General features: G+C 34.5%; 3 protein-coding genes across 5 annotated transcripts; 2 read left to right on the plus strand and 1 right to left on the minus strand.

Annotated features, from left to right (window-relative positions):
• The first annotated feature begins 36,287 nt into the window (after nt 1-36,287).
• On the plus strand, nt 36,288-106,643 carry LOC126883882 (uncharacterized). Of its 3 annotated transcripts, none has more exons than XM_050649578.1 (5): nt 36,288-36,446; nt 42,050-42,194; nt 43,575-43,772; nt 48,759-48,873; nt 106,386-106,643. In XM_050649578.1, exons 1-5 carry the CDS (start codon nt 36,395-36,397, stop codon nt 106,578-106,580), a joined length of 705 nt encoding a protein of 234 aa, XP_050505535.1. In that variant the 5' UTR covers nt 36,288-36,394; the 3' UTR covers nt 106,581-106,643. The 3 variants fall into 3 exon arrangements, with proteins under 3 accessions (XP_050505535.1, XP_050505536.1, XP_050505534.1); XM_050649579.1 differs by lacking the exon at nt 48,759-48,873 and adding an exon at nt 105,098-105,212; XM_050649577.1 differs by lacking the exon at nt 106,386-106,643 and adding an exon at nt 50,050-50,307.
• LOC126883883 (uncharacterized) lies at nt 54,969-75,284 on the minus strand. Its single transcript, XM_050649580.1, has 5 exons — nt 75,166-75,284; nt 69,553-69,697; nt 67,042-67,239; nt 56,399-56,513; nt 54,969-55,226 (listed from the first exon to the last, which is right to left on the minus strand). Exons 1-5 carry the CDS (start codon nt 75,215-75,217, stop codon nt 55,032-55,034), a joined length of 705 nt encoding a protein of 234 aa, XP_050505537.1. The 5' UTR covers nt 75,218-75,284; the 3' UTR covers nt 54,969-55,031.
• On the plus strand, nt 92,302-105,170 carry LOC114328148 (uncharacterized). Its single transcript, XM_028276926.2, has 3 exons — nt 92,302-92,400; nt 95,822-95,966; nt 101,825-105,170. Exons 1-3 carry the CDS (start codon nt 92,349-92,351, stop codon nt 102,057-102,059), a joined length of 432 nt encoding a protein of 143 aa, XP_028132727.1. The 5' UTR covers nt 92,302-92,348; the 3' UTR covers nt 102,060-105,170.
• Nucleotides 106,644-130,507: the final 23,864 nt, after the last annotated feature.

The following is a 130,507-nucleotide window of genomic DNA, read 5'->3' on the forward strand; positions in this document are numbered from 1 at the left end:
CTAAGTCAGCAGATAGTGTGCTACTTTTTTTATTAACAAAATGGCGACCCAAAATCGTGTTTTTTTCAATTTTTGCTCCAGAACTCCAAACATTTTAACTTTACACCAAAAACAACCTGATAAAAATTCACCGAAATTAAATTCTGCATAAAGACATGTTTTTCCCGATCTGCTCCGACGAAAATTTTCCTCGGAAAATGCGGGTTTTCCCAACAAAATCTTTAAAATTCAAATAATGTCTTAGATAAGTAATTATCTACCAATATTTAAATAACTCGGTGACATAAAAGATTTCTTGGTTTAGATTATAGTTCAAAAGCCGGTGAAAATTAAACGAATATTTTAGCAACAATTCAATTGTTAACTAATAATTTACGGTCGCAATAATAACCAAAATAATTATGATACACTAATCAAACTTTGAAATCTTATAAAGATGAGATGCCTATTTAATATTTTGTCGATAAAATATAAGTTTTTAATTTTTTTGAATAATCTTTAAATGTTAAAAAATAGTTATAAACAAATTAACGTTTCTCAGAAAGTTTTTATTATATTCTAATTTTAAAAAATAGGTAAAATGCGTATTTCAAAGATTTTGAAAATGAATGCTTTAAAACTTTTTTGCAACTATTTGCAAAAAAGTTATGAAACAGCAAAGTAAACATACGATAACTACGTTGTTTATAATTTTTTTTAATTCTTTCAAAGCGTAAAAGTGAGTTTAAGTACAAGCTAATTACTTACAAAAAATATCGATTATATTAGTTTAATGGCTATATTTTAATTAAATATTATAAATATTTTTTTTTGTAATTTACACGCACGAAAGTAGGCTAATACAGTACCGTAGCTAAAATTTTCACTCGAAGCGACGACCGCCGCGCGACGTAGAGTAGTTAATAAATAAAATTATGTATTATAACCCATTACATACACAACTCGCGCGAGTTTAAAGCGTGTCAGTCGCTTCGACTGAACATTTTAGCTCCGGCTCTGTATCAAGCCTACTTTCGCGCTAAAAATTACAAAAAAAAAATTTTTAATCTTTGATTAAAATATAACCATTGAACTAATGTTTAATATTTTTTGAGAGTAATTAGTTTGTACCATAAACTCACTTTTAAGTTTTGAAACAATTAAAACAAATTATAAACAACGGAGTAATCGTATGTTTACTTTGTGGTTTCATAACTTTTTTGCAAATGGTTGGAAAAAAATTTTAAAGCATTCATTTTCAAGACCTTCAAAATACGCATTTTAAGTATTTCTTAAAATTATAATATAAAAAACAATTTCTGAGAAATGTTAATTTGTTTATAACTATTTTTTAAACGTTAAAAAGAATCACGTTATCAGAATTGATTGGCGGATTGATAAGCGTTCGACGAGCTTTTGAACTTTTGAGGTGGGCTCGGCGCTTTTCGCGATCCGGAATCGTTCCACATGAACAGGGAAATATAGTCAGTTAAATTTAAAACTATTTAAAAATATATATTATAGAATAAATTTAGAAGATAACTCAAGGTGAAAACAAGAATGGATGAATTAAAGGAATTAATGGAATTAGTAAAATCAGTAATGCTGGAGGTTAAAGAACTAAGGCAAGTCAATCAATACTACATAGAAAAATTCAAAGATATACAAACAGAAAACATAGAATTGAAAAAACAGTTGGTAGTTGTTCAAACAGAATGGAAATTATAGAGAAAAAAGAAAGACAAAATAATTTAATAATCACAGGCTTAGATATAAACGAAACGGAGCCTGAAAAAGTTGTAGAAGAAACTGTGAACAACATTAAGAAATACTTAAAAGTTGAAACTGAAATAAACCGAGTCACTAAGATAGGTAATAAGAGATATAAAGTAGAAATGGTAAATCTGAATAAAAGGAAGGAAATACTTAGCAATAAGAAAAAACTTAAAGATGTTCCAGGGGCCAGAATATTCATTGACGAAGATCTAACTTACCAGGAACGTCGTATCCAGAAAATAATAAGGGAACGAGCAAAACTAGAGCGAAATCAAGGTAAAAACGTCAAGGTGGCATACAAGAAGATGATAGTAAATAACCAGGTATGGGTATGGAATAGGCAAAGCGAAACTTTAGAGGAGCAGCATGATCACAACAAAATCATGTACAATTCAAAAAACTGATAAGTGATCAAGTGGAATTACCAGTAACGAACCAGGCAACGAATCAAGGACATAATCTAGGTATTAGCGAAATAAACACTGTAGATATAGTAAACAAGGAAAACCAAATAACAAACAAAAGTAAAAAAAATCAGCATTGGAACTTGGAATATTAGAAGTCTAGCTGGTAGAGAAATTGAACTTGTTATGGAGTTCAAGCAGACTAATCTGAAACTACTTGCACTAACTGAAGTAAAGAAAAAAGGGACGGGAGAGATGATGATTAATGATTGTACGTTAATGTACAGTGGAGTCGACAGTTCAAGATGGGCACAAGCGGGAGTAGGATGCCTAGTTAACAACGATTTTGTTAATAATATAAAAAGTTGGGAAGCAATTAATGAACGATTAATGACAATAAGAACCGACCTTGACGGAGAGAATATTTGGACTATTATAATTGCTTATGGTCCTAATGAAAATGATAGTAAGAAAAATAAAGATGAGTTTTGGGGTAAACTGCAAGAATTATATGAAAACAGGGCTAGTCCAATCCTAATAGTAGGTGATTTAAATGCAAGGGTTGGTAAGGAAGCACAAAAAAGCAATGGCGTCATAGGTAAATTTGGAGAGACTACAAAAAATATTAACGGTGATATACTAATGGATTTTTGCAGATTAAACTGTCTAGTCATAATGAATACTTTCTTTCAGCATAAAGATATACACAAATATACCCGAGTAGCTCCAAGCCGGACTGAAAAATCTATTATCGATTACATCATAATAGAGAAAATTCACAAAAATAAAATCCAAGATGTGAAAGTGACTAGAAATTCAGAATTAGGAAGCGACCATTTTCTAGTTGTTGGAAAAATAAAAGGAAAAGAGCAGAACACAAATAATACTAGAAATGCAAATATACAAGAAAAAAGATCTGTAAGAACACATAAATTAGCCAATATTGAAGTGAGAAACAAGTTCAACAAAACCACTGACGAAAATTTCAAAGAAAAATGGATACAAAGAAAAACCATTGAACAACAGTGGAAATTCTTCAAAGATACTATTTCCAATGCTGCTGGTGAAATTTGCGGATATACAATTACTGGTGGGTCAAAAAAAAGGACTAGTTGGTGGAGCGAAGAGATAAAAATAGCTGTGAAAGAAAAGAAAGTAGCATGGAGAGCCTATCTAGAAAATAACAGTTCACATATGTATCAGAAATACAAAGAAGCAAGAAAGCTTCTGAAAGAAAAAGTTAAAAAAGCTAAATCGGAAGAGTGGGAGAGATTTGGAGAAAAGATGGAGCAAGATAGTAGGACAAACCAAAAATTGTTCTATAAAGGCCTGAAAAAAATGAGAGGTAAATCAGGTAGTACTGTCGTGCAAATAAAAAATAAAAATGGTGAAATACTTACCCAACCACAAGATATAGTTAACAGATGGAGTGAATATTTCAAAGAGTTACTGGAAGCAGATGAAACAGATGATGAAGAAGAACAAGAAGAAGAGATCATATATAGGACGGCGAGAAACGAGAGTAATGAAATAACATTGGAAGAATTAACCGAAGCCATCGCAAAAATGAAAAATGGTAAAGCGGCAGGAATAGATAATATCAAGGCAGAATGTTTGAAATATATGGGAGAATCTGCATTACACTACTTACACAAATTACTGATAGCAATTTGGAAACAGAAACGCATTCCAGAAGATTGGGCAACAGCAGTAATAGCTCCTTTATTTAAGAAGGGAGATAAAAAGGAATGTTCAAATTATCGAGGTATTTCCATGCTAAGTGTCCCGGCTAAGGTTTATGAACGAATACTGGAGATGAGACTGAGAAAGAAAGTGGAACATCAACTACACGATGCACAAAGTGGTTTCCGACCGAGGCACAGTGTCCAAGATCATATCTTTACTATAAGACAAATAACAGAAAAATTCCTTAATTTTGACAAAGATATATACATGTGTTTCATAGACATGGAAAAAGCCTTTGACAAGGTACCCAGACAGCACATTTGGAAAGCACTTGAACAGTTCGATGTTGGAGTAGAACTAATTGATGCAGTAAAATCTATGTACTGGAAGAGTTGGAACATTGTCCGAGCATTAAACTGTGAATCAAACACATTCGCTACTACACAAGGAGTAAGGCAAGGTGGAGTTTTGAGCCCACTGCTATTCATTATATATATGAATGAAGTAATAGAAAAATGCAGTAGAGAGTCCCGAAAATTAGATTTAGGTTACCATCGATTAAAAAGTATAACGATAAGTGAATGTGTATTTGCAGATGACATTGCATTAATAGCAAGTTCAGAGAAATCTTTCGAAACAACCAAAATTTATGGACGAGAGAACTTGCAGACAAAGGAATGAAAATAAATTTAGCAAAGACCAAAACTCTACTTATATCTAAGACACCCAGAGAAATCCATATAAACCTAGACTGAAATTTAGTAGAACAAGTGGAGGATTTTGAATATTTAGGAACTATAATAGATGGAAAAGGAAAAATGCAAAAAGAGCTGAAGAACAGAATTGCTAAAACATCACGACTATATCACTCCCTGAATTCAGGTTTCATTAGCAAAAGAGAAATTAGCAAGAAGACAAAAGTGTCAGTATATAAGACAATATACCTCCCTACTTTGTTATATGGAAGTGAAACATGGACACTAACTGAACGGGAGAAGAGCAAGATACAATCTTCTGAAATGAAGTATTTAAGAAGGGTAGAGGGAGTTACGCTAATGGACAAAGTAAAAAATGAAACGATAAGAAACAACCTAGATGTTGAGAGTGCCAACAAAGCAATAGAAAGATCGCAACTAAGATGGTTCGGTCATTTAAATAGGTTAGATCCACATAGACAAGTCAAGGTAGTTTGGGAAGCAAAGGGAATTGGTACAAGGAGAAGAGGAAGACCGTGTCAACAATGGAACGATGCTGTGGGAAAATCATTACAAAGCAGAAACCTCACATGGGAGGAAGCCAAGAGAAGGACATCCAACAGAAAACTTTGGAGAGAGATGATTAGGAAGTAAAAGCAGATTTCTCGACACCTCACGGTAAAAGAGAACCGCATTATATATATATATATATATATATATTTTAAACATTTAAAGATTATGCAAACAAATGAAAAATTTATATTTTGTCGACAAAATATTAAATAGGCATCACATCTTTATAATCTTTCTAAGTTTGATCAATGTCTCATGATTATTTTGGTTGTTATTGCGACTGTAAATTGTTAATTAACAATAGAATAGTTGCTAAAATTTTCGTTTAATTTTCACCGGCTTCTACAGTTATAATCTATACCAAGAAAGCTTTTATTTCACCAAGTTATTTAATTATTGATAAATAATTACTTGTCCAAAAAATTTATTTGAAAATTCGAGATTTTGTTGGGAAAGCCCACATTTTCCGAGGGAAATTTTCGTCGGAGCAAATCGGGAGAATATGGCTCTATGTAGAATTAAATTGGGGTGAATTTTTATTTGAGTGTTTTTGGTGTAAAGGTAAAATCTTCGGAGGTATAGACCAATAATTGAAAAAAAACACGATTTGTGGGCGCCATTTTGTTAATAAAAATAGTAGCACACTATCTGCGGACTTTGCATACCTATATTATTAATATATAGGATCATAATATTCGATTCCAGCAATAAAATTGCTGGTAAATAACTTTTCTTTGTACTTTACTAATTAGACCAGCGTATTATAACAATTTTTTTTCAAAATTTAAAGAATATGCAAAAAAACGAAAAATTTATATTTTGTCGATAAAATATTAAATAAGCATCTCATCTTTATAATCTTTATAAATTTGATCAATGTATCATGATTATTTTGGTTATTATTGCGATCGTAAATTGTTAATTTACAATTGAATTGTTGCTAAAATATTCGTTTAATTTTCACCGGCTTCTGGAATTACAATCTTTACCAAGAAAGCTTTGATGCCACTAAGTTATTTAATTATTGATTAATAATTACTTACCTAAAATTTTATTTGAAAATTAGAGATTTTGTTGGGAAAACCCGCATTTTCCGAAGAAAATTTTCGTGGGAGCAAATTGGAAAAAACATATCTCTATGCAGAATTTAATTGCGGTGTATTTTGATTTGAGTGTTTTTGTTGTAAAGTTAAAATCTTCGGAGTTATAGAGCAATAATTGAAAAAAAAATACGATTTGTCGGCGCCATTTTGTTTATAAAAAAAGTAGCACACTATCTGCGGACTTTGCATACCTATATTAATAATATATAGGATCTTATAATTCGATTCCACAATAAAATTGATGGTAAATAACTTTTCCATGAATTTTGCGAATTAGCCCAGATTATTGGAATGAAGAGCGGATTTGGTGTCGGTACTCAATATTTAAGCGAGGTAAATATATATGTTATAGTCAAAGTCCGAATTTCAGTCACTCCTAGGTTTGACTAGGCAATCCTCAGGTCTGACTGACGGTCTTAGTCAAAGCCCCAAATAAATTACAGTTTCGGCTTTTGACTAGTCAAACCTAGGAGAGACTAAGTTGGTCAGGCAAAGGTCGAAATTTAATTTTATGAAATCGGGGTTTGACTAGTCAAACCTCGATCATCTATTAAAATGTAATCTATCTTTTTATTTTAATAAAAAATTAGTGTTTATTCTCACATGTTGAGGCAGTATGGCATTTAGTGTTGCACAATACGTTGACCTTTTACATTTACATAATAATTTTGAAGAGAATTTCTTATTGCAGTAGCATTTTTAAAAGTCTTGTCCTCCAAATTTAGAATATTTTGTACTAATTTCTCTTAGAGACAGCTTAATGTCTGGAACATCTTCAAAATTAAGAAAATGCTCTTTGCATTCTCTTACTTGATTTCTTGAAAAAAGTGTGTTTATTGTTGCGTATTTCGTACCAACTCTATATAAACCGTCAACTGTTTTATCTTGTATGATACCCAAAATATTTCGAGCATCTCCTTTGGCTCTATCAAACCTGGGGATAGGTATTGTTACAATTTTTTGATCGAAATTGGGGGAAATTACACCAAACAAATGTGTGTTACACCATAACAAATGAGAAAATTATTTCATTAAATATTTAAAGATATTATTAAAATTTTTAAACAGAATAAAAATATTTTAAGGAAATAGCTTCCACATAATTGTATGAGTTTAGTGTACATTCCCAATATTTCCAATAATTTATCTTTTTTTTAATGAAACGTTATTTGAGCTTGTAATATTGTGAGGCAGGAAATTTTGTGTTGTACGTTTCCCACTCTGAATCTATCAAAATCCGTCTGAGTTGAGCGAACGGAGTTTGATTCTTATTTACACGTAATTTGGTAATTTCTTCAGATGCGGTTTGTTGTATTTGCTAAAAAGAGAGCTGTGACGCATATACGTGCATAATTTGTAATCAGGTGGTACATGTTGTGTGCGCTTGCACACTTGGTGCATACTATGAAGGTTTTGAAAGAAAAGTTACATCCATGAGTCGTGCATAGACAGAAAAGATTAAAATAAATAATGGAATGGCGATTGAAGGTCTTCATGTGCAGGCTAACGCTATGAAACAATATAGTGAAACAAAATTTCCTCCAAATTCGATCGGAAAAACTGTAACAATACCTATCCCCAGCTTTGATAGAGCCAAAGGAAATGCTCGAAATATTTTGGGTATCATACAAGATAAAACAATTGACGGTTTATATAGAGTTCGTATAAAATACGGAACAATAAACACACTTTTTTCAACAAATCAAATAAGAGAATGCAAAGAGAATTTTCTTAATAATTTCGAAGATGTTCCAGACATTAGGCTGTCTCTAAGAGAAATTAGAACAAAATATTCTAAATTTGGAGGACAAGACTTTTAAAAATGCTACTGCAATACCTACTACCTCAACATGTGAGAATAAACACTATTTTTTTTTTATTTTAATTACGACAATATACAAAAAGTAAACATTAAAATTAAAAACTGACGTTTTATTAAACCGAATCTAACAAATTACCACTTTTTAATAGCTGACTAATCAAACCCCGATTTCATAAAATTAAATTTCGACCTTTTCCTGACCAACATAGTCTCTCCTAGGATTGACTGGTCAAAGGCCGAAACTGTAATTTATTTCGGGCTTTGACTAAGACCGTCAGTCGGACCTGAGGATTGCCTAGTCAAACCTAGGAGTGCCTGAAATTCGGGCTTTGACTATAACATATACATACTGAATTGACCCCCCCTCACAGTCGCGAAATGAATCTTATTAATCAGTTAGGGGATATTTTTGGTAGAAAATAAGACTTTGTCAGTCTTTTTGGGCTTCCTTGCAAGATATAGAAACTATGGTTATTGCTATCTGAAACTCCATAGACCAAAATCAAATAGCCTGCTTAATATCCAATAATACTCTTATTAGAATTAGAGGGAGAACACGCTATATTAGTTTACGTTATATTTCTTTCTGTTTTTAAAGTTTTGTTACCTATTGTTTTTTATTGATAATTTAGAATTGCTTCAGTTAAAACACATGTCAGATTAAACCGTCTATTTTCTTTGCTATTTCCGATATCAGGGAAATACAAAAAACACAATGTTCACAAAAACATAAGACTACATCACGATTTTGCCTTATGTCTTTCCTACAGGGTATCTTAAACGTAGCACAAGAAAAACATTCTTTTCTCCACCCGTAAAAACTCACAAAAGAAGTTTGAGTAAACATTTGTCCAATAGTGTAAATGCCCAAGAAAAATCTAAAATAATAAAAAAAATTAGCGGAATCCGTTAATTAGTTCACGAGAAACAAACTAGGAAAATTAGCATAATTCTTGGTGGTGCAACACTTGTTCGGTTTAAGTTTATAAATAATACCAGAACATTCCTGTAAAAAAGACATGAATTAACACAATACCATTTGTGTAAAGAAATGTATATAATTTAGACGAGACCTTTATAATTACCTTCTTCTTCTTCATGCACCTTGTCCGTTTCGAACCTAAGCAATTAACATGGCTATTCTGACTTTGTTTACGGGCTATACAAACTGTTCAGACCCCAGCTTAACTTAAAAAACATTGGCCAGTGCGACGCTTGGCAACGAGAGTTTATTAAAAGTTGTAATAAGATAGGGGAGAATGGGGGAATGATGGTCACTTAAGGGAAAATTACTGTGAGTGATGTGATAAATCATATTTTACCGAGATTTCCAGTGAAATATGTTCGTTTGTTATTTGGCTATATTATATTCTAATTGGGTTAGTATAGCGCCAATGATTTCTTTTTTACGAGATAAGAATCAAAACAGTTGATTGACTGGTATTACCCTATAATGTCGGGTAATGGCGGTCAGGGTATCGGGTAATGGCGGTCTGAGACTAGAATAGCTGAATAAGAACAATGACACATTAAATTTAATTTATTATTACATACTAATACATAACAAAAAATAAATAAACATAGCAAATCATTCAAACATTATTTTACCGTATCTCAGCTTTTCAAATTTGATAAGTTTTTCCACAATGTCATGTTTATTGATGAAACTGATGTCATCTACTTCTGGGAAAACAAATATATGCCCTTGACCTCTATACGCACGCATAAACTTCACTGAAATAAAGTTTTTCCTCAGCTCAACAACTTTAGCCGGAAAATTCTTCTTTGCTTTTTCATTTGAAACTTTTACAAGAAAGTCACCTACGTTAATTTGTTGCGGTACTTCTTCTAAGCTAAACCCTTTGGATAGATTATTTTCAGGTTCGCTGTCATAAAACTGCACTGAGTCGCTGTCTCCAGATTCCTGACATAAATCGCTCTCATTTGGACAGTCCAACTTAGAATCAGATGAATCAAATACTTTTCTTTTAACATAATTCCCAGCTTTAAAAGCACATTTTTTTAAGCATTATTTTCGTTCTTTCAGTCTTAAACACTCTTCACATCTTTCTTTCTTCTTTTCTAGATAATCTTTGAATGGTGTTGATGCCAAAATTTGCGAGTTCATCTTTCTGGAATTACTTGGTCCTGCTCCAGAAAAATCAGGCAACGGAGCTAGATCTTGAAACGTCACCGGTTGTACACCATGAGCTGGTGACATTGCAGCCACCTTCGCAGATTCTAGAGGAAAGTCCTCTTCGGAGAATATATGGCAGTTTATAGGATATATTCCAGTGGATGCAAATCCAGAGATCGGTTTAGCAATCGTGGCCACATTTATGTACGCTTTGTTAAAGAGTTCTGCAATCTTATAAACTGTGATCCATTCGGCTAGATGACTCTTCAAGAAAAGATCACATTCCCTGTTATAGGCTTTCTTGATAGGTCCAAAGAAAACGGAAAGGCTGTAGACGATGAGATGAATGGGGATGGGGAGGCAGCGACAGCATCTTTATGAAGTTTTCTTTGCAATACTCGTAAGCTTCTATAGTGATATGGCTACCATGGTTGTCTAAAATTAATAAAACTGGTTCAGTTTCACTGGGGTTGGAATACTTTTTAAAATGTTTTAACCACTCAATAAGAAGTTCCTCATTAGTTCAGCCGTTTTTGGAACATTTGTAAATAGATCCAGGTGGTCCATTCCCTTCCAGGAGGGGTGCCATTCGTTGTCTTGCATAAATGAAAGCAGGAGGAATATAGGCCCATGTAGCGTTGAATGCACAAATAACTGTAGTGGTTGTGTGCCCTTTCACCAGATTTTACAGCTCCTATTCTATTTTGCCCTATTGCTACTAAAATTTTGATGGTGTCTTGAACGGTTCTAATACCTGTTTCGTCCATATTATAGATGTTTTGGGGTATAAATTTAAATTTATCCATGAATTTTTCAAGGTTTTCGAAAAATGTTTTCACCTCGGTCTTGTTGAAGTCTTGTATTCTGTTAAAACTAGTTGCTTCAAGTTTCCGCACTGAAATGGATGGATTTTTTTTAAATCCTTCTAGCCAATCTTTACTAGTTACCCTGCTTGTTGTGTTAAATCTGTGGTGAATATTCAGTTTTTCGGCAAATTCAAACATAACTTTTCTGAACTGTAAAGGTGTCAACCCGTAGTACATGTTCAAAGTCTTCAAGTGTTTCACTATGCTGGCTTCTTGGTCAGAAGTGAAGACAGCCTTTCTTCCTAGACGTGGACCACATGTTATAGACTTTTCAATTATCTCTTGAAGGGTACTGAAAGGAATAGCATGATCCTTAGAAGCTGTTCTAATAGACTTCCCATTGTTCACCGCATTGATAGCTATTGATAGCTGATCTGGTGTCCATTGCGCCTTACTAGTTGAGCGAATGTGATGGCGTGGCATCTGAAGTATAAAAAACAATATTGTAATAGCCATATAAAATTAAAAAAAAAATACAATATAAAATATTTCAAAATCATGGGGTAATGGCAGTCACTCACAGGGTTATACTAGTCAGTGATTGCCAATACCCCAGTGCAAGTCAGCCATATTTAGATTAGATTATTTTAGAAAGGTGTAGTTTTTTGTTAACTTTCAATGTGAATTTACATAATTTATGCAGCCTTACCTTTAATTTCCCGAAAGCCGCAATTAAAGCAGTATGAATAAGTATATGATTCCTTATTTACGTGCCGATAAAAATTACAACGTACAGACAACAAACAACAACTTAACTACTGCGACAACAGAAACCAACTGGCATGTGCTTAGTTGCATGTAAGGTACTTAGACAACCGGCCCCTATGTCGAGCTACGTCCTTGGGCGTAATATTTAAATAAACAAACTAAATATTCTGCTCATTGCCATTACCCGCTGACCGGTATTCCCCCGTTCTCCCCTACACACGTATTTTTTTATAGCACTTCGAAAGTATTAATTTGCAATCGAAAGTACACAGCAAAAAGTCTAATTATAAATCCTAATCACGAACCATTGCCGCAAGTTTTGGAGCCACGAGTGTCTCTTCCTCCCTGGACTTCTTCTACTGTCTATTTTCCCTTGAAAGGTTAGCAGTAGTACTCTATATTTATTGTGCCTCATAACGTGACCCAAGTATTCCAACTTTACTCTGTATCTTATCTTTTTCCGTTTATAAGTTGTTTACATTTAAGTATATTTCCTTTTCTTTTTCTTTCAAACTAAATTAAACTTTCGTATTTTTAAACTGGCACTCATGACGTCATTGACGTTACCATGAATAATATTTTTACCAACCTAACATTCATTACAGTTCTTTCTGTAACAGAGAGTTGCCTTTTAGACTTTTACAATAGATTCTAATTTAAAATAATTTAAATTTTACTTTAAGACAGTTATTAACAACCATTACAGCTGTACCAATAATCTAAATTCAAAACTACACTTTTTAAGGTCATAACCAAAAATTGACTACCTGTCTTGTCATGTCACTTTTGTCTTGACAAATAGATTTTCACTTCCTACACCTTTATTGGTCTGTGTCCATTAAACTGGCAAGAACCACACGTTCTATTGGAACAGGGAACCATGTTACCCTTTGAGCATTATTAATATTATAATCTATTAACATCGACTTGGAGTCGCTATATTTATCATAATCTTAATATGTAAATCATGTATCTTGATGTTACCACTTTTAATAGTGTGCTAGTTTTCTCCACTAAGCGGAACGTAAGTATTTGCCACATTTTTTCTCCAATTTTAACCTTTTGCATTTATTCTAACGTGGAAATACTTCGTTCTTGGCACTGAAGATGATCTGATTTAGATCGAAAACGTTTTGCAATTCATTTGAATGACATTTTAATAGTTTTCAATAAAATTTTTGTGAGTTTGCCAAAGAAAGTAAATGCCAAAGAATGTAGTGACTAACGAACCATAAGTTTAATATGGTATGGGTACCAGAGACGCATTATTCTCCTTCAACGTGCTGACACAGAGATGTTTGGATGTTAACCGTCCTCTTTGGGTCTGTTTTATAGACTACAATAAAGCGTTTGATAAAGTAAAACATGATCGACTCATGGAAATTCTGAAAACTAAAAACCTAGATGAAACATATTTAAGACTAATAACAATAACACACCTATAGTACAATCAGCGAGAAATAGTAAGAATTGAAAAAGAAACATCGGAAGAAATGGAAATAAAGAGAGGAGTCCGGCAAGGCTGCATACTATCACCTCTATTATTTAACGTTTATTCTGAAGAGGTAATGCGAGAAACTCTGGAAGATGAAACAGTCGGCATAAGATTAAATGGAGTCTTAGTTACCAGCATCAGATATGCAGATGATACAGTAATAATAGCCGATAGTTTACAAGACCTGCAAAGACTCATGAGTAAAATAGTAAGGTGTAGTAGTGAGTACGGACTCTCTCTTAATATCAAAAAAATGAAGTTTATGAAAATTAGTAAAAACAACCATAATATTAACGAAATCTTAATAGTAGAGGGCCAACAGATCGAAAGAGTAAAAAAGTACACTTACCTAGGAACATTTATAATAGAAAATAATGACTACACTGCAGAAATCAAAGTCAGAATCGAAAAAGCACGTTCTAATTTTATGAAAATGAAAAAGGTCCTATGTAGCAAAGATTTAACATTAGCTATTAAAGTACGCCTAACAAAATGTTACGTATACAGTGTACTATACTATGGAGTGGAATCATGAACTTTAAATGTAGAGACAATGAGACGACTTAACGCCTTTGAAATGTGGACCTAAAGAAGAATTATGAGGGTTTCCTGGGTAGATAGAGTTACGAACAACAAAGTACTGAGAAGAATAGGTAAAGAGAAGGAAGTTGAACTTAAAATTAAAGAAAGAAAACTACAGTATCTCGGACATGTGATGCGGGGCAAGAAGTATGGCATCCTGCGACTCATAATGGAAGGAAAGATAGATGGCAATGGCAGAAGACGAATTTCATGGCTGAAGAACCTGCGAGAATGGTTTGGATCCAGCTCAAAACAACATTTAGAGCTACTGTCTAAAAATTAAAATAGCTATGATGATTGCCAGCCTCCGTAGCGGAGATGGCACCTGAAGAAGAAGAAGAATAAACTTGTTATACCATTTATACAAACGAAGTTTTTTACTTCTGTATGACTATTTCAACCTTCTCATCTTTATAGTTATTCCTACCTCTCTCTCTTTACCTATCCGGCGTAGTACCTAGTACCTCATCGTTGGTCACGTGCTTGGTCCAGGATATACGTAATATACGTCGGTAATCCCACATTTCGAAGGCCTCTACTTTTTTCATCAGTGTTGGGGGTATTGTGCACGCCTCCATTCCATATAACAAAACTGGGAATACAACACTTCATAACACGTCTTTTGAGAGGTAGGGTAAGGCTGTTAGAGCTGAAAATTTTCTTCATGCTAGTGAACGACGCTCTTGCTTTTTCTATTCTTATACGTGCTTCCTTCGCTTGATCCCAACTTGATTTAACTGTTGTTCCTAAGTAGATGTACGAATCCACGTGCTCAATTCTTTGATTGTCTAATATCAGTTGTCTTGGTCGTTATTGGGTTTTGCTTACTAACATCCATTTGATTTTTGTGATGTTTAGTTTGAGTCCGTAGTGTGCATTTGTTTTTTGTATCTTACTCATTAGATAACTCAGTTCTTGATCAAAGTGGCGATCAAGAAATAGCAGATGAACTGCTCCATAGCCTAGATGCAGCGAGACAACAAAAATGGACCGAAACTGTAGAAAGTCTTAATTTTCAAACATCAAGCAGGCAAGCATGGACACTATTAAGAAAATTAGGAAGCGGTACTCCTTTAACAAGGAACAAAAGAACAATTAACCCAAACACTATTGCCTCACATCTGGTATCAACATCTAGAGCACCGGAAGACAAGCCACATACAACCAAGGTAAAACGAGAGCTCAAAACTTTAAAATTCCAATCTACAGACACCGAATACTCCCGCCCTTTCACTTCTGAAGAAGTCACTATTGCTCTCAAGGATGTAAAGCCAGGTAAAGCCCCAGGTTTTGACAATATTCATCCCGAATTCGTAATTAACTGCGGCAAATATGCGAGAGAATGGATAGCCCACTTTTTCACGGACATTATGAAGACCGGTATCATACCACAGGAACTCAAACGCTCGAAGGTCATTGCCATATTAAAACCAGGAAAACCAAAGGATAACAACCTATTAAGAATTACAGACCAATAGCCCTACTATCGGTTACGTTTAAGCTTCTAGAGCGCCTTATCTACAATAGAATTAGCACAAAGCTGCTTGAAACAATACCCGTTGATCAGGCAGGTCTCCGACCCAAAAGAAGCTGCGCAGATCAGGTTCTTTCACTTACCACATTTATCGAGGCAGGGTTCCAGCGAAAACTTAAAACTACAGCCGCATTCATAGACCTAACAGCGGCCTACGATACAGTCTGGAGAGAAGGCATGATATACAAGCTCCTCCGTACAATCCCCTGTAAATCCACCGCTCGAATAATCAACAGCATGCTAGCCGACAGAATGATTCAAGTGGTCATGGGATCTGACATCAGCACCCCAAGGAAACTGAAGAATGGACTGCCTCAAGGATCTGTCTTGGCTCCTCTTCTCTTTAGCCTATACATCTTTGATATACCAGAAACCAGATCAAGAAAGTTTGGTTACGCCGATGACTGGGTCATTGCAACAAGGTGTAAGTCATTTGAAGAAACAGAAGAAATCCTCACGGCGGACTTACACATAGTGGGAAAATATTTCCGTAAATGGAGGCTCCAACCAAACGCTACGAAAACAGAGGTTTCCAGTTTCCACCTAAATAACAAGCTTGCAGGAAGAATACTCAACATTCAGTTCGAAAACACTACACTCGCCTACAATAAAACACCAAAGTACCTTGGGGTGACTCTTGACAGAACTCTATCATTCAAGGAACATCTGACAAAAACAGCGGAAAAACTTAAATCCAGAAACAACATCATCCAGAAGCTGTGCGGCACAACATGGGGAGCATCGGCTTCCACCTTGCGATCATCTGCCTTGGGCCTAGTCTTCTCAACTGCGGAATACTGCTCTTCAGCATGACTTAACAGCCCACATATACACAAAGTAGATGTCCAATTGAATAATACAATGAGAATTATTGCTGGAGTTATCAAATCCACCCCTACGCAATGGCTCCCAGTACTGAGCCACATTCCAGCACCCAAACTACGACGCATACACGCACTCACTAGTGAGTACAGAAAGATAGTAGGTAACGAGAGCCTGCCAATCCATCAAGATATAGATGCCGCCAACGGTAACCGTCTACGCTCCAGACGACCACCAATAAAAACAGCAAAGGTTGCTGTGGAGGGTGAGTTCAATTTAACGACAACATGGACTCGAGAATGGATGGAACAACAAAATAGCAACTTACCCTGCATCACACAAAAACCACCAGGCTTTGACTTACCACGCAACACATGGTCTGTGCTGAACCGAATCAGAACCCAACACGGCAGATGTGGTTACATGATGCACAAATGGGGTAAACGACCATCCCCACTCTGTGACTGTGGACAGCCACAAACCATCTATCACATCACAGAACAGTGTCCCACAAGATTATATCATGGCAGGTCAGAGGATTTCCTGATGGCGACTCCAGAGTCGATAGACTATGTAAATAAGTTAGATGTGCGTTTGTGAACCTATGTATTGTCTTATACAAAATATATGTAAATGTAAATGTGTCAGGTGCCATACGCTAAATAAAATAAATCAGTTCCTGAATGCTACTCGCTAGAATCACAGTGTCATCAGCATACCTTATACTATTAATTATTTCTCCATTTATCGTTATGCCTTCGGTGTTTTTCTCCAGCGATGTTGTAAATACTTCTTCTTAGCGTATATTAAACAGAATAGGAGACAAGATACAGCCCTGCCGTAGCTTTCTTGACATCAATTTTATTGGCCAATGTAGATCCTATTTTCAGTTGTTTGACCCCAATAGAGACTCGCTATTGTTCGAATGTCTCTGTAGTCGATTCCGATCTTATATTAGGGAGTATTTCAATTATCTTTTCGTGCTTTACATTATCGAATGCTTTTGCGTAGTCTATAAAACATATTATGTACACAACACATCTTTATTCATATCTCTGCAGCGCTGTGTGAGTATCTGTAGACTAAAAGGGCTTCTCTTGTCTCAAGAGAATTCCGAAACCCAAACTGCGAATCTCCAATGTAATCCTCACATATTTGCTCATTCTGTTTGCTTTATAATTATGGTCAAAGAAAATTTTTGGAATAACACTTCAGTTTACTACTAAAAATTTAAATAACTTAGTTTGCTATTTTTAAGTAACTTAATACTGAGACTAATATATATAATTATAAATATAAGTACGTACATTTATACAAACAAAATACGTCAAGCGCATGCTAATAACAGTTCAATAAAAAATAGAAAAATATTGTACGCATTGATAAGTTTGTTATCTTCAAGAACCTGTCAGTAACAAGTGTTGATCAGTGACAATTTGAAAATAATACAATATGAAAATATTATCTAAGTACATAATTTTTATTATTCGATATCAGAAGATTAGTCCTTTGATGAAAGTTCTATTGCTATAATAAAAAAAGAATGTGTGTGTACTTTGTACGCACGTAAGAAGATATTCTTCTATTATATAATAGGTAATTTAAACGAAGTAAATATACTTAAAAGGTTATTTGTACTTATTTTATTTAAAAATCAAACTAACTTTCTTATCTACCACTTTCAAAAAAGAAGAATATCTTCAAAAATTATATAATAATTTACTTAAAATCATAAAATTTATAAACAAAATAAAAAAATAATAACTTGCTTGGGGCTCGAACCCACTTCACGTCTACCGCGCCGTACGAAAGTTGACGCCATTTCAAACTGCACCAAACTCTCGTATACGTCATGTGGGAATATACACAAACTAAACGTTTACACCATAAATTTATATAAATTTAATAAAATTATTAGTTTGATTTTTGTCGAAATAAAATACAACAAAATATAGAGTAAGAAAACGATATATGAGCTGAAGATTTGTAGAAAGTTTGTTCGTAATCATATTATGTAAATTAAAGCATTGCCTACTAACAGGTAACTACATTATTTTGTTTACATTTTCCAAATAGATAGGTATTGAAACTATTAGGTATTTCCAACTGAAACATTTAGAATTACGTACCTGCGGCTTTTCAAAACTATTTAAAAAGTCACTATAATTATAAATTTGATTTTATTTCTGTCCACACATCAATAAAAACTAATATTATACAATATTTTTGTTTACCGATAACCTCCATATTGAACAATTATTGACAGATCATTTCAAAATTTCAACACCCAATCAGAGCCCGTATAACAACTAATACCATACTGTCGGTGTGCGCATGCGCGCGGATCAATCAAATTTTACCCCCAATCGATTCGCCGCTAAAGAAGAATATCTTCAAAAACAATCAGAAATTATTATGACGCTGTAGAATGATCTTACAGTAAATAAAAAAAAGAAGTCTATGGTAAAATATTTCAACACATAGATGATCTTATTGACTAACAAAGATATTGCTCTATTTAAGGTTGTTCATCTCTAATGCGTTTTGGGTCATTATTTGTTTTCGTTTCATTTCTTTGTTGGTTGTTGCCTGTTTTCTTCCACTTTTTCTCCAAATCTATCCCAGCGTATTTTTTTCTCATTTTTGACTATTTTTTAACTTATTCTCTGTGTTTTGTATCTTTCATATTTTTGTTGCATTTTGTCTTGTAGGTATTCTTTCCACAATTTCTTTTTTTCTTTTATTTCGATATTTACCCACTTATTCCACCATGGTGTCCTTTTCTCTTACTTATTATATCTTCTTGTCTCATATATTAGTTTAGCTGTATTTATCATAGTTTTTTAAAATCCTATCATTCTATCTAACACTGTTACTAATAAACCAAGTATAAAAGTTATACTGAGAATAAATCAGGTATAGGCAAAATCATTACCAATAAACATGGAATAACTTAGATATAGGTTATACTTGGTATAAGAATTTAGTCCAAGTTTATACCGACCCACACCCTTGTTTAAGTCTGGTATAACCTATTTTATGACTGTCAGTGTCATTAGAGGCAAAAATGTAAATATTATCTTTTGATTTGTTTTGTGAGTAATTAAATAATAAAGAAAATGTGTTTAAGGAGTGTTGGAGTTTTCGAAGAAGTTGATAATTTAATTAACATGATAGAAAATACACGAAAAAGGAAACTTCTCAAATATAGAATAAATCCCTTTTCACAGTACACTGATAAGGAATTCAGAATTAAATATCGGTTTTCTAAAGATGGTGTAATTAGAAAGGTTTTTAGAAAACTTAATAGGTAATTAACTTATTTAAATTTAAATTCGATATTGCATGAAAAGTTGAGTCAAACAGTCCATATAATGCACAAAAAATTTCAAGATGATTCGTTAATTAGTTTAAATTTTATTCGATTTGTTTACCCATAAGAATTTTTTTTGCAATGTTATTGTTCAGAAAATAATAATGATACAGAAATTCTGTGGAAACCATATGAAAGAAGAATACTGGTATTTTAAACGTATTTAAAAAAATCAATAAACACTCATTTTTATCATTCCGAAAACTTTTCGCCTATGTTAATTTGGTTTGTCAGTTACAGAGAAAAATCAAAATTGACATATTTGACACAATATATCGTTGTTCTATGTATTTTTGCAGAAGATTGCAACGTTGCCAAACTATTATTTCGGAATAAAGTAAGAATACTTATATCTAACTTATACCTAGTTTATTAGTAACGAATTAAAAGTTTTGCTCCCCCTAGATTTCTTCGTGGATGATGATTTTGTGCCTTGAGTAAGAATTATTGTTCTCACTTTCCGCTGAAGATTTTCCATATGAGTTTTAGACTACTTTACAATACCTAATGACTTTTAAGCGCAAAGCATGCGTATGTATTTAATTCCTTAAATTTTGTATATTACTATTATATACTATTAAAAAAATGGAATAACATCACCAGAATGGAGGAGACACGTGTGGTCAAAATAGCAAGATAGTGTGGTCTTTAACTGCCACACGTCACTTCCATACATTACTATGCTCTTTATAATAGTGTTGTATATTCGATGTTTATTTTTTTTGGATATATGTTGATCCCAAATAATACTATTTAGTTGAGATATGGCCCTTCTACCTTGAGTGTTTCGTTTTTTTATAGCCTGATCTGATTTGCCGTCGTCCGTGATTTCTACTCCTAAATAAGAATATTTATTGTTGTACTTAATGTGTTGTCCGTCGTTTAAAACTAGATTCTGTTCGTTGCCACCGATGTTCATGTACATTGTTTTCTCTATGTTAACTTCTAATCCCCATTTTTTGTACTCTTCGATTAATTTCCGAGTCATGTATTCCAGATCGTCATAATCGTTGGCAATCACAATTTGATCATCAGCAAAACATAAAGTGTACAGGTTGTTATTATTTAATTGTATACCCATGCCGCTGCACTTCCGCTTCCAAAGTTTTAATGCTTGTTCCAGATATATTTTGAAAAGTGTCGGCGATAGGCAGCATCCCTGCTTCAGTCCTTTGTCTACTACAAAACCTTTGGAAACATTCGTTCCTATTTTAACTTTGGCGTTGGCGTTATCATATAGTTTTTCCACTGCTCTTATGAGATTTGAGTTGATGTTCGTTTGTCTTAGAGTGTTCCATAACTTGTTTTGTTTTGGTACAACCTTCCATACAGGTATAAATCCGCCAATGAACAATTAGAATTGCTTTTAAAGAGGAAGAAGAAGAAGAAGACTATTATTATAAGTATGATTAATAGAAAAAGAAACAGTAAAAGAGACATGTTAACTGGGATGAGCAGTATATGTAGCAAAAAATTATAAAAATTGTATTTTACAATGATAAAAAAAAAGGAAGTAATATTCGCCGGTCCGGAATAAGAATGACGTAACTGCAAATTTTGTCAATTCTTGTTTATTGCGTAATCTATATATATAAAAGAAAGACGAGGTTATGTTAGTTACACCATTTATAACTCGAGAACGACTGAACAGATTTTTATGAAATTTTACACGTATATTCGAGCGGACTGGGAATAGGATAATATGGAGTTTCATACGCGTACGTCATAAGAGGGGTTGCCCCCCTGATATATTTTTTTAATTTTTGTAAAAACCGTTTTTTACTATTTTTATGAGATGTAGAAGCAAAAGATACATACAATCCTAAATTTTCAATTTTCTATCTCAGACTGTTATTTTTTAATAGCCATTTATATATTTTACCTCTAATATATAAAAGAAAGTCGAGGTTATGTTAGTTACACCATTTATAACTCGAGAACGACTGAACAGATTTTTATGAAATTTTACACGTATATTCGAGCGGACTGGGAATAAGATAATATGGAGTTTCATACGCGTACGTCATAAGGGGGGTTGCCCTCTGATATATTTTTTTAATTTTTGGAAAAACTGTTTTTTACTATTTTTATGAGATGTAGAAGCAAAAGATACATACAATCCTAAATTTTCAATTTTCTATCTCAGACCGTTATTTTTTAATAGCCATTTAAATATTTTACCTCTAATATATAAAAGAAAGTCGAGGTTATGTTAGTTACACCATTTATAACTCGAGAACGACTGAACAGATTTTTATGAAATTTTACACGTATATTCGAGTGGACTGGGAATAAGATAATATGGAGTTTCATACGCGTACGTCATAAGGGGGGTTGCCCCTGATATATTTTTTTAATTTTTGGAAAAACCGTTTTTTACTATTTTTATGAGATGTAGAAGCAAAAGATACGTACAATCCTAAATTTTCAATTTTCTATCTCAGACCGTTATTTTTTAATAGCCATTTAAATATTTTACATCTAATATATAAAAGAAAGTCGAGGTTATGTTAGTTACACCATTTATAACTCGAGAACGACTGAACAGATTTTTATGAAATTTTGCAAGTATATTCAAGCGGACTGGGAATATGATAATATGGAGTTTCATACGCGTACGTCATAAGGGGGGTTGCCCCTGATATATTTTTTTAATTTTTGGAAAAACCGTTTTTTACTATTTTTATGAGATGTAGAAGCAAAAGATACATACAATCCTAAATTTTCAATTTTCTATCTCAGACCGTTATTTTTTAATAGCCATTTAAATATTTTACATCTAATATATAAAAGAAAGTCGAGGTTATGTTAGTTACACCATTTATAACTCGAGAACGACTGAACAGATTTTTATGAAATTTTGCAAGTATATTTAAGCGGACTGGGAATATGATAATATGGAGTTTCATACGCGTACGTCATAAGGGGGTTGCCCCCTGATATATTCTTTTAATTTTTGGAAAAACCGTTTTTTACTATTTTTATGAGATGTAGAAGCAAAAGATACATACAATCCTAAATTTTCAATTTTCTATCTCAGACCGTTATTTTTTAATAGCCATTTAAATATTTTACATCTAATATAAAAAAAAAAGTCGAGGTTATGTCAGTTACACCATTTATAACTCGAGAACGACTGAACAGATTTTTATGAAATTTTACACGTATATTCGAGCGGACTGGGAATAGGATAATATGGAGTTTCATACGCGTACGGCATCAGGGGGTTGCCCCCCTGATATATTTTTTTAATTTTTGGAAAAACCGTTTTTTACTATTTTTATGAGATGTAGAAGTAAAAGATACATACAGTCCTAAATTTTCAATTTTCTTTCTCAGACTGTTATTTTTTAATAGTCATTTAAATATTTTACATCTATATATAAAAGAAAGTCGAGGTTATGTTAGTTACACCATTTATAACTCGAGAACGACTGAACAGATTTTTATGAAATTTTAAAGGTATATTCGAGCGAACTGGGAATAGGATAATATGGAGTTTCATACGCGTACGTCATAAGGGGGTTGCCCCCCTGATATATTTTTTTAATTTCTGGAAAAACCGTTTTTTACTATTTTTATGAGATGTAGAAGCAAAAGACACATATAATCCTAAATTTTCAATTTTCTAATATTTTACATCTATATAAAAATTCTCCGGTCACAGTGTTTGTTACCATACTCCTCTGAAACGACTTGACCGATTTTTATTAAATTTTGCAGGTATATTGGACTGGACTGGGAGTAGGTTGCTGTCTATATTTCATACCCGTACGTCATTAGGGGGTTGCCCATGACGCCGTAACTCTCACAATAATGACGTGGAAAATATGAAATTAAGTAGGTAGACTCCTTGCTTCCGAGCAAAACCGTACTAAAATTTTTTCTCTAGCACAATCGGTGTCCGAAATACAATATCTCAAGCCGTAGCAATATTCTGAGGACAGAAGAAGAACGAGCGAAAAATGTCATAGAAGAGAAGTGGAACTGTTTAATTTTGGGACTCAAATTGGGCACAATATGAATTTTTTAATCTTGCGAAATTTTCAAAAAATATCTCTAAATGGAACCGTAAGAAGGAGAAAAATTCTGAGCACACGAAAAGAACAAGCAGCAAATTATAAAATTTTATTTAATTTTAATTCATTTTGTTTAATTTTATTTAATTTTATTTAATTTTATTTAATTTAAGTATTTTATTTATTTTCGTTTATTTTATTTTATTTCATTTTATTAAATTTTATTTATTTTTATTAGACTATATTTTCTTTTATTTAATTTTATTATTATTTTTTAATTTATTTATTATTTTTATTTAATTTTTTTTAGCTTTATTTAATTGTATTTAAGTTAATATGATTTTATTTATTTGTATTTAATTTTATTCAGTTTTAGTTATTTTTATTTACGCTTATTCAATTTCATTTAATTTTAATTTACTTCATTTACTTTTTTATTTAATTTTAATTGAATTTAATTTTATTTAATCAACACCTATAGACTTCGAATCTCCCCGAACCCAATCATAAATAGAGGGTTGTTTTGAATGTAGATATAGTAAAGCTGTTATATTCATTATAAGATAAACAAATTTAAGATTGTAACTGTTGCACTACAAACTTTATTTTGTTACTTCTAACTAAACTTTATTATTTCAAACATCATGTGTAATTAATTAAAAATAATAATAAAACCTCATTCACATCGAGCATTTTTTGTTTATTAATTACGAATTCCTTTTTTTATATTAAGTTTATTGTATACAAAAGTTTGTTTTTATCTATTGAGGCAGTACGAAGTCTGCCGGCTCAGCTAGTTAACTTCTAAAATACTGTATACAGATGATACAAAGCGACAGAACTGTAACAATGTGCTGAGCCATCACAGGGTAGTTGCGTCGTTATTGAAATACACACCATTTTAGACCTTGTTTTAGATGAAGAATGACGCAACTGTAAATAGGGTTGCAAATGGGGGGACTAAATTAAGATAATGAAATTCGGACCAATAGGAATGAAAATAAGAGCCATCGCTGTAAGAATAAACGGCATAATAAATATTTAAAAATAGTTTTTTGTACAGAAAAATTTTCAGATCAACAATGACGCAACTGTAGATAGTGTTAAAAATGGGCGGATTAAATTGAGATAATGAAATTCGAACCAATGGGGATGAAACTAAAAGCCTTCATTGTAAGAATACACGACATACCGATGCTCCGGATGGTTACTGTTTATTTAATCACAATTTTAAATATTTAAAAATTTTTAGATGAAGAACGACGCAACTGTAAAAGGTTTGAAATGGGGGGATTAAATTAAGATAAAGAAATTCGATCCATTAGGGATAAAAATAAAAGCCAGCATTGTAACAATAAACGCCATACCGATGCTCCTGGACGATTACTCCTTATTTAATATTTAATATTTAAAAAATATTTACTTCATACCGTTTAAAGACTTCAAAAACTAAAGGAATATATTGACGTAGAACAAACAGATGAAAGACATGATTTGACATATTATTTATGGTATGATAATGTTAATACTATCTAATCAGAACCTATTAATTATTATAGGAAATAGGATATATATTTTAAAATATTCAAAATTTTCTACTTAAATTATATTGGATAAAAGTTTAAAACACATTTTATATTTCTAAATAATTTATACATGTTTATATACTTTTGAAGTACCTACTAAACCTATTCAACAATTTAATTGGTGATAAGGGTCGTTCATTTATGTTTTTAGATCTATTTTATTTTAAGTATAACAGATACTTTTAGATAAAAACTATATCTTTTAGCATCAGTTTACATACAATTATGAGGTCCAATTTTTCCTACGAGAAGCGTTCTATTGCAACTATCTCCATATTTAAACTTTTTGCACTTTTCGTATGCGACGAGTTCCACCCTGGGCACCAGGTACCTCGGAGACCATCGCCGTCATAAAATTAGTGCTCAGCGACCCCCTAAACTCCACGAGTAATGGTTATTGACTGATTTTGAATGATTATAACATAAATCAACATGCGATGAGTTCCATCCTGTTCACCAGGTACCTTGGAAACCATTGCCGTCATGAAATTCGTGCTCAGCGACCCCCAAAACCCCCGGGGAATGGTTATTGACTGATTTCGAATGACTAAACATAAAATTCCAGGCGATCAGTTCCACCCTGGATACCAGTTACCTTGGCGACCATCGCCGACATAAAATTCGTGCTCAGCGACCCCTAAAACCCCCCGAGTAATGGTTTTTGACTGATTTTGAATGAAAATAACATAAAACAACAGGCGATGAGTTCCATCCTGTACACCAGGTACCATCCTGTACACCAGGATTTTGAATGATTTTAATATAAAATAGTCTTCAGCGAGCCCCAAAAGGCCTAAGTATTAAAATTGAACTCGTTTTCGTCAATATTTCCCGAGTTCGAAATTTTTCATTTTCCATCTCTTCGAGATGCACTTTGAAAATGCATTCTTCTTATGTTCAAAATGCAATTTTAATGCCACACAATTCCTAGGTATAATGCTTCGTTCTTCTTCTTCATGTGCAATGTCCTTTCAGAACGTTGGTTACCATCCTAGCTATCTTAATTTTATTCACTGCCACCCTAAATAGCATGCTTGTATCAATACCATACCAATCTCGCAAGTTCTTCAACCATGAGGTTCTTCTTCATCCTGGACTGCGTTTGCCTGGTATTTTTCCTTGCATGATATTTTGTAGCAACCTATATTTGGGACCTCTCATTACATGTCCGAAATACTCCAGCTTTCTCTGCTTGATGCTTTTTATAATCTCAGTAGTCTTCCTGAGACGTTCTAGTATTGTGGAGTTTCAAATCTTCTCCACCCAGGAAACTTTTAAAATTCTTCTAGAGCACCACATTTCGAAAGCTTCAAGGCGATTTAGATCGATTTTATTCCAGAGTCCAGGACTCGACACCATAAAGTAAGACCGAGAACACGTAGCAGCGAAGTAGGCGGATCCTCAATGCCAATTTTAGGTCTCTGTTACACAACACCTTGGACATCCTTCTAAAAGCAGCCCTAGCCTGCTCTATCCCAGATCTAATTTCGCCGTGACTTTCTGTGTTACAATTTAATTGCTGTCCAAGGTAAACGATTTTATCAACTTGCTCAAGTTTGGTATTATTTACATATACAGACGGTTTTATATACTGTTGTTTACTTATTACGAGTATTTTGGTTTTCCGTATGTTCAGATCCAGACCTGCCTCCCTACAACTCTCAACGACACTATCAAGTAGTGTTTGCAGATTGTCTTGACTAGAAGCTAGGAGTACTGTATCGTCCGCATATCGCAAATTATTGATGACTTAACCGTTCACAAGTATTCCTTCTTGTTTTTCAGAAAGTGCTTTTCTGAAAATTCTTTCGGAGTAAACGTTGAAGAGCAGGGGTGACAAGAGGCATCCCTGCCGTACTCCTCTTTTAATATTAAGAGTCTGTGATTTCACACCATCTACTAAAACTGATGTTGTTTGATTCCAATATAAATTTGCAATTATTCGAATATCTCGGCCGTCCAAGCCAATGTCTTTTAGAGCTTCGATCAATATAGAGTGCTTAACACGATCAAATGCCTTTTGGAAGTCAATAAAACAACAGAATTTGTCTACAGATAGGTATATCTCGACATCTTTGCGCAAGTACATTCATTCCAAACAGTGTCTCTCTCGTTCCAAACCCGTTACGGAAACCAAACTGTGTGTCATCCAGGTATTCCTCGCATTTATTGTAGATACGACCATGTATTACCTTCAGAAAAACTTTCAATAAGTGGTTTAACAAACTGATGGTTCTATAATCAGCACAGGTTTTTGCTGTTGTCCTCTTAGCTAGAGCTATAAACAGTGAATTAGACCAACCATTAGGTAGTTGACCGCTGGTATAAATGGTATTGAAAAACGAAGTTTTAGCCTCTAACTCTAAAACATTGGTATCATTTATAAGCTTGTATATTTCAGTTGGAATTTTATCAGAACCAGTCGCTCTGCCATCTTTTGATGATTGTATGGCTTTTATAACCTCAGAGCGTGTTATTAGGGGTCCGTCGCAGTTAGTAATATCGGGAGGTGAACTACTCCTATCGTTTTCGAATAGGTTCGTGACGTAATTTTCCCATTCTTTAAGTTTGTCCTCTACTTCAAATATTACTTTACCATGTTCATCCTGTAGCAATGCAGTTTGTTTCTTATTGAAGATACCAACCGCTTCTTTCACTTTTTTATACATGTTAAACGTGTCGTATCTGTTTTCAAGTTCTTCAATGTCATGGCACTGTTTGGCTAGATGTTGACTCTTTGCTTCTCGTATTTTGCGTCGAATTTCTTTTTGTACGCTGTTATAAAGTGTTTCGTTGTTTTTCGCTAGTCGCCGTTGTTCCATCAAATCCAATATGTCATCTGTCATCCAAACCTGCTTTTTTAGCTTTGGCCTGCCTTGTAAATTTCTCACGCAGATTTCTTTTATTGTTGTTACGATTTTATTTAAGCCCCCAATATTTTCCCGTATTAAATTTTCGTTCAGTTGTCTTTGAACTGATTCCTTAACTTTCTCGTCTTGTAATTGGGCTGTATCAATATTTTGCGAGACTTCTTTTTGATCACCTTTTTTAATTTTAATTGGGTTATGCTTCGTTACCTCGCCTCGCCTAAAAAAGCATTTCATTCAATCGCAAGGAACACATTATGTAGGAGAGCCTGAAAAAGAAACAAGGCGCAGACCTGATTGAAGCAGCTTAAAGTATCTATATGGAAACAATAAATACAATAAGAACACAAAATATACAATCGCAACTATTCGAAATAACGCAAGGTGTTAGAAAAGGAGGTGGGTGAATACCAGTACTTTTTATAAAGGTATTAGATGAGAGTGAAAACATGTAAAAAAAAAGCTTTAAAAAATACTATGTAGGATGGGATAGAAAGCAAATGATAAATGTAGAGATATGCATATTTGCAGACGACATAGTATTATTTGACGAAACAGCAGGAAAACTGAAGCACAATTTAGAAGCATAAAAATAAATCAAAGAGAGATTGGAAATCATCATGTCTACCATGACCTTCTTTACAGCTGACCTAAAAAGTTCATTAGTGGTGCAGCCAAACCACTCTCTCAAATTCCGCAACCATGACATTCTTCTACGGTCTGGATTCCGTTTTCCTTCTATTTTTCCTTGCATTATATTTTGAAGTAATGCGTATTTATGACCTCTCATTAGGTGTTGTTCTGAAGCTATTTCCTTGTGGCATTTTTATAATCAACTATTTTTAATGGGAAATAAGCCACAGTTTTACAAAAAAAAAATGATTTTATTAACGTTTAGACCCCGAGTCGGGTGTCGTTGTCAAAATAAAAAATAATACTAAATTAAAAAAAATTTTTGTTGCTTAGTAAAAAATTCTTCTAATAATTTATTTAATCTGACTCATTTATATCGGCAATTCAGACATGTATTATACATTTTAAAGTAGAGGACTTTAAAATGGTATTGCCAATATATCTCATCAGGTGACCCAAATATTCGAGTTTTCTTCGTTTTATCGGTAACAAAATCTTTGGGTCTTTTCCTATCCTTCGTGTTACTTCAAGGTTTGTGACTTTTTCAACCCAACTTATCTTCAGCATTTGACGGTAGCTCCTCATCTCGAAACTATCAATATTTTTTATGTTGTTTTGTTTGAGAGTCCAGGCCTCTACACCGTATAATAGCGTGTTAAATACGTAGCCTTTTAGCATTCTTAATCGTAGAGGGATGCTTATATCTCTGTTGCCGAAGATAATTCTTCAAAAACAACAAAATATCAAGCAAAATGAAGATAATACAATATCTCTCTCTTCAATCCTGATCCCCGGAGGGAGTGTATGTCGTGTATTGTTCGTCTCCAAAGATCTATGTTCTGGTCATTTCTAATGCATAGGTCTTTTGCATATTCCTGTAATTTAATCAATCCGTCTTGTTGGGGATCTTCCTCGTAATCTTCGGCATTCCACGTTTCCTTGTGTATTGAGTCTTTCCATGTTTTATGTGTTTGCTCTCATAACATGTCCAAAGTATTTTAACTATTGGAGATAGACTTTACTGGAGAGTCGGTGGCTAACTTTTAGCTCTCTTAAAATTGAATTAGTTGTTATACGGTCGGTTCAAGGAATTTGTAGCATTCGTCTCCAACAAAACAATTCAGTAGCGTCTATGTTTCTTCTTTCCGATTATCTCAGAGTCCGATTCACATCCGTAGGTCAGTATTGGAAATATTAAGCAGTTGATGAACTTCATTTTTAACGCTCTTGAAGTTTGACAGTCTTTTCTTATTGTGGTTATTTTTTCTGAGGCAACTTTTGCTAGATCACATTTACGTTTTATTTCTTCCTATAGTGATCGTGTGTTTGTGATCAATTTTCCCAGACATAAGTATGAGCTCACAACCTCAAACCGGTCAATTGTGGTTATGTGTGGACGATTGTTATGTAGTCTATCCACTATCATGATCATTGTCTTTGATATGTTTAACTGCAGACCAAATATTTGACTTTCGTTTTCGACCAGTCTTATAAGATCAATCATCTCTGCTTGACTATTTGCTGAAAAGGCTGTGTCATCTGCGAAACGTAGGTTGTCTCTTTTATGACCATTTATTAAGATGCCCTTATTCCATCCTTCAAGTGCTCTTCTCATAATATAATATACTCCCCATATATATTGAATAATTGTGGGGATAGTATATATCTTTGTCTGACACCCCATTCTGGATGAAATTGGTTTGAAAGTGTGTCAAGCACTTTAACTGATCCTAAAATATATGAAACAATATATAGGTCAACCTTGACATACGGAGCAGAACACTGGATCTTACACAGAAGACACCAAGCAGCAGAGATGAAATGCCCCAGAAAAACGATAGCGACAAGAAGAACAGACATACTCGAAAATGAACAAATAAGAAACAGATCTTAAATTAAACCATTACTACTTGACACAATAAAGGAGCAAAATTTTCATTATTAGGTTTGGTCATATAACACGAATGAATAGTACCTAACAGGTAAGTGAAAGGAGTGTGAGAAGATTAACCAATAGGCAAAAACAGAAGAGGCAGACCAATAAAAGAGTGGAACAGCGACATAGCAGAGATATTACAAAATAAAGGCAAACCTTGGCAAGAGGAAACACAGATGGCGAAGATCAACAAGAATGGAGAAATTTCATCAAAAACTAGTTGCACCTCCCTCGACATCTAACGGTAGAAGAGGAACAATCATGTATTATGTAGGTGATGTATGGTCGTCCTCAGATAGGTGAAGCCAAGTTATAATAGGAGAAAATTAACTTGGGAATGCATGTTATGTAATTCATCATCTCTTCCGTCCACTGCTGGACATAGCTCTCTCCCATTTTTTGCCACTCTCCACGGTTCTCCACAGTTGATTACTGTGAGTGTGTAAAGAAACATACTGCGGTCGGTCAAGCGAAACGTAGAACAGGGGGCACTGAGAGGGTATCAAAGTTGCTTTCCTACGAAGGTAATTATTTCCATTTACTAAACCTGAAAATCAGTACACACATTCTAAATTAAATATAAATAAAAGTTATTATAGTCGGTCAGTTGTGTGACGGGACAGAGCCGGTCGGTCGGTCCCAATAGTCGATTGAGGAAATGAAGCATTTTGGCTCGCAATTTTTTCGTCCAGAATGGATTTACTTGAAATTTTCACAGAAGGTACGGAATAGTCCAAGGATCATTTTCTATATCATGAAGCTATCATACGCTAAAACCTTGGGGTGGTTGCCACCCCATCTCAGGGGTGGCAATTTTTTATTACATTTTAACCATGTAATTCGATGGAAAAAGTGATTCTAAGAAAAAAATGTTTGTTGCATACCTATTCTTCGTAAAACTAATATTTTTCGAGTTATTTGCGCTTGAAAATAACAGTTTTTCGACAAAAAAATCGACTTTTTTAGAGGGTTTTTTGGCAATACCTCGAAAAATATGCATTTAATAAAAAAAAACCGTGGACATTAAAATTGTATCTTTTAGCAACACAAACCAAATTCTTTTCCAATAATATCTTTAAGACCAATACAAACCGAGATACGGCATGTTAAAGGTTAGCTTTTTTCGTCAAATGCATAATTTGAAATGTTCAAAGCCAAATAATGGGAAAAATTTGCATTTTTCGAGGAAAACTTGAATAATCTTTTACCTGCTTTTCTCTACGAAAAAATCAGTGACAACAACGCCCTAACTACCTTCCTAATTCAAAATTGACAAGAATCAAGAAAATTTAAAAAACATTTTTTTTCTTAAAATCACTTTTTCCATCGAATTACATGGTTAAAATGTAATAAAAAATTTCCACCCCCGATATGCGGTGGCAACCACCCCCAAGGTTTTAGCGGATGATAGCGGCATAATAATATAGAAAATGATCCTTGGAATATTTCCTATCTTCTGTGAAAATTTCAAGTAAATCCATCCTGGACGAAAAAATTGCGAGCCAAAATGCTTCATTTCCTCAATCGACTATTGGGGACGACCGACCGGCTCTGTCCCGTCATACAGCTGACCGACTATAATAACTTTAATTTATATTTAATTTAGAATGTGTGTACTGATTTTCAGCCTTAGTAAATGGAAATAATTACCTTCGTAGGAAAGCAACTTTGATACCCTCTCAGTAACCCCTGTTCTACGTTTCGCTTGACCGACCGCAGTATGTTTCTCTACGCACTCACAGTAATCAACTGTGAAAAATCTAGCTTTGGTAAATTCAAATAGATTTTTCAGCGCTGCCTCGAGTCTTTTAGTCTCGCTACGTGTCCTGCCCAATTCCATTTCAGCTTGTCTACGTTCGACGACATCAGTGATACCTGTTTTTTTCTTCAGGTCTTGGTTCCTCATTTTGTCTTTTTTTGTCACGCCGAGAATCGATCTTTCCATGCGCCTTTGTACTAGTTGCATTTTTAGTGCTGTTGCTTTTGCGAGCGTGAGAGTTTCTGCTCCGTATGTCATAATAGGAAGAACGCATTGGTCTTCCGTTTCATAGCTATCGGGGTGTTGTTCTTAAATATGTCTCTTAGTGAACCATACGCCGCCCAAGCAAGTGTTATTCGTTGTTGAAATTCACAGGTCTGATTATCCTTGCTTATTCTGATTTCTGATGTTATTTACGTGGCAGTCCGATAAGTACTTAGCCTACCAAAGAAAAAGGAAAATTTTGGAAAACTGACAATTTATTTCTCTACATAGTCTCCTTTTAGCTCGATACACTTGACCCAGCAATGCTCCAACTTCTTTTTAACCCGTCTGAAAAATACCTTTTATCGAGGTCTGCAAAATAAGCTTCCGTGGCGGCTATGATCTTCTCATTCGACTTAAATTTCTGCCCAGCGAGTGTCTTTTTCAAGTTTGGAAACAAATAGTAGTCGCACGGAGCCAAATCTGGAGAATACGGTGAATAGGCAAGAGGTCGTAGCCCGATTCGACCAATTTGGTCATGGCGTAGGTGGAGGTGTGAGCCGGTGCGTTGTAATGGCGGAAAAGCACTTTCTATTTGCCAAATGGGGTCGTTTTTTCTTCAATTCGGCGTCAAATCGGCCCAATATTTCGGCATAATAGGGCCCTGTGATCGTTTGCCCTTCTTAAAGTAGTCGATGTAGATCACATCTTGTGAATCCCAGAAAATTTTGGCCATCCCCTCGGCCGATTGGACAGTCTTGGCCTTCTTCGGAGCACGTTCACCGGGTGCTGTCCACTCTTTCGACTGCTCCTTGGTTTCTGGTGTATACCAGTTAATCCATGTTTCGTCGACGGTTATGAAACGACGTAAAAACTCCTTTGGATCATACTTAAATAGCATCAAACACTGCTTTGAAGTGGTCTCACGGTTGCGCTTATTGTCTGAAGTGAGCAAACGCGGCACCCATCGCGCCGACAGCTTTCTCATACCCAAAATTTCATTGAGGATATGACCTAGTACACGGTCTTTCGAGATGCCTACTGTGTCAGGTATCTCGCGCTCCTTCAATTTTTGACAGTTGCCATCGAAGAAGAGTCACCGTACACAGCATCCAAGCGCTCTTTGATTTTGCTGCGTGATTTCCCTTCCAAAAACAAGAATCGAATCACCGACCGATATTGCTCCTTTTTCCATTTTATTAAAATCCGCGGACACGCTGACTTTCACACGCAATCACAACAATACTATAATTTCGATTTGCCTGAAATTTTGACATTAGCCGTCTACAAGAACGCATTAAATGACAGTACACTTCATTTGCGATAGTAGCGCCATCGGGCGGAGAGGTAAAAAGTACTTATCGGACTGCCCTAGTACTTAGATATTACATATTTACTATCCTCCTATACGGTATAGAGGCAGTCACTCTGGCTAAATCGATAGAGGGAAAAGTGGAAGATTTCAAGATGTGGCTTGACAGAATAATCCTGAGAACACACACACCCAAACTTATATGGAATCACCATGTATTTCAAAGCAATATTCATTTCTTTTGAAAAAACTTGTTATTGTTGCGAGGAATAAGAGTTTTTATTGAAAATAAACAAATCGATAAGACAATCAGATAGTACAGCTCGATACGGTATAGGTTATTTGCTTGAGTTGCAAATTGAACGCAAATAAATAAACTAACTTTTGCTTCCAAAAACGAAAATATGGCCTATATAACTTACAATGGTCTTGTGCAACAAGTAATGTTCTCACAGGGACATAGCTGTAGAGCTAGGCGTAATACAGGGCGTTGTGTCCAAAACTTTTGCTAGGTAACAGGAACTAGGAAGCTCAGAAATAAAGCAAGGGAAAATCGCCAAAAAGTAATAACGGCTCGCCACGATTTAATTGTTCAATCAGCTGGAAGACACCTACCCATTTCCCACCTTCAGCTCCAAAGGCAGCTTTTGGAAGCTACAGGTGTAACTGTTTAAGTTAAAACGATAAGAAGAAGAGTTCGTGTCCAGAAGTATACAGCAGGAGACAGTTATGGGTTTCGAGTTATCCAGGCAGCACAAGATTGATCGTCTAAATTGGTGTCTTCACCACCAAAACTGGAACAATGCGAATTGACAAAATGTACCATTTTCAGAAAAAGTCAGGATTTGTGTAAAATCAGATGACCTACGAAATCGTGTATTTAGAGGTCGAGGAAGACAAGCAAGAACGAAAACTGTCAGATCTGTTCACAAATATACAAGGGGAAGTGTAATGTTCTGGAGAGGAATTGTGATCCGTAAATAACCCTATAGTTTTCATCCTATAAACTTACATCCTATAAACATCCTATAAACTGCTCACAGGTATGTTGATAACCTGTTGAGACTCTGGAGAGGTGCAACAGGAGAAAATTTAATTTTCATGCATGATAATGGATCACCACATACCATTTTAGTGGCTAGAGACATCATTAAAGCAGAAAGTATCCCTTGTTTGGAGTGGCCTGCTTGCTCACCCGAGCTTAACCCTATAGGGTATTTGTGGGATATGCTTAAAAGAAAAATTAGAGCTCGCCGAGATCTTGAAGAATGAAGCAACCTACCACAACAAAATGTTGATAATTTGATTCGGAGCGTGCCCACGCAAACAAGCTTGCATAAGGACTAGAGGTGATAACACTGACTACCAAAAAAAAAACAAAAAAATAAATACAAATAATTTAAACATTATTCGTTTTACATTGAAATTTTTTATGCTATTGACTTTAAAACAAGTAGTTTCAATTTGTTTGTTAAATGCTTTATTGTTTTATTCAATTGTTATATGTATATTTGTTATTAGATTGTTTTAAAATAAATAATGTTTGACTTCGTGTGTTTGTTTTTTTTAATTCGCGCGGAATAATAAGAAATATCAGATGATTCCATATAAGTTTGGGTGTGTGTATATTACAGAGACAAAGTCACGAAGGAAGAAGTCTTGCGAAGGCGTTAAAAAAAAGAGAACCGAAGAATGAGCTCAGAGACGAAAACTACAATACCTTGGCCACGTGATGAGAAGAAGAAAATACGAGGAAAGCGTAGCGTTGTGCGTTGGTAGGCGACAAATGTCATGGCTGCGCAATCTCAAGGATTGGTTTAATTGCTCGTCTAACCAGATTTTTAGTGCAGAATATACATAGTCATGATGATCGCAAACTTTCGAAAGAATATGGAACTTTAAGAAGAAGTGGAATTTCTACTTAATGTTTCATTTTGAGTATTTTCTATTATTTTTTTAACTTTTAACCATTGCATAATGTGCCATCTTCTTTGAGATACCTATCATCTTCCAAAAATGATCGAGTATGAGTCACCGATAGTGTTATTTTATTTCCTGTCGAGATCTGAATTGTTAATTTCTTCCTATTGACGACCAAATGGGTCAAATAGAATCTTAAATCTAATCTAATTTCTTCTGGCCCCTAAAATACATACACAAGAGAGACGAAGGGGACACCGAAGGCAAGGAACATAAAGAATGGTCTGAAACGTCAAAACGTCACTGGGATATTATCACATGAACAAGAACAACTGTTCAAATTCAAGACAATAAAAATCACACGAGGAAGTCATGTCAATCTAAAAAAAAAAAATAAAAATGGACACTTATCCTCAATTGTATATCCAGTAAATCATGAAATATATTGACACACTTTTAAGTGATTTTTAAATAAAAAACTATTATCACAAAGGTCGAGTAGTTTGATTATTGTGTTAAATAAAAAATCCCTCTACTATATATACTGATGTTTTCAGTTGTCTTGCCTCAATTTAGTGTTTCTCCAGTTGTGAAAGCAAAATCATGATTGCATTGAAACTATTGGCTATTGTCGCTATGGCCTTTTTGGCTGAAGGTAAATTTTTAGTTTTTTTAATAGGACTTTTTATACTTAACTATTATTATTGAACCCGATGGCGCGTTTTCACTAAAGCTCTGTGCTCCACTTACGGGTTCAAGAATATTATACTTTGAGCACGTAAAGGTTGGAATAAATTCATTTTCTCGTGAATGGATGATTTTGGAAAAAATCCCGAAACAGGTCAATTTTTATTTTTAAATTACGACTTTTTGGCATATATATCATACTAGTGACGTCACCCATCTGGGCGTGATGACGTCATCGATGATTTTTTTAAATGAGAATAGGGGTTGTGTGATAGCTCATTTCAAAAGGTAATTCAATTCTCTATTCAGTAATATAAACATTAACATAATTATTTATAAAGGGTGTCAAAAAAAATTTTTTTGGATTAAATTTATTGACATAAAAAGAAGAATGTATGTAATTTATTTAGTTCAAAATACATTTTACTGCTCTCAGAAAACTGAAAATAATATTTATTTGAAAAATAATCATTGCTTTTCGCTTAAATTAAATGTACAAACTGCCACAAGGCTGGTGGGTGACCGCTTTCATATTGAATTTAAGCAAAAAACAATATTCATTTGCAAATAAACATTTTTTCCTGTTTTCTGATAGCAGTAAAATGTATTTTGAATTAATATGTTTATATTACTGAATAGAGAATTGAATTACCCTTCAAATGAGCTACCACACGACCCCTATTCTTATTTAAAAAAATCCTCGATGGCGTCATCACGCCCAGATGGGTGACGTCACTAGTATGATATACCAGTAAGTCGTAATTTTAAAATAAAAATTGACTTGTTTTGGAATTTTTTTCCAAAATCGTCCGTTCTCGAGAAAATGAATTTATTCCAACCTTTACGTGCTAACTGTATATTATACAGTGCACTGGAATAAGTGTTACCCCCTTATTAACTTATTTATTTTTAGCACATAAGCAAAACGCTCGGACAGGTTGATTTTTAAAATAATTATAGTTATTATAGGATCAATATTTCGAACTTTACGCGATCCCTCTTCAGGCGACAGGCATTGATTTTTTTAAACGGAACGGTACATCATGTGACACCTCATTTAATAGATTTTGAAATACTGATGTATTTTGTATTTTGTATTGTATTTTGTACTGATGTATTTTGTATACTGATGTGTATGAAACATGTGTATATTACTTTAATCCGTTTTGAGACAGTAGGCGCACAATTTCGGTCGAATTATTTTTAAATGCATTCATTTTTTTCGAATCCTGAAAAAACCAATAAGTAACGCAGAATGGAATATTACAGTATTATCGATGGTCGAAAGTCCCTGAGGCCCTTCTATAATGTTTATTTTAATAAGTCGCAGAGGTGGAGAAAGAGAAAATTTAGTCTGATTTTTAATTTCAAATATATCATTCAAAGGCAACTTATTGTTTACTCTAAGGGACAATTTGCCTTTGGTTATAATACAATCTTTCATTCTGCGTTAAAAATTTTAAAAAATGCTTATTAGTTTTCCTACGATTCGAAAAAAATAAATGCGTTTAAAAAGAATTCAACCGAAATTTTGCACCTACGCTCTAAAAAGGATTAAACTAATATACATTTTTGTAATCTGTATTTCAAAATCTTTTAAACGAGGTGTCACATGATGTACTTTCCCATTTAAAAAAATCAAAGTTATGTCTGTCACCTGAAGAGGAATCGCGTAAAGTTCGAAACGTTGATGCTATAATATACTATGATTATTTTAAAAGTCGACCTGTCCAAGCGTTTTGCTTATGTGTTAAAACTAAATAAGTTAATATGGGGGTCGGGTAACACTTATTTCAGCGCTCTGTATAATATACTATTATTAATCGAATATTGTGATATTGTTCTTAATATTGTTTTCGAAATAACAGTACATCACCTAGAAGACTTTCTGCCTCTTTTTTTATCCTACAAATTTTATGTGGTATTTGATTATTTTCAGATGTATCTTCACCATGTGAAGGTTCTTTAGGATGCTTTCTCTCCATCCTATCTCTGCTGTTCTTATTATCTCAGATACTCCTGTCATATTGTTATACATTTTTCTTTTTGATTTAATACAGATGTTCTTATCCCACAGCACCAAGTTCAATTTTCGTATGCAGTCTCTTGTTTGTACTAGTTTGTTTTCTATATCTTCTTTAGTTCTTCCTTTGTTTGATATTATAAAACCTAAATACTTGTACTTGTTTGTTGCTTTGATTTGTTTAGCTTCGTTTTATATCCAGCTCTTTTATTTCTGTATTCTCCATTTTCAGGTATCCAGTTTTCTTTAAGTTTTATTTTCATTCCATTCTTTGTATATTCCTGTTCCAGTTTTCTCATTATAAAGCTGAGGTCATCTTCGTCTTGTGCGATCACTATTATTTTGTCGTCAGCAAAATTTAGGGTATATAGGTATTCGTTTCTTACTGGTATGCACATTCTTTCACACTTTCTTTTCCATGGTTTAATGGTTTTTTTCAGGAATATTTTGAACAGGGTAGGGATGTGGACTAGCCCTGTAGCTATCACCTCTTTACCTTTTTATACTACTATTTAATATACCTATCTATCTATATACTACAAAGACTAATGTTACAAACTTATTATAACAACAAAGTACAAAAAACTCGAAGAAGTAAAACAAAGTTTTTTACTTTATCGTACTACATACGCAGTATGAGTATAATAGATAAAGTTATAGGATCGTGCAAAAAAAATTTTATTCAGATTTCACTTTTTTTCGACGTTTTGAGTCCCCCTGAGTCTAAAAAGCAAATAAAAAAACATGTCGGAAGTATGTACGTATGTACGTACGTATGTCGCCACCTCCCAGCAAAAACTACTGGACCGATTTCGATGAAATTCGGTATGAGTAAGTTTAAGAGAATTTTGTTGAGAAACTAAGCTTTTGAAAAAAACCTCTCAAAGGGGGGCCGAAATAGGGAGGTTATTTGGGGCCCATTTTTGCAAATTTTGACCGAAACGAATGAAATTTAACTTAAAGTTAGCTCATCGATAGGTAAATAGAAATACGGAATTTGACATTTCCAAATCCAAAATGGCGGCCAGCATGGCCGACCGCCCACCCGATACATTTCCCTACCAATCTAAAAACTTGTTTAAGATAAATTTAATTTGAAAAAACATTTATATAGCAAAGATGGGGCTATAACAAGAATATTATCGTTTTTCAGAAAAAGTTATGGGTTGCCTATATTTAAGGGGTCAAAATTTGACATAAATTTGAACTAAATTTTCTCAAAAATGACTCGAAGGAATTTGTTTATTTTTCGATATATTTTTGATATCCTATCGGTAAATTGAATAACATTGGTTATATTTCTTAACTCCTCATAGGAGGGGAGTTATGAATTTTTTATAAAAAAATATTCGAGTGCCCGTAACTACCTCTGTATTAGAAACTAAAATTTGAAATTTGGCAGACATATATAGTACTTTGTTATCTATTAGCACAATAAATTTTACCCACAATATGGCTTCCGGTTTAACCAGAAATGAAAAAAAAAATCTTAATTTTTTACATACTCTCTGTATACTTTTACACATTTTGAAATAATGTAAAATTATCTTTCCAATGACATAAAACTCGTTGCTGTAACTCAAAAACTCGAAAAGTTACAGAAAATTGAAATTTTGCTAGAATCTTGTGTGTGTCCCCTCTCACGCGGTCATAGCAGAGCATTATTATAGGGCAGTCAATGAGGGTATTTGGCTCCGAATTCCATCCTACTATATCGATGTACTTGATATTTTCACAGTAAGTAGGGAATAGCTCAAGAAACAAAATCTACCCTATATACTATGGCGCTTTTATCTTGGGGCAATTCCCACCCCTTCAAGGGGGTGGAAAATTTATTGGTCAGAATAAGCATGGAAGTGGCTAGAGAACCTATTTTTAAGCAAAAACTGATGTATACTTTTTTTTTGAGAACTCAATACTTTTTGAGTTATGCGTAGTTGAAAATTTGCCATTTTCATTTAAAAATGACACGTTTTCGGACGGTTTTTTGTGAATACCTTAAAAACTATGCATCAAACTAAAAACACTATATAATTTTTTTTTTAATTATAAATAACAAAGAGATTCGTTCCTTTGTAAATTTTCTATTTATAATACAAAAAGAGATATAGTAGGTAAAAACAGTTTGTTTTTTGGTGCATGCTTAAAGTGCTCATGCTTTTGTAGTGTTTGGAAAGGCCTTTAAAACGAGCACCGTTAAATGTCGGTTACATTCAAACTAAGCGAGACATGGTGCAAAAAAATATATGACTAATGTATTTTAAGGAAAAATGAGAAGTACATACATTTAACCCCTCATTCACCAGAATTTAAATGCATTGTTTTTCTTTTGCAATACCTCTTAATATAGTGTTATTTCTACTTTCAAAAAGTTGGACGGGTGAAAAAAATAAGATCAAATTATAGAGCGCATTTTTAAATTTTCTTAAAATTCTTTCTTTTGCTCCATGCAATTCGAAAATAAAAACGTTCTATCCCCGAGAAGTGGTGAGAACCGCCCCCATGATAAAAGCGCCATAGTATATAGGATAGACTTTGAATTAGGAGATTGGGCTTTGGGCTACTCCCAAAATTTCATTACAATCCATGCAGTAAAATACAAATATTGTAAACTATTAATTTCTCAGAAAAATGGACTAATTTGAAATGAAAGTATGACTAATATTCTATTGATTTATGCAATAATCTATAGTGTGTCCCCGAACATTTTCTCAAATGCGGGAATTAATGATGCGTAGAACCATAAAATATTTTCAAGTATACAAGGTGTTTCTAAAATATCAAAATAACGAGTAACTTTGTTATTTTTATAGAATGCCAGTATCTAGTACGATAACGATAATAGATCGGTACCATAAAGTTCTCGGGCGGCCCTTCCGTCCAGCGTTTTATTAAAAAGGTCATAATTGGACGCGTTTCGGGAGGCCATATCAGCAAAAAAAAAAGTACAGGAACATAACATCAAGAAGTGACCTACAATGTAATATTATAAAGAATCAAACGTGAGAATTTTAGTATGTGGTGACAACGCCCACCTCATTTATGGAACTTACCAGAACAGGAAGGAAGAAGAATCAACTAGTTTAAAAGACACATACCTACCTATTGTTACAAAAACATTCATCCGTATTTGCTCTTAAGCGATTTTATGATACAATGTTAAAATCGCTTAACAGCAAATACGGATGAATGTTTTTGTAACAATAGGTAGGTATGTCTTTTAAACTAGTTGATTCTTCTTCCTTCCTGTTCTGGTAAGTTCCTTAACTGAGGTGGGTGTTGTCACCACATGCTAAAATTCTCACGTTTGATTCTTTATAATATTACATTGTAGGTCAGTTCTTGATGTTGTGTTCCTTACTTTTTTTGCTGATGATGGCTCTTCCATGATTTTCCATGATGATGGTCCAAGACCTTTTTAATAAAAAACTTTGTGGTACTTCTTCGAGTTTTTTGTACTTTGTTACCTCGAGACCACATTTTTGTGAAATATGGATACTTCTCTTCATGTTTATTAATAACAATTTTAAAATATAATTTTTTTGCAGCTTCTGACTTGGACTCAGGCTATAGGATAATGTCCTGTGCTAAAAGAGCAATTACCAACGGAGTTCCAGAACTGAATATCCCAAGTCACAGTCCTGTTTATATCACCCGCAACTTTTCATGGACTGGAGATATAGGAGTTGCAAGGTACTATATGTTTTTTATACAGAAAATCCGTCTTTTTCTTGTTTTCTTGAGACTGTTTTCATGTCACATGTCTAAGTTAAATATTATGTTTATCAGGTATTAAATATCAATAATTGATTGTAATGGAACTTACATTTCAAACTTCTGAGAACGAAAAAAAGACACGGGAAAGTCTAAAATTAACACCTCACTTCCCGCCTGTTCAACATGGCAAAATTCAAATGAACACTTGGTACCGATCGATATTCAGTTAGGAGTAAAATAAATACAGAATAATTCGCTGGTAAACGAAATCAAGAGACGTATTATATTTCAGTTCGCTCAGAGAGCGCCATAAAAACCCTTACCACTTTCACTCTCATTAGACTATCTATATGACTAATGCTTTTTTAAATATTTGCTTATATATTTCCTTTTATCTTTTATGGCTTGCTTTTTATTACTGTATGTTTTTTGTTTATATTTTTAATCTAGTTTTTTCTCCTCATCCATAACATTTCTATTTTAATTTTCTTCCTTTCTTATATCTGCTGAAGTTTATCTCGGGTTATGGATTTTCTGATTTCTCAATAGTAATTTTTAATTTGCAGTTTTGTTTATTGTTCCTTAAAGTTTTTGTAGATTTCATCCAGAGTTCCCCTATAATACTTTCTTCTTGAATAACAACAACATTTAATTATTATTTTTTTGCGGCATCTGCTGGTATGGTTCGTCCGCTATAACTTTTCCCATGCGTCACGATTCATTTTCAAACAAATTAAGTCAAAACATAACGTGAAACGTACACCGATGTGTGTAGTATATAGCATAGAGTATACAAAATGTATACACACATCGACGTTCGATTCACTTTATGTTTGGACTTAATTAGTTTGAAAATGAATCGTGACGCATGGGACAAGTTATAGCGAACGAACAATATTTAGGGATACTACTTCAAAAGTTCATCTAACGTTTTATTGTCTTATTAATATTGTCATAATCATATATCTAACTCTGACTCAATCCTTTACTTTTCTCTATTTTTGACATATTTTAAAATTATGTAATTAAATGAAAGTCATAAGTAACTATGTGAGGTTGGTCATACAGCTCTCTCCCTCTCTGTTCAGTCCTCCCTTTTTAAAACATCCACCTATCTGACTAATATAATAAACTTCATGCTTTTTATCATAAACGGTTATGTATTATTTAATTGTTTACTTATTTTTATTTTTAAATGTAAATAATTGGTCTAAAACAGGTTAAAAAATGAACAATGTGCTTATCCAGAATTTTAATATATACCTATGTATGTCTTAGATCAATATTGACAAACACTATTGATTATTTATATTGATCTAGATGAATATAAAGACTAACACATATAATTTTATTTAGTGCTTCATTCGACTTCCATGATTTCATTTGGGATGGTCTTCCACAATGGAATTTGACTGCAACACAAATCAACAAGGACTCCGACCCTTATGCAGTATTTGACTTTGATCTCTCCTGGAAATGGATGAACATCTCTGGATTATTCAACGTTACAATCAGAGAGTTGGTATTGGAACAACACTATAACGGAAACATTCAGTAAGTAAAATCTGACCAATATTTTTTACTTTTTCTATATTTTTGTAGGGGGAGGGGCTACCGACTTTCCCCACACTTTATTATGTTGTTTTAATGCAAAAAAACTCTCTTAATTTTTTTTTTAGATTTTTAAGCCCAAAGGCCCCTTGCGTCAGCCTTAAAGCCCCCAAAAAACCCTTTTTAACGTATTTTGAAGAATTTTTCTCTGGCCCTTCTTCACCAAAATTTATTTGGAAAACGTCATGTTTTAGTTCCCGATGCCTCCTTTTTACCAGAAATGACCATTCTCAAACCGCTATTATACTGTAGCTTTTTAGATTTTCACATATCAAGAATTAATTTCACAATATCCGTTTTTGTTTAAGATTTCAAGGACGAAAGCCATTCCCACTTTTAGGGTTGAAATTTTATATGCACAAATTTTGTCTCTCTAAAAATTAAAATTGAAGAATTTGAGTTAAGTTCAATGTTTGTATCAAAAAGATTTGGTGTCTGACTCTATAAAAAGAATTTGAGTAGAATTGAAAATATATATTTCTTGCTTAAAAGATCTAGATTTCTTTGATGGATGGTTGCCAACTCTATTAGAGTAAATAACCTATGAACTTCTTTTTTTATGTACCATGTCCTTTCATAACGTTGGTTAGTTCCATCAGAGCTATCTTAATTTTATTCACTGCCACCCTGAATAGCATGCTTGTATCAACACAATAATTACCAATCTCGCAAGTTCTTCAACCATAAGGTTCTTCTTCGTCCTGCACTGAGTTTGTCAGCTATTTTTCCTTGCATACTATTTTGCAGCAACCTATATTTGAGACCTCTCATTACATATACAAGATACTCAAGCTTTCCCTGCTTGATGCTTTTTATAATCTGAGTAGTCCTGCTGAGACGTTCTAGTATTGTGAAGTTTCGAATCTTCTCCACCCAATTTTTTTTTTAAAAGTCATTCTTTTAAATCACCACGTTTCGAAAGCCTCAAGGCGATCTAGATCGATTTTATTCACAGTCCAGGACTCGACACCATAAAGCAGGACCGAGGACACGTAGCAGCGAAGTAGGCGGATCCTCAATCCCAATTTTAGGTCTCTGTTACACAACACCTTGGACATCCTTCTAAAAGCGGCTCTGGCCTGTTCTATCCTAAATCTAATTTCGCCGTGACTTTCTGCGTTACAATTAAATTGCTGTTCGAGGTAAACCATTTCATCAACTTATTTAAGTTTGGTATTATTTACATAGATGGTTTTATAGTCTGTTGTTTACTTATTACAAGTATTTTGTTTTTTCGTATGTTCAGATCAGTAGTGTTTGCAGATCTTCTTGACTAGAAGCTAGGAGTACTGTATCGTCCGCATATCGCAAATTATTGATGACTTTACCGTTCACAATAATTATTCCTTCTTTTTTTCAGAAAGTACATTTCTGAAAATTCTTTCGGAGTAAACGTTAAAAAGCAGGGGCGACAAGAGGCATCCCTGCCTCTTTTAATATTAAGAGCTTGTGATTCCACACCATCTACTAAACCTGATGTTGTTTGATTCCAATATTTTGCAATTATTCGAATATCTCTGCCGTCCAAGCCAATATATTTTAGAACTTAGATCAATACAGAGTGCTTAACACCATCGAATGCCTTTTGGAAGTCAATAAAACAACATAGTCCAAGTAATGAAGCTTAAAATAGGACAAAACCTCGCAATTTTTACAGAATGGATCGATTTGCTTGAAAATTTGAGAATAAGTAGTGGATAGTCCAAGGATCAAAATCTATATGATGCTGAAAGGAGCTTTTACCATGGGGTGGTTGTCACCCCATCTCGGGGGTGAAATTTCTTTATTATATTTTGACCGCAAAAGTTAGTAAAAACATTCATGCTAAGCAAAAAACGTTCTATACATTTTTTTGATAAAATTAATAGTTTTCGATTTATTCGCTATCGAAAGTGTTAGTTTTATATCGCAAAAATCAATGTTGTTAATAAGTTTTCGGCTAATAACTCCAAAAGTTTTCGTTTTATCAAAACAACTTTACTTAACAAAAATGTACCTTTTGAAACAATAAACAAAACCGTTTCTTTTAGTTTTTTTTAAGACCAATAGTAATCGAGCTATACATTATTAAATGTTAGCTCTTCTTCGTCAAATGCTAAATAATGCAGTTTCAAAGTCAAAAGACGGGAAAACTATGCAATTTTCGAGGATAACTTGTTGAAACTAATTTAAAGCATTTTAAAATATCTATCTCCAGAAATAAAAACAAAGTCTCTAGCTCAAAAATTAAGTGAAGCATATTGAAAAGAGTGTTAGTCCCTACTTTTTTCAGCGAAAAAGTGATCCGAAGCAACCTTCTAATCACCACCCTAATTAAAATTAGTCATTAACCTTATTTGGTCTTCTTTATTTTTATATTATTAATAGGTTCTAAAAGTTTGACAGGCTTAGAATGATTAGTTTTAAAAAAAATGGAGTTAGAAGCGAATAACGAATTTTTGTAGTTTGGAAAAAATGGACTTTTCTTCAGAATAGAAAGATTAGCATCAGAGATATGAAAGAATGTTTAAATATGAAATTGTAGCTTACTTAATTCTCAAAAAACTGTTTTGAAAAGTTTTTACTACAGCAAAAATTGAGTGAGCTATTGATAATTAAAACTTATAATAACATGCAAAAACCACCTTTACCAACCCTTTCAAAGTCACCTCTTTTTGCGACTGACGATTTGAAAAAGAATGAATATTAACAGGCTTATATACCTTATAAAAACCTACAATATTCTTTTTTGCCAAACTTTCTAAGATAAAAAATAGAAAAGTTACGGTTCAAAAATCAATATATTTTTTTGAAAAAAAAAAAAAAACGAGAAATCCAATTGGAAGCATAATAATGTAAGTTAGCGATGTATTTAGTCATTGGCCTTATTCATTCTTCTTTATTTATGTATTATTAATAGATTCTAGAAGTTTGACTGACTTAGAAAAATTAGTTTTTAAAAAACTGGAGTTCAAAGCGAATAAAGAATTTTTGTAGTTTGGTAAAAATGTCGATTTATTCAGAATAGAAAGATTAGCATCAGAGATACGAAAAAATGTTTAAATATGAAATTGAAGGTTATTTAATTCTCAAGAAATTGGTTTGAGAAAATTTTTTCTACGGCAAAAATTGAGTGAATCTTAAATTGGTATATTATTGAAAAACACTATTCATTTTATCAAAAAAATGTATAGAACATTTTTTGCTTAGAATGAATGTTTTTATCAACTTTTGCCGTCAAAATATAATAAAAAATTTCCACCCCCGGGATGGGGTGGCAACCACCCCCATGGTAAAAGCGCCTTTCGGTATGATATAGATTTTGATTCTAGGACTATCCACTACTTGTTCTCAAATTTTCAAGCAAATCGATCCATTCTGTAAAAATTGCGAGGTAAAAAGCTTCAGTTCCTGGACTAACAGTGTATGTCTACAGATAAATCTCGACATCTTTGAGCAAATACGTTCATCCCAAACAATGCTTCTCTCGTTCCAAATCCGTTACGGAAACCAAACTGTGTGTCACTTAGGTATTCCTCTCATTTTATTGTAGATACGACCATGTATTACCTTCAGAAAAATTTTCAATAAATGGTTTAACAAACTGATAGTTCTATATCTATAATCAGCAGAGGTTTTTGCTGTTGTCTTCTTAGATAGAGCTATGAGCAATGAATTGGACCAACCATTAGGCAGTGGTCCGTTAGTATAAATGGTATTGAAAAACGAAGTTATAGCCTCTAAAACTTTCCAATCATTTATAATCTTGTATATTTCCGTTGGAATTTCATCAGGAACTGTCGCTCTGCCATATTTTGATGATTGTATAGCTTTTATTACCTCTGAGCGTGTTATTAGCGGTCCGTCGCAGTTAGTAATCTCCGGAGGTGAATTATTCCTAGCATCTTTGAATAGGTTCGTAACATAACCTCTGAATCAAGAAGGAAACTACCTGTATTTCAATATGTTTAAAACGTAAACAATTTATTTTTAAAAATAGAAAAATACACGGTTTCGTTTTGATTTAAATCTGTCTCTTGCCATCCCCCGATAGCGCTATTTCTAGATCTACCTGTTGTCAAGTAGGCTATTCCAGAAGACAAATTTACATCTAAACTTCCGTATTTCTCGGTATAAAATAAAATTATTTATACCGGAGTAAGGTTAGGACGCCCTCCAACGGGGAATAAGTGAAATAAATGTCGACTCGATTCAAGTTTTCTGTTAACCCAGATATGAAAATATCAAAAGGCACCGCTAGGAAAATATTCCAAAAATGTGATTTAGAGAACCTATATGAAACGAGTCTTTGTACTCTCATACAGAGTATGGCATTAGTAAAAATAGAAAAATAGACGGTTTCGTTTTGATTTAAATCTGTCTCCTGCCATCCCCCGATAGCTCTATTTCTAGGTCTATCTGTTGTCAAGGAGGCTATGCAGGAAGACAAATTTACATCGAAACTTCCGTATTTCTCGGTATAAAATAAAACTAATTATACCGGAGTATACTCCGTTACTACTATTTATACCGGAGTATACTCCGGTATAAATAGTTTTATTTTATACCGAGAAATACGAAAGTTTTGATGTAAATTTTTTGATGTATTTATACAGGAGTATACTCCGGTATAAATAATTTTATTTTATACCGAGAAATACTGAAGTTTTGATGTAAGTTTGTCTTCTTGCATAGCCTCCTTGACAACAGGTAGACCTAGAAATAGCGATATCGGGGGATGGCAGAAGACAGATTTAAATCAAAACGAAACCGTCTATTTTTCTATTTTTACTAATGCCATACTCTGTATGAGAGTACAAAGACTCTTTTCATATAGGTTCTCTGAATCGCATTTTTGGAATATTTTCCTAGCGGTGCCTTTTGATATTTTCATATCTGGGTTAACAGAAAACTTGAATCGAGTCGACATTCATTTCAATTTATTTTTAGATTTGAATGGACCAATTCACACTGGAAAGGAAGGATCAACGTAACCAAACCATATTTCAACCTCACCCAAGAGGTTAACGATGCCCAAATTAAATGGACTGTAGAGCACCTTGATGTAAGTTTAAAATAATTTTATGACTTTAAGTTTCCCTATGAGAAGAACTATGTATATTTAACTCAGAAAACTAACTTTGAATTTGATTCGCGATCTCACGTCTTCTTATTCAAGTGCCATCTCCGCTACAGAGGTCGGCAATCATCATAGCTATTCGGACTTTAGATACGGCTGCTCTGAAATCTTAATTTGATTTACATCCGTACCATTTTCTCAGGTTGGACAGCCACGATATTCTGCGTCTCCCTAGGCTTGTTTGTTCTTAAATATTTCCCTTCATAATAAATTAGTGCAAGTTATATCTTTCTCCACGTGCAATATGTCCGAGATATTCTAATTTCCTTCTTTTGATGGTATTTAAGATTTCCATTTCTTCATTTATCTTTCTCAGAACCTCTTTTTTGTGACGTGTTCTGTCCACGATATTTTCAGAATTCTTCTCTACACCCATAGCTCGAATGATCCTAGTTTTTTCATTACGCCACATTCAAGGTCAAAGCTCCCATTCCATCAAAAATTCTAGAAAACGTAGCACCTAGCCAACCTAACTGTAAGCTCCAACTTCAAACCTCTTGTACAGAGGACTTTTCTAATGTTGTTAAAATTTGCTCTAGCCTTTTCTATTCTGATTTTGATTTCCTGAAAGTAATCACCTGTGGAGTTGATCATTGTTCCAAGATATGCATTACATATTGATCGACTCGTTCGACATTCAATCCGTTTATGAAGAGATTCTCGTTATTTCTTTGTGTTTTCGATATTCTTATAAACTTCGTCTTCTTGACGTTCATTGTTAGACCGTATTCTTATCGAAATTCCGCTATTCTGGTTACCAGCCTCTGAAGATCCTCATTATTTTCGTAGAAATATAAAACAAAGAATAAAAAATAGCAAATTTAGAGCGAATCTTTTCATATGTTTTTATGAGCGATTATTAGTGATTGCACCAAATAGAGCGAAAAATAGCTTAAATAACTACAGAACTAGAACTACAGTAGACTGTTAGTAGGTATTATTTGAAAATCGCAAAGAACCTTTTATGACCTTAGATCACCTTAGAAACACCTTAGATTTTAGATCATTTCATATTCAACAAATCTTTGGTGTAAATCAATTTTGTTGTATAGTAAATTAAAAAGCCACAAAAAAATCTGATTAACTCTTGATATTTTTCAGACAACGGTAAAAGGTCTTGGTATCTGGAACGGACCCGTTGAAGCAACTTTTGGCACAGGTATCATTACAGCATTGAATTCCGGATTGATCGGTAACACCGTTGGTGAGTTCATCAAAATGAGACTAAACACAATCTGGTGGAGCACTGGAAAGATTTGGGACTTGGTCCACTGGTGTTATGATTCACAATTGTGATTATTTTAAACCTAAACTTGTGTAATTCTCTTTAAATAAAAATACTCTTTAAATTTAATATAATTTATTTCATAATCATCCCTTTTGATACAGCGTTACAGGAATGCCTCGGCTTTCATAAGTATTTTTCGTTACCTTTCATAAGTTAAAATACCTAAAAATAATAAATCTCCAGGGAGTGATCTAAATCTCCAAATATATAAAATAATACTGAAAGCGTGAAATGAGCAGTGGCGGCTTGTCCTATGAGGCAGGTGAGGCAGTGCCTCACCGGTATATCAATCGACTATTTACTTTATTTCGTTGTTTTATAATCAGTTATTTAAATATAATTTAGCTTTTTGAAATTTCCTAAACACATTTATTTTTATGAAAAAATTAAAATCGTACGGTCCCGACTCTTTATCTTCTTATATACCCATCTTCCACGTGCCATTCCAACTTTCTCAACTCATTACCGTTGAAGCATGCCTCATACCATCTGCAACAGTATGGGACAACGCCAACAGTAAAACCGGCAAAATTTGAAAAATGTGCCACCGATTCTAGGAACAAAATTCATCCTACCTTGAGGCATGCCGCGGGCTCCGCGCAACGAAATAGGAATAGCCGAACGGCCTCAGGTTTCGCGGAACGGAATGGGAATAGCCGAACTGAAATGACTGAATAGTTCAAGCACAAGTCTATTGCAGATCATAGCTTTCTATGTACACACGGTATATACGAATGGATTATTATATTTTAGAAGTTTATGGATATGCATTTAAAACAGTGTCAATTTTAAATCATTATTCATCATCACCTAAAATATTGTTCTGAAGCTATTTCTTTGTGGCATTTATGTTATTTATTATTCTAAATGAGAAATAAGATTATACAATTTAACTTAAAAAATTATTTTATTAACGTTTTCACTTCCACATCGAACGTTTATATACAATAGTATATTAAGTATGGAGAACGGTAAGGGTTTTATACCGATCGAAGACAATTGTTTGGAGGAGGAGCGGAGCGACGATTCCAATTATTGTCTGAGATCGGTTACCCTTAACGTTCGACATGCTTATAACGTTTTTGGCACGATTGATACCATTATAAATTATAAAATTAAACATTTTCGTCATATTGACTAGTTTCATTCATTTTATCAAGATAGATACTTTGGTTGTTAGGTAGTAACTAGGGTGCATAACAACAATGGAGAATTCAGTTTTTATTTAGTTGTCAACAATTTTAAGTACAATTTTGATTATTATAAATTAAAATATGAGCGAAAGTGAATTTGAAGAAATTGAACGGGCTTGGAAAGAAGGGTGTTCCGCAATTATTCCCGAAAAATCCAAAATCCGTTATCAAAACACCTACCAAAGTTTTAAAAAATGGTGCAAAGGCAAGAATTTAAGAATCGAAGGAAAGACTCTATTGGCATATTTCGTTCAAAGACATATGCAGTTGAAAGCTCCTGGAAGCCTCTGGGCAGAATATTCAATGATTGAATCCATCGTTTTTCTTTATGATGGCATTGATATTTCCAAGTTTTCAAATTTGATCGCGCATTTGAAGAGGAAAAATGTTGGCTATATTCCTAAGAAGGCAAGCATTTTTACACGGGAGCAATTTGAAAAATTTCTGATGGAAGCACCAGATGAAGAATTTCTAGTTCACAAATAATTTAACAAATTGTACCATAAGTTTCAATATTAATAAATAATTCGTTAGTTTTCTTTATTCTTTCAAAAAATAAATTAAAATTAAGAGATTTTTTAACTCGACGGTAAGTAAATTATTTACCGTCGAGTTGGAGTACTTACCGTCGAGTTGGTTTACTTACCGTCAAGTTGCTAGTAAATGTCACCTACTGACGTAAAATCTGTCACGGTAAACAGTCAAAAATGATCAATCGTGCAAAAAAGTAGTTATTCTATAAATGCTATACAATATGCAACTTCTCTCACTAGGTGCCTACATACATTCAAAACGAACAATTTCTCAGACTGTGAGATAAGTCGGCCATTGCATGGTAACATGCACAATACAAACACAAATATGTTTGTCAAATAAAATGTGTCAAATCAAAACTTACCAGGAATTACCTTTCAAAATTGTTCAAATATAACTGGTAACTATGATTTTAAATCAATAAAAGTATATAAATATTAAGAATATTAAATACTTACATATGTGTATAATATGTATTTTATTTCAATTTTGACATATAATCTACATCAAAGCACCTAAATTATTTAATTTTGAAGTTTGAACTCTTGGCAAAAACGCATCCATAGAAAAAGTACAGTGTACAACACCTGAGAAAACGACATACTTCTCCCTCGCTTGATTAAACACAAACACAAAATACAACATTTTTGAAACACTTAAAATAGTATATTGTACAACAAGAGAGAAGAAACACATATTTCTCACGAGCGCAGAAGTTTGTTGCCGCAAATCAAGCGAGGGAGAAATATGTCGTTTTCTCACGTGTTGTACGCTTTACTTTTTCTATGGATGCGTTTTTGTCAAGAGTTCAAACTTCAAAATTAAATAATTTAGGTGCTTTGATGTAGATTATATGCCAAAATTGAAATAAAATACATATTATACATATATGTAAGTATTTAATATTCTTAATATTTATATACTTTTATTGATTTAAAATTATAGTTACCAGTTATATTTGACCAATTTTGAAAGGTAATTCCTGGTAAGTTTTGATTTGACACATTTTATTTGACAAACATATTTGTGTTTGTATTGTGCATGTTACCATGCAATGGCCGACTTATCTCACAGTCTGAGAAATTGTTCGTTTTGAATGTATGTAAGCAGCTAGTGAGAGAAGTTGCATATTGTATAGCATTCATAGAAAAACTACTTTTTTGCACGATTGATCATTTTTGACTGTTTACCGTGACAGATTTTACGTCAGTAGGTGACATTTACTAGCAACTCGACGGTAAGTAAACCAACTCGACGGTAAGTACTCCAACTCGACGGTAAGTAATTCACTTACCGTCGAGTTAAAAAATCTCTTAATTTTAATTTATTTTTTGAAAGAATAAAGAAAACTAACGAACTATTTATTAATATTGAAACTTATGGTACAATTTGTTAAATTATTTGTGAACTAGAAATTCTTCATCTGGTGCTTCCATCAGAAATTTTTCAAATTGCTCCCGTGTAAAAATGCTCGCTTTCTTAGGCCTATAGCCAACATTTTTCCTCTTCAAATATGCAATTAAATTTGAAAACTTGGAAATATCAATGCCATCATAAAGAAAAACGATGGATTCAATCATTGACTATTCTGCCCAGAGGCTTCCAGGAGCTTTCAACTGCATATGTCTTTGAACGAAATATGCCAATAGAGTCCTTTCTTCGATTCTTAAATTCTTGCCTTTGCACCATTTTTTAAAACTTTGGTAGGTGTTTTGATAACGGATTTTGGATTTTTCGGGAATAATTGCGGAACACCCTTCTTCGCAAGCCCGTTCAATTTCTTCAAATTCACTTTCGCTCATATTTTAATTTATAATAATCAAAGTTGTACTTAAAATTATTGACAACTAAATAAAAACTGAATTCTCCATTGTTGTTATGCACCCTAGTTACTACCTAACAACCAAAGTATCTATCTTGATAAAATGAATGAAACTAGTCAATATGACGAAAATGTTTAATTTTATAATTTATAATGGTATCAATCGTGCCAAAAACGTTATAAGCATGTCGAACGTTAAGGGTAACCGATCTCAGACAATAATTGGAGTCGTCGCTCCGCTCCTCCTGCAAACAATTGTCTTCGATCGGTATAAAACCCTTACCGTTCTCCATACTTAATATACTATTGTATATAAACGTTCGATGTGGAAGTGAAAACGTTAATAAAATAATTTTTTAAGTTAAATTGTATAATCTTATTTCTCATTTAGAATAATAAATAACATAAATGCCACAAAGAAATAGCTTCAGAACAATATTTTAGGTGATGATGAATAATGATTTAAAATTGACACTGTTTTAAATGCATATCCATAAACTTCTAAAATATAATAATCCATTCGTATATACCGTGTGTACATAGAAAGCTATGATCTGCAATAGACTTGTGCTTGAACTATTCAGTCATTTCAGTTCGGCTATTCCCATTCCGTTCCGCGAAACCTGAGGCCGTTCGGCTATTCCTATTTCGTTGCGCGGAGCCCGCGGCATGCCTCAAGGTAGGATGAATTTTGTTCCTAGAATCGGTGGCACATTTTTCAAATTTTGCCGGTTTTACTGTTGGCGTTGTCCCATACTGTTGCAGATGGTATGAGGCATGCTTCAACGGTAATGAGTTGAGAAAGTTGGAATGGCACGTGGAAGATGGGTATATAAGAAGATAAAGAGTCGGGACCGTACGATTTTAATTTTTTCATAAAAATAAATGTGTTTAGGAAATTTCAAAAAGCTAAATTATATTTAAATAACTGATTATAAAACAACGAAATAAAGTAAATAGTCGATTGATATACCGGTGAGGCACTGCCTCACCTGCCTCATAGGACAAGCCGCCACTGCTCATTTCACGCTTTCAGTATTATTTTATATATTTGGAGATTTAGATCACTTCCTGGAGATTTATTATTTTTAGGTATTTTAACTTATGAAAGGTAACGAAAAATACTTATGAAAGCCGAGGCATTCCTGTAACGCTGTATCAAAAGGGATGATTATGAAATAAATTATATTAAATTTAAAGAGTATTTTTATTTAAAGAGAATTACACAAGTTTAGGTTTAAAATAATCACAATTGTGAATCATAACACCAGTGGACCAAGTCCCAAATCTTTCCAGTGCTCCACCAGATTGTGTTTAGTCTCATTTTGATGAACTCACCAACGGTGTTACCGATCAATCCGGAATTCAATGCTGTAATGATACCTGTGCCAAAAGTTGCTTCAACGGGTCCGTTCCAGATACCAAGACCTTTTACCGTTGTCTGAAAAATATCAAGAGTTAATCAGATTTTTTTGTGGCTTTTTAATTTACTATACAACAAAATTGAGTTACACCAAAGATTTGTTGAATATTAAATGATCTAAAATCTAAGGTGTTTCTAAGGTGATCTAAGGTCATAAAAGGTTCTTTGCGATTTTCGAATAATACCTACTAACAGTCTACTGTAGTTCTAGTTCTGTAGTTATTTAAGCTATTGTTCGCTCTATTTGGTGCAATCACTAATAATCGCTCATAAAAACATATGAAAAAATTCGCTCTAAATTTGCTATTTTTTATTCTTTGTTTTATATTTCTACGAAAATAATGAGGATCTTCAGAGGCTGGTAACCAGAATAGCGGAATTTCGATAAGAATACGGTCTAACAATGAACGTCAAGAAGACGAAGTTTATAAGAATATCGAAAACACAAAGAAATAACGAGAATCTCTTCATAAACGGATTGAATGTCGAACGAGTCGATCAATATGCAATGCATATCTTGGAACAATGATCAACTCCGCAGGTGATTACTTCCAGGAAATCAAAATCAGAATAGAAAAGGCTAGAGCAAATTTTAACATGAGAAAAGTCCTCTGTACAAGAGGTTTGAAGTTGGAGCTTACAGTTAGGTTGGCTAGGTGCTACGTTTTCTAGAATTTCTGATGGAATGGGAGCTTTGACCTTGAATGTGGCGTAATGAAAAACAATAATCATTCGAGCTATGGGTGTAGAGAAGAATTCTGAAAATATCGTGGACAGAACACGTCACAAAAAAGAGGTTCTGAGAAAGATAAATGAAGAAATGGAAATCTTAAATACCATCAAAAGAAGAAAATTAGAATATCTCGGACATATTGCACGTGGAGAAAGATATAACTTGCACTAATTTATTATGAAGGGAAATATTTAAGAACAAACAAGCCTAGGGAGACGCAGAATATCGTGGCTGCCCAACCTGAGAAAATGGTACGGATGTAAATCAAATTAAGATTTCAGAGCAGCCGTATCTAAAGTCCGAATAGCTATGATGATTGCCGACCTCGGTCGCGGAGATGGCACTTGAATAAGAAGACGTGAGATCGCGAATCAAATTCAAAGTTAGTTTTCTGAGTTAAATATACATAGTTCTTCTCATAGGGAAACTTAAAGTCATAAAATTATTTTAAACTTACATCAAGGTGCTCTACAGTCCATTTAATTTGGGCATCGTTAACCTCTTGGGTGAGGTTGAAATATGGTTTGGTTACGTTGATCCTTCCTTTCCAGTGTGAATTGGTCCATTCAAATCTAAAAATAAATTGAAATGAATGTCGACTCGATTCAAGTTTTCTGTTAACCCAGATATGAAAATATCAAAAGGCACCGCTAGGAAAATATTCCAAAAATGCGATTCAGAGAACCTATATGAAAAGAGTCTTTGTACTCTCATACAGAGTATGGCATTAGTAAAAATAGAAAAATAGACGGTTTCGTTTTGATTTAAATCTGTCTCGCCATCCCCGATAGCGTTATTTCCAGGTCTACCTTTTGTCAAGGAGGCTATGCAAGAAGACAACTTACATCAAAACTTCAGTATTTCTCGGTATAAAATAAAATAATTTATACCGGAGTATACTCCGGTATAAATACATCAAAAAATTTACATCAAAACTTTCGTATTTCTCGGTATAAAATAAAACTATTTATACCGGAGTATACTCCGGTATAAATAGTAGTACCGGAGTATACTCCGGTATAATTAGTTTTATTTTATACCGAGAAATACGGAAGTTTCGATGTAAATTTGTCTTCCTGCATAGCCTCCTTGACAACAGATAGACCTAGAAATAGCGCTATCGGGGGATGGCAGGAGACAGATTTAAATCAAAACGAAACCGTCTATTTTTCTATTTTTAGAAATAAATTGTTTACGTTTTAAACATATTGAAATACAGGTACTTTCCTTCTTTATTCAGAGGTTACGTCACGAACCTATTCAAAGATGCTAGGAATAATTCACCTCCGGAGATTACTAACTGCGACGGACCGCTAATAACACGCTCAGAGGTAATAAAAGCTATACAATCATCAAAATATGGCAGAGCGACAGTTCCTGATGAAATTCCAACGGAAATATACAAGATTATAAATGATTGGAATGTTTTAGGGGCTATAACTTCGTTTTTCAATACCATTTATACCAACGGACCTAATGGTTGGTCCAATTCATTGCTCATAGCTCTATCTAAGAAGACAACAGCAAAAACCTCTGCTGATTATAGATATAGAACTATCAGTTTGTTAAACCGTTTATTGAAAATTTTTCTGAAGGTAATACATGGTCGTATCTACAATAAAATGAGAGGAATACCTAAGTGACACACAGTTTGGTTTCCGTAACGGGTTTGGAACGAGAGAAGCATTGTTTGGGATGAACGTATTTGCTCAAAGATGTCGAGACATATCTGTAGACATACACTGTTGTTTTATTGACTTCCAAAAGGCATTCGATCGTGTTAAGCACTCTGTATTGATCGAAGTTCTAAAATATATTGGCTTGGACGGCAGAGATATTCGAATAATTGCAAAATATTGGAATCAAACAACATCAGGTTTAGTAGATGGTGTGGAATCACAAGCTCTTAATATTAAAAGAGGCAGGGATGCCTCTTGTCGCCCCTGCTTTTTAACGTTTACTCCGAAAGAATTTTCAGAAATGTACTTTCTGAAAAAAAGAAGGAATAATTATTGTGAACGGTAAAGTCATAAATAATTTGCGATATGCGGACGATACAGTACTCCTAGCTTCTAGTCAAGAAGATCTGCAAACACTACTGATCTGAACATACGAAAAAACAAAATACTTGTAATAAGTAAACAACAGACTATAAAACCATCTATGTAAATAATACCAAACTTAAATAAGTTGATGAAATGGTTTACCTCGAACAGCAATTTAATTGTAACGCAGAAAGTCACGGCGAAATTAGATTTAGGATAGAACAGGCCAGAGCCGCTTTTAGAAGGCTATCCAAGGTGTTATGTAACAGAGACTGTACAATAAATATATTATACACGGCTCACTAAAATAATTAGTTACGCCCCTGTACTACTGATTACTTAAAATTCAAGTAGTATTTATGTAACCTTTCTGGAAACTCCAGGTTATTGTTGAGACTCGCATTTGAACCCCTCGCCGGGGCAGATCGTCAAAAGCTTCCTAACGAGAATCATCTCTAATCTATCGACGCTCCCGCTATTCGTAAAAAGGCCGCATTTTACCGGCTTTTTTTGCTATCGTTTTATACCGCTCAGATAATTCAATCTGCTCAGTATTATCGACGATGATTTATTTAGCGTATTAGTGAGTGCCTTACAAATGAACCAAATGGATTATGGAATTCAATCAGAGCTCTGATGTGACACGTCATCAAGGAATAAAACTGTAAGTACTCTACATGTATGTGAACATAACTTATTAGTCGTGATACTGTATGCATTTTGAACCATATACCTCTCGTAGCAAATATTCTTTGTGCCATTTATGCAGATAATACTTTAAATTACATATGAAAAATCGTTATCTACTCTTAACCAGCTTACCTATGGGAATATACTCTATAACCGTACAATAAGTATAGGTTACTATTGTTAAGGATACTTTACGTATTGCCTAAACATTTCTGTTCCATCGAGCCGTATCATATTAATTATTTATTAATTAAATCCTCAAGGTCCTTCGTATTTGCATATTTTGATAATCTCTATTCTGAGAATAACGGTTTTTCATTTATAGTGTCTTTCTGTTGCATTTGGAAATTTCCAAGCCACGCCGCCCCGGCACAAAAATAAAATATTCCTCTCTTTCTGCACTCAAATTCTCAGTATTTAACCCAGCACGTCTCTACAATAGCTGGTAGGTTGTTAAGCCCGGTCTACACGTGCAATTTCAGAAACTACTTGCTTTGTTCAAATAAAGGAGTCGTTTTGTTTGTATGAAAAAATATTTGCATATATTACATTATTTTATTTTCGTAAATATATTTTTCTGTTTATAGTATACAAAAAGTGTACTCATTTCTTGGCTGATAGTACGGGTGTTATAATTTTAACATTGTTTGTTCAACCTTTTGATTTAAATTAAATTTATAACTTTGAATCCGATTAAGCCTGGTTCACAGGTTACAAAAATTATTAAAAATAATTTTGTTTTCTTGCATAAATTGTAAGTTTTTGCTACATTTAGCTTCGCTTAAGCTCATTTTACACTTCTAGAAAACTATAGAAAATAAATAATTGTTTTTTCCTTCAATTTAATTAATTTAAATACTTGTTAAGGGTGTCTCACACTTGCTGAAAAATACCCATTTTGGAAAATTGCATATATTTTGAAATTTTATAGTTTTGCATTTCATATACTAATCTGCGCTCATACAGGGTGATACTATTAAGCCAATCTCACACTATTAAACGTGTAATATATAATATGTTGTACATATTCTCTCATTTTCGCATCGATTTATAGGTTTAGACATTTGCAAATAATCTATCTAATCTCACATTCTCGCAACATGGCTGACCGATCAAAATATAACCGACAGAGGCTCACCGCAAAACTTGATATAACCAAGTTGGCTGATTCGGTTCCCACAACTCTTAATTCTCTAAACAAATATAAAATTCGTGAAATAATTTCACAACTCAAACATTCTTACGGACTTTTCCGCGATGCTCAAAATGTGCTGGAGACGATCCCCGAGGAACCTACCCCCTCTACTGATTCCTCTGTGGTTTTTGATAAATATTTGGATACAATTTCTCTATTGGAAGAAAGGTTAGAGGTCATTGAAAGTTCTAATGTGACTGCTACCCCCTCCCTCCAATTTGACCCTAATTCTTCTCTAACCTCACAGTCTATGGCTAGGCAACGAACAGTAAACCTCCCTCGTATTCAGTTAAAACCATTTAGTGGCTTAGTTACTGAATACAATTCATTCATTGAGACCTTTGATACAATAATAGGATCTGATACTACATTAAGTGATCTGGAAAAACTCATTTACCTCAAAAGTTTTCTAACTTCCGAGCCTTTGACGCTTCTCGAGCATATCCCACTCACAGGTGACAATTACAAAATAGCCCGGGATAACCTGACACAAAGGTACGCCAACTCTAAATCGCTTATCAAAACTCTCATCTCTCAAATTCTTGATGCGCCTCCTATTTCTGGAAACGCAAATCACTCACAATTAAGAAATTTTCATACGGTCATGTCAAATAATTTCAAGGCCCTATTGAACTTGAATAGGCCCCCTTCAGATCTCTTGCATTTACTTCTCATACATATCGCTACTCAGAAACTCGACGCACCTACCATTAGGGCTCTTGAGTTCCAATCCGGTGGTAGCCAAGCTACCCCTGATTTTGTCCATTTTCTAGGGGAAATCGAGACACGCGTTGTTCATCTTGAGAATATTCAATCTCAATCAAAACCAAAATCGACTACTACTTCCAGACACTCTTTACACCTAGCCTCAGACACTTCTACCAGTAACCTTTCGCCTCGCTTAGGTCCTAAGAAATGTTCCTATTGCAACGACTCTCACTCGATCTACTCTTGTCCTCAGTTCAAGCAGTTGAATTCTAAAGAACGTTTTAGTTTTGTCAAACAAAATAAATTTTGTATTAATTGTCTTGGGTCTCACATGCTCGATCAGTGTAAATCCAAATTCTCTTGCATAGTTTGTAAATCTCGTCATCACACGTTGCTCCATTTCGACAAAACGGGTCATAGTAACCCTTCCGCGGCTGTTGGCCAACACAACTCAAATAATCATAATAAAACCGCTATCTCAAATAACTCCCATACACAGGGTAATTCACAACAGGGGCCCTCACATGTTAGAGCTCCTGAAACGGAAGTTAATCTTCAAAATTCGACTCCACATTCAATGGCTCTATCTGCAGCCTCGCTTGATAATCATTTGGTGTTATTAAGCACACTCCAGGTCTATCTTGTCGCTCCTAGCGGCAAGAGGGTCTTCGCAAAGGCACTTTTAGACTCGGCCTCACAGGTTTCATTTATTAGTGCTGACCTCGTAAAGGAACTGTCACTCACCACTAGAGATGGAAAATTACGGATCAATGGAATTAACTCCACCTCATCCTCGTCTCAATCTATTGTAGATACAACAATTTTCGCTGTCGCTAACGACGTTCCTTTTGACATCTCGTGCTCTGTACTCCCAAAGATAACAAATCCGCTTCCTCAAATTTCTATTTCGGCGAGCAAACTAAACATACCCTCAGAGATACCATTAGGTGATCCGATGTTCCATGTAACATCCCCAATTGGTATCCTGCTCGGTGCAGACCTGTATAACGATATCATTCAACCTGAAATAATTCGTTTGGGAAAAGGTCTTCCCGTTCTTCAACGCACTCTACTCGGGTACACGATATCAGGGTCAGTTCCAGACTTTGCTCTTAAGTCGAAAAATACTAAAAAGGCTTTGGAATTTTATTCAAACTCTCTCGTTACTTGTTGTTCTCATAACACTCCTTCCGCCGTAAATGAGCCGGTAGTGTCCAACGAGGAACTATCCGATCATTTACAAAAATTCTGGGAGCTGGAAGAAGCCGCTCCTCAGAACACCGATCTCATTAATGATCACCCCGCTGAAATTAATTTTGTAAAACATGTTAATGTTCTCCCCAATGGACGATATGAGTCCACACTCAATCTCAAACTCCCTATCGAAGATATAGACATGGGAAATTCGTTTCTCTCGGCAAAAAGACGTTTTCTCAGTCTCGAGAAACGTTTTCAACTCAACCCTGATTTATTGGAAAAATATCAGGACATTATATCGGAATATCTCAATAACGGACAAATAATTCAAGTGCCGTTAAAAATGCTAAATGACTCAGGTAAACCTAATTACTTTCTCCCTCACTTTCCCGTTTTCAAATCCAACTCTACTACTTCCACTCGTATAGTTTTCGATCCAAACAATAAATCGTCTACGGGAATCTCCCTCAGTGACGTCATAGACAAAGGTTATGTCGTCCAACATGAACTTTTTGACATTCTCGCTAAGTTTCGTCAGTTTAAATTCGCACTAGTAGGCGACATCAAGGCTATGTTCCTACAAATCGCCATTTGTCCCACTGAAACATTTCTGTTAAATTTTCTCTTTAGGGACAATATTCAGCAGCCTTTACGGTGCTATCAATTTCAAAGATTACCCTTCGGGCTCCCAAGTAGCCCATTTATCGCTCAAAGAGTTATCAAGCACATCGCTGACAACAACAAACATACCCACGAACTTGCTACTAGTGTTCTGCAAGAATCTATCTATATGGATGACCTGATCAGCGGTGCTGACAGTCTTCATGAATTAAGTTGTCTTTTCGAACAATTAACTTCTTTGCTAGAAACCCATGGTTTCCTCCTCCACAAGTGGAACTGCAGTTCTTCAGAATTTCTGTCTCAACACAATTTAAATCCCGTCTCTGAAGTCAGTCTTAACTTCACGGGATCTGATAAAGTCTTAGGCATATTCTGGGATTCAGAACGCGACCACTTTTCGTTTAAAACTCCTATCTTCAAATTGGCTAATGTTGTTACTAAACGTACTATTCTCTCCTACATTGCTACTTTGTATGACCCGCTAGGATGGTTATCCCCTGTCCTTGTGAACGCTAAGCTCTTGATACAGGAAATATGGTCCCAGAAATTGGACTGGGATCAACCCATTGACTCACCCATCATTATGAAAAATTGGCAAAACCTCTTATCGACATTCAAAACTATAGAAGAGGTCAAGGTACCTCGATGCTTACTTTTACAAAAGAAAGTTGTTGATGTTCAATTAATTATTTTCACCGACGCATCGGAAAAAATATACAGCACTTGTGTGTATCTCAAAGCGACATACTCAGACTTTTCTGTATCGTCGCGGCTTATCGCTTCTAAAAACAAAATTTCTCCGCTAAAAAATAAACTCACCATCCCCAAATTGGAACTTTGTGGAATAGTGTTGGGAGTCACTCTGGCTCATAGACTTTTTCACATCTTCAAGAAAAATTTGAGTATATCTTCATCTCATCTCTTTGCTGACTCTACAATTGCCTTGTCTTGGATACTTTCTAAAAAACACATTTGGAACATTTTTGTACAAAACAGAATTCAAAAGGTCAATTCCTTGTTGGAAACTTTTCCTTGTGATTTCCATTTCGTCAGAAGTCACGAAAACATCGCTGACCCCGCTTCCAGAGGGATAAATGTCTTTGATAATCCCCAGACCACCGAAGACTGGTTATGCGGACCTAGCTTTATTAGAGACAATCCCATCGATTTTTCTCTTCATCAAATTCCTCATTTTCAGGATGATCTTCCTGAATTAAGGAAGTTAGTTGTCTCAAACATAGCAACAAATCACGAACTCAACGACACCTTTGAAAATCTATTCGCTAAATCTTCTTCTTTTCGTAAAATTCAAAGAATTGTCGCTTATCTTTTTAGATTCATCAGTAATATTAAAAAGAAAATAAATAACTCTCCACGAGATACGGATATATTGACGCCACCCGAAATGGAGATCGCTGATCACGCGATCATCAGGTATATCCAAAGTATCTACTTTAAAAAAGAGATTCTTGAATTGAAAAATGCTAAACTCGTGACCAATAAAGCCATTCGTAAACTCAACCCCTTCCTACAACATAATGATGGGCTGATTCGTGTGGGAGGACGTCTCCGACACGCCCCCATATCGTATAATCAAAAACACCCCATTCTACTTCCTTCTAAATGTCGAGTTGTAGAACTAATCTTGACTCAAGCTCATCATAAGTTATTACATTCAGGCGCGCAAACAGTACTTTCGTATGTCAAAATGAAGTACTGGCCAATTGACGGATTAAGACAGATTAAACGCTTAATTCGTAAGTGTGTAAACTGTTTCCGATTCATGACACCCAATTCTGTTCAACAGATGGCAGATATGCATCCCGATCGTGTACTCCCCACTAGACCCTTCCAAGTCGTCTCAGTGGACTATGGGGGGTTCTTCTTAATTAAGTCCTCACATTTGAGGAAGGCACCGCTTTACAAAGCATACGTAGCCTATTTCATTTGCATGAGCACTAAATGTGTTCATATCGAACTCGTCACAGGATTAAGCGCAGAAGCCTATATTCTTACTCTGAAAAGGTTTATTGCCAGAAGATCCACGCCCAGTATTATTTGGAGCGACAATGCCACAAATTTCCATGGGGCAAAAAATGAAATGCGCGAATTCTATGATTTTTTCTTAAATCAAAATAATTCGGAACAGATTAAGGAATTCTGTACTCAAAACTCCATAACTTTCAAGATGGGTGTTCCCCGCAACCCCCATCAATTCGGCCTCCATGAGGTAGGAATAAAGAGTGTGAAGTATCACCTCTATCGAATTATAGGAAATTCCCACTTCACCTTTGAAGTGTTTAACACAGTATTATGCCAAATCGAGGCTATTCTAAATTCGAGACCCATCACTAGGATGTCGTCTGACGCCAATGACTTCGCTTTCCTATCTCCAGCTCACTTCTTAGTTCAAAGAAGTTTAACCGCGCCCCCTGAACCAAGTGTTTCAGAGATACCTGAAAATAGGTTGAATCTTTTTCAGCGTATTAGTAAAATTCAACAGCAATTTTGGAAATTGTGGAAAAAAGACTATCTTTGCCTCCTGCAGCAAAGAAATAAATGGACCGACCCTACTGACCCTGTCAAGATCGGGGATTTGGTTCTGTTGAAGGAGGATGGTACTCCTCCACTCTTATGGCCAACTGCCAGGGTAATAGATGTATTGCCTGGTAAGGATGGTCTAGTTCGTACTGTCAAGATTCACACTACTCACGGTGATTTTCTTCGTGGTATTACGAAAATCGCTGTGATTCCCCTGGAAGATTAAAATCTATCCCTAGGGGGAAAACTTATCGTTTTCCTCCATTTTATCGTTGTTACCCCTTGTGTATATAAACTCTAATTTCTTCAAACATTTCTTATCGTTGTGCACATCTTTGCCAATCCCCTCTCTTCGAGGTGATATAGGCCATCTCTCTCGCCTGTCGCCCCCGGCAATATGTACAATAAATATATTATACACGGCTCACTAAAATAATTAGTTACGCCCCTGTACTACTGATTACTTAAAATTCAAGTAGTATTTATGTAACCTTTCTGGAAACTCCAGGTTATTGTTGAGACTCGCATTTGAACCCCTCGCCGGGGCAGATCGTCAAAAGCTTCCTAACGAGAATCATCTCTAATCTATCGACGCTCCCGCTATTCGTAAAAAGGCCGCATTTTACCGGCTTTTTTTGCTATCGTTTTATACCGCTCAGATAATTCAATCTGCTCAGTATTATCGACGATGATTTATTTAGCGTATTAGTGAGTGCCTTACAAATGAACCAAATGGATTATGGAATTCAATCAGAGCTCTGATGTGACACGTCATCAAGGAATAAAACTGTAAGTACTCTACATGTATGTGAACATAACTTATTAGTCGTGATACTGTATGCATTTTGAACCATATACCTCTCGTAGCAAATATTCTTTGTGCCATTTATGCAGATAATACTTTAAATTACATATGAAAAATCGTTATCTACTCTTAACCAGCTTACCTATGGGAATATACTCTATAACCGTACAATAAGTATAGGTTACTATTGTTAAGGATACTTTACGTATTGCCTAAACAGAGACCTAAAATTGGCATTGAGGATCCGCCTACTTCGCTGCTACGTGTTCTCGGTCTTACTTTATGGTGTCGAGTCCTGGACTCTGGAATAAAATCGATCTAAATCGCCTTGAGGCTTTCGAAATGTGGTGCTTTAAAAGAATGACTTTTAAAAAAAATTTGGGTGGAGAAGATTCGAAACTCCACAATAATACTAGAACGTCTCAGCAGGACTACTCATATTATAAAAAGCATTAAGCAGGGAAAGCTGGAGTATCTTGGATATGTAATGAGAGGTCTCAAATATAGGTTGCTGCAAAATAGTATGCAAGGAAAAATAGCTGACAAACTCAGTCCAGGACGAAGAAGAACCTTATGGTTGAAGAACTTGCGAGATTGGTAATTATTGTGTTGATACAAGCATGCTATTCAGGGTGGCAGTGAATAAAATTAAGATAGCTCTGATGGAACTAACCAACGTTATGAAAGGACATGGTACAGAAAAATGAAGTTCAGAGGTTATTTACTCTAATAGAGTTGGCAACCATCCATTAAGCAAGAAATATCTATTTTCAGTTCTACTCAAATTCTTTTTATAGTGTCAGGCACCAAATCTTTTTGATACAAACATAGAACTTAACTAAATTCTTCAATTTTAATTTTTAGAGAAACAAAATTTGTGCATATAAAATTTCAACCCTAAAAGTGGGAATGGCTTTCGTCCTTGAAATCTTAAACAAAAACGGATATTGTGAAATTAATTCTTGATATGTGAAAATCTAAAAAGCTACAGTATAATAGCGGTTTGAGAATGGTCATTTTTGGTAAAAAGTAGGCATTAGGAACTAAAACATGACGTTTTCCAAATAAATTTTGGTGAAGAAGGGCCAGAGAAAAAAATTCTTCAAAATACGTTAAAAAGGGCTTTTTGGGGGGCTTTTAAGGCTGACGAAAGGGGCCCTTGGGCTTAAAAATCTGAAAAAACTTAGAGAGGTCTTTTTTGCATTACAACAACATAACAAAGTGTGGGGAAAGTCGGTAGCCCCCTCCCCCTACAAAAATATAGAAAAAGTAAAAAATATTGGTCATATTTTACTTACTGAATGTTTCCGTTATAGTGTTGTTCCAATACCAACTCTCTGATTGTAACGTTGAATAATCCAGAGATGTTCATCCATTTCCAGGAGAGATCAAAGTCAAATACTGCATAAGGGTCGGAGTCCTTGTTGATTTGTGTTGCAGTCAAATTCCATTGTGGAAGACCATCCCAAATGAAATCATGGAAGTCGAATGAAGCACTAAATAAAATTATATGTGTTAGTCTTTATATTCATCTAGATCAATATAGATAATCAATAGTATTTGTCAATATTGATCTAAGACATGCATAGGTATATATTAAAATTCTGGATAAGCACATTGTTCATTTTTTAACCTGTTTTAGACCAATTATTTACATTTAAAAATAAAAAAAAGTAAACAATTAAATAATACATAACCGTTTATGATAAACAGCATAAAGTTTATTATATTAGTCAGATAGGTGGATGTTTTAAAAAGGGAGGACTGAACAGAGAGGGAGAGAGCTGTATGACCAACCTCACATAGTTACTTATGACTTTCATTTAATTATATAATTTTAAAATATGTCAAAAATAGAGAAAAGTAAAGGATTGAGTAAGAGTTAGATATATGATTATGACAATATTAATAAGACAATAAAACGTTAGATGAACTTTTGAAGTAGTATCCCTAAATATTGTTCGTTCGCTATAACTTTTCCCATGCGTCACGATTCATTTTCAAACTAATTAAGTCCAAACATAAAGTGAAACGAACGTCGATGTGTGTATACATTTTGTATACTGTATGGTATATACTACACACATCGGTGTACGTTTCACGTTATGTTTTGACTTAATTTGTTTGAAAATTTTTTGCTCAATTAGAAATCCAATGAAATCAATTAATTTGTGGTCATCTGATTGAATACAACCAATAAAACCAACATTATACTGAAAACAGATCCCATGGGATGTTTTCACTCAATCATGTAGCTATGGATACCTACATTTCGTTTCATTTCGATTTTGACATTTCAAATATTCAATATTTCAAAATGTCACGATTTGGTTGTAATTAATTGGTTGTAATACTGATGAGAATATTAATGAAATTATCGAATCAAATATACCAAAGAATACTGTTTACAGTAAAAAATTTGTATGGAAAGCGTTTATGGACTTTTGCAATGATAGAAAATATGAATTAGATGGAAATCGGACGGTGGAAGAATTGGTGTCAATTTTAAAGGATTGGGCTGTGAACATGAGAAGAAAAGATGGTACAGAGTTTAAAGAAGCTACTGTCAAAACCATGTGGAACCTAACAAGTAAGCTTTTACAAGAAAAGTATTATAAGGAAATGAAAGTTATTATTGACCCATTCAAAAGCGTTGTATTTCTATGAATAACTCAATAAAACCGTACTTGAACATTGACGAAGAACATCATAATAAAATTATTAACAGCATGCGTAGTGGAAATACATCTTCATCAGTTATAGAAACTAACATGTCTGGATCTTCATTAAATTTTTCTAATTGTTCCTTTGTTAATTGCACATTTAAATAAATTGTTTCTGCTCTGTATTTTTTTTTCATAACCAGCAAAAAATTTTCTATCCGAATAACCCTCGAACATTGATAAATGCTCAAAATTTTTTTAACAAATTTCTCAAGCTTGTTGCTTACAGGCAACAGACCTCCGCCTACGGCGTCGGTCTGTTTCCAAGCAACAAGCTTTCGAAATCTGTTATAAAATTTTTTCGAACAATTATCAATGTCCTTGGGTTATTACTACTGAAAATGAATCGTGACGCATGGAAAAAGTTATAGCGGACGAACCATACCAGTAGATGCCGCAAAAAAATAATAATTAAATGTTGTTGTTATTCAAGAAGAAAGTATTATAGGGGAACTCTGGATGAAATCTACAAAAACTTTAAGGAACAATAAACAAAACTGCAAATTAAAAATTACTATTGAGAAATCAGAAAATCGATAACCCGAGATAAACTTCAGCAGATATAAGAAAGGAAGAAAATTAAAATAGAAATGTTATAGATGAGGAGAAAAAACTAGATAAAAAATATAAACAAAAAACATACAGTAATAAAAAGCAAGCCATAAAAGATAAAAGGAAATATATAAGCAAATATTTAAAAAAGCATTAGTCATATAGATAGTCTAATGAGAGTGAAACTGGTAAGGGTCTTTATGGCGCTCTCTGAACGAACTGAAATATAATACGTCTCTTGATTTCGTTTACCAGCGAATTATTCTGTATTTATTTTACTCCTAACTGAATATCGATCGGTACCAAGTGTTCATTTGAATTTTGCCATATTGAATAGGCGGGAAGTGAGGTGTAAATTTTAGACTTTCCCGTGTCTTTTTTTCGTTCTCAGAAGTTTGAAATGTAAGTTCCATTACAATCAATTATTGATACTTAATACCTGATAAACATAATATTTAACTTAGCATATGACATGAAAACAGTCTCAAGAAAACAAGGAAAAGACGGATTTTCTGTATAAAAAACATAGAGTACCTTGCAACTCCTATATCTCCACTCCATGAAAAGTTGCGGGTGATATAAACAGGACTGTGACTTGGGATATTCAGTTCTGGAACTCCGTTGGTGATTGCTCTTTTAGCACAGGACATGATCCTATAGCCTGAGTCCAAGTCAGAAGCTGCAAAAAAATTATATTTTAAAATTGTTATTAATAAACATGAAGAGAAGTATCCATATTTCACAAAAATGTGGTCTCGAGGTAACAAGGTACAAAAAACTCGAAGAAGTACTACAAAGTTTTTTATTAAAAAGGTCTTGGAAGGAAGAAGAATCAACTAGTTTAAAAGACACATACCTACCTATTGTTACAAAAGCATTCATCCGTATTTGCTGTTAAGCGAATTTAACATTGTATCATAAAATCGCTTAAGAGCAAATACGGATGAATGTTTTTGTAACAATAGGTAGGTATGTGTCTTTTAAACTAGTTGATTCTTCTTCCTTCCTGTTCTGGTAAGTTCCATAAATGAGGTGGGCGTTGTCACCACATACTAAAATTCTCACGTTTGATTCTTTATAATATTACATTGTAGGTCACTTCTTGATGTTATGTTCCTGTACTTTTTTTGCTGATATGGCCCTTGCTGAGCCGAAACGCGTCCAATTATGACCTTTTTAATAAAACGCTGGATGGAAGGGCCGCCCGAGAACTTTATCGTACCGATCTATTATCGTTATCGTACTAGATACTGGCATTCTATAAAAATAACAAAGTTACTCGTTATTTTGATATTTTAGAAACACCTTGTATACTTGAAAATATTTTATGGTTCTACGCATCATTAATTCCCGCATTTGAGAAAATGTTCGGGGACACACTATAGATTATTGCATAAATCAATAGAATATTAGTCATACCTTCATTTCAAATTAGTCCAATTTTCTGAGAAATTAATAGTTTACAATATTTGCATTTTACTGCATGGATTGTAATGAAATTCTGGGAGTAGCCCAAAGCCCAATCTCCTAATTCAAAGTCTATCCTATATACTATGGCGCTTTTATCATGGAGGCGGTTCTCACCACTTCTCGGGGATAGAACATTTTTATTTTCGAATTGCATGGAGCAAAAGGAAGAATTTTGAGATAATTTAAAAATGCGCTCTAAAATTTGATCTTATTTTTTTCACTTGTCCAACTTTTTGAAAGTAGAAATAACACTATATTAAGAGGTATTGTAAAAGAAAAACAATGCATTTAAATTCTGGTGAATGAGGGGTTAAATGTATGTACTTCTCATTTTTCCTTAAAGTACATTAGTCATATATTTTTTTGCACCATATCTCGCTTAGTTTGAATATAACCGACATTTAACGGTGCTCGTTTTAAAGGCCTTTTCAAACACTACAAAAGCATGAGCACTTTGAGCATGCACCAAAAAACAAACTCTTTTTACCTACCATATCTCTTTTTGTATTATAAATAGGAAATTTACAAAGGAACGAATCTCTTTGTTATTTATAATTAAAAAACATTTTTATATAATGTTTTTAGTTTGGTGCATAGTTTTTAAGGTATTCACAAAAAACCATCCGAAAACGTGTCATTTTTAAATGAAAATGGCAAATTTTCAACTAAGCATAACTCAAAAAGTATTGAGTTCTCAAAAAAAAAGTATAGATCAGTTTTTGCTTAAAAATAGGTTCTCTAGCCACTTCCATGCTTATTCTGACCAATAAATTTTCCACCCCCTTGAAGGGGTGGGAATTGCCCCAAGATAAAAGCGCCATAGTATATAGGGTAGATTTTGTTTCTTGAGCTATTCCCTACTTACTGTGAAAATATCAAGTACATCGATATAGTAGGATGGAATTCGGAGCCAAATACCCTCATTGACTGCCCTATAATAATGCTCTGCTATGATCGCGTGAGAGAGGACACACACAGGATTCTAGCAAAATTTCAATTTTCTGTAACTTTTCGAGTTTTTGAGTTACAGCAACGAGTTTTATGTCATTGGAAAGATAATTTTACATTCTTTCAAAATGTGTAAAAATATACAGAGAGTATGTAAAAAATTAAGATTTTTTTTTCATTTCTGGTTAAACCGGAAGCCATATTGTGGGTAAAATTTATTGTGCTAATAGGTAACAAAGTACTATATATGTCTGCCAAATTTCAAATTTTAGTTTGTATTACAGAGGTAGTTACGGGCACTCGAATATTTTTTTATAAAAAATTCATAACTCCCCTCCTATGAGGAGTTAAGAAATATGACCAATGTTATTCAATTTACCGATAGGATATCAAAAATATATCGAAAAATAAACAAATTCCTTTGAGTCATTTTTGAGAAAATTTAGTTCAAATTTATGTCAAATTTTGACCCCTTAAATATAGGCAACCCATAACTTTTTCTGAAAAACGATAATATTCTTGTTATAGCCCCATCTTTGCTGTATAAATGTTTTTTCAAATTAAATTGATCTTAAACAAGTTTTTAGATTGGTAGGGAAATGTATCGGGTGGGCGGTCGGCCATGCCGTCATTTTGGATTTGGAAATGTCAAATTCCGTATTTCTATTTACCTATCGATGAGCTAACTTTAAGTTAAATTTCATTCGTTTCGGTCAAAATTTGCAAAAATGGGCCCCAAATAACCCCCCTATTTCGGCCCCCTTTGAAAGGTTTTTTTCAAAAGCTTAGTTTCTCGACAAAATTCTCTTAAACTTGCTCATACCGAATTTCATCGAAATCGGTCCAGTAGTTTTTGCTGGGCGGTGGCGACATACGTACCTACATACGTACATACTTCCGACATGTTTTTTTATTTGCTTTTTGGACTCAGGGGGACTCAAAACGTCGAAAAAAAGTGAAATCTGAATAAAATTTTTTTGCACGATCCTTTAACTTTATCTATTATACTCATACTTTATCTATTATACTCAACTTTGTTTTACTTCTTCGAGTTTTTTGTACTTTGTTGTTATTAATAAGTTTGGAACATTAGTCTTTGTAGTATATAGATAGATAGGTATATTAAATAGTAATATAAAAAAGGTAAAGAGGTGATAGCAACAGGGCTAGTCCACATCCCCTACCCTGTTCAAAATATTCCTGAAAAAAACCATTAAACCATGGAAAAGAAAGTGTGAAAGAATGTGCATACCAGTAAGAAACGAATACCTATATACCCTAAATTGTGCTGACGACCAAATAATAGTGATCGCACAAGACGAAGATGACCTCAGCTTTATAATGAGAAAACTGGAACAGGAATATACAAAGAATGGAATGAAAATAAAACTTAAAGAAAACTGGATATCTAAAAATGGAGAATACAGAAATAAAAGAGCTGGATATAAAACGAAGCTAAACAAATCAAAGCAACAAACAAGTACAAGTATTTAGGTTTTATAATATCAAACAAAGGAAGAACTAAAGAAGATATAGAAAACAAACTAGTACAAACAAGAGACTGCATACGAAAATTGAACTTGGTGCTGTGGGATAAGAACATCTGTATTAAATCAAAAAGAAAAATGTATAGCACCATGACAGGAGTATCTGAGAAAATAAGAACAGCAGAGATAGGATGGAGAGGAAGCATCCTAAAGAACCTTCACATGGTGAAGATACATCTGAAAATAATCAAATACCACATAAAATGTGTAGGATAAAAAAAGAGGCAGAAAGTCTTCTAGGTGATGTACTGTTATTTCGAAAACAATATTAAGAACAATATCACAATATTCGATTAATAATAGTATATTATACAGTGCGCTGAAATAAGTGTTACCCCACCCCCCATATTAACTTATTTATTTTTAACACATAAGCAAAACGCTTGGACAGGTCGACTTTTAAAATAATCATAGTATATAATAGCATCAATGTTTTGAACTTTACGCTATCCCTCTTCAAGTGACAGGCATAACTTTGATTTTTTTAAATGGGAAAGTACATCATGTGACACCTCGTTTAAAAGATTTTGAAATACAGATTACAAAAATGTATATTAGTTTAATCCTTTTTTAGAGCGTAGGTGCAAAGTTTCGGTTGAATTCTTTTTAAACTCATTTATTTTTTCGAATCCTAGGAAAACTAATATGCATTTTTGAAAAATTTTAATGCAGAATGAAAGATTATATTATAACCAAAGGCAAATAATTGTCCCTTAGAGTAAACAATAAGTTGCCTTTGAATGATATATTTGAAATTAAAAATCAGACTAAATTTTCTCTTTCTCCACCTCTGCGACTTATTAAAATAAACATTATAGAAGGGCCTCAGGGACTTTCGACCATCGATAATACTGTAATATTCCATTCTGCGTTTAAATTTTTCAAAAATAATTATTGGTTTTTTCAGGATTCGAAAAAAATGAATGCATTTAAAAATAATTCGACCGAAATTGTGCGCCTACTGTCTCAAAACGGATTAAAGTAATATACACATGTTTCATACACATCAGTATACAAAATACATCAGTACAAAATACAATACAAAATACAAAATACATCAGTATTTCAAAATCTATTAAATGAGGTGTCACATGATGTACTTTTCCGTTTAAAAAAATCAATGCCTGTCGCCTGAAGAGGGATCGCGTAAAGTTCGAAACATTGATCCTATAATATACTATAATTATTTTAAAAATCAACCTGTCCGAGCGTTTTGCTTATGTGCTAAAAATAAATAAGTTAATAAGGGGGGGGGGTAACACTTATTCACTTATTCCAGTGCACTGTATAATATACAGTTAGCACGTGAAGGTTGGAATAAATTCATTTTCTCGAGAACGGACGATTTTGGAAAAAAATTCCAAAACAAGTCAATTTTTATTTTAAAATTACGACTTACTGGTATATCATACTAGTGACGTCACCCATCTGGGCGTGATGACGCCATCGAGGATTTTTTTAAATAAGAATAGGGGTCGTGTGGTAGCTCATTTGAAGGGTAATTCAATTCTCTATTCAGTAATATAAACATATTAATTCAAAATACATTTTACTGCTATCAGAAAACAGGAAAAAATGTTTATTTGCAAATGAATATTGTTTTTTGCTTAAATTCAATATGAAAGCGGTCACCCACCAGCCTTGTGGCAGTTTGTACATTTAATTTAAGCGAAAAGCAATGATTATTTTTCAAATAAATATTATTTTCAGTTTTCTGAGAGCAGTAAAATCTATTTTGAACTAAATAAATTACATACATTCTTCTTTTTATGTCAATAAATTTAATCCAAAAAAATTTTTTTTGACGCCCTGTATAAATAATTATGTTAATGTTTATATTACTGAATAGAGAATTGAATTACCTTTTGAAATGAGCTATCACACAACCCCTATTCTCATTTAAAAAAATCATCGATGACGTCATCACGCCCAGATGGGTGACGTCATTAGTATGATATATATGCCAAAAAGTCGTAATTTAAAAATAAAAATTGACCTGTTTCGGGATTTTTTCCAAAATCATCCATTCACGAGAAAATGAATTTATTCCAACCTTTACGTGCTCAAAGTATAATATTCTTGAACCCGTAAGTGGAGCACAGAGCTTTAGTGAAAACGAGCCATCGGGTTCAATAATAATAGTTAAGTATAAAAAGTCCTATTAAAAAAAGTAAAAATTTACCTTCAGCCAAAAAGGCCATAGCGACAATAGCCAATAGTTTCAATGCAATCATGATTTTGCTTTCACAACTGGAGAAACACTAAATTGAGGCAAGACAACTGAAAACATCGGTATATATAGTAGAGGAATTTTTTATTTAACACAATAATCAAACTACTCGACCTTTGTGATAATAGTTTTTTATTTAAAAATCACTTAAAAGTGTGTCAATATATTTCATGATTTACTGGATATGCAATTGAGGATAAGTGTCCATTTTTTTTAGATTGACAGGACTTTCTCGTGTGATTTTTATTGTCTTGAATTTGAACAGTTGTTCTTGTTCATGTGATAATATCCTAGTGACGTTTTGACGTTTCAGACCATTCTTTATGTTCCTTGCCTTCGGTGTCCCCTTCGTCTCTCTTGTGTATGTATTTTAGGGGCCAGAAGAAATTAGATTAGATTTAAGATTCTATTTGACCCATTTGGTCGTCAATAGGAAGAAATTAACAATTCAGAACTCGACAGGAAATAAAATAACACTATCGGTGACTCATACTCGATCATTTTTGGAAGATGATAAGTATCTCAAAGAAGATGGCACATTATGCAATGGTTAAAAGTTAAAAAAATAATAGAAAATACTCAAAATGAAACATTAAGTAGAAATTCCACTTATTCTTAAAGTTCCATATTCTTTCGAAAGTTTGCGATCATCATGACTATGTATATTCTGCTCTAAAAATCTGGTTAGACGAGCAATTAAACCAATCCTTGAGATTGCGCAGCCATGAAATTTGTCGCCTACCAACGCACAACGCTACGCTTTCCTCGTATTTTCTTCTTCTCATCACGTGGCCAAGGCATTGTAGTTTTCGTCTCTTGAGCTCATTCTTCGGTTCTCTTTTTTTTAACGCCTTCGCAAGACTTCTTCCTTCGTGACTTTGTCTCTGTAATATACACACACCCAAACTTATATGGAATCATCTGATATTTTTTATTATTTCGCGTGAATTAAAAAAAAACAAACACACGAAGTCAAACATTATTTATTTTAAAACAATTTAATAACAAATATATAACAATTGAATGAAACAATAAAGCATTTAACAAACAAATTGAAAGTACTTGTTTTAATTTTAAAGTCAATAGTATAAAAGTTCAATGTAAAACGAATAATGTTTAAATTATTTGTATTTATTTTTTTGTTTTTTTTTTTGGTAGTCAGTGTTATCACCTCTAGTCCTTATGTAAGCTTGTTTGCGTGGGCACGCTCCGAATCAAATTATCAACATTTTGTTACCTGTGAGCAGTTTATAGGATGTTTATAGGATATAAGTTTATAGGATGAAAACTATAGGGTTTTTTACGGATCACAATTCCTCTCCAGAACATTACACTTCCCCTTGTATATTTGTGAACAGATCTGACAGTTTTCGTTCTTGCTTGTCTTCCTCGACCTCTAAATATACGATTTCGTAGGTCATCTGATTTTACACAAATCCTGACTTTTTCTGAAAATGGTACATTTTGTCAATTCGCATTGTTCCAGTTTTGGTGGTGAAGACACCAATTTAGACGATCAATCTTTTGCTGCCTGGATAACTCGAAACCCATAACTGTCTCCTGCTGTATACTTCTTGACACGAACTCTTCTTCTTATCGTTTTAACTTAAACAGTTACACCTGTAGCTTCCAAAAGCTGCCTTTGGAGCTGAAGGTGGGAAATGGGTAGGTGTCTTCCAGCTGATTGAACAATTAAATCGTGGCGAGCCGTTATTACTTTTTGGCGATTTTCCCTTGCTTTATTTTCGAGCTTCCTAGTTCCTGTTACATACCTAGCATATGTTTTGGACACAACGCCCTGTATTACGCCTAGCTCTACAGCTATGTCCCTGTGAGAACATTACTTGTTGCACAAGACCATTGTAAGTTATGTAGGCCATATTTTCGTTTTTGGAAGCAAAAATTAGTTTATTTATTTGCGTTCAATTTGCAACTCAAGCATATACCGTATCGAGCTGTACTATCTGATCGTCTTATCGATTTGTTTATTTTCAATAAAAACTCTTATTCTTCGCAACAATAACAAGTTTTTTCAAAAGAAATGAATATTGCTTTGAAATACATGGTGATTCCATATAAGTTTGGGTGTGTGTGTTCTCAGGATTATTCTGTCAAGCCACATCTTGAAATCTTCCACTTTTCCCTCCATCGATTTAGCCAGAGTGACTGCCTCTATACCGTATAGGAGGATAGTAAATATGTAATATCTAAGTACTAGGGCAGTCCGATAATTACTTTTTACCTCTCCGCCCGATGGCGCTACTATCGAAAATGAAGTGTACCTACTGTCATTTATGCGTTCTCGTAGACGGCTAATGTCAAACTTTCAGCCAACTCGAAATTATAGTATTGTTGTGATTGCGTGTGAAAGTCAGCGTGTCCGCGCATTTTAATAAAATGGAAAAAGGAGCAATATCGGTCGGTGATTCGATTCTTGTTTTTGGAAGGGAAATCACGCAGCAAAATCAAAGAGCGCTTGGATGCTGTGTACGGTCACTCTTCTCCTTCGATGGCAACTGTCAAAAATTGAAGGTGCGCGAGATACCTGACACAGTAGGCATCTCGAAAGACCGTGCACTAGGTCATATCCTGAATGAAATTTTGGGTATGAGAAAGCTGTCGGCGCGATGGGTGCCGCGTTTGCTCACTTCAGACGATAATCGCAACCGTCAGACCACTTCAAAGCCGTGTTTGATGCTATTTAAGTATGATCCAAAGGAGTTTTTACGTCGTTTCATAACCGTCGACGAAACATGGATTAACTGGTATACACCAGAAACCAATGAGCAGTCGAAAGAGTGGACAGCACCCGGTGAACGTGCTCCGAAGAAGGCCAAGACTGTCCAATCGGCCGAGGGGATGGCCAGAATTTTCTGGGATTCACAAGATGTGATCTACATCGACTACTTTAAGAAGGGTAAACGATCACAGGGCCCTATTATGCCGAATTATTGGGCCGATTTGACGCCGAATTGAAGAATAACGACCCCATTTGGCAAATAAAAAGTGCTTTTCCGCCATTACAACGCACCGGCTCACACCTCCACCTTCGCCATGACCAAATTGGTCGAATTGGGCTACGAACTCTTGCCTATTCACCGTATTCTCCAGATTTGGCCCCGTGCGACTACTATTTGTTTCCAAACTTGAAAAAGACACTCGCTGGGCAGAAATTTAAGTCGAATGAGAAGATCATCGCCGCCACGGAAATTTATTTTGCAGACCTCGATAAAAGGTATTTTTCAGACGGGTTAAAAAGAAGTTGGAGCATTGCTGGGTCAAGTGTATCGAGCTAAAAAGAGACGATGTAGAGAAATAAATTGCCGCTTTTCCAAAATTTTCCTTTTTCTTTGGTAGGCTAAGTACTTATCGGACTGCCACGTAAATAACATCAGAAATCAGAATAAGCAAGGTTAATCAGACCTGTGAATTTCAACAACGAATAACTTGCTTGGGCGTCGTATGGTTCACTAAGAGACATATTTAAGAACAACACCCCGATAGCTATGAAACGGAAGACCAATGCGTTCTTCCTATTATGACATACGGAGCAGAAACTCTCACGCTCGCAAAAGCAACAGCACTAAAAATGCAACTAGTACAAAGGCGCATTGAAAGATCGATTCTAGGCGTGACAAAAAAAGACAAAATGAGGAACCAAGACCTGAAGAAAAGAACAGGTATCACTGATGTCGTCGAACGTAGCCAAGCTGAAATGGAATTGGGCAGGACACGTAGCGAGACTAAAAGGCTCGAGATATAGACCAAGAAGCAGCGCTGAAAAATCTATTTGAATTTACTAAAGCTAGATTTTTCACAGTTGATTACTGTGAGTGTGTACCCAAGTAGCAATTTTTCGACGCATTGGTTGTCAGTACAAACAAATGCACTGTCTACAACGTTGCCCGAGAGCATTTTCAGTTGTTTCGGCCAACGTCCCCTACTCCGACTGACATTACGATGTTACAACCTGTAGTTATACGGGCAACTAATGTATTACCATTGTGACAACTACATATCACACTTCAGTTTTTTCAACAATCGCAACGACTTAAAAATGTTATAATGCTAAACTAATTTACGTCCTGGCCGACTCTGTAGTTGTCTGTCACGTCACGACCCTGTGTTGTTCTGGAGGTATGACACGTTTGCGGCAACTTCCAGAGGAGAAAAAGAATTTACTTTATAACCTTATTTTTTCTTATTATTATATATTTTATTTTGATGGAAATTTTCGATTTATTTAACAACCTGTTTATTTGTTTTTTTTAATAGCTGGTTTCCATTCCATTGTTTTATCAGTAGATTTGAGTTGAGATTTGATAACCTTAATCTTTGTATCTGCTTTGGTAGACAGGGTTGCCAGGTCAGTTTTAACTCTTTCAGTAGTTTTGTTTTCACAAAATCAGTAGATTCTTTTTAGGCCATGTAAATATACATTAATACAGTGATATGCACACCCGTCCTAAATGTCCCAAGAGGAATTCCACAAAATTGGAAACCTAATTATTCCAAACCACCAACTGGTAATTACCATTTTTTAGCTAAAATCTACTAAATCAAAAACTAAAATATACTTAAGGATTTTTGGGATATATTTGGGATTTTTTATAATAAAAACCACAGCTAACTTAAGGGGATAAGCGCAAAATGTCGTCTGGTAAAATGTTCAATGTATTTTAAATGTTTTCATTTTTTGCGAATCCTTAGAAAACTAATAAGTATTTTTGAAAAATTTAAACGCACAAAGAAAGATTACGTTATTAACGAGGACCGAAAGTCCCTGAAAACTTCTATAATGTTTATTTTAATACGTTACAGGGGTGAAAAAAAGAAAAAATTTAGTGTGACTTTTAATTCCAAATATCTCGTTCAAAAGAAACGTTTTGGTTTTTCTAAATAATGCAGTCTTTCATTCTGCGTTTAAATTTTTCAAAAGTACTTATTATAGTTTCCGCATGATTCGAAAAAATGGATCAAATTCTGTTGAAATATACCAAAAATCTACTAAAAAATATTGCCTACTAGAATTTTTTAGAAAAAAGTAGAAATCTACTAAATGTGGCAACGCTGTTAATGAGAATGATACACTTTTGACACTGGTCACATGACCTCTGTCACCCAATAAGAGGGTGCGTTCTAAAATGGTTTTGATAGTCGGCGCAGCCGGGTTTGGTTGGCGATTGGACTTCTAAGTTGTCTTATCCGTCTAAGGTTGGTAATAAGGTATTTTTTTACTAATATTTTTGGTTTTCGCATTCACCATACAGGTGTTAAAAATATAGGTAAAAAAACATAACTAGTCTGACTCCTTGATCAACCATTGCACGCGCAGGTACTTTTTATAGTCGCTTAAGTTGTCTTATGCAACGGTTACGAAACGATGTTGCTTAAACAGGAGGTTGCCTACTTACCTTATTATATTAACTATTAACTATTTCCTATTAACACTACATCATCAGCATACATTAGGCACCATGGAATACTACCCTGTAGTTTCGATGTTATCTGGTCCAAAACTAATGAGAATAAATAAGGACTAAACACCGAGCCATGGTGCAATCCTACTTTCACCTGAAATTTATCAGTCTCTCCCACACCTGTCCTAACACTAGTCGTTACTCCCTCATACATATCTCTCACAATATTTACATATTCGCCAGGGACTCCTCTCTTATTGAGAGCCCACCATAGAATCTCTCGAGGAACTCTATCTTATGCTTTCTCAAGATCAATGAATACCATATGAGCGTTTGTCTCTTTATTCCTGTATTTTTCCATCAGTTGCCTTACAATGAAAATTGCATCTGTTGTTGATCTGCCCTGCATAAAGCCAAATTGATTATCGGATATTTCGGTTTCTTCACGTATCCGTCTATCAATTACTCTCTGCCATATTTTCATGGTGTGGCTAAGTAGTTTTATAGCCCTGTAGTTTGTGCATTGTTGTATGTCTCCCTTGTTTTTGTAGACAGGTACTAATATACTGCTTCTGCATTCGTCTGGCATTTGTCCAACTTCCATAATTCTGTTAAATAGACCTGCTAGCCAACTTATTCCTGTCTCTCCCAATGCTCTCCATACTTCCCCAGGAATATCATCTGGTCCTACTGCTTTTCCTTTCTTTATTTTTTGAAGCGCTTGAGCCACTTCCTCGTTTGTTATTCTGGTAACCATTGCTGTTACTGTCTCCGTTAACTCGACAGGCTGTCTGTCAAATTCTTCATTTAATAAACTGTCAAAATACTTTCTCCATCTCTTTTTGACATCCTTTTCGTGAATTAGTATTTTATTATTTTCATCTCGGATACATCTAATCTGATTAAAATCTCTTGCTTTCTTTGCTCTCTGTTTGGCTATTTTATATATCTTTGCTTCGCCTTCCCTGGTATCAAGTTGATCGTATAGGTTTGAATACGCTTCTGGTTTAGCTTTTGCTACTGCTACTTTCGCTTCCTTTTTGGCGACCATATAGTTTTGAAGATCTATATCCGATCTGGTTTCTTGCCACTTTTTATATATGCCACTATTATTATTAGTATGATTAATAGAAAAAGAAACAGTAAAAGAGACATGTTAACTGGGATGAGCAGTATATGTAGCAAAAAATTATAAAAATGGTATTTTACAATGATACAAAAAAAGGAAGTAATATTCGCCGGTTCGGAATAAGAATGACGTAGCTGCAAATTTTGTCAATTCCTGTTTATTGCGTAATTAACTTCTAAAATACTGTATACAGATGAAACAAAGCGACAGAACTGTAACAATGTGCTGAGCCATCACAGGGTAGTTGCGTCGTTATTGAAATACACACCATTTTAGACCTTGTTTTAGATGAAGAATGACGCAACTGTAAATATGGTTGCAAATGGGGGGACTAAATTAAGATAATGAAATTCGGACCAATAGGAATGAAAATAAGAGCCATCGCTGTAAGAATAAACGGCATAATAAATATTTAAAAATAGTTTTTTTGTACAGAAAAATTTTCAGATCAAGAATGACGCAACTGTAGATAGTGTTAAAAATGGGCGGATTAAATTAAGATAAAGAAATTCGATCCATTAGGGATAAAAATAAAAGCCAGCATTGTAACAATAAACGCCATACCGATGCTCCTGGACGATTACTCTTCATTTAATATTTAATATTTAAAAAATATTTACTTCATACCGTTTAAAGACTTCAAAAACTAAAGGAATATATTGACGTAGAACAAACAGATGAAAGACATGATTTGACATATTATTTATGGTATGATAATGTTAATACTATCTAATCAGAAACTATTAATTATTATAGGAAATAGGATATATATTTTAAAATATTCAAAATTTCCTACTTAAATTATATTGGATTAAAGTTTAAAACACATTTTATATTTCTAAATAATTTATACATGTTTAGATAATTTTGAAGTACCTACTAAACCTATTCAACAATTTAATTGGTGGTAAAGGTCGTTCATTTATGTTTTTAGATCTATTTTATTTTAAGTATAACAGATACTTTTAGATAAAAACTATATCTTTTAGCATCAGTTTACATACAATTATGAGGTCCAATTTTTCCTACGAGAAGCGTTCTATTGTAACTATCTCCATATTTAAACTTTTTGCACTTTTCGTATGCGACGAGTTCCACCCTGGGCACCAGGTACCTCGGAGACCATCGCCGTCATAAAATTAGTGCTCAGCGACCCCCAAAACTCCACGAGTAATGGTTATTGAATGATTTTGAATGATTATAACATAAATCAACAGGCGATGAGTTCCATCCTGTTTACCAGGTACCTTGGAAACCATTGCCGTCATGAAATTCGTGCTCAGCGACCCCCAAAACCCCCGGGGAATGGTTATTGACTGATTTCGAATGACTAAACATAAAATTCCAGGCGATCAGTTCCACCCTGGCTACCAGTTACCTTGGAGACCATCGCCGACATAAAATTCGTGCTCAGCGAACCCTAAAATCCCCCGAGTAATGGTTATTGACTGATTTTGAATGAAAAGAACGTAAAACAACAGGTGATGAGTTCCACCCTGTACACCAGGTACCATCCTGTACACCAGAATTTTGAATGATTTTAACATAAATAGTTTTTAGCGAGCCCCAAAAGGCCTGATTATTAAAATTTAACTCGTTTTCGTCAATATTTCCCGAGTTCGAAATTTTTCATTTTCCATCTCTTCGAGATGCACTTTGAAAATGCATTTTTCTTATGTCCAAAATGCAATTTTAATACCACACAATTCCTAGGTATAATGCTTCGTTCTTCTTCTTCATGTACCATGTCCTTTCAGAACGTTGGTTACCATCCTAGCTATCTTAATTTTATTCACTGCCACCCTAAATAGCATGCTTGTATCAACACCATACCAATCTCGCAATTTCTTCAACCATGAGGTTCTTCTTCGTCCTGGACTGCATTTGCCTGGTATTTTTCCTTGCATGATATTTTGTAGCAACCTATATTTTGGACCTCTCATTACATGTCCGAAATACTCCAGCTTTCTCTGCTTGATGCTTTTTATGATCTCAGTAGTCTTGCTGAGACGTTCTAGTATTGTGAAGTTTCGAATCTTCTCCACCCAGGAAACTTTTAAAATTCTTCTATAGCACCACATTTCGAAAGCTTCAAGGCGATTTAGATCGATTTTATTCCAGAGTCCAGGACTCGACACCATAAAGTAAGACCGAGAACACGTAGCAGCGAAGTAGGCGGATCCTCAATGCCAATTTTAGGTCTCTGTTACACAACACTTTGGACATCCTTCTAAAAGCAGCCCTAGCCTGCTCTATCCCAGATCTAATTTCGCCGTGACTTTCTGTGTTACAATTTAATTGCTGTCCAAGGTAAACGATTTTATCAACTTACTCAAGTTTGGTATTATTTACATATACATATAGACGGTTTTATATGCTGTTGTTTACTTATTATGAGTATTTTGGTTCTCCGTATGTTCAGATCCAGACCTGCCTCCCTACAACTCTCAACGACACTATCAAGTAGTGTTTGCAGATCGTCTTGACTAGAAGCTAGGAGTACTGTATCGTCCGCATATCGCAAATTATTGATGACTTAACCGTTCACAAGTATTCCTTCTTGTTTTTCAGAAAGTGCTTTTGTGAAAATTCTTTCGGTGTAAACGTTGAAGAGCAGGGGTGACAAGAGGCATCCCTGCCGTACTCCTCTTTTAATATTAAGAGTCTGTGATTTCACACCATCTACTAAAACTGATGTTGTTTGATTCCAATATAAATTTGCAATTATTCGAAGATCTCGGCCGTCCAAGCCAATGTCATTTAGAGCTTCGATCAATATAGAGTGCTTAACACGATCAAATGCCTTTTGGAAGCCAATAAAACAACAGAATTTGTCTACAGATATATCTCGACATCTTTGAGCAAGTACGTTCATTCCAAACAGTGCCTCTCTCGTTCCAAACCCGTTACGGAAACTAAACTGTGTGTCATCCAGGTATTTCTCGCATTTATTGTAGATACGACCATGTATTACCTTCAGAAAAACTTTCAATAATTGGTTTAACAAACTGATGGTTCTATAATCAGCACAGGTTTTTGCTGTTGTCTTCTTAGCTAGAGCTATAAACAGTGAATTAGACCAACCACTAGGTAGTTGACCGCTGGTATAAATGGTATTGAAAAACAGAGTTATAGCCTCTAACTCTAAAACATTGCTATCATTTATAAGCTTGTATATTTCAGTTGGAATTTCATCAGAACCAGTCGCTCTGCCATCTTTTGATGATTGTATGACTTTTATAACCTTAGAGCGTGTTATTAGGGGTCCGTCGCAGTTAGTAATATCGGGAGGTGAACTACTCCTATCGTCTTCGAATAGGTTCGTGACGTAATTTTCCCATTCTTTAAGTTTGTCCTCTACTTCAAATATTACTTTACCATGTTCATCCTGTAGCAATGCAGTTTGTTTCTTATTGAAGATACCAGCCGCTTCTTTCACTTTTTTATACATGTTAAACGTGTCGTATCTGTTTTCAAGTTCTTCAATGTCATGGAACTGTTTGGCTAGATATTGACTCTTTGCTTCTCGTATTTTGCGTCGAATTTCTTTTTGTATGCTGTTATAAAGTGTTTCGTTGTTTTTCGCTAGTCGCCGTTGTTCCATCAAATCCAATATGTCATCTGTCATCCAAGCCTGCTCTTTTAGCTTTGGCCTGCCTTGTAAATTTCTCACGCAGATTTCTTTTATTGTTGTTACGATTTTATTTAAGCCCCCATCGACATTTTCACCAATATTTTCCCATATTAAATTTTCGATCAGCTGTCTTTGAACTGATTCCTTAACTTTCTCGTCTTGTAATTGGGCTGTATCAATATTTTTGCGAGACTTCTTTTTGATCACCTTTTTATTTTTAATTGGGTTATGCTTCGTTACCACGCCTCGCCTAAAAAAGCATTTCATTCAATCGCAAGGAACACATTATATAGGAGAGCCCGAAAAAGAAACAAGGCGCAGACCTGATCGAAGCAGCTTAAAGTATCTATATGAAAACAATAAATACAATAAGAACACAAAATATACAATCGCAACTATTCGAAATAACGCAAGGTGTTAGAAAAGGAGGTGGGTGAATACCAGTACTTTTTATAAGGGTATTAGATGAGAATAAAAACATGTAAAAAAGCTTTAAAAAATACTATGTAGGATGGGATAGAAAGCAAATGATAAATGTAGAGATATGCATATTTGCAGACGACATAGTATTATTTGACGAAACAGCAGGAAAACTGAAGCACAATTTAGAAGCATAAAAATAAATCAAAGAGACATTGGAAATCATCATGTCTACCCTGACCTTCTTTACAGCTGACCTAAAAAGTTCATTAGTGGTGCAGCCACACCACTCTCTCAAATTCCGCAACCATGACATTCTTCTACGGTCTGGATTCCGTTTTCCTTCTATTTTTCCTTGCATTATATTTTGAAGTAATGCGTATTTATGACCTCTCATCAGGTGTTGTTCTGAAGCTATTTCCTTGTGGCATTTTTATAATCAACTATTTTCAATGGAAAATAAGCCACAATTTTACAAAAAAAAAAATGATTTTATTAATGTTTCGACCCCGAGTCGGGTGTCGTTGTCAAAATAAAAAATAATACTAAATTAAAAAAAATTGTTGTTGCTTAGTAAAAAATTCTTCTAATAATTTATTTAATCTGACTCATTTATATCGGCAATTCAGACATGTATTATACATTTTAAAGTAGAGGACTTTAAAATGGTATTGCCAATATATCTCATCAGGTGACCCAAATATTCGAGTTTTCCTCATTTTATCGGTAACAAAATCTTTGGGTCTTTTCCTATCCTTCGTATTACTTTAAGGTTTGTGACTTTTTCAACCCATCTTATCTACAGCATTTGACGGTAGCTCCACATCTCGAAACTATCAATATTTTTTATGTTGTTTTGTTTGAGAGTCCAGGACTCTACACCGGATAATAGCGTGTTAAATACGTAGCCTTTTAGCATTCTTAATCGTAGAGGGATGCTTATATCTCTGTTGCAGAAGATAATTCTTCAAAAACAACAAAATGTCAAGCAAAATGAAGATAATACAATATCTCTCTCTTCAATCTTGATCCCCGGAGGAAGTGTATGTCGTGTGTTGTTCGTCTCCAAAGATCTATGTTCTGGTCATTTCTAATGCATAGGTCTTTTGCACATTCCTGTAATTTGATCAATCCGTCTTGTTGGGGATCTTCCTCCTAATCTTCGGCATTCCACGTTTCCTTGTGTATTGAGTCTTTCCATGTTTTATGTGCTTGCTCTCATAACATGTCCAAAGTATTTTAACTATTGGAGATGGACTTTACTGGAGAGTCGGTGGCTAACTTTTAGCTCTCTTAAAATTGAATTAGTTGTTATATGGTCGGTCCAAGGAATTTGTAGCATTCGTCTCCAACAAAACAATTCAGTAGCGTCTATCTTTCTTCTTTCCGATTATCTCAGAGTCCGATTCACATCCGTAGGTCACTATTGGAAATATTAAGCAGTTGATCAACCTCATCTTTAACGCTCTTGAAATTTGACAGTCTTTCCTTATTGTGGTTATTTTTTCTGAGGCAACTTTTGCTAGATCACATTTACGTTTTATTTCTTCCTATAGTGATCCTGTGTTTGGGATCAATTTTACCAGACATAAGTATGAGCTCACAACCTCAAACCGGTCAGTTGTGGTTATGTGTGGACGATTGTTATGTAGTCTATCCACTATCATGATCATTGTCTTTGATATGTTTAACTGCAGACCAAATATTTGACTTTCGTTTTCGACCAGTCTTATAAGATCAATCATCTCTGCTTGACTATTTGCTAAAAGGCTGTGTCATCTGCGAAACGTAGGTTGTCTCTTTTATGACCATTTATTAAGATGCCCTTATCCCATCCTTCAAGTGCTCTTCTCATAATATAATATACTCTCCATATATATTGAATAATTGTGGGGATGGTATATATCTTTGTCTGACACCCCATTCTGGATGAAATGGGTTTGAAAGTGTGTCAAGCACTTTAGCTAATCCTACAATATATGAAACAATATATAGGTCAACCTTGACATACGGAGCAGAACACTGGATCTTACACAGAAGACACCAAGCAGCAGAGATGAAATGCCCCAGAAAAACGATAGCGACAAGAAGAACAGACATACTCGAAAATGAACAAATAAGAAACAGATCTTAAATTAAACCATTACTACTTGACACAATAAAGGAGCAAAATTTTCATTATTAGGTTTGGTCATATAACACGAATGAATAGTACCTAACAGGTAAGTGAAAGAAGTGTGAGAAGATTAACCAATAGGCAAAAACAGAAGAGGCAGACCAATAAAAGAGTGGAACAGCGACATAGCAGAGATATTACAAAATAAGGGCAAACCTTGGCAAGAGGAAACACAGATGGCGAAGATCAACAAGAATGGAGAAATTTCATCAAAAACTAGTTGCACCTCCCTCGACATCTAACGGTAGAAGAGGAACAATCATGTATTATGTAGGTGATGTATGGTCGTCCTCAGATAGGTGAAGCCAAGTTATAATAGGAGAAAATTAACTTGGGAATGCATGTTATGTAATTTATCATCTCTTCCGTCCACTGCTGGACATAGGTCTCTCCCATTTTTTGCCACTCTCCACGGTTCTCCACAGTTGATTACTGTGAGTGTGTAAAGAAACATACTGCGGTCGGTCAAGCGAAACTTAGAACAGGGGTCACTGAGAGGGTATCAAAGTTGCTTTCCTACGAAGGTAATTATTTCCATTTACTATACCTGAAAATCAGTACACACATTCTAAATTAAATATAAATAAAAGTTATTATAGTCGGTCAGTTGTGTGACGGGACAGAGCCGGTCGGTTGGTCCCAATAGTCGATTGAGGAAATGAAGCATTTTGGCTCGCAATTTTTTCGTCCAGAATGGATTTACTTGAAATTTTCACAGAAGGTACGGAATAGTCCAAGGATCATTTTCTATATCATGAAGCTATCATACGCTAAAACCTTGGGGTGGTTGCCACTCCATCTCAGGGGTGGCAATTTTTTATTACATTTTAACCATGTAATTCGATGGAAAAAGTGATTCTAAGAAAAAAATGTTTTTTACATATTCTTCGTAAAACTAATATTTTTCGAGTTATTTGCGCTTGAAAATAACAGTTTTTCGTCGAAAAAATCGACGAAGAATACGGTGAATAGGCAAGAGGTCGTAGCCCGATTCGACCAATTTGGTCATGGCGTAGGTGGAGGTGTGGGCCGGTGCGTTGTAATGGCGGAAAAGCACTTTTTATTTGCCAAATGGGGTCGTTTTTTCTTCAATTCGGCGTCAAATCGGCCCAATAATTCGGCATAATAGGGCCCTGTGATCGTTTGCCCTTCTTAAAGTAGTCGATGTAGATCACATCTTGTGAATCCCAGAAAATTTTGGCCATCCCCTCGGCCGATTGAACAGTCTTGGCCTTCTTCGGAGCACGTTCACCGGTTGCTGTCCACTCTTTCGACTGCTCCTTGGTTTCTGGTGTATACCAGTTAATCCATGTTTCGTCGACGGTTATGAAACGACGTAAAAACTCCTTTGGATCATACTTAAATAGCATCAAACACTGCTTTGAAGTGGTCTCACGGTTGCGCTTATTGTCTGAAGTGAGCAAACGCGGCACCCATCGCGCCGACAGCTTTCTCATACCCAAAATTTCATTCAGGATATGACCTAGTACACGGTCTTTCGAGATGCCTACTGTGTCAGGCATCTCGCGCACCTTCAATTTTTGACAGTTGCCATCGAAGGAGGAGAGTCACCGTACACAGCATCCAAGCGCTCTTTGATTTTGCTGCGTGATTTCCCTTCCAAAAACAAGAATCGAATCACCGACCGATATTGCTCCTTTTTCCATTTTATTAAAATCCGCGGACACGCTGACTTTCACACGCAATCACAACAATACTATAATTTCGAGTTGGCTGAAATTTTGACATTAGCCGTCTACGAGAACGCATTAAATGACAGTAGGTACACTTCATTTTCGATAGTAGCGCCATCGGGTGGAGAGGTAAAAAAGTACTTATCGGGCTGCCCTAGTAATTAGATATTATTGCGTATTTATTATCCTCCTATACGGTATAGAGGCAGTCACTGTGGCTAAATCGATGGAGGGAAAAGTGGAAGATTTCGAGATGTGGCTTGACAGAGTAATCATGAGAACACACCCAAACTTATATGGAGTCACCATGTATTTCAAAGCAATATTCATTTCTTTTGAAAAAACTTGATATTGTTGGGAAGAATAAGGGTTCTTATTGAAATTAAACAAATCGATAAGACAATCAGGTAGTACAGCTCGATACGGTACAGATTATTTATTTGAGTTGCAAATTGAACGCAAATAAATAAACTAACTTTTGCTTCACAAAAACGAAAATTTGCCTCATGTCGGGTTATAAAACTTACAATGGTCTTGTGCAACAAGTAATGTTCTCACTGGGACATAGCTGTAGAGCTAGGCGTAATACAGGGCGTTGTGTCCAAAACTTATGCTAGGTAACAGGAACTAGGAAGCTCAAAAATAAAGCAAGGGAAAATCGCCAAAAAGTAATAACGGCTCGCCACGATCGTTTAATTGTTCAATCAGCTGGAAGACACCTACCCATTTCCCACCTTCAGCTCCAAAGGCAGCTTTAGGAAGCTACAGGTGTAACTGTTTCAGTTGAAACGATAAGAAGAAGAGTTCGTGTCAAGAAGTATACAGCAGGAGACAGTTATGGGTTCTCGAGTTATCCAGGCAGCACAAGATTGATCGCCTAAATTGGTGTCTTCACCACCAAAACTGATAAATGAGAATTGACAAAATGTGCTATTTTCAGAAAAAGTCAGGATTTGTGTAAAATTAGATGACCTACAAATCGTGTACTTAGAGGTCGAGGAAGACAAGCAAGAACGAAAACTGTCAGATCTGTTCACAAATATACAAGGGGAAGTGTAATGTTCTGGAGAGGAATTGTGATCCGCAAAAAAACCCTATAGTTTTCATCCTATAAACTTTAACTGCTCACAGGTATATTGATAACCTGTAGTTAGACTCTGGAGAGGTGCAACAGGAGAAAATTTAATTTTCATGCATGATAATGGACCACCACATACCATTAGAGTGACTAGAGACATCATTAAAGCAGAAAGTATCCCTTGTTTGGAGTGGCCTGCTTGCTCACCCGAGCTTAACCCTATAGAGTATTTGTGGGATATGCTTAAAAGAAAAATTAGAGCTCCCCGAGATAATCCACAAAACACCGCACGACTAGTACAAGCTGCTCGTGAAGAATGAAGCAACCTACCACAACAAAATGTTGATAATTTGATTAGAAGCGTGCCCACGCAAACAAGCTTGCATAATGACTAAAGGTTATAACACTGACTACCAAAAAAAAAAGAAAAAAATAAATAAAAATAATTTAAACATTATTCGTTTTACATTGAAATTTTTTATGCTATTTACTTTAAAACAAGTAGTTTCAATTTGTTTGTTAAATGCTTTATTGTTTTATTCAATTGTTATATATTTGTTATTAAATTGTTTTAAAATAAATAATGTTTGACTTCGTGTGTTTGTTTTTTTTTAATTCACGCGAAATAATAAAAAATATCAGATGATTCCATATAAGTTTGGGTGTGTGTATATTACAGAGACAAAGTCACGAAGGAAGAAGTCTTGCGAAGGCGTTAAAAAAAAGAGAACCGAAGAATGAGCTCAAGAAACGAAAACTACAATACCTTGGCCACGTGATGAGAAGAAGGAAATACGAGGAAAGCGTAGCGTTGTGCGTTGGTAGGCGACAAATATCATGGCTGCGCAATCTCAAGGATTGGTTTAATTGCTCGTCTAACCAGATTTTTAGAGCAGAATATACATAGTCATGATGATCGCAAATTTTCGAAAGAAGATGGAACTTCAAGAAGAAGTAGAATTTCTACTTAATGTTTCATTTTGAGTATTTTCTATTATTTATTTAACTTTTAACCACTGCATAATGTGCCATCTTCTTTGAGATACTTATCATCTTCCAAAAATGATCGAGTATGAGTCACCGATAGTGTTATTTTATTTCCTGTCGAGTTCTGAATTGTTAATTTCTTCCTATTGACGACCAAATTGGTCAAATAGAATCTTAAATCTAATCTAATTTCTTCTGGCCCCTAAAATACATACGTACACAAGAGAGACGAAGGTGACACCGAAGGCAAGGAATATAAAGAATGGTCTGAAACGTCAAAACGTCACTGGGATATTATCACATGAACAAGAACAACTGTTCAAATTCAAGACAATAAAAATCACACGAGGAAGTCATGTCAATCTAAAAAAAAAAAGAAAAATAAATAAAAATGGACACTTATCCTCAATTGCATATCCAGTAAATCATGAAATATATTGACACACTTTTAAGTGATTTTTAAATAAAAAACTATTTTCACAAAGGTCGAGTAGTTTGATTATTGTGTTAAATGAAAAATCGCTCTACTATATATATATTAATGTTTTCAGTTGTCTTGCCTCAATTTAGTGTTTCTCCAGTTGTGAAAGCAAAATCATGATTGCATTGAAACTATTGGCTGTTGTCGCTATAGCCTTTTTGGCTGAAGGTAAATTTTTACTTTTTTTAATACGACTTTTTATACTTAACTACTATTATTGAACCCGATGGCGCGTTTTCACTAAAGCTCTGTGCTCCACTTAGGGGTTCAAGAATATTATACTTTGAGCACGTAAAGGTTGGAATAAATTCATTTTCTTGTGAATGGATGATTTTGGAAAAAATCCCGAAAAAGGTCAATTTTTATTTTTAAATTACGACTTTTTGGCATATATATCATACTAGTGACGTCACCATCTGGGCGTGATGGCGTCATCGATGATTTTTTTAAATGAGAATAGGGGTTGTGTGATAGCTCATTTCAAAAGGTGATTCAATTCTCTATTCAGTAATATAAACATTATCATAATTATTTATACAGGGTGTCAAAAAATTTTTTTTGGATTAAATTTATTGACATAAAAAGAAGAATGTATGTAATTTATTTAGTTCAAAATACATTTTACTGCTCTCAGAAAACTGAAAATAATATTTATTTGAAAAATAATCATTGCTTTTCGCTTAAATTAAATGTACAAACTGCCACGAGGCTGGTGGGTGACCGCTTTCATATTGAATTTAAGCAAAAAACAATATTCATTTGCAAATAAACATTTTTTCCTGTTTTCTGATAGCAGTAAAATGTATTTTGAATTAAATAAATTACACACATTCTTCTTTTTATGTCAATAAATTTATTTCAAAAATTTTTTTTGGACACCCTGTATAGATAATTATATTAATGTTTTTATTACTGAATAGAGAATTGAATTACCCTTCAAATGAGCTACCACACGACCCCTATTCTTATTTAAAAAATCCTCGATGGCGTCATCACCCCCAGATGGGTGACGTCACTAGTATGATATACCAGTAAGTCGTAATTTTAAAATAAAAATTGACTTGTTTTGGAATTTTTTTTCAAAATCGTCCGTTCTCGAGAAAATGAATTTATTCCAACCTTCACGTGCTAACTGTATATTATACAGTGCACTGGAATAAGTGTTACCCCCCCCCCCTTATTAACTTATTTATTTTTAGCACATAAGCAAAACGCTCGGACAGGTTGATTTTTAAAATAATTATAGTATATTATAGCATCAATGTTTCGAACTTTACGCGATCCCTCTTCAGGCGACAGGCATTGATTTTTTTAAAACGGAAAAGTACATCATGTGACACCTCATTTAATATATTTTGAAATACTGATGTATTTTGTATTTTGTATTGTATTTTGTACTGATGTATTTTGTATACTGATGTGTATGAAACATGTATATATTACTTTAATCCGTTTTGAGACAGTAGAAGCACAATTTCGGTCGAATTATTTTTAAATGCATTAATTTTTTTCGAATCCTGAAAAAACCAATAAGTATTTTTGAAAAATTTAAACGCAGAATGGAATAATACAGTATTATCGATGGTCGAAAGTCCCTGAGGCCCTTTTATAATGTTTATTTTAATAAGTCGCAGAGGTGGAAAAAGAGAAAATTTAGTCTGATTTTTAATTTCAAATATATCATTCAAAGGCAACTTATTGTTTACTCTAAGGGACAATTTGACTTTGGTTATAATATAATTAAAATTTTTCAAAAATGCTTATTAGTTTTCCTAGGATTCGAAAAGAATAAATGCGTTTAAAAAGAATTCAACCGAAATTTTGCACCTACGCTCTAAAAAAGGATTAAACTAATATACATTTTTGTAATCTGTATTTCAAAATCTTTTAAACGAGGTGTCACATGATGTACTTTCCCATTTAAAAAAATCAAAGTTATGCCTGTCACTTGAAGAGGGATAGCGTAAAGTTCAAAACATTGATGCTATTATATACTATGATTATTTTAAAAGTCGACCTGTCCAAGCGTTTTGCTTATGTGTTAAAAAGAAATAAGTTAATATGGGGGGTGGGGTAACACTTATTTCAGCGCACTGTATAATATATTATTATTAATCGAATATTGTGATATTGTTCTTAATATTGTTTTCGAAATGACAGTACATCACCTAGAAGACTTTCTGCCTCTTTTTTTATCCTACACATTTTATGTGATATTTGATTATTTTCAGATGTATCTTCACCATGTGAAGGTTCTTTAGGATGCTTCCTCTCCATCCTATCTCTGCTGTTCTTATTTTCTCAGATACTCCTGTCATGGTGTTATACATTTTTCTTTTTGATTTAATACAGATGTTCTTATCCCACAGCACCAACTTCAATTTTCGTATGCAGTCTCTTGTTTGTACTAGTTTGTTTTCTATATCTTCTTTAGTTCTTCCTTTGTTTGATATTATAAAACCTAAATACTTGTACTTGTTTGTTGCTTTGATTTGTTTAGCTTCGTTTTATATCCAGCTCTTTTATTTCTGTATTCTCCATTTTTAGATATCTAGTTTTCTTTAAGTTTTATTTTCATTCCATTCTTTGTATATTCCTGTTCCAGTTTTCTCATTATAAAGCTGAGGTCATCTTCGTCTTGTGCGATCACTATTATTTGGTCGTCAGCAAAATTTAGGGTATATAGGTATTCGTTTCTTACTGGTATGCACATTCTTTCACACTTCCTTTTCCATGGTTTAATGGTTTTTTTCAGGAATATTTTGAACAGGGTAGGGGATGTGGACTAGCCCTGTAGCTATCACCTCTTTACCTTTTTTATATTACTATTTAATATACCTATCTATCTATATACTACAAAGACTAATGGTCCAAACTTATTAATAATAACAAAGTACAAAAAACTCGAAGAAGTAAAACAAAGTTTTTTATTAAAATGGTCATAATTGGACGCGTTTCGGCCCAGCAAGGGCCATATCAGCAAAAAAAAGTACAGGAACATAACATCAAGAAGTGACCTACAATGTAATATTATAAAGAATCAAACGTGAGAATTTTAGTATGTGGTGACAACGCCCACCTCATTTATGGAACTTACCAGAACAGGAACGAGGAAGAATAAAATAGTTTAAAAGACACATATTGTTACAAAAACATTCATCCGTATTTGCTGTTAAGCGATTTTATGATACAATGTTAAAATCGCTTAACAGCCAATACGGATGAATTTTTTTGTAACAGTAGGTAGGTATGTGTCTTTTAAACTAGTTGATTCTTCTTCCTTCCTGTTCTGGTAAGTTCCTTAACTGAGGTGGGTGTTGTCACCACATGCTAAAATTCTCACGTTTTATTCTTTGTAATATTACATTGTAGGTCAATTCTTGATGTTGTGTGCCTTACTTTTTTTGCTGATGATGGCTCTTCCATGATTTTTCATGATGATGGTCCAATTTTGACCTTTTTAATAAAAAACTTTGTGGTACTTCTTCGAGTTTTTTGTACTTTGTTACCTCGAGACCACATTTTTGTGAAATATGGATACTTCTCTTCATGTTTATTAATAACAATTTTAAAATATAATTCTTTGCAGCTTCTGACTTGGACTCAGGCTATAGGATCATGTCCTGTGCTAAAAGAGCAATCACCAACGGAGTTCCAGAACTGAATATCCCAAGTCACAGTCCTGTTTATATCACCCGCAACTTTTCATGGAGTGGAGATATAGGAGTTGCAAGGTACTCTATGTTTTTTATACAGAAAATCCGTCTTTTTCTCGTTTTCTTGAGACTGTTTTCATGTCACATGAACTTACATTTCAAACTTCTGAGAACGAAAAAAAAGACACGGGAAAGTCTAAAATTTACACCTCACTTCCCGCCTATTCAACATGGCAAAATTCAAATGAACACTTGGTACCGATTTATATTCAGCTAGGAGATGCAGCTCAAAACAACTATTTAGAGCTACTGCCTCAAAAATTAAAATAGCTATGATGATTGCCAACCTCCGTAGCGGAGATGGCACCTGAAGAAGAAGAAGGAGTAAAATAAATACAGAATAATTCGCTGGTAAACGAAATCAAGAGACGTATTATATTTCAGTTCGTTCAGAGAGCGCCATAAAGACCCTTACCAGTTTCACTCTCATTCAGTGTTGCCAATCGCATTTCTCTAGATTATCCGATGATCGCTGGAAAAATATCCGATTTGTCACGAAAAGGTACGCTAGGTCAAAAATTATTCTGTTATTAAAATCAATGTTGCCAATGTTATTCTTTTAGTACCCTTAACAACCATCAAATAAAAAAAAATCCGTTGTTCGTACGCCAATCAGTTGATTGTAATCAATTATCATTATGATAATTAAAATAATTAATTGATTAATTAATTATTAATTATCAATTAACGTAAAAATTATTAACATAATTAATTAATTAATCAATTAACCTCATAATTGTACTCAATTATGTTTTCGGCAACCCAATCAAAGTTGACATTGACAGTAATTAAATATTTGATAATGATCAGTTGATTCCATTTCTGATTAGCTTTCGAAAAACCGGCCGTTTAATCTACTGGATTATTTGTTTCACAGTTTAAAAATTTTCGTTTATAAATGAAAATCTCATATCCTAGCTGGTTACCTAATTCATGTATGTAAATACTATTATATTATTCGTATTTTGTATTATCGTAAGTGGTAAATTCTAAATAAATAAATAAATCTAAATATTTCATTATTTGGATCGTGATATTTATTATAATTATTTAAGTAAAAAAACACTTTTAAATATTATTTTATTAAAATGTGATAACTACCTACAACTAGGTACTAGAAAAATAAATAATAAATAAATCAATACAAAAAAACTACAGCTACATTAATAGCATAGGCGCAAAATTTCTGGCCAATGCTTTTAAAATGCATTATTTTTTCGAGTCCTGAGGAAGCTAATAAGTATTATTTAAAAATTTACACGCAGAATGAAATATTACATTATTACCGAGGGCCGAAAATCCCTGAAGACTTCTATAATTTCTATTCTAATAAGTTACAGGGGTGAAAGGAAAAGAGAGTATTGAGTGTGATTTTTAATTTCAAATATCTCATTCAAAAGAAACATTTTGTTTATTCTAAGGGACTTTCGGCCCTCGGTAATAACGTAATCTTTCATTCTGCGTTCAAATTTTTCAAAAATATTTATTAGTTTTCTCAGGATTTGCAAAAAAATGAATACGTTTAAAGATTATTGGTCCGAAATTTTGCGCCTACGCTCTTTTAACAACTAAAGATTTATTACAACTAAAACAATAGAAATGTATTTGACAGTCTTGTAGTTATTAAGATATCAAGTTTATTATCCATAATACTACAATATTATCCATTTTTATAGGCAAACAATTTGAAGAATTTTTGAGTTAATTAGTAGATATCTAGATATTACTAATTTCAAATAAGTAGATTTTTCTAAAACAACTATTCCAAATGCATTTTTCTGCACAATTTTATGTTAACAAACTTAATATTTTCTCACAGAATAACTGATCGTAGTGTGCAGAAATGTGACGTTTCTGTGCCGGAAAGTTTTTTTCTGCATAGTACCATTATATTTCTCAAAAATATGATAAATATAATTAGGTATAACATGTTTTGATGAAATGGTTTTGTTTAAGATATTAAATTTGACAGAACTTTACAAAAAAAAAAACGATTTAACTACATCTCATGTCAGGGGCGACCCGTCGGGGTAGGCAAGGTAGGCGCCGCCTACCCTCTTCAAATGTAGTACAATAATATAAATTATTAATATAAATTACTTATTTCAAAATTGTAATTTATAAATTTTGACACAATATCTACAATAAAATAGCAAAAATTATCCAAATTATTTTTAAAAATATCCAAAAAATTTTCTCCGTAGTTATAATTATTGTACGCTCCTTGTAGTATCAGTAGTACTGTATAGATTCTATATTCTCCTTGGTCAAGCACTCGGGAACGTAGCCTGAAATAGAACGACGCCAACACCGAATTGACATGCGATCTCTCTCTGTTTACGCGAGCAGGCCTGCTGCAGGCCGGCGGATTTTGAACGGGCGGATAGGCACAGAGTCTTATAGCCGGACCTACAAAATTTTATCAGTTGCTTCTCTTGTGTCTTGTGAAACTGTTTTAAAATAATTGTTTTTTGATTTTGGCTGTTATTAGTAGGTTAAGTATTGAATAAAACTAGGTAGGACAATTTAAATTTGTTTATGAAAACTGAATAATGTGTTATTAGATTATATAGATAATTAAAAATTTAAAGCGAGGTTACTTGTTAACTTATCAATTTATTCGAATAGTAAATTATTATTTGATACATAAATAAAATAAGTAATATTTGACGTTGTTGAAACGTAGGTGTTTTAGTTTTATTGATGGAAAAACTTTAGTCATCGAATATGAATATTTTAAACGATGTAATATGCAGTTTGATCGAGACGCCTTTTTCAAGGCGCCAAAATCAAGAAAGATTAGTAATTATTTCAATGGGCCGGCCTTTACAAAATTTAACAATTTTATCCACAGATAAGACAAAAGACAATCAACCATTTTCGAGATAGTTTAAAACAATATAGTATGAAAATCATAAATGGCTAAGCGGAAGTTATTTTAAAAATTCACTTTTCTGTTGGCCTTCTCTGTTGCTCTCAAATTTGAAGCAAAATGTTTGGGTGAGTCAGGGATATTCAGATTTGAAAAATTTATCAGCTAGTGTAAAAAAACATGAATCTTCGAAAGAACATTTAAACAATTGCTTAGATTTAAAACGGTTAGAAAAAAATAAACAAACTACTGACAGTGCTTTCGCTGGACATATTTCTCTATCTAATAAGATATATAATGAAGAAGTTGAAAAAGATTGAAGAAGTTGAAGAAATTGATGTTACAATTCTTTTAGCAAAACAAGAACTTACATTTCGCGGTCGTGATGAGAGCCATAAGTCTTCAAACATGGGTAATTTTAAAGAAATTTTTAATTTAGTAGTTAAACGCGATCAGGAAATCCAGGATCATGTTAAAAAATAGAAGGGGTGTTCACGGGTTTGTCAAAAACAATACAAAATGATTTAATAGATTGTCTTGCCGATTACGTAAAAAATGAAATTTCAACAGAAATTAATGAAAGTCAATTTTTTTCTATACTAGCTGACGATACTACTGATATAACCGAAAAATCACAGTGTATTGTAACAATCCGTGTTGTTAACAAAGTTGGTCAGGTAACAGAAAGATTTTTAGAGTTTTTTAATGTTAGCGATAATAGATCTGCAGACGCTCTATATAGTTTAATTTCAAACGTGCTTGAGCCATATGATTACAAAAATAAATTAGTTGCTCAATTTTACGATGGTGCAAGTGTAATGGCTGGCTCTTTAAACGGATTACAATCAAAAAAATTAAAGTAGATGCTCCAAAAGCAATTTTTACACATTGTTGCGCTCATCGATTACATTTAGTATTGCAAGACGGCTCAAAATGTATTACAAACTGTAGGATATTTTTTGTCGCCTACCCGAAGTATATGTGTAGCCTACCCGCATACTGAGGTCACGAGCCGCCACTGTCTCATGTCCGAGAAATCTAGAAAATTCGCTATTTTAACACATTATTTTAGAACTTTACATTTGGTATTCTACAAATGACTACCTTATTCTGAGTAACGTTATATATTTTGTGTACATCTGTGGTTAAAGTGTAGAAAAATATAGAACCTGTAAGGCAGGTGATATTAGTCTTAATTATCGGATAGAAATTAAATTATTTATTATTTATTAAATTATTAACTGTTTTATTTTACAATTTTATTCTTAATAAACATTTTATAATTATCAATTAACCAATAAGGATTTAGCAATCTCAGCAAGATACGTCGAATGAAGTATGGTGGAAATCCGGGACCAACTCTCCTAGAATTTTTATTCAAAATTGTTCCAATATTACAATGTATATGTTACAATATTTTTTTTTCATTATTTGATTTGGTCTAAAACAAATTCAATATTATATTTCAATATCCACACGCTGGTAAAAATTTTTACCCACCTTAACATTTTTATTAACCCAAACTTATTTCAACAGACGTTTACTTAAGCACTGCACTGCACTACATAAAATGAAAATAAAACTAAATCGTGCGTGAATTAGATTTCATAAATTTAAAGAATAAAAACTAAAAACTCGTAAATAACATCGGACGGCAGACGGTTTTTGAAATTTGGATTAGTATGCTTTAAGTGGACGCACCTGTGCATTTAAATTCTAAACAAAAGAATTGGCACATGTCCCTTTTGTCAAAAGATGAAAGTATCGGATGTCACTAACATTCATCCAGTATAAAAATTTGGGTGGAACCAAACAAAATTAATGTGTTGTTGGTGTTGGGAATATATGAATGAGAAAGTTTTAATCGATGGTAGACACACTGAAAAATATCCGCAAATATCCGATTTATTTAAAGATACGAAGAAGATACGACAACTCTCAAAAAGGTACGCAAATCGGATAATTATCCGCCGATTGGCAACACTGCTCTCATTAAACTATCTATATGACTAATGCTTTTTTAAATATTTGCTTATATATTTCCTTTTATCTTTTGTGGCTTGCTTTTTATTACTGTATGTTTTTTGTTTATATTTTTTATCTAGTTTTTTCTCCTCATCTATAACATTTCTACTTTAATTTTCTTCCTTTCTTATATCTGCTGAAGTTTATCTCGGGTTATCGATTTTCTAATTTCTCAATAGTAATTTTTAATTTGCAGTTTTGTTTATTGTTCCTTAAAGTTTTTGTAGATTTCATCCAGAGTTCCCCTATAATACTTTCTTCTTGAATAACAACAACATTTAATTATTATTTTTTTGCGGCATCTGCTGGTATGGTTCGTCTGCTATAACTTTTCCCATGCGTCACGATTCATTTTCAAACAAATTAAGTCAAAACATAACGTGAAACGTACACCGATGTGTGTAGTATATAGCATACAGTATACAAAATGTATACACACATCGACGTTCATTGCACTTTATGTTTTGACTTAATTAGTTCGAAAATGATTCGTGACGCATGGGAAAAGTTGTAGCGAACGAATAATATTTAGGGATACTCCTTCAAAAGTTCATGTAACGTTTTATTGTCTTATTAATATTGTCATAATCATATTTACTCAATCCTTTACTTTTCTCTATTTTTGACATATTTTAAAATTATATAATTAAATTTATGTCATAAGTACCTATGTGAGGTTGGTCATACAGCTCACCATCTCTGTTCAGTCCTCCCTTTTTAAAACATCTACCTAAAACACCTATCTGACTAATATAATAAACTTTATGCTGTTTATCATAAATGGTTATGTATTATTTAATTGTTTACTTATTTTTATTTTTAAATGTAAATAATTGCTCTAAAAAAGGTTAAAAATGAACAATGTGCTTATCCAAAATTTTAATATATACCTAATATCTTAGATCAATATTGACAAAACTATTGATTATTTATATTGATCTAGATGAATATAAAGACTAACACATATAATTTTATTTAGTGCTTCATTCGACTTCCATGATTTCATTTGGGATGGTCTTCCACAATGGAATTTGACTGCAACACAAATCAACAAGGACTCCGACCCTTATGCAGTATTTGACTTTGATCTCTCCTGGAAATGGATGAACATCTCTGGATTATTCAACGTTACAAACAATATTTTTTACTTTTTCTATATTTTTTTAGGGGGAGGGGGCTACCGACTTTCCCCACACTTTGTTATGTTGTTGTAATGCAAAAAAGAACTCTCTTAATTTTTTTTTAGATTTTTAAGCCCAAAGGCCCCTTCCGTCAGCCTTAAAAGCCCCCCAAAAAACCCTTTTTAACGTATTTTGAAGAATTTTTTTCTCTGGCCCTTCTTCACCAAAATTTATTTGAAAAACGTCATGTTTTAGTTCCCGATGCCTACTTTTTACCAAAAATGACCATTCTCAAACCGCTATTATACTGTAGCTTTTTAGATTTTCACATATCAAGAATTAATTTCACAATATCCGTTTTTGTTTAAGATTTCAAGGACGAAAGCCATTCCCACTTTTAGGGTTGAAATTTTATATGCACAAATTTTGTCTCTCTAAAAATTAAAATTGAAGAATGTTAAGTTCTATGTTTGTATCAAAAAGATTTGGTACCTGACTCTATAAAAAGAATTTGAGTAGAACTGAAAATAGATATTTCTTGCTTAAAAGATCTAGATTTTTTGATGGATGGTTGCCAACTCTATTAGAGTAAATAACCTCTGAACTTTTTTTTATGTACCATGTCCTTTCATAACGTTGGTTAGTTCCATCAGAGCTATCTTAATTTTATTCACTGCCACCCTGAATAGCATGCTTGTATCAACACAATAATTATCAATCTCGCAAGTTCTTCAACCATAAGGTTCTTCTTCGTCCTGGACTGAGTTTGTCAGCTATTTTTCCTTGCATACTATTTTGCAGCAACCTATATTTGAGACATCTCATTACATATCCAAGATACTCCAGCTTTCCCTGCTTGATGCTTTTTATAATTTGAGTAGTCCTGCTGAGACGTTCTAGTATTGTGCCACCCAAGAACTGATTTAAAAGTCATTCTTTTAAAGCACCACATTTCGAAAGGCTCAAGGCGATTTAGATCGATTTTATTCACAGTCCAGGACTCGACACCATAAAGTAGGACCGAGGACACGTAGCAGCGAAATAGGCGGATCCTCAATCCCAATTTTAGGTCTCTGTTACACAACACCTTGGACATTCTTCTAAAAGCGGCTCTGGCCTGTTCTATCCTAAATCTAATTTCGCCGTGACTTTCTGCGTTACAATTAATTTGCTGTTCGAGGTAAACGATTTTATCAACTTATTTAAGTTTGGTATTATTTACATAGATGGTTTTATAGTCTGTTGTTTACTTATTATAAGTATTTTGTTTTTTCGTATGTTCAGATCAGTAGTGTTTGCAGATCTTCTTGACTAGAAGCTAGGAGTACTGTATCGACCGTATATCGCAAATTATTGATGACTTTACCGTTCACAATAATTATTCCTTCTTTTTTTCAGAAAGTACATTTCTGAAAATTCTTTCGGAGTAAACGTTAAAAAGCAGGGGCGACAAGAGGCATCCCTGCCTCTTTTAATATTAAGAGCTTGTGATTCCACACCATCTACTAAACCTGATGTTGTTTGATTCCAGTATTTTGCAATTATTCGAACATCTCTGCCGCCCAAGCCAATATATATTAGAACTTCGATCAATACAGAGAGCTTAACACGATCGAATACCTTTTGGAAGTCAACAAAACAACAGTATATGTCTACAAATATGTCTCGACATCTTTGAGCAAATACGTTCATCCCAAACAATGCTTCTCTCCTTCCAAACCCGTTACGGAAACCAAACTGTGTGTCACTTAGGTATTTCTCTCATTTTATTGTAGATACGACCATGTATTACCTTCAGAAAAATTTTCAATAAATGGTTTAACAAACTGATAGTTCTATAATCAGCAAAGGTTTTTGCTGTTGTCATCTTAGATAGAGTTATGAGCAATGAATTGGACCAACCATTAGGTAGTGGTCCGTTGGTATAAATGGTATTGAAGAACGAAGTTATAGCCTCTAAAACATTCCAATCATTTATAAGCTTGTATATTTCCGTTGGAATTTCATCAGGAAATGGCGCTTTGCCATATTTTGATGATTGTATAGCTTTTATTACCTCTGAGCGTGTTATTAGCGGTCCGTCGCAGTTAGTAATCTCCGGAGGTGAATTATTCCTAGCATCTTTGAATAGGTTCGTAACGTAACCTCTGAATAAAGAAGGAAACTACCTGTATTTCAAAATGTTTAAAACGTAAAAAATTTATTTTTAAAAATAGAAAAATAGACGGTTTCGTTTTGATTTAAATCTGTCTCCTGCCATCCCCCGATAGCGCTATTTCTAGATCTACCTGTTGTCAAGTAGGCTATGCAAGAAGAAAAATTTACATCTAAACTTCCGTATTTCTCGGTTTAAAATAAAATTATTTATACCGGAGTAAGGTTAGATCGCCCTCTAACGGGGAATAAGTGAAATGAATGTCGACTCGATTCAAGTTTTCTGTTAACCCAGATATGAAAATATCAAAAGGCACCGCTAGGAAAATATTCCAAAAATGCGATTCAGAGAACCTATATGAAAAGATTCTTTGTACTCTCATACAGAGTATGGCATTAGTAAAAATAGAAAAATAGACGGTTTCGTTTTGATTTAAATCTGTCTCGCCATCCCCCGATAGCGCTATTTCTAGGTCTACCTGTTGTCAAGGAGGCTATGCAAGAAGACAACTTACATCAAAACTTCAGTATTTCTCGGTATAAAATAAAATTATTTATACCGGAGTATACTCCGGTATAAATACATCAAAAAATTTACATCAAAACTTTCGTATTTCTCGATATAAAATAAAACTATTTATACCGGAGTATACTCCGGTATAATTAGTTTTATTTTATACCGAGAAATACGGAAGTTTCGATGTAAATTTGTCTTCCTGCATAGCCTCCTTGACAACAGATAGACCTAGAAATAGCGCTATCGGGGGATGGCGAGACAGATTTAAATCAAAACGAAACCGTCTATTTTTCTATTTTTACTAATGCCATACTCTGTATGAGAGTACAAAGACTCTTTTCTCATAGGTTATCTGAATCGCATTTTTGAAATATTTTCCTAGCGGTGCCTTTTGATATTTTCATATCTGGGTTAACAGAAAACTTGAATCGAGTCGACATTCATTTCAATTTATTTTTAGATTTGAATGGACCAATTCACACTGGAAAGGAAGGATCAACGTAACCAAACCATATTTCAACCTCACCCAAGAGGTTAACGATGCCCAAATTAAATGGACTGTAGAGCACCTTGATGTAATTTTAAAATAATTTTATGACTTTAAGTTTCCCTATGAGAAGAACTATGTATATTTAACTCAGAAAACTAACTTTGAATTTGATTCGCGATCTCACGTCTTCTTATTCAAGTGCCATCTCCGCGACAGAGGTCGGCAATCATCATAGCTATTCGGACTTTAGATACGGCTGCTCTGAAAACTTAATTTGATTTACATCCGTACCATTTTCTCAGGTTGGGCAGCCACGATATTCTGCGTCTCCCTAGGCTTGTTTGTTCTTGAATATTTCCCTTCATAATAAATTAGTGCAAGTTGTATCTTTCTCCACGTCCAATATATCCGAGATATTCTAATTTTCTTCTTTTGATGGTATTTAAGATTTCCATTTCTTCATTTATCTTTCTCAGAACCTCTTTTTTGTGACGTGTTCTGTCCACGATATTTTCAAAATTCTTCTCTACACCCACAGCTCGAATGATTCTAGTTTTTCATTACGCCACATTCAAGGTCAAAGCTCCCATTCCATCAAAAATTCTAGAAAACGTAGAACCTAGCCAACCTAACTGTAAGCTCCAACTTCAAACCTCTTGTACAGAGGACTTTTCTCATGTTGTTAAAATTTGCTCTAGCCTTTTATATTCTGATTTTGATTTCCTGGAAGTAATCACCTGTGGAGTTGATCATTGTTCCAAGATATGCATTGCATATTGATCGACTCGTTCGACATTCAATCCGTTTATGAAGAGATTCTCGCTATTTTTTGTGTTTTCGATATTCTTATAAACTTCGTCTTCTTGACGTTCATTGTTAGACCGTATTCTTATCGAAATTCCGCTATTCTGGTTACCAGCCTCTGAAGATCCTCATTATTTTCGTAGAAATATAAAACAAAGAATAAAAATAGCAAATTTAGAGCGAATTTTTTCATATGTTTTTATGAGCGATTATTAGTGATTGCACCAAATAGAGCGAACAATAGCTTAAATAACTACAGAACTAGAACTACAGTAGACTGTTAGTAGGTATTATTTGAAAATCGCAAAGAACCTTTTATGACCTTAGATCACCTTAGAAACACCTTAGATTTTAGATCATTTAATATTCAACAAATCTTTGGTGTAACTCAATTTTGTTGTATAGTAAATTAAAAAGCCACAAGAAAATCTGATTAACTCTTGATATTTTTCAGACAACGGTAAAAGGTCTTGGTATCTGGAACGGACCCGTTGAAGCAACTTTTGGCACAGGTATCATTACAGCATTGAATTCCGGATTGATCGGTAACACCGTTGGTGAATTCATCAAAATGAGACTAAACACAATCTGGTGGAGCACTGGAAAGATTTGGGACTTGGTCCACTGGTGTTATGATTCACAATTGTGATTATTTTAAACCTAACCTTGTGTAATTCTCTTTAAATAAAAATACTCTTTAAATTTAATATAATTTATTTCATAATCATCCCTTTCGCTACAGCGTTACAGGAATGCCTCGGCTTTCATAAGTATTTTTCGTGGAATAAAATACCTAAAAAATAATATATCTCCAGGAAGTGATCTAAATCTCCAAATATATAAAATAATACTGAAAGCGTGAAATGAGCAGTGGCGGCTTGTCCTAAGAGGCAGGTGAGGCAGTGCCTCACCGGTATATCAATCGACTATTTACTTTATTTCGTTGTTTTATAATCAGTTATTTAAATATAATTTAGCTTTTTGAAATTTCCTAAACACCTTTATTTTTATGAAAAAAATTAAAATCGTACGGTCCTGACTCTTTATCTTCTTATATACCCATCTTCCACGTGCCATTCCAACTTTCTCAAATCATTACCGTTGAAGCATGCCTCATACCATCTGCAACAGTATGGGGCAACGCCAACAGTAAAACCGGAAAAATTTGAAAAATGTTCCACCGACTCTAGGAACAAAATTCATCCTACCTTGAGGCATACCGCGGGCTCCGCGCAACGGAATAGGAATAGCCGAACGGCCTCAGGCTTCGCGGAACGGAATGGGAATAGCCGAACTGAAATGACTGAATAGTTCAAGCACAAGTCTATTGCAGATCATAGCTTTCTATGTACACGCGGTATATACGAATGGATTATTATATTTTAGAAGTTTATGGATATGCATTTAAAACAGTGTTCATTTTAAATCATTATTCATCATCACCTAAAATATTGTTCTGAAGCTATTTCTTTGTGGCATTTATAATATTTAATTATTCTAAATGAGAGATAAGATTATACAATTTAACTTAAAAAATTATTTTATTAACGTTTCCACTTCCACATCGAACGCTTACATACAGAAGTAGGTTTTCTATGAATACTATACAATATGCACTTCTCTCACTAGGTACTTACATACATTCAAAACGAACAATTTCTCAGACTGTGAGATAAGTCGGCCATTGCATGGTAACATGCACAATACAAACACAAATATGTTTGTCAAATAAAATGTGTCAAATCAAAACTTACCAGGAATTACCTTTCAAAATTGTTCAAATATAACTGGTAACTATAATTTTAAATCAATAAAAGTATATAAATAATAGGAATATTAAATACTTACATATGTGTATAATATGTATTTTATTTCAATTTTGGCATATAATCTACATCAAAGCACCTAAATTATTTAATTTTGAAGTTTGAACTCTTGACAAAAACGCATCCATAGAAAAAGTACAGTGTACAATACGTGAGAAAACGACATATTTCTCCCTCTCTTGATTTGCGGCACTTGCCTCCTACATCGGCTCATGCCAACAAACTTCTGCGCTCGTGAGAAATATGTCTTTCTTCTCTCTTGTTGTACAATATACTATTTTAAGTGTTTCAAAAATGTTGTATTTTGTGTTTTTTTTTGTAAAATATATAACTACATAATAAATTATTTTTCTTTATTTATTTGTTACATTTACATAAAAAAAGTTGTTTTTAAATATTTCAAAAATGTTGTATGATATGGTTGTACCATATTATTATTATTTGAGAAAAAAATTTTGAGAAGAATACATGGCCCAGTGATGACAGAAACAGGGGAATATAGAAGGCTCATGAACCATGAAATAATAAATATAACTGAAGGAGAAGATATAGTAAAATTCATTAAAGCACAAAGACTCAGATGGTTTGGACACACACAAAGAAGAGGGGTAGAAGAACTGATCAGGAAGATAGTGAACTGGAGACCAGTAACAAATAGACCAAGAGGAAGACCAAAAAGATTATATATAGCGAACCAACTCTAGCACAACACACTAAACTGCAGAGATTACGGTGGGCAGGGCACGTGGTCCGCATGCATGAGAATAGAATCCCCAGAAAATTGCTGAATGCAAGAATGCAGGGAAGAAGACCTGTTGGAAGACCTAAAAAGAGATGGGAAGACGAAGTCGATGAGGATGCCAGGAGGTTCCTGATTGTTTAATTTATAATACATTTTTTAAGTCCAAAATTATCTTCAAATTTATTACGTAAATTAAAAAAATTAAGCGTCGTTTAGAGAAAAAAATTACCTTCCAAATGAGGTGCCACTCGACCACACTTGCTATTTAAAAAAAAGTGGGGGTCGATGCGGGGCAGTAGGGGGTTACATTTGAGGGCATGAATTTTGCATGAAAATGCGTCCCCCTTCCATTAAAAATTTTGTAAAATTTCCATTTTTGTAAAATTTTTTTGAACATACTTATTCAAATCAGAGTGAGCAAAAGATTTAAGCGAATAATATTGCAACATGATTCCCACAGCGTTAGCTCATTCCCCATATCTTCCACGATTTTTGAAAAAAACGCACACTCTTGTTATGTAGAATTTGGTTTTCAATATGGAATTGGAATTCAAAATAACTCTCTGCACTGAGGCTGAAAGCATTTGAGTCGATTGCATTCACTGGAAAAGTTTTAGAGAACTAATCGACAGCAAATATTTCTTGAGGATTTTTTGTCCGGAATTCTTTGTGGAGATATTTTGAATAAAAAATTTTTGTATAAGTATTATTTGTCCGGTACTGTTTGTGTGGATTTTTTGTTCGGGGATTATTTGTCCGGGGATTTTTGTGGGGATTTTTTGTCCGGGGATTATTTGTCTGGGTATTTCTTGTCCAGGGATAATTTGTGAGGATTTTTTGTCCGGGACTATTGGTCCTAGCGTTATGACGTCACAAAATCTACCTTCTGGCCATTAAAGAGAAGCTAATGATATTAATAAAATCCCTCAGGTGTAGTGTGCCTCACCACCTTATACTATCACGAGCCGCCCCTGGAAATGAGGAACAAATGTCGAAAAAGTGGTGTACTGGAATCGTTTGCTCGCTTCACAAAAATGGTTATCAATTGGAATGTAGAAACTATAGGGGAATAACCCTCCTTAATACAGCATACAAAATATTTTCAAGTATCTTATATGGTCGCCTAAGTGCGTATCAAGAGGCGCTTCTTAATGAATATCAAAGTACTTTTAGGCCTGGTCGATCAACAACAGACCAGATCATTGTGCTAAGGCAAATACTGAGAAAAAAAACCAATGAATTCAATATCGACACATACCATCTATTCGTATATTTTAAATCGGCCTATGATAGTGCCCTAAGAAATAAATTGTACGGAGCAGTGGATGCATTTCGCATCTCCGATAAACTGATAAAATTGGTTAAAGCCACAATGCATAAAGTTGTTTGCAAAGTCGAAATACAGGGCGAACAATCAGAGGTGATTGAAATGCATGATGATAGGCTGCCACACGGAGATGCGCTGGCGTGTCTCTTTTTCAACAAAGCTCTGGAAAAGGCGGTCAGAGATGCCCGAATAGACAACAGAGGAAAGATTTTAAATAAAAATCCCAAATTTTGATACATACAGATGATGTGGGCCTAGTTGCCCGCACAACACGCAAGCTAGAAGCAGGGCCTATTTTACCACTAGGCCCATGAGGCCCCTGCCTCGGGCCAGCATTTTAATGGGGCCCGAAAACATCACTAAAAGAAATTTTTTATTGAAAAAACAAAATAAATTTTCAAAATTATTTCATTTTACGAACAGGAAATGATAAATGATAGCAAATTAGGTTAGAATGATATTCATAAACCGTAAGTCCATAAACCATTCTTAAACCATAAACCATCATAAAACTGCAATAGATTGCCTTGTCGGCACCAATAACAATAAGCAAAATTTATACACCACTCCGAAGAAATAACAAGAGGTAGGATCAAAAAGAGCTATTGTCACGTATTGTCATATTTATTTAAAATGCACTTTTAAATTTAATATTTAGTTTGATGTTTATTGCCGTTTAATGCAAAGCTAAGGTATTGCTTGCTTGTATGTATTAATTTTCATAGGTCGGGATCCCGCGTATGGAAAAAGAGTTGATTAATAGCAAGGTGAAAATTTTTTAATAGCTTAAAGTAGTTTAGTCGGACAAACTTTGATGTATGAGACCACTGGAACAGGGGAAGTTTTAATTGTGGAACAGGTTAAAACTTTAAAACGCCCAGACTACGAAAACGTCCCATGTATTTTGTCGGACTGAACTTCCAATTAATTTGTTACCCTTTCATTAAACTGTCCTGCAAAATCAGGCTGCTATTTATCACCAACTGGGCATTTTAATGAGTGGAATACGTAGGACATGTCAAATGACAGGAATTATGACAGGTGACAAATAGCACTCTGATTTTTTGCATGAGAGTTTAATGAAAGGGTAACAAATCAATTGGAAATTCTGTCCGACAAAATACATGGCACGTTTTCGTGGTCTGACGTTCCAAATTTTTAAATTGTTCCACAATTAAAACTTTCCCTGTTCCAGTGTTCCCATAAATCAAAGTTTGTCCGACTAGACACTCTTAAGCTATTAACAAATTTTCAGCTTGCTATTAATCAACTTTTTTTCATACGCGGGATCCAGACCTATCAATCCTGTGCATTAGTTGTTTTATTAAATTTCTTTAAACACTTAGTTTTCTTATCTAAGTAATCGTTTCGTTATTAACATGAGTTACAATCATTTAAGTGACAGTGAAAAACGAAAAAAGCAAAAATTAAGAGAACAGAAACGGCAGGCACAAAAAGATGCAATATTATCTTATTTTACACCTCAAAACAGTGCGCAAAATGGAAGTTCGTCCTCCCATTATGTCATTTTTCTTCTTATTCTATGGCACTACAACGCAAATTGAGCCTTGGCCTCCTTTATTTTTTGACTCCACACTTTTTCATCTGTGGCTGCTCTTATCCATACACGGACTTCTCACAGGTGCTAGTATTCTCCTCAGTACTTTCCTTTCGAATGTGTCGAGTTTGTTTTTGGATGTTTTTTTCAGGACCCATACCTCACTGCTATAGCATGCTATTAGTAGAATTAAGGTTTTATAGATTCTCATCTTTGTATTTCGGTAGACACTTTTAGACCGAAATATATTGGAGAGGGCTAAATAAGCTCTATTTGCCTGCGGTATTATTTTCCGCATTTCTCCATCTTCTGATCTGTCGGCATATATTTTTACTCCCAGGTATGTAAACTTTTCAATCGTTGCAATGTCATCTTCAGATATAATGTTTTGTGGGGCTATATTTTTTCTTGACGTCTGTATCATTGTATTTGTTTTTTCTATGTTAATTTCCAGACGTTTGCTTGTTCCTGTTGATGTTCCACTCATAATATTAATATCATCGGCATAAGAAGCCAATTAAACGGTTCTGTTGGTCAGGAGGTTTCCTCGTCCAGTTTGCATTCACCTAACCGCATACTCCAGTGTCAGGTTAACAATGATGCCAGCCCATCTCCTTGCTTCAATCCCTGCGAGACTTTGAAAAAGTCTCTTCGGTGGTTTTGTACTCGTACATATACAGAGAGAGTCTGTAAAGTGGAATAAATTCAATATCTCAAATACTAATTGTTTTTTTTGGAAAATGCTCAGACCCGTCGATTAGTATTTCAAATTGTCCTTTTTGACATTCAATAAAAATGTATACAGGGTGTCCCAATTTAGAGATATGACGTCATCGTCGATTTTCTTAAATGGCAACACTGTCATTTTGATAGCTAATTTGATAGGGTTTGTAAAGTTATACATAACTGCAAAATATCAAATTTTTATTCTCTACCATTTACAAGATAATAGAAAATAACAAAGTTATATCTGTAATTTGGAATATATTCAATAATTAAAATACTAACTGTTTTTTTGAAAAATGCTCAGACCCGTCGATTAGTATATCAAATTGTCATTTTTGACATATAATAATAATGTATACAGGGTGTCCCAATTTAGAGATATGACGTCATCGTTGATTTTCTTAAATGGCAACACTATCATTTTGATAGCTATTTTGATAGCGTGTGTAAAGTTATACACATCTGAAAAATTTCAAAATTTTATTCCCTACCATTTACAAGATAATAAAAAATAACAAAGTTATGAAGAACAAGAAGTAATCAAATAATAATTGAATTTATTTATTTCAATTAAGCAAATGCTCGTAACGTTGCCCATTGACAATTTGACAATAATTGAGGGCAACATTATGAGTTTTTGCTTAATTTATTGAAATAATTAAATTCAATTATTAGTTGATTACTTCTTTTTCGTAACTTTGTTATTTTTTATTATCATCTAAATGGTAGAGAATACAAATTTGAAATTTTGCAGTTGTGTATAACTTTACACACCCTATCAAAATAGCTATCAAAATGACAGTGTTGCCATTTAAGAAAATCAACGATGACGTCATATCTCTAAATTGGGACACCCTGTATACATTATTATTATATGTCAAAAATGACAATTTGATATACTAATCGACGGGTCTGAGCATTTTTCAAAAAAACAGTTAGTATTTTAATTATTGAATATATTCCAAATTACAGATATAACTTTGTTATTTTCTATTATCTTGTAAATGGTAGAGAATAAAAATTTGATATTTTGCAGTTATGTATAACTTTACAAACCCTATCAAATTAGCTATCAAAATGACAGTGTTGCCATTTAAGAAAATCGACGATGACGTCATATCTCTAAATTGGGACACCCTGTATACATTTTTATTGAATGTCAAAAAGGACAATTTGAAATACTAATCGACGGGTCTGAGCATTTTCCAAAAAAACAATTAGTATTTGAGATATTGAATTTATTCCACTTTACAGACTCTCTCTGTATATACTCGATAGTAGACATATAGTTTATTGTAGAAAGAAACCAGGTTAAATATATTATAATGATAGAAAAATCGTATGGCGTACTTTTCGTTTACTACAGAAATGCAGTTTATATCCAGACATATACATATCTCGAAAGTTAGTTAACATGACTCGAGTCCCTTTCTGAAATAAGCTGTTCATACAGTATAGTCTGTTCTTTTTGACTAAGTCGTATGCCTGTTTGAAGTCTACAAATATGTTGTGAACATGAATGCCGCGTCCCATGATTTGCTCAAGACCTGCTTGACTGTAAATATTTGATCCATTGTCGATGTTCCCCGTCTGCAGCCCGTCTGATACTCTCCAATTAATATTTTCTACTAGTGGTTGGAGCCGCTGGTTTATATATACTTACTTGAGGACTTTTTAATAATATGCTATATGCTGTACATAGTAGAGAAATTCCACGATAGTTTTTGCACTTTAAACAATTCAACAATGTTAAATATAAATTTTATTTATTTTTAATAAAAATTTAAATTTCTGGTGCAACTATCTTTCTATTAAATAATTAATATATTTAAAAAAATATTATTATTACAATTAAATTTTTGTTAGGGGCCCGAAAATTATGTATTGCCTCGTGTCTGATTTGAAGTAAAATAGGCTCTGGCTAGAAGAACTGTATGCCACCTTCTCAAATGCCTCAAAAATATGGGCCTGCAAGTAAATAAGGAGAAAACTAAGATGATGGCATCAACACTTTACAATAGAGCCAGAAACATCGGTCACCAATTCACGGTTAATAACTCTACCTTTGAAGTGGTGGAAAAATTAACATACTTATGTTTTCTGGTCACCAAGGAGAACGTCATGACGGAATAAGTCAAGCGAAGGATAATCCTAGCTAACAAATGCTATTTTGGACTGAGTAGACCTTTGAGAAGCGGAAACTTAGGCCAAACAACAAAAATAACCATATGGTGTCATCTGTGAAAATGGTGTTTGGAGGAAGAGATACAACTACGAGTTATACCACAGGAACACTAAGTTGGGAAGGACATCTAGCAAAATCACAGCAGAAAACCCCTTCTCACAACCTGTAGGAAGTAGAAATAGGGGTAGGCCAAAACTTAAATGAAAGGATGGTTTAGATGCGGATGGTAGAAAAATAGGCGCAGCAAACTGGCAACAGTTTTCAATGGATAGAACTGACTAGCGTAATAGACTTGGGAAGGTTATTTTATAGGGCTGTAGTACCCTTGATGATGATGAAGTTCAATCCAACCACTGTTAATAGTTGAATGCAACAATTGTCCTAGTATCCTCATCCCCATTCCTACCCATCTATGTATTTAAGTTTTCTCTTACTTCTAACATTCCAGATAACTAAGTTTTTCGGGCATTTGATGTTTTATTCAACCACGTAAGTCCAGTATTATATTGGATTTGGAATTTTGTAAATAAGTAGTGAGTTTGTGATTTTACACCTTATCACAGTTTTTTCTGCTAATAATTGTGTTCTCAGCTTTAAAAGAGCTTTCACAGTTTCTACTCGCAACGGTTTAATGGGAGAAGATGTTATTGTATCAATCATCATCATCATCAGTGGCGTTATAGCTCTTTATGAGCCAAAACCTCCTTCAAAACAATCCTTCATTCGCCCCTGTCTGTAGCAACTCTTCTCCATGCTTTAATTCTAATAGATTTTAGGTCGTTCTCTAAGTTGTCTTGGTATCTAAGTCTCGGTCTTCCTCTTGCTCGTTGTCTTATCGGCTCTTTTGGTCAAAAACTTTTCTGACTAGGTATGGCATTTTCCTCTCGCCTGATTACATGCCCTATCCGTCTAATGCGTGCTACCTTAATGAATTTTACAACGTCAGTTTCTCCAAAACTTCTATACAACTCAAAGTTGTAACGTCTGCGCCACAAACTTTGTTCTTTTATTCATCCATATAATCTTCTTAGAATTTTTCTCTCAAAACGTTTGAGCGCGAGCACAATTGTTCTTTTAATTTCTACACTGACGTTGTTATCTTTAGTTAACAAGGAGCCTAAGTATAAGAAGTATCTATTTCTCCATTAATCTGTAATACCGATCCCAGGTACTTAAAACTATTGCTTTTTACAATCAGTTCACCATCCAAAGATACCATTTTATTTGTAGTAACTCCATCTTTAAATGAACTTTCCAAATACTCTGTTTTTGTCCTACTAAGTTTTAAACCTTTTTTCTCCAGAGCTTGCCTCCACTGTTCCAGTTTTTCCACGACACATCAGCATACATTAAGCATCATGGAATGTTACCCTGTAGTTTCGCTGTTATCTGGTCCAAAACTAATGAGAATAAATACGGGCTAAGCACAGAGCCTTGGTGCAATCCTACTTTTACATGAAATTTATCAGTCTCTCCTACACCTGTCCTAACACTAGTCGTTACTCCCTCATTCGTATCCTTCACAATCTTTACATATTCACCAGGGACTCCTTTCTTATTGAGTGCCCACCACAGAATCTCTCGAGGAACTCTATCATATGCTTTCTCAAGATCAATGAATACCATATGAGCGTTTGTTTCTTTACTCCTGTATTTTTCCATCAACTGCCTTATAATGAAAATTGCATCTGTTGTTGATCTGCTCTGCATAAAGCCAAATTGATTCTCGGATATTTCGGTCTCTTCACGTATCCGTCTGTCAATTATTCTTTCCCATATTATCATGGTGTTGCTAAGCAGTTTTATAGACCTGTAGTTTGTATATTGTTGTATATCTTCCTTGTTTTTGTAAACAGGTACCAGTATACTGCTTCTCCATTCGTCTGGCATTTGTCCAACTTCCATAATTCTATTAAATATACCTGCTAGCCACCTTGTTCCTATCTCTCCCAATGCTCTCCATACTTCCCCAGGAATATCATCTGCTCCTACCGCTATTCCTTTCTTTATTTTTTGAAGCGCTTGAGCCACTTCCTCGTTTGTTATTTTGGTGACCATTGCTGCTACTGTCTCCGTTCACTCTACAGGCTGTCTGTGAAATCCTTCATTAATTAAGCTGTGAAAGTACTTTCTCCATCTCTTTTTGACATCCTTTTCGTGAATTAGTATTTTATTATTTTCATCTCGGATACATCTAATCTGATTAAAATCTTTTGCTTTCTTTGCTCTCTGTTTGGTTATTTTATATATCTTTGCTTCGCCTTCCCTGATATTAAGTTGATCGTATAGGTTTGAATACGCTTCTGCTTTGGCTTTTGCTACTGCTACTTTCGCTTCCTTTTTCGCCACCATATACTGCCTACTTCAGAAACACTGTCTATTTTAGAGACATGGGTGGCAAAAAAAGAAAGGAACGCAGAATAAATTCAATGGAAATGATGTTGTGGAGATGAATATGCGGATTAATAGATTAAGCTGAGAAATGAACAAATTCGAGATGTAATGAACGTGAATGGAGACTAAATAATGAAATGAAGAAACGAAAATTACTATGGTATGGAAATCCGCGAAGAATGGACGAGACAAGAATACCGTCAAGAACTTGGAAATTGAAACCAACTAAAAGGAGGAGAGGAGGACGTCCTAGATTACAGTGGAGAACGATATTTGCAACTTGTTCTGGAACTTGTAAGTTTATCATCTTATGTCGTAGTAAGACTAGTTTATTCTGGAGAATACATACTCTTGTTTAACATAAAAGAAATCAAATAACTGAAAATTAGCAAGAACGACAATACAAACGAAATATTAATAGACCAGGCCGCATCTGAAAAAATATTAGTACATTTGGACGTTGAGAGGTGACATTTTTTTTTTCAGAAATTGCTTAAAAATAACTCATATAATAATATTTGAGTTATCCTCCCACTCAAAAAGGTCCGGAACATTGTTTAAATAATCGATAGAAGAGTGTTAATGATTTCGTGGGTAGATAGTCATGAACATACAAGTGTTGAGGAGAATAGGCAGAGAGAGGGAAATTGAAAACACAATAAAAGAAAGGAAATGGCAACATTTCGGATATGTGATGAGAGGCAAAAAATATGACATCTTGAGACTTATAATTCAAGGGAAAATAGAGGGTACGAGAACCGTAGGAAGGTGAGGCGTTTCCTGGTTGAAGATCCTGAGATAATGGTTTGATTGCAGCTCAAGGCAACTGTTCAGAGCAGCTGCCTCGAAGGTTAGAATTGCCATGATGATTGCCAACCTTCGTCGCGGAGATGGCACTTAAAGAAAAATATGCTATCAAAAACATTTTTTATATCAAAAAAAAAACAATGAAGATTGGTAGTGAAATATTGTTTAATAATATTTGTCTCTATCAATAAATCACAACGTCGATATTTACATATTTTACAAAAAAATCGCTTGATACTGTTTCATTCAATAGAGATGTAACATAAACAGCCAGACATCCGATCTGTCTCTTTCATTTACGTTTGTTTTATACCTCCCTCACTTGTTTTATTACTTCCACGAGGTGGTAAACGCGGAATAAAGCTAATGAAAAGACAGCATACAATTTCCTTAGTCAAATATTTGCACTATAAAAGGGCCCGTTGTCAAAGGCGTACGCGTACAGCCATATTAGGTATTATAAAGACCGATTATTAATTAAATTTGATTTATTTATTAATCATATGTAGTTTAATTTTTTTTTGATGCACATGTGGGCCAAGCCAAGACAGGATATGACACAATACATGGGGGATTAGGCTTTGGAACTCGAAATGAAGCTGGAGATGACATGCTTGAATTAGCAACAGCATTGGATATGGCGATTGTTAACACATTCTTTAAACAGAGAGAAACTCAACTTATTACCTACAAAAGTGGACAACATCAATCCCAAATAGACTACTTCATGATAAGGAAAGAAGACATACGTGAATGCAAGGACTGCAAGGTAATAGTTAGTGAGACAGTAAGCCAACAACATAAGCTGCTTGTTCTGGACATCGAAGTAAAAAGCGAAAATAAACAAAAATATCGGAGAGGATCACAAAAAATCAAGCGGTGGCTGCTAAAAGATGAGAAAGAGGGTCTATTCAGGAGAAGAATAGTAGAAAAAATATGTTGAAACATGAAAGGAAGCCCTAATACAATTTGGAGAACAATGGCCAGTAGTATTAGAGAGACTGCTATTGAAATACTTTGGAAAACGCCAGGAAGAAAGTTTGAGGATAAAGAGACTTGGTGGTGGTCAAACGAAGTACAAGGAAAAATAAAAGTGAAGAGAAAATTATACAAAAATTGGCAAGACACCAGATCCGACACAGATCTTCAAAACTATATGGTGGCGAAAAAGGAAGCGAAAGTAGCAGTAGCAAAAGCCAAAGCAGAAGCGTATTCAAACCTATACGATCAACTTGATACCAGGGAAGGCGAAACGAAGATATATAAAATAGCCAAACAGAGAGCAAAGAAAGCAAAAGATTTTAATCAGATTAGATGTATCCGAGATGAAAATAATAAAATACTAGTTCACGAAAGGGATGTCAAAAAGATATGGAGAAAGTACTTTGACAGTTTATTAAATGAAGAATTTGACAGACAGCCACTAGAGTCAACGGAGACAGTAGCAGCAATGGTAACCAAAATAACAAACACAGAAGTGGCTCAAGCGCTTCAAAAAATAAAGAAAGGAAAAGCGGTAGGACCAGATGATATTCCTGGGGAAGTATGGAGAGCATTGGGAGAGACAGGAACAAGGTGGCTAGCAAGTCTATTTAATAGAATTATGGCAGTTGGACAAATGCCAGACGAATGGAGTAGCAGTAGACTGGTACCTGTTTACAAAAACAAGGGAGATATACAACAATGTACAAACTACAGGGCTATAAAATTGCTTAGCCACACCATGAAAATATGGAAAAGAGTAATTGATAGACGGATACGTGAAGAGATCGAAATATCCGAGAATCAATTTGGATTTATGCAGGGTAGATCAACAACAGATTCAATTTTCATTATAAGGCAGTTGACGGAAAAATACAGGAGTAAAGAAACAAACGCTCATATGGTATTCATTGATCTTGAGAAAGCATATGATAGAGTTCCTCGAGAGATTCTGTGGTGGGCACTCAATAAGAAAGGAGTCCCTGGTGAATATGTAAAGATTGTGAGGGATATGTATGAGGGAGTAATGACTAGTGTTAGGACAGGTGTGGGAGAGACTAATAAATTTCATGTGAAAGTAGGATTGCACCAAGGCTCCGTGCTTAGTCCGTATTTATTCTCATTAATTTTGGACCAGATAACAGCGAAACTACAGGGTAACATTCCATGGTGCTTAATGTATGCTGATGACGTCGTGCTAGTAGGAAATAGTGAAAGAAACTTACAGAGTAATGGAGAAATAGATGGAGATGCACGCAGTAGAATTAGGGCTGGATGGATGAAGTGGAAAGAAGCGAATGGTGTGTTGTGTGACAGAAAAATTCCAATAAAGCTGAAGGGAAAATTCTATAAAACAGCCATAAGACCGGCTATGATGTACGGAGCTGAATGTTGTGACTGAATGTTGTGACTGAATGTTGTGTGCTGAATGAGTGGAGTGACGAAGAAGGATAAAATTAGAAATGAGTATATTAGGGGAAATCTAGGTGTGGCACCAATTGATGCCAAAATGAGAGAGCATAGGTTAAGATGGTTTAGTCATGTTCAACGTCGAGACGTTAATCACCCAATGCGAAGAATAGCTGAAGTGCAGATTCCTGGAAGGAGTAGGAGAGGAAGACCAAAGAAGACCTGGGGGAGACGATAAGGCAGGACATGTTGGTAAAGGGGATAAACATTGATATGTCCCAAGATAGAATTGTGTGGAGAGATGCAATTAGGGAATCCGACAACGCATAGGGATAAGGCAAAGAGAATGATGATGATGTAGTTTAATTGTTTTCTAGAACAATATAATGGAAGAACGTAATATTGTGAAGAATAAGAATCAAAAATAATAATGAGAGCAAGGTAAACATTAATCTTGGCTCGAGAACTCGTGTAAATAAATAGAAGATCTAAACAAAATGCAACAGTTTCTACCTTTACTTCTTTAAGTGCCGTCTTCTATCCATCATTTCATCATCACTATCTTTACTCTATCTAACGCTGCTCTGAAGAGTTCCATAGAACTTCATTTAAACCAGTCCCTTAAATTCTTTTACCAGGACACTCTACTTCTTTCTATACTCCTTCCTCCTCTTATTTTTTCTCTGTATTATCAGTCTTTGCAATTCATATCCCTGTATCCTCATTACGTGTCCCAGATATTATCATCTTTTTTATTTTTATTGTATTTATTATTCCGTATTCTTTGCCCATTTCTCGTAATATGTCCGTGTTAGTTTTCTTCTGTATCCATGCTATTCTAAGCATCATCCTGTAACACCACATTTCAAAAGACTCTAGCTTATTTATGTGTTCTTGCTTCAATGTCTAGCTTTCAAGTCCATATTGCAGTATCGAAAATACGTAGCATCTCAGAGATCTTACTCTCAGTTCTAATAGAAAGGTCTTTTTTTGTAGAGAATTATTTTCATTTTTACAAACAAATTTCTTGCTATTCCTATCCTGGTTCTTATTTCTGTTGTTTGATCATTATTGTCTGAAATCCGGGTTCCTAGGTATTTGTATTTATCAACCCTTTCTATCGGTATATTTCCCAATTGTATGTTTGTTTGTATATTTGCTTTTTTGTTATTATGATGTATGTGGTCTTTCTTATATTCATTTTTAGTACATGTTTTCACAGAAATTGTTTTTTTTGTTTAGCAGTAATTGGATTTGTTCAGCAGAGCTTACCATAATCAAGGGGTCATCTGCATATCTTATGTTGTTAATAGATCTTCCGTTAATTATTATTCCTTCACTTTGAGATAGTAATGCCTCTTCAAAAATCGCTTTACTATATATATTCAATAGTAATGGAGACATAGCACATCCCTGCCTAACTCCTCTTCTGATTTCAATTTATGAACTCTGTTCGTTATCTATTACAATTTGTGCTTTTTGGTTCCAGTAAAAGTTTGATATTATTCGTAAATTCCTTTTGTCTATATTTTTTGTGTTTAGAATTTAGACTAATTTATCATGTCTCTCTTTGTCAAATACTTTTTCAAAATCAACCTTCACAAGAGACTTAAATATACCTCCGGAATTAGAAAAGTGAAAAATGCATACGCACTTAAAAATGCAGATGGAAAAATTTGGGATATATCAGTCATCTTTTTGACGATGGCTCTCGAGAAGATGATATACATTTATACTTACTACCTGTGACAACCCATTGGACAGAGGTTCCAGTATACTGAAATCATAAGTTAGAAAAGCAATACAGCAAACCAAAAATAATAAAGCATCTTACTTACTTACCTATCCTCTTTATTTCCAATGGAACATAGGGATCTACTTCTTCTTCTTGCAGTACCGCCTCCTATCGGAGGTTGGCTACCATCACAGCAATCCTAACTTTGTTGGCTGCAGCTCTGAACAACTGTATTGAACTGCACCCATACCACTCCCTTAAATTTCGCAACCAAGAAATCCTCTTACGTCCCACATTTCTCTTTCCCGAGATTTTTCCTTGGATTATGAGTCTTAACAGAGAGTACTTTTCTCCTCTCATTATGTGGCCTAAATACTAGATACTAGGGATCTACTGCAACTCCATTATTGCCGATTTTGTGCTTTTTCTTTGACTTCTTTCCAGGTTAGGCCGACGTTTTCTGCTTCTTTAATAATTGTTTTTTTCATGTATTTATCGGTCTCCCTTGCTTCCGTTTTCTTGGAGATTGGAATTCCAATGCTTGATTTGTTATGTCTGTGTCCGGTTTCCGCAGAGTACGGCCCAACCATTTCTATCTTCTCTTTCTTATCTCTTTTTGTATTGTTTTTTTTTTTAGTTTTTTCCATAAATTTGAGTTTGTGATCCGGTTGAGCCAAAATATTCCTAAAATTTTTCTAAAGTATTTATTGATGAAGGATTGAATCTTTCCAGTGTTGTGTTTTGCTATTCTCCAAGTTTGTGATCCGTATAATAGTACTGCCTTTACATTACTATTGAAGATTTTTCCTTTGGTGTCCAGTTTTATCTCATTAGATTTTCATATTATATTATTTAGCATATAGTATGCTGTCTGTGTTTTGCCAATTCGTGTTTGAATATACTCCTCTGCTCCTCCTGTCGTCTTCAGTATGCTTCCTAGAAAACTGACTATTCCCGCTGATTTTAGCGCTTGGTTTTCAATTTGTATGCCCATTTCTCTCAGTGTGGTAGTCTGCACCAATTCAATTTTATTCATGTATACCCACGTTTTTACCTTCTTTCGCTAATTTTCAATGGAGAGAAAATAGAACATTTAAATGATTTTAAATACGTTGGCAGCTGGTCGAATGTAAATTGTGACTCTAATGAAGAACATAATAACTAGAATAGAAATATCTCGTAAGGCTTCTATGATCTGGAAAGCTGTTTTATGTAATAGAAACCTCTTGATGCACATTCGAAAGAAACTCCCGAAATCTTATATTCTGTGGTCTATCCTATCTTATTGTATACTTGTGAGATATGGATTTTAAAAACCAGAGTGATTAACATTAGAAGCATTCGAATTTTGGTGCTATTGAGGGATCCTAAAAATATCGTGGACATACCTCCAATCAAGATGTTCCTAAAATAATGAATTCAGAACGTCTGCTTATAAACATCAAAAAGAGGAGAAAAACACAGAATACTTCGACTATATTCATCATCATCATCATCATCATCATCATTAGGCTCTACAACTCTATGTGAGTCTTGGCCGAGTTTACTATTTCCGTCCATTGTTGTCGGTCCTGAGCAGCTATTTCCCATGACTATATAATTAGCGGACCTAAATACTCTGCTTAGCTTTCTAATACAAGGAAAAGTGGATGGAGGAGATGGATTGGTCGAAATAAACTTTCATGGCTGCGTAATATTAGACAATGTTGTGGTTCCACGGTAGAAGAATTATTTCGCGTAGTAGCCTATAAAGAAAGGTTCCAAGCAATTGAGGGGGCCAGACGTAAAAGGGTTTAAGTGCAATTTTGATAGTTCTGAGATAATCAGCTTCAAAATTGTTTGAGTTTTATAAATGTACTATATAAAAGTACACAAAGTATAAGTGTACAATGTACTATAAAATGATAAAAATACAAGGGTATATTATAACTCCTACTATATCCTTCCTTTTTTCAATTATTAAAAAATGTACTTGAATCGGTACATGGTGTGGATAAATGTTACCGGTAAAACCGTTCAAGTGCAGATGTTAACTTCATATTACTACCCATTTTTGTCTCAGATGTAATCTACAGTGTAACTACAACTGGCACGTTGCATAATACTTATTAGTCTTCAAAATTACTCACAAATCTAGTATTTATTTACTTAAAAAAATAATCCTGATTAACACGGGTTTCCATATTACAGAATACTAAAAATAGTTTTGTGGTAAAACGGTTCAAGCGCACGGTTAAACCTGTTTCCTACCAAAGCAAACTGCAATTGTTTTCAGTGAACTAAAATGTAATGGCGATAGATGGCGACTATAGGGCGAAATATACTTAAATCGTTTTACCAAAAAGTTCTAATACCATTTAAGTATGCGAATCTGTACTTAGAGTAAAATTTCAAAAAGTGCACTTAACCCCTTTTACTTCTAACCCCCTCAATTATTATAAACATGGTAAGGACCAACGTCTAAATACGGACACAGCACTTAAAGAAGAAGTAGGTACCCATGAAATTATAGTTTTTATAGATTATTGACATAATTTTCGATTAGCCTATATCTACATCTAGTAAAATAATGGAGTGACTTTGTAATGTTTGTCAAGTAGAGAGTTGAAGGCAATGAAGCTAGAAAAAGATCAATAGACCAAATAAAGTACATGAATGGTTCTTTTACAAATCAAAACTACATGTACAAGGAAGGGCTGAATGGACAGGAATAAACAACAAAATGTCATAACATCACTGTATTATTAGGAAAAAGAAAGGACCAAGGAAAAGCACATATTCTTGCACATACTGCAAGAACATGTAAATTCAAATAAACTTCACGAAAAGCTTTACACCTCATTCTTATGCTCCCTCCCTTTTCTCCGCTTATGCTCTTAGGGCTATAACATGCCACATAATTTCCAAGATTGGTCAATGTCTCACATACCTGTCAAACATTGTTTCGTCCGATTATTTTCATTATCGAATAAGGACTAAAGTGAAGCTATAATCAAAACCCAGCAAATGAACGAAGGGCCGTTAACCTGATTTATCAAATCTGATGTGGGTTAAGGAACAGATTAGACATTAATACTGATAGCTATTTTCTCTATATTTGTCATTTATATTATAGAATAGAATAGAAATAATAGATACATATGCTTTATTGTCACTGAAAATTATAAAATTTTATGGACAAAGCTTAACATGGAGTCAGAAAAAAAATAATGGTAAGGGAACCCAAGCGGGTATTTTTGCAGTTACTCAGGCGCGTCAGATTATTACATGGGGAGAAACCTTGTACCCTGAAAATGTACCTCTACCATATACTGGCTCTTAATGCAGAAGAGTTCGTTAAGGGGGGGGGGTGCGAAAAAAAATCTATCCTTAGAATAACTCGAAATTGTCAGATTAAGATAAGGTAATTTAAATACACGCAAAACAGTGTACCTACTTATATTTCAAAAATCTGACGACTTGAGCGGAGGGGTGAGTTCCAAAATTTCACAAGAAAAAAGCTAATATTTCGCGAAATAAAGGACAGATCGACAAACTAAAAAAATACGTGCTCAATATTTTCCAAAAATATATCGAATGATACCAAACAAGACTTCCCACGGAGAGGGATGGGGGAATTTAATATTTTAAATACGAAACTTGCGATATTTCGCGAAATGAACATCAGATCGAAAAACAGGAAAATATACTTTTTCAATATTTTTTAAAAATCTATCGAATGGCACCAAACACGACCCCCACGTGGTGGGGCTGGGGAGGGGGTTACTTTAAAATCTCAAATGGGATTCGCCACTTTTTATTGCAGATTTGGATTCCTTACGTAAAAATAAGTAACTTTTATTCGAGACATTTTTTCGAATTATGGATAGATGGCGCTATAATCTAAAAAAAAAACATTGTTGGAAATGTAAAATTAAATTAAAAATGGAAAGTCCCCACTAAAATGGAAAACTTTACTTAACTTTTTTTGGTTTTAGGACCTACTCTTCACAACCTAATAGGTCCCCATAACGCTCGAGTGACTGCACATTTAGCACACTTTGCTCCCCTACCATAACAATAACAATAACAATTACAATTTTATGAAATTTGAGAAATCGTCAATATAAAAGAAAAAAAATACATGTTAATAAATTAAAGAAAAATCAAAAACTGATATATTTCATATGTGGCCGGTTTGCGGGATGCAAAGTAGTCGGGGCACACTTTAAACTATATTATTGGTTTATTTACAACAAACTACGTACTAAAACAACTAAAAAAACTATGACAGCTCTCTTTCTTCTTCTTCTTACTCTCTTTCTTGGCTTGCGTACTTGTGCATCTGCCAGAACATTTGATTATATTGCAGCTCGTCTTGCTCTAAGCAATGCTGCAACATTGAAATAAAAACCTAAAAATGTTGCCTTGATTTACCAAGTAACCAGGGGAATATTGGGGGACGAAAGTGCGGGTCGAAGTATTTTAAATTCATAAATTCATTTTGTTAATATTTAAATGAATAATCACTGCCTCTAGTTGTTCATTAGTAAGATGTTGCACTATATTTTAAACATTGGAATTCTTTGGTACTCCTAATTTTGTAAGTTCGGTTCTCAGATTAAACTGCTTGGATACTCTTATTGGACACTGTAGAAGAATATGATCTAGATCTTTAATTTTTCCGCATTCACAGTAAGGATATTCTTTTACTTTTAATCTATATAGATGTGAGCTTGTGCAACAATGTCCTCTTCTCATTCTTATTATATTTGTCAAATGCCTTCTATCTATGTATGGGAATTTGTGAAACCAGGGTTTTTCTGGAAATGTTACTTGTATTTCTGAATACCATTTTCCTTTAATTTGTACTTTTGACTTCCAATAATGATTGAGTTCATTTTTTTATTATCTTTTTAGAGTATATGAACGTGTTCTGACACACGTCAGTTAATCGGTCTCCTCTTCTTTCTCCAGTCGGTCAAAACATATGTGGTCGTAGGATAACTGTAAATCTGCCACAGGGCTCCCCTCCAATGAGGAACCTACTGGTTTCGAACCGCTATGTTGACCTGTGTTGCTGATCAGACGGTTGGCATATGAATGTTTTTTCAGCCACCTGTTGGACCGTTGGAATATATGCTGGTTTGAGTCGGTCCATGGAAATTCGCTGAGGAACATTTTTAACATCCACAGTTAGAAACTTGTCACTTCGTTCCAACACTCTGAACGGGCCGGTATAGTGAGGTGTAAGCGGAGGCTTTACTTTATCAGTCCGCACAAACACATGGCTCGTAGTCTGCAGATCCGGATGGACAAAGGCAGTGCGGACTGAGTGGTTGCTCGTCGGTACAGGCGGCAATGCTCCCATGGTCTGACGTAGTCGTTGGACAAAACTATGCTCGTCGGATGTAGCAGCACTAGGGACAAGCAGCTGTCCAGGGAGGCATACTGGGGTACCATACACTTACTCGAAGGCTTTACATGCAATGTCTTGTTTGAAAGTGTTTCGAAGGCTTAGAATGACCAGAGGGAGAGCCTCAACCCACGATACTGTGTCCGCGGCGATGAGAGCAGCCTTGAGCGTTCGGTGGAAACGTTCAATACATCCGTTTGACTGTGGGTGCTAGGCAGTGGTTTTAATATATTGTACACCTAGCAATATATTGAGCTGGTGAAAGAAGTGGCTCTCAAATTGCCTACCTCGATCCGTTGTTATGGTTGCTGGCAACCAAACCGAGATACCCATCCCTCAAGGAGCTTCTGCGCAACAACTTCGGCTGTAATTTCCGAGATAGGTATGGCCTCGGGCCATCTCGTGATTCATCAGGTATCGAAAGTTCTGATTTGATGGAAGTGGGCCCACAATGTCGACATGTATGTGTGCGAATCGATCGTCTGGCATTCCTGTAGGTGTCACAGGTGTAACATTGTGACGTCCAATTTTGGCACATTGACATTGGATGCACTCTCGTGATCACTGCTTGACTTGGCGATTCATATTATGCGACACAAAGCGTTCGGCAATCATTCGTAATGTAGGAGCATGTCCTGGGTAGGACCGCGTGTGGAACATCAGGATAACATCTCTCTGGAACACAGCTGGCACATAAACTCGTATACGACCATCTTGGACTGAACAATAAATAGGTCGTTGGCTATCTGGTAGAACTATGCGCTGAAGATGTAACGAGCTAGCAGAATTGTTCAGGATCTGTTACAGAGCCTCATCTGTAGTCTGAGCTTCGGATAGCCGATTATAGTCAATGGTAATGGGTGTTGTGACAGCGTCTACTTCGGGTCGTGAGAGACAATCGGCAACTGTATTGGCTGCACCCTAAGTATGTCGAATATCGGTCGAGAACTGTCCAGTAAATTCTAGTTGGCGTATTTGTCGTGGAGACTGCCGCTCATGTCGCTGTTGGAAGGCAAACGTTAAAGGCTTGTGGTCAGTATAAGTGGTAAACTGCATGTCCTCAAGAAAATGGCGGAAGTGATGTATGTCACTGAATATTGCAAGCAGCTCTCGGTCATAAGTGCTATACATTCGCTCCGTCTTAGAAAGCTTTCGGGAGAAGAAAGCGATGGGCTGTAGGTGTTCACCTATAAGCTGTTGCAAAACACCGCCGATAGCAGCATCTAAGGCATCAACTGACATGTTAAATTGGGCATTCGTTGCTGGGAAAACCAATTCAGTCGACGCGGCCAAGAGTTCTTTGACTTTGCAGAAAGCTGCTGCAGCTGCTGGTGTTAATGTCAGTTCTTGCCGCTTTTTCTTTTGCTGAGATAGTAAGTCCGTTCATGGCATTAGTTCATTCGTAGCATTTGGTAAACAAAGTCTGTAGAAATTGAGCATACCCATAAACCGTCGTAGTTGTCGATAGGTCGTAGGTTGTGGATAGTTGCGAATTGCGCTTACTTTAGCCGGTAATGGACGAACGCCAGTTGAGGAGATCGTGGCACCCAGGAAGTTTACTTCACGTTCACAGAATTTTGCTTTTTCCTTGTTGATTTAAAGTCTATTTGCCTCCAGAATCAAAAGTATTGATGCCAGGTGTTTCTCGTGCTCGTTATCAGTCTCTGAGGCAATCAAAATATCGTCGATGTATACATACACATTGTATGAGCATTCTCAAAAAAGGTGATCGAGGTACCTCTGAAACGTCTGGGCAGCATTTCGCAAACCGAATGGCATTCGGAGGAACTCGTAAAGCCCAAAGGGGGTTATTACAGCCGTCTTTTGTACATCCTTCGGGTGTACTGAAATTTTGTAAAAAGCACGTACCTAATCAATACAAGAGAAAATTCTCTTACCATGTAACTGGTTAGCAAAATCCTGGATGTGTGGTATGGGTAGCGATCTGGTTTGGTAATGGCATTTAGATCTCCACAGGCACGCCATCGTCCATTGGACTTCTGAACCAAGTGAAGCGGACTGGCCCAAGATGACTTTGATAAACGGATAATGCCTGCCCTCATCAGCTCGTTGAATTCTGTTCGTAGAGCTTGAAAACGATTTGGTGGAAGCCTTCGTGGTTTAGAAAAAACTGGTGTACCTCGAGTCTCAATATAGTGCTGGACCCTTCCAGTATCCTATGGTATAGTGGCTGTCGGACGATCGTAAGGATGGGCAGTGGATAGGCCTACTTCTGGTACTTTAATACGACGAGACATACAGGTAATACTGCTTGATATATTTGAGCTTACTAGTCGTTTGTTTCTCATGTCTACACTAACGCCATTGTCAGAAAATCGGCTCCTAGTATGGGTGTGGTAACATCTCCGACTACAAAAGTCCATGTTACAGGTTGGCTAAGACCAAGGTTTAGTGAAAGTTATCTCTGTCCATACGTTTGGATGCACAATCCGCTGGTATATAGTGCTATAGGCATACAGTGCTGGGCTGAGTCGCAGTGCAGATTTTACGTAGAAGCACACTCAGGTCTGCTCTTGTATCAATAAGGAACTAAAGCTGGAGAACACCATGGGTAATGAAGAGGCGGCGTGGTATGTGAGGAGCTGCAGTTGCCGCCATTACTGCGCCCTTTGGTCGCTTTTTGTAAAATTGCAGGGTGGTCTACATTTCTTTGCTTGTGCACCAAATCTTCGATGGTAGAAACACTGTTCGTCAGATGATGAGTTGGTACTCTTGACCATTCGAATCTGCTGCCGTTCTTCAGCTACAGTTAATCTGTTGGATAAAGCACTCACTTGATCATTCAATGCAGCCACGTAGGGCTTTCGGCAACAGCCACGACTGGAAAACTGGAACATCGGAGGTACTTATCTGCTTTTTTAGCAAGTTCTTCTAGATCTTCATCAAGAATAGATATAACACTTCGAACCGAAGGTGGTAGACGGTCCAACCAAAAATTTTATGTTAATAATGTTAAAGACACATTTTCTTCTTATCAATGTTAACAAACATGGACAACTAATTACCTTAATAAACTTGCATAAAAAGAAGAAGGATTGACATACACAGATTTTGCCAGTGTTGACATATGGAGCGGAAACATTGAACATGACAAAGAGAACAGTGCAAAAGATCTGTATGTTTCTGTATCTGATGTTTCTCTATGAGACAATCTCACAAACCGACAGCTATGCCGAAGATGAGGAGTAGATGATGCTGTAGAGGGAATAGCAACAGTGAAGTGGAGTTGGGCAGTCATCTGGCTCGAATGACAGTTATTTCGTAATCTTGATATACATAACTACCGGTATAGGTTGGCTAAATGCTGGAAATATTCCGTTTACTGCTAATATGCTCAGACTAGACCTGTAAGTCATTATCTTCTTCTTCTTCTTCTTCTTCCTTTTTAAAAAGAATTCTGCTTGTTCATTGGCAGATTCATACCTTTATGAAAGGTTGTCCATCCACCTTTTGAGCGGTAGTACGATAC

Source organism: Diabrotica virgifera, chromosome 4, assembly GCF_917563875.1.
Source record: "Diabrotica virgifera virgifera chromosome 4, PGI_DIABVI_V3a".
NCBI lineage: Eukaryota > Metazoa > Arthropoda > Insecta > Coleoptera > Chrysomelidae > Diabrotica > Diabrotica virgifera.

Bases quoted from the DNA above. Each gene is read 5' to 3' on its own strand.
- LOC126883882 (XM_050649578.1), top strand. From the start codon at position 36,395: ATGATTGCATTGAAACTATTGGCTATTGTCGCTATGGCCTTTTTGGCT. The intron at 42,195-43,574 runs GTACTATATGTT...AATTTTATTTAG, and splicing joins GGAGATATAGGAGTTGCAAG to TGCTTCATTCGACTTCCATG. The intron at 43,773-48,758 runs GTAAGTAAAATC...ATTTATTTTTAG, and splicing joins CACTATAACGGAAACATTCA to ATTTGAATGGACCAATTCAC.
- LOC126883883 (XM_050649580.1), bottom strand. From the start codon at position 75,217: ATGATTGCATTGAAACTATTGGCTATTGTCGCTATGGCCTTTTTGGCT. The intron at 69,698-75,165 runs GTAAATTTTTAC...ATTTTTTTGCAG, and splicing joins TATGGCCTTTTTGGCTGAAG to CTTCTGACTTGGACTCAGGC. The intron at 56,514-67,041 runs GTAAGTAAAATA...ATTTATTTTTAG, and splicing joins CACTATAACGGAAACATTCA to ATTTGAATGGACCAATTCAC.
- LOC114328148 (XM_028276926.2), top strand. From the start codon at position 92,349: ATGATTGCATTGAAACTATTGGCTGTTGTCGCTATAGCCTTTTTGGCT. The intron at 92,401-95,821 runs GTAAATTTTTAC...AATTCTTTGCAG, and splicing joins TATAGCCTTTTTGGCTGAAG to CTTCTGACTTGGACTCAGGC. The intron at 95,967-101,824 runs GTACTCTATGTT...AATTTTATTTAG, and splicing joins GGAGATATAGGAGTTGCAAG to TGCTTCATTCGACTTCCATG.